The 144,179-nt window shown below is 44.0% G+C and overlaps 1 long non-coding RNA gene across 1 annotated transcript; it reads right to left on the bottom strand.

The window, feature by feature from the left end:
* Positions 1 to 62,255: 62,255 nt before the first annotated feature.
* Positions 62,256 to 143,403, bottom strand: LOC134163270 (uncharacterized). The gene is made up of 2 exons (XR_009964668.1): positions 142,126 to 143,403; positions 62,256 to 66,014 (listed from the first exon to the last, which is right to left on the bottom strand). It is a non-coding gene; the product is annotated as an uncharacterized LOC134163270 (long non-coding RNA).
* Between the last annotated feature and the right edge of the window lie 776 nt (positions 143,404 to 144,179).

The raw sequence follows: 144,179 nt of genomic DNA, 5'->3' as shown, positions 1-144,179 counted from the left end.
TCATGAGCTCCAGTGCCACCCAGCAAGAAAACCAGCCACTATCTTTACCTAGGTCACCACAGATCCAATTGGATGCAGCTGTATCTTCCCTGGAGCAGCTGACCTGGTCCTGACCCCTAAAGCAAGTGAAATGACCCCAAAGTAAGCCCAGATCTGGCCAACCACGAGAGGGAGACAAGCTCACATGCTTGGTCAACACTAGCCCTTGCTGCCGGGGGAAGTCTCAGGATGTCCAGTAGCAAACTTGGATGTTAGCAAATTTATGACAAGATGGAGAAGTGTGCCACAGCAGCAGGTCTCACAGCCTGCTTGCTGCATCAGTCTCCAGCGGTAGCCAAGCCACTTGAGAACTTGTCCAAAGGAGATGGAAGACACAAAGACTGTTGCTTTTTTTCCCTGGACCCAGCTTGGAAGGTTTTTTTCTCCATTAAGCCCCAGGACAGGCTGATTACATTGGAATTACCAGGCAAAGCTGGATTTGTTGGTCTTATCTGATGGCCATCCCAGGGTTTTCTTGACTGAAGGAGTGGGACTCATGGGGCAAGAAAGGCAACAAAGGCAGGCTGTTGGGACATTCAAGCACCACAGGGATGAGTGTGGCATAAAGGCTGAGAGAGATCAGATTAGAAAAAACAGGCCAATCACAGGCTGCTGGTGAAAAGAGAGGATTTGAGGCAAGTCTGGGAAATCAGCCTAGGAAAAAACAAGTTCCAGCCCAGCTATCCTCTATCTGCACAGAAAGTATTTTGAGAGAGGGAAGTTGCCTTGCAATTGTCTTAAATGCATGGAGACCAGGCAGATCACATCTGTCACTTTAGAAGATGTTTTAGACAGGTTGAACTTAAGACAAACTAATGTAGGCAAACCTGAAGTCTGACACCCAGATACTTCTCTCCCTTTCTCATCACCAAGCCTTTAATGAATTAGGGAATGGATCCACATACTACGGCTGCTACATGAAATCCATGTTTACACCACCTTACATTCCAGTTTCCCTAGGAGGATATAATCAACTCCCAGTATTAATCACCTGGACCCTCAATTTGGGGAATATTTTACACAGTTTCAAACTTTGTAATCTAAGTCAATGTCTCACCATAAGGAAAATTCCATGTTTTCAAATGTTTTTACCACTGAAAAACAGAAAGGTCCAGCCATTGAATTAACATGAAAAATACTTTTTCTTCCATACAGCAACAAGCCAATTGGATCAACTGTTCTACTCCTGGTATTAAATTAAGAAAATGAAGTTTCTTTTAGATCAAGCAGGAAGCAAAGATGTGAATATTTCAGCAAGGTATTGCTGACATTTCATTTGACTTTACAAATTGCTTTTGTAAAGTTGCTTTTCCCCTTTCTGAGAAGCACATAAGTTTTAGGGATTAAGAAAATCAAGCCTCACTGCCAAACAGAATCACCACAGACTGCCACCAGTAACTTCTTAAGGAGGAAAGTAACCAGTATCTGATTACAGCATTATCTTCCATGCAGATACACAGACCTGACGATAAAGATGAAGGTGATGAGAAGTCGCACCTGCATATTCTGCCATTAGGAGAACTCATGGTTCTTGACATCACTCCAGCTCAGTCGGGCTGAGGGGAAAGACTGGTGGGAGGACTGAACAGCTGTATCTTGCATATGAAAATGGTACCCGCAGTTGGAGAAAGCAGCTTATAGTAGACACTGCAGCAATCCTGTGTATTTCCTTCAGTAAAGTTCTTACATTTATTTTTACGGTTGTGATACCGGGGTTTTCCTAAAGCCGATTCTAACATTAAAGCCTGAGGTCTGGATGAGGTTGCATTTTTACACCTGGCTTGGCAAGCAGGTGTGATCTTTTTTTTTTCTTTGTCTTATGATACTTAATCAATTCCTTTGTCATCTGCAGATTAAGCTAGGGCAATGCATCATAAAAGGCTGTTAAATTCAGTCATCATTCAGAAACATCTTTTAGCACCTGAGACTTACACCAGGCCTTGCTTCACACAACGCGTGTGTTGTATAGTCCTGGTCTGGGGACTCTCTCAGTTTCTGGAGGTTCCTAGGATAAAATGGCAGTCCAGTACACTGACATATATCCTCCTATGTGATTTGGGACATTGCTTCCAAAGAACTTGCCTTCTCAAACCTTAATTTACTGCTGTAGTAGCTGTTACCTCTACTAGTACATATAAGCATGCCAGGGACCTGCATGGCATGGGCTGGCCTCATGGAGCTTCTAGGGACCTTGTGGAGCACCTCTGTCACTGGGACATAATCACTTGGGGGTGTGTGTATGGGGAGCAGGATTACTTCAGATACGTCTATAGTGCTTGGAGTGTTGCTACCTTGTAGAGCAGTATTTTCACAGCATGGATGTGTGCTGTATACATGGCAGTGTGTCATGAAAGTATAGCAGAGCAAAGTTTTAAGATGAAAGGCCCCTCAGGGCAGTACTGGCAGATGTGAGGGGTGGAGGAAGCTCACCCTGGCACAGCCTGACCCATACTATCTCTATACACATTGAGGACAGTCCTGGAGCCCTGAACTACATCTGGGCATCTACTGTCTATATTATATAGAGGGTGCTCACACAAGCTTGCTTCCTGGTTGTTTTAGCAATGTATATTCTGGGGATGTTTGCACTTGCAAACCTCTTGTTCCAGGTGACTTGATTTATTCACTGGCTCTAACTCTAGAGAGAAGTAGAATTCTTGATCCAACAAAGAATATCAATTTTTTACAGCTGACTTGTGGTTGGATGGTATGAAGGCAATTTAACTGATTGATTATTTTCAAAATATCTGTGTGATGCAAATTTTCAAGGACCTTTGTTACACTAAAGGAAGTTACTCTGAAAGAGCTACAGCTGTGCTAGTACTGGAAAATGGTAAATTAAATGACCCAGGTAACTAAAATCCTCACGGCCCAAATAAAATAACGGAGAAGCCAATACAAGATTCAATTAATAAGGACTAACAGGAAAATAATTAAAATTGCCAGTCAAGTTTATGAAACAGACCTTGTTTGACTAATCTAGAATATAGTTTCAGTGAGACTGTAATTTTGGCTTATAAAAGCAATAGCATTAATGTAATAAAATACACTGTAGCTTCTGTGAGACTTACACCAATAAATTCACTAAGAATTTTAAACAATGGAAATTATTATGGTTCATTTGAAATATGAGATAAATGGCAATAAATGGACAAAACATTAGAGTGGATTTGCTTCCACTGGGCCCTTGCTGGAATAGTGTCCTTGCTCTATTTGACTTTTGCCAGACAGGCAAGACAACAAAAGATGATGACAAAACTTGCTTGAAAAGCTTTCAGATAAGAGGAGGATTTAGGGAAAGCAATTCACAAATGAAGATGACAAGTCACTCAGACAGTACCCCTTCAAATTGATATTTGAATATGATAAAAAATGCGAACACATGTATTCTCTAAATACAGAGAATGAAGGCCACATCCTATCTGAATGCTTGTATGTGGGTGACTGCCCAAAGAAGTATTGATACATACTGGGAAGGTGTTATGGGGCAAAACTACATTCACTGTTGCTGTGGTATGAAAAAGTGCCAAACAAGACACTGGCCCCAGCGAGTCTGGCATCATGTGTGTGTTCTGCAAGAGCTGAGCCAAGCTTACAAGTTAAATAAGATGGGTGGGTCAGGAACAGGAGGATAGGTGGACTTCCTATCATTGCAGATGGAGAACAGAACCACTGTGCAAAGCCAAAGTGCTTTGTGAATGGAAGAAACCAGTGAAGATTTCTTCAGCATCTCTGTGCCTGTCCCGGTCTCATCATAATACACTCTGCTGCTGCTGCAGGCTGATGGACAGCCTGCCCTCCTGCCTGGCAAGCAAAGGCCTCCCATGAGTGCAGGCTTGTCATTCCTCCCCTTTCTGAGGTTAACACTCCCTGGTAAAATCCCTCAGGTCAGCAACACTGCCCTCATACAGGACTGCAAAGCACAAATGGGCACTGCTCCTCCACTGCACCTCAGTGCTCCAAGAGGGCTTTCCACTGTGCTCTTGAGGCTGATCTTATTTATGCCTTATTACTTTGAATCACACAAACACACTTGATCTTCTCCCTCCCACAGCACACACTACATGAAACTCCTTAAAGATGTTTCTTAACACAAGCGGCATTTTTAGAACTGCAATGTATGGGCGGTGTGCTCCTCCAGTATATGAGCTGCTTATCAATCATTTAATTGTGATGTCTTGGTCTTCACCCAGATGGTCCCTTTCAGCAGAAAGCATTGTCTTTTAAAACTTTAGATAATTATAGCCCTGTAAATGGAGAGTGGAAGATTTGTTGGCTGCAGCCAGCTCATCTTTCTTCTGTAACAGCCTCATTGTCTAGTCATTGCCTTACTCACAATGGAAAGAGATCCATGCAAATGGAGACACACATTTAAAGATGCTCCTCAGCTGAGTAAATACTATCAGGAGCCTAGCTGATAGTAAGTCCAGGAAGGATTAAAATCTAACTTTGACTCAGCTGTTGTTTTTTTTTTCCCCTCCTTCCCTAGGCACACAAAGTAGAAGGGAATGAACATCTATGCAGCTAACATAGCTGATTTAAAACACATTTAAAACCTGTCTACACCAGCCAACAATACCCTGTCAGCACTTTGGGTTGTGTTTTTTTTCTTTTTAAACAAAACCAATTAACAAGGCTCCTGAGGGAAATGGGCCCATCATTTCTCTGTTGTTTCTCTCCATAGTGCAATGGTGAAAATGCAGCTTCAAGCAGAACTTGGACATTTTTACCAGCACACTGTCTGCTTCTCTCAGATCAGAAGGTGGCTCAGCTCCACCAAGTGGTCCCCACACCCTTCCAGCTAGCTCCCTCGTGGCCTGCCCTCGCTCTGGGTGGCCACTGCAGCTCTACTCTGCCTAGGCAATGCTACTCTCCTGCCCTGGGCACCAGCAGCAGCTCCTTGGAGCCACTGCAGCACAGTCTCAGCCTACATCCTCTGCATCACAGCACATCACAGTGCAGAGGGACTGCCCGGCTCTGAAGTTTAAAAATTACCTTTGTCACAAGGGAAGATTAATCTCTGAACAAATTGATGGTAGAAAATAGTAGAGTGCTGACTCGGCGTATGTCTTTTCTTTCAAAGACAGAGTTAATGCATACAAGTCAAAACAACTGCTACTCAGATCCCATGGTGCCCACCAGCAAGGGAGGTCTAGCACCCTGAGCATACCCTGGACACAGAGTGCCTGGATTTTTTTGAGGACACCACAGTTAAAGGGAAGCCTTTCACTTGAATAAAATAGAAGAATCTGAGGGAAAAAATATCTTCCTTATTGCACTAAAGAAAATATGAATTCCTCTTTCTTTCAGAGGTTTGACGGACAGTAAAAAAAAAAAAAAGAAAGCAAAAAAAATGTGCTGCTTCTTTATTGCTTTGCAAACCAGATCTTCTGATTTCCCATAAGATTCCATGGTTGGATGGAAAACAAGCTGTACCCTGAGAGTCCAAGGGAAGGCAATTTTTCATCATCCTCCATCTTTGTTTACAATTTAACTTGCTTACTAAAACGCCTATCCTTATCCATGTAATTTTTAAGTTTTTGTTTTGTTTGGAGCATATGCAAAGCTTGCAGGCCCTGCTTAACACTTATGCAGAAGGCTTAAAAGGCAAAAATTTCTTCCCTCCCATCTCAGCTACTGCGAGAAAAGGTTACTTCATTTAGAAATTGACGTATTCAAGAACTGCAAATAAAACTATGAGTTTACCACAGTGTTTAATGGGCAATGAAGTATACTCAGAAATGATGTATTAGGGCTGAGATGAGAATGCTAACAATTCTATTCAAATTTCCCTCAGCAAAACCTTCTCAGAAAAGCTACACACACAAATTAACAATAGGTGGCTTTTAATGCAACAGTTCGGAAGTTCACCAGAAAGGTATCAGCTTCACAAAGACTATGTATGAGTAACTCCTCTGAGTCAGTGTCTTGTCACACAATGCACCATGCTAAATTTAGGCAGGAGCTGGATAGCAGGCTTGATTTTCAAAGTTTTAGCGTGACCCGTTTCTATTCCTTCCATCACAAGTGACCACTCTGACTATACCTTGCAAGGCTCAGATGAAATGCTGAGAGCAAATCTTGAGGGACTGCTCAAATCCATGGCTTCCTGCATGGCATTTATCTGAGCAGCATCTTCCTGCCTCCCACCAGTGTATCAAGCAACATGACTAATATCAGTAACGTAGCTACTCCCATCATCTTTTCCCTGATGTAGAAGTGCTCACAGGAGAGTGTTTCCTTTTGGAGTACATGTGCATGTGCACACACTCACAGTCCTAGATACAGCTAACCAACGCTGCTCGTGTTAGAGAGAAAACCCAAAGAACAGGGAGCAGACTGTACCGTCAGTTGTGATTTCCCAGCTATGTCAAGGACTTAACAAGAGGTTTTGCATGGAAGAAGCCTGCATGCCTGTTTATTACTGTTCCAGCTTCAGTGGGGCTGGTTACCACGCCTAAGTCTTTGTGATATTGCAACCTCGCTTCTGAACTTCCTGGTTCATGCCACATTTCTAAAACTGAACATAATCACTGTGTTATCTTTTGCATGGTATTGTTTCACAATTACAGTATCTTTATTACATATGTTATTTATTTCCACCAGTAGAGGAAAAGGGAAAGCTAAGATTCCTCCACAATTGTTCCTGATTAAAGTACTTGTTTACATAACATTGCAAAACTGCAACAAAACCACCTAGAAAAAACAAGCTGCTCCAAATGAAAATACAGCTTTCCCCTTAATCTCGGGAATTACATTTAATTTACTTGATTTAAACAGACATGTTTTACTAGGAGGAGCAACAGAGTGAATTTTGTTCACGGCACATGTTAAATGAAATGAGTTCCCTGTCAGAGAAACCCAAAGTTTCTCTAAACCCAAAGGTTTTATTATTGTAGCCCAGTCAGCTCAAGCAGCAACGGATTTCAACAAATGTAGCATTGACATCTCCTGCTACTTAGACAGTGGTAAAGTTGGCCCTAATAGCCAATAAATAAAATCCCTGAGTTCACCGGGTCACACAGTACATTCTTAAATGTGATTAAGTTGCTTCAAAACTAATGGTAATATTTTATTAGATTTTGAACAGAATAATGCTAGACTAATAATGTCAGTAATTGAGACTGGAGATCGAGAATACTGGATAGTAGCATGCAATTAAATCACTTTTTAATATATCTGAATTTTATCAATAGTAGCATGTATTTCATTTAATCTTACTCTGATTGATTTGTATTTCACCTTAAACATGCAAAACAAGCTTTCACTTACTATTGGTTTAAAGTACTTCTGCAGACTGCAAATTCACAGTCATTTGCTTAAATGCACAGCTCATTTCTCACCCATATTTTGGCTTGTGTTTTATTCATTCTAAAATGATACAGCGCTCACACTCCATATCTGAAAGCAAACAGAGAGATCCCAAGATACCATCACAGGAAACACCCTGGGAAAAAAAAAGAAAACTGGGAGAATTTAGCAAACACTTGCTATTCTCCAGCACTAATGAGGCAGAATCTTCTCCAGATTAATAAGTAACAGTTGACTGTCTGGAAAAGAAGAGGGTAGAGAAAGGTGGGGGCAGCGCTGCTTTTCTTAGCCAGGCTGAGTGGAACAGGCCAACCACCACTTTGCAGAGGTGTGCAAAAACTGACAGCTCTCACTTTAACCCCTTCGAGGTTGCAGGAGGGTGCTGGTCTGAAGTTCCAGCTCCTCTCATCCCCTCCTCATTTAATCAGACCCCCTCAGTTTGACCTTCAGTTCCATAAACTAAAATGCTTGAGGAACTTAAAGGCTTTTTAAAGTCTTTTGCAAGGGAGAGATTTGCTAGGCCCAGTCAGGCTGACCATTAACAAGGGCAGAGCAGAGCCGAGTGTTCAGAGGACATAGGGTACTGCTCTCACGTGCAGCACATGCAGAGCTCATCATCTGCTCGCTCCCTGCATCCTTGGCCTCAGCTGCCCTCCCCTGACTCACCCTTGCAAACATAGATAAGCAAACTTCAAAAAGTCCAGATTCTGTTTGGGTAAGTGCCCAAAAGTTCAGAAACTGGCTTGGAAATACAGTGAGAATAGGCTGCCTTGGGAGGCGGCCAAACATTCTCCAGTGAGGCTGGGCTATAAACACTTCCAGAATAGCCTCTCTCGTAGTATTTTGGTGGTATTTGTTTCTCATCCTGTCTGGCTGGGAAAGTAAAGTATCACGAGAACAAAAGGACTCGGGTATAAATCTGCGGGCCTGTTTCTCTCTGGTCTTGTGCCCGAGCCCTGGGCAGGGAGGGAGCAGCGCTTTCTGCCAGCTTTGCCCACATTGTGTGCTCCACACAGGGGGCAGGCGGCGGCAGCGTGGTGTGGGTTCCTTGTTTAAGGACAGTGAGTTTGTATTGCAGCTAAGCCAAATAAAAGCTCTGCCACCCAGGATAGGCCTTCCTTCGCTCCTGATATTGGAGCTAAACCGACAGAAAGCAAAGGCTGCTGAAAATAAAGAGTAAGAGGATAAGTTTTGCCTGGTCAAATTCTGTGCGTCAGCTCGCTGCGGGGGTCAGATGCGCATCAGGGCAAGGGCAGGACTTTGCAAGGCAGGGGCAGGAGGGAGGGAGGAAGACTAACCCTGCTCAGCAGCAGCCAACTATAAATGTGAAACCGCAACCAGAGACCTTGAACATTAAGTTAAAGCTTCTTCTTGTTCTATGGAAACAAATACTTCCTCACTTTTAGGAACTGAGATGAGTCACCGTATTCATTCAGCCTGCAGTCAAAACCAGCACTCGTTTCTGAAGTTCTCTCCCAGCTTGATCTAGGGCACCATCAACTCAGAGCGTTTACTCCGGTGTGGGCAATGATCTGAATGAACTTAACCACATTGCTCCACCTCAGGGCAAGTCATGCCATGGCCCCTGCCCGAGGCACACGTTTACCACGAGTGGTAGCGTGCTGGGGAGGACACAGCTGTCACCACGAGTGAGGCCAGGGCAGGACCGCAGAGCAAACAGAGCAGATGGAGAAAGCGACAGCCCTGGACACCAAAGCGAACACTCCCAGGAAGAGGGGAGCGTATGAAACCTGTCTGGTGTGTTTCACGCTTGGTTGGCACCTGAGGCTGCGGCGTGGTTTCGCAGCAGCACCGGGGCTCTGCAAACATCTAGTGAGATGTGAGCGCAGGCAGGGAGGATATCACTACTGAACTGTTCCACTCCAAAACAGGGGCATGCCCCTTCTCCCTCCCCCTTCTCCCCTTGTGCCAGACCTAGGGCTCATCTGACCCTCTCCTCTAAGCCAGTTCAACTTGGCAATCTGGAAGAAAACTCCGAATAGCCCAAGAAGTGAGCAGTTTTTTGACAGGTTGAAATTTTGTAACTCACCCCGCAGTCCGAGTATGCATATGTGTTCTGGCCTCCCCACTGGCCCCACAGGCCTCCCTGCTGGCCTTGCCTGCATGCTGGCTGTGGCTGGAGGGGGCCAGCTAGACCCATGTCCCTTCACCCTCTCTGGGCATCCAGGGCCTTCAGTCAGTGGGGGCTGTGGCCCCTGGAATGTGCTTAAGATGCCAGAGGCTCTTTCAGAGGAAAGGCATCAGATGGGAATAGGAGGGCCCTGGAGAGCAGGGTTGCCCCACTTCCATCAGTGCAACCCAACAGCAGGTTTTACTGATGGAAGCAGGGTATCACTATTAGCTGCCCCCATCTTCTGCTTTCACGAGGAGCATCACCCGCTGTGTGATGTGCAAGTGGTTTTGGGCAGACAGGCCCTTCACTCTGCCAGGAAGCCAGACTGAGGCTCAGGTACATGGGGTGCAAGACACCCGTCACCTCAGACAGGAGATTCTCCCCTTCAGAACAAGATTCTAATCTTGCCTGCCTCTTCTGAAGCAAGAGCTTGAGCCTATGGATGAGAAGAGCTGGTGATGAGGTTATTTATAGCTGCAGCAGCTTCCGCGACAGCAAATAGTAACAGTGCAATATGAAACCGAGCCAAGCAAAAGTATTTTTCATTGAAAAATAGATGACAGCTTGTTTATACTATAGTAGGGGAAAGGACTATGAAAACGGATGGTGGTGGCAGCAGGTTTTCAAAGGGCAATGCCTTGGGTCATGTTAGCCCTTGTTTAGGGCGCCTGCCGGTACTCCACTGCAGAAGGAGTCCAAACACTTGTCAGCCTCTGAGCAGCGAGCCCATGGTATGTGTGGTATGGTGATTTGGGTGCCTCAGCATGGCCCTGCTGCCACAAAGAGCATCCTCAGGAGGCTGTGATGTGACCAGAGGGTCTCAGCTCTGGTGAGTTCTCACTGTAGGCATGCCAGCTGCTGCCCTTTCCTGCAGCCCTAAGGCTATCTGCACAAAGAAACACCCCTGTTTCAGGTCAAAGATGTTCCCCGACTGCATTTGGAGGCAGGAGGCTGCTGCCAGACCTTGGCCAGCCATCTCTTGCTATCTCAAGGTAACATCTACTGTGCCTGCAGAAGTACATCTCTCCTTGCTCTATCAGATCCCCCCTTAAGCCAGGCTAATTACGCTTGACTGCCTCTGCAGCACTGGGATGCTTTGAGATCTGTGGTTGCAAATTCTTCACAGGGAAGCTGCAAGGGTTGTTTCATTACTTATTCATTCCTTGATGTAGCAACTTCTCTCAATTTGAATTTGCAATCCTCGAAGATGGCTCACCGGGCCATCTGATGAGAAATGTAACAATTAGTAAGACGTTACCACCTCAGCACTACTCCACTTTCCCTCCCTCACGCAGATTGAGGCCATGTGAGAGGAAGCGGGGTTGCTCACGCACATTCAGCTGAATCAAGCACGGACATCCCCCACGACTGCTGCCCACCCAGCAGCGCTCGCCCACCCGGTACCACCTCACTAGGAGAAGAGGCTTTCGCACCTACAGAAAGGAGGGGGAAGCTGAGCACTTCTCCATAAGAGGAAAGACTATGTGCAGCTTTGACAAACCTCCTGTGATATTCAGCTGATGCAGAGGCGGGGGGTAATCTATTCTTCTGTTACCCCATAGGCTTCCTGCGCTTTGATACGCTGCTGTCAGAGCCCTCCCCAAAACTGCTGGAGGGCCTGCCTGCTTCTCAATGTGGGAAGAGCCAGAGTTCCACTGAGATGACCTATTTAACTTGTGCCCCAGAAAAGGGGAATGCAGGGCTGACCCCCTACCCTGCCTTGGAGGGGCAGCCCTGTTGAGGCACCACTGGGCCCAGAGGGAGGCAGGAACATGGTCAGGGCTCAGGCTGCAGGGGAAACACAGCTACATCACTGGAGAGGAGGGGGTTCCTCTTTCTCCTGCTTGAAAGCTGGCCTGTGAAGCTGTAGTTTTTTTTCAATAGCTGTTAAGGGAGTTTACAGAAAGGGGATACAATGAGAATGAGGAAGCCTTTTCTTTTCCTCCTCTCTCTGGCAGTCACCCTTGTTGCGTGACACACCTTTGAAAATATATTTAGTGTCATACTGCTCTGTAAAGTGAGAAAGCGTTTATTATCCTCACTTAACAGTCAGGAGCAGGAGGAAGTAAAAGATCAGGTAGTGCTCTCTCTTTTTTTTTTTTTTGTTTAAGTGACTACTTGTTTTGGACATGGCTATTTCTGAGGGCCTGGCTCCAGCCAGCTGTCCTGTTATGGTTCTCCCCAAGGGAAATAGAGAAAGGGGAAGGGATCACACCCAAGGCAGCCAGAAGCATCTAGGTATGACACATCTATCTGAGGTCTTTCATGGTCACCCACTGTCTGGCCTGCATGAGGGTACCAGACATGGCCAACAATTCTTCATCATCCTCAAGTTCCCTGGAGCTCTTGTGAGGCTGAGTTGCGCATAAGGATTCACCCAGAAGGATTCGTTTTCAGCTAGTATAAGGGAAAGGCAGCATGGCTGCAGGTCTCAGAAGGCACTGCAGCACAGAAGATACTGAAGTCAGTGGGGAAGACACATGAGACAGTCTGTTGATGCTGTAGGACAGGCATTCCCAAACTGTGGCTTGTGACCTGATGGAAGTCATAATCAGGGACTTTGCTGTATACTTTAGAGGGCCTAGAGAACAGCACAAGTGAGGATGTACCCCTTGCTCCTGCATCTAACTCTCATGAGAGTAGCTAGGAACACTGTTCTCAAAACCCCTTCTCTTGTTCTCGCCTCAAGTAACAGCTGTGACAGCCGGAGGGGAGCTGTGTGTTAAAGATCAAGGGTCCTCCTAAGCCAGTGAGCCTCTCAGACCGGCAAGATTTATGGCATGCTCAGCCCACATCCCTTCCAGTCCCTTTGACTCTCAGTCCAAACAGCCAGACACCTACAAGCAGCCAGGTCATCTCCAGGGCTTCAGCTGGAGTCCAAGGGAAGTCTTGAACCCCCAGCTTAGACCCTCTGGGTCTTCCTGTAAATGCTGTGCCACTGCACTTCATTTATGGGAGAGGTGGGAAGGTGATACATGCTGCCTGGAAGAGAAAGGGTGAAGGACTGTGAGTCATTCAAACCCAGGGCACACTGTAAAAGAAATTTGAAAACCTCCTGAGCACCCCAATTTATTATCCATTACAGTCTCTCATTCATTCCCACGGGGAAAAGCTCCTGTAACATAAAACACTCCTATATTTTGAGCAGGCACAAACAAAACAATAGCTTACCCTGCCCTGAAATTGCCTTTTTTCTCCTTGTAATCTTACAAGCCTTTATTTCTGAAGCCAGATTTGCCCTCAAAGTGATCATATTTTCAGAGCAGGTGAGATATTGGTTTGAATTATTGACTCACACCTTTATGAAGCACAGAGGATCAGGAGAGCTGCTGGAAATTTTGTGAACTGAGCTCTGTTTGCAGTTCTGCCAGAAAAATGCAGCTCAAGTTTCGTTACATGTGTTCACAGCCTGATGAGTCATTGTGGGCCAGGGATAAAATAAAAATAAAACCACAAAGTGATAAACAGTGGAGTAACATAAGGAACTCTGAAGCAGAAGAAGTGCTATATATCAAAAGTAAGGCCAGCCTAACGAAAGACCCTTAGTAAGGGAAATGACCCGTGAGCTGGCCTATAAGGTCTGCACATCTGTGCTGTGCAGAAGTGCAGGAAGGGCCCAGGATCAGCTCTTAGTTTCTCAGTTCCCAGGTTAACCCACATCATCTGCACGTACAAACCACAGAGGGAAACAGGCCAGACAACTCTGCAGCGATCCTTCTGGCTGATATACGAGCTACAGGGGTAGCCATGCAACAGAACTAAGTGACAATAGCATTGCTGGTCTCATTGGAATTGCTGTCATATTTAATATTTATCCCACCATATAAAGGAATGGAAAAAAACAAATCAACAAGCGAAAATTTGTGGATGGGGAAAAGGGAAAGAGGAAAGTCAGAGCTGCTCAATCAAAATGCTTGGGAGATTTTCAAGTGTTTCCCCTCAAGTTTTACAACTGGACACGTTTGTTTTACTGTAAAATAATTTGAACTGTGCAATGAAAAGGCATTTCCAACTTGGAGAAGTAATTTTCAACTTAGTTTTGCAATGGCACGTGCTGATTAAAAACAAAAAACCACACAACTTTTACTTTCTCTGGTGTTTTCCCTATGATAAGGAGAATTCAAGTGTGTTTTGGGGATAAACTTCACCTTTCCCTATAACCAGACTACTCATTTCCAATAAATTTCCAGTGTTAAATTTCTTTTCAGAAGTCTCGAAGCCAGTGCAGCCTGCTATCTCTTTATTTGCAGCATTTTGCCCTTTCCTGTCTGGCAATGTGGGCCAACTGGGAACTGTCCATGGGCCACCTACAACACTAAAAATGAGCAAGCAGAGCTCCTGTGGCTGGCGCTGCAGATTGCTGTCAAATCCCTAGACAGGCCACTGTACAGCCTGGGAAATGGCTGCATTTGCAAGGATCACTGTAGGGAGCATCTTGTGCACACAGAGAAGGGCAGAGTTGCCCTTTGCATGAAAGGGAGTGGACTGTCCTGAGCCCAAGGGAGGTCTTGGTGGCTGCAGACAACTGAAGGAGTCTTCCAGATGGTTTGGAAATGGAGAAACAAGATCCCCAGATGTGAGTTTAATATCTAGCCATTTGCATCTGTGTAGGAAAGAAGAAAGGCCAGGGAATCCCTTATCCTTAACAAAAGATTGGACTATTCCTGCAGTGAGAGCATAGAGAGACCTGGCCCTGTGGCAGACATTGACTGCAAAAGTCACCTAAAGAGCACAATCTCAGCGGCTCTTTTCCCCCCCAGGCCCCTCGCAGGTGCTCCATGTGTTGGATGGTGCCGTGATTGTCATTGCACTGGACCATGGGATGAGCACCTCAGTGTGTCATGAGGTGTGGAGAGACCTTTGTGCAGCCCTGGTCTTGAGCTGTTATAAATCCGGACTGAAACGTGCACAACAGTGTTCAACTCAAGCTAAAATAAATCAAAGTCAGCATCATTTTTATCCTGCCTGGCTCATGATAGCAGCAACAAACTAACAAGTACTAACCTCAGAGCTGTGAACATTTTGTTGTTAGCACCACCACTGATTTATGAGGAATTAAACAAAATGTTGCTTATGCTGGACAGCCTCGTTGCAGAAACAGGAGATAAAATACATCAGTGTTTACCCAGTCCTGCAGGAAGGGGCTGGGGTGGGAGAGGAGATATTTTTGCATCATGGTCATGTGTAAGGCAAATTTCACATGGATTTTTATGCAGACTCATAAATCAGTCCATGTTCCCTCTAAAAGTTCATGGTCTTTAGCAAACCTCCCAGTGAACTGGAGCTTAGGTCAGAGATTGTAAAGAAACCTGAAACCAAGCAAGTTTGAACTAATTTCATATTTTGCTGTGAACATTTTGCTCAGGTCTAACTAGTTTGTTTAGGAGTTCAGGGAAGTACAACCGTGTCCTTCAGGAGAAAAAGGAAATGCTCTGAGAAATCAAATACAGCACACAAAAAAGTAATTACAAAAAAATCTTTACCTAAATCTAAATTGTTCCCTGCTCAATGTTCATTGCATTACTTCCAAAGGTTTCAGCTAATATAAGGATTCAGTTTTCATTTTGACACCTGATTTTTATTTGTTCGTGATTTCTTCCACTCACGTAACTCAATGTGCTGGCCTTAGTCACAGCACGGCTTGCTTGTTTTTGTTCAGGGAGGCATAATGGTTTCAGACACAGATTAGTCAAGAGTCAGAGGGAAATCTTCTCCTTCCTCATTGCAAAACAAAAATAAAATTAAAAAATCACCTAATAAGAACAATATGTTAGATCTTGCAAATACATTACTGTGCTTTCCCTGTTTGCCCCTGCCCACCTCACTTTTCTGGTCTTATATTTACAACGGGAGTGCTCTGAAGCAGGAACTGCTTGAAAGGTTTCACTCCATGGTGCTTAAAACACAAACACAGCCTGTGCCCACATTTGAACTTCCAGGGCGGATCACCATTAGGCTGAAGTCCCAGTGGCATTTAACTGGGACAGCGCTGATGCCCCAGCACACCAGAGGTGCAGCCCCACCATGCTGCCAGCCCCACTGCATACAGGCAGTTTGCTGCCTGCATCCGTGGTGCAGCTGCACTGTTGTTGGGGAGGTCTGGGGTAAACCTCACGGCCAGAAATTAATGGAGGGCAGGAAGCCACAGTGCGTTTCCAGCTCTGGCATGCCCAATGCTGTGGCCAGCGCAGCAGGACCACAGCTCTAGCTGCCTGCCTCATCCCTGAACACCTCAGAGCCCCACTACTGAGGAAGCTTGTAATAAAATGTTGAAAGTGGTATCACAGCTGCAAAACATTTTCATCCTCTAGCAAAGCACAGACTTTTCCACCAACAGCACAAACACACAGCCATGGCCCCCTCCCCTGCCCCCAGTGTGCCCGTCAGCTTCCAGCTCTATAGGATGCTGAGCAGGGAGAATCAGAATGGAGGTACAAGGGCAATGGGAGATGCACACCCTGTGCTCCTTCACCAGCTTGGACTTGCCAGCCCAGGCGTGGGGAGACTTTTCCTCCCCAGCATTCTCCCACCAACACGCCCCTTTGGGCACCAGGGGAGTACAGGGAGGAAAGCAGCCCTTGGCCCCACTCTCCCGGCATCTTTGCTGAGATGGCTCTTTCGCCTGCTGAGTGCGATGACGGGTGGGTTTCCCCACACCTCTGCAAAAGCTGTTTTTGCAAAAGCTGCTTTTCTTAGCCTGGCATTTAAAAGCAGAAGTTATCAGGGCATAAATCATCCTGTGACTTGTTGCGAAGCCTGTGAGAAGAGATAAAGGCAAGACAGTTTGACAAACCGTTGGGAGAGGAAGGAGGAGGGAGAGGGCAAGGGGGGAGTGTGAAGGAAGGAGCCACAGCGCCGACCCTCCTCAGATTATGTCATAGGTCAGCCAAAAGGATGCAAATAAGATCGAGAAACTGTTTCCAAACTTTGAGGCTGGCTATGACTACATGTACCCACTCCAGAGCTGGGCGTAATAAATATCGCACTCACAGAGAGCATTACATCATGCAAAGGGAAAAGCCAGCAGATGAACTCACACAATAAAACCTTGACTTGGTATCTAGCCAAGCCCAAGCAGACAAGCCTGTTATTACAGAGTTGACAGAGCTCTGCGCGTCGCTGCAGGTTTACCCTTCCATTTCCTGCCACCTCCTTCAGCACAGACACCCCTTTCCCCCTCTGTGCTCCCTCAGCCCTGCCAGCGGCCATCCAGGGAACCCGTAGCCAGCCTCACGGTGCAAAACAGCAAACCAAACATCTGGCACATTTTACAAACATGCTCCCTCTTTCCAGCATACTTTCCTCACGGCAGCTCCAGTTTGTTTTTATAATTTTTCTAGTGAATTTGTTGGCCATCAATGTCTCTGAGTAATAGGCCAAAATTTATAGGCACAGTGGGTTTGACTCTCATTTACATTAAGGCTCTCTCATGTCTGTTGGGAAGCACTGAGAGTTTTGGGATGGGTATAAATTACACTTAGCACACAAAATGCTTTTTACAGCAAAAGGAGAGTTGAGAGATAAGCCTGGGTCTGGTGTCTCTCCATAGGATTCCCCAATAGCCAATATGGTTTGTGCTGGAGGATATTGTGACAGGGAAAACTGGAGTCCAACTCATATCCCATCACCCCCAGACTCTCTTTCCAGGGCCTTGGTAAGTATGTGAGGCACAGCAGCCCTTTCCACCAGCCCAGCAAGGCTACTGCCAGTGAGACTTTGCTCAGCCGCATGGCTGCAGGCACCACAGCCCTCAGCTTGGTTCAGCCTCAACATCTTTCACTGCTGTGACATGGATTTCTCCAGGGGTCTTCTGAATGTGGATGAAATGTTAGGATCAGGATGAGCCAAACTGGCCCACTGGGGCCTCTTCTCTCTAATATCTTCATTCTGTCAAAATTATACTTGATCGTGTTTTGTTACTGTTGTTACTAACTTTCACCTCTGCCTCAGCAATTCCATCTGGTAGGTCATATTCCTCTATCTGATTGCTTTTTGGACAAAAACATGCTCACTGGGGCCTGCTTGGAATTAGTTTTTATTTCCACTGGATGCTCAGCTCAACCCCACAGTTTCCCTGACTTAACACAGACGGGGTCAAACCACCTTTGCCTTTCTGGCACATGGATTCAAGTGCTGATTCCCATGTGCTACAATAACCTCATTACATTTTTAACAATCTCAAAGGGAAAGTCGTTTACAGGGACTGGAACTGAAAAGTGCAAGTTTCGTATCATCCTCTTGCATGTGCACTTGTGCAGTTATTAAATCAGTAATGATAGGAGAAAAAAAATACTGTCTTGGTTATGTCCTCAGGACATTCTCCGAAGACTGATGATGCACATCTGCCTTAACTGTCTGAGTCTGAAATAATTAAAGACCACTCTGCTTTCCCTTCCGTTAATTTCATTGAGTATCTGGAAACTCTTTTTTATTTAGAGTCTTATTCCTGCCTTGTAAGAACACCATCCCCAATGACATTTCCACCTCCCATAATTATAGCAACTTGAACACTAAGGTGTAATGAGTGGCTGCAACACTACTGGCTACTGCACAGTTGCCATTTACACCCACTGGTGCTCTGTTGTGTTAGGACAGGGTGGAATAAAAAGATTTCCCATCTCTGAAAGATCTCTGGTGGTGTCCAAGGCCAGGTTGGACAGAGCCTTGGGTGACATGGTTTAGTGTGAGGTGTCCCTGCCCATGGCAGGGGGGTTGGAACTAGATGATCTTAAGGTCCTTTCCAACCCTAACTATTCTGTGATTCTAAAAGACTGCAGAAAGGCCCCTCTTTAAGGTTACATCGCTGGCTTGCTCTGCATAGGATTGCAATATTCAAAAGCCTGGAGGCTTTGCAGGTGTGCACAGGAAAGGCAATGCAAACCCTCCTCCAGCCACAAAGATGACAGACTGGCTTGAAGGAAGGACTTGGCTATCTAGCCAGTTAACCAACCAATCTAACAGTTGATGGGTGAATTACAGATGCTAGTGCTAGCAGACTTCTTCAGAGCTCCTAAGAAGGCAGAGGAAAACAAAACAGAGCGGGAAGTGTTTTAAAGATGTTTATAGCTACCTAGCTGGGGTGTGACAACCACACATCATGGTGGCAGGCCCCAGGGAGCTGAAACAGTTACCTGTACAGAAGAGGGACTAACAGCTAGTAGGACCAATTGCAGCTCTGTGTCTCTCTCTGTGCAAGCTGAGGATGAACCGCGCACTGGCAAAGTGGCCTCCCTCTGATCTCTTCTGCTTCTCACCTTGCATTCTTTCCCTCCTTCCTTATTCTTCTCTTCCACGGATATTCCTATAGACATCACAGGGAAAAAGGACTATTTCTGACCATGGCCACAAAGACTGGGAAGGAAGGAAGACTGACCCTTAAATGGAGATGCTGGCTTGGGGAAACAGCAAAATATCCCTTCAAATATTTAACACCTTCTATTCTAACTACAAAATATTACCTCTTCCCCAGACAGGATGTCAGGTAAATGTAAATTTTTTTTTCAAGTAATAAACTGAAAAATAGGAGTCCCCAACCCATTTTTTATTTTACCTAACTTCTGTTTCCTTGCTTGTACATGTCAATATTTACAAGCTCTACCACTTCTTGGATTATTTATTTTCTCTGGTCTATTTCACTCAGTGAAAAATCTCTCCGGCTTGGGACTTGACAGTTTGTTGCTGATATCCATCTTTATTAACTTCACTGCTGAAGAAAAACAACAACAGCATATAGTCTTAAAAAAAAAAAAACCAAACAAACTCAGAATGATGCTTAAATCTGGTGGGGGGAAAAAAATTGCCAAAAATAGCCAAAGGTTGCCAGCATCTACGGATGTCACTGAAAGGCACTTCTCCCTTCACTTCATTAGCAGTCAGTAAACTCACTGACAATCAGCAAGAGAGCTGCTGTCACCATACCTGACGGGATGGTGGGGAGGGTTGCTCTTCTTGCCTCCCTGCGTCACACTTTTTTCTGCTTAGGGGCAGGACTGAAATGGCTCAGAGCTGCCAGGCTCCCTCCTGTCATCCCCAGTGAGCTCTGAAACGCGGGAGCCTGACAGACAGTAACCATTTCTTCAGATAACTTTTAAATTTGGCCTTTGAATGAAAATGAACTGTGCACTTTTAAAGCATTCCCTGTAATGTGTAATGCAGGATGATGAAAAAGGTTTCTCCCTCTTTGTTAGTTAGATGAGGGCTTAGGCACACCTCCATTTCACAACTCCCTACCATCACCAAAGGGCACTTCAAGACAATCTGAACTTCTCCAAGGTATTTCTAGCACTTCTCAATATGGAACTCATTGCTCTCTAAGCAGAGCTGCCAGAATAGAAGGTTGTGCCAGTGGGTCTCATCTTCTTCAGCGCAACATCTGCTGACTTGGCTCAAGCAGAGGATTTGCCAGAGCTTTGCTGCCTTTGCACCAAAATGAATCAGAGCCCACCCCCATATTACATCTACCACTCAAAATGTGGGGGCAGAGACATCTTTAATCAATCTGGATAGACTGAGCCCATCCTTTCACGTTTTTCCTGTCTTGTGTTTTCAGAGTCAGAGCACAAGCAAGACAGTCTGGCATGCATATACCTCTTTTGGCTGGCTCTTTTCATCTCTCTGTCCAGACTCTACAGAGTAATCTAAAAATAAACAAAGTCTCTAGCCCTGATAGTAGCAAAGATAACCTTCCCACCTCGAACCACCTACCAGCCGTGTAGGGGGATGCAGCTCAGCAGACAGAGAAGTCAGGGGATGTGATGGGGAGCTAGTTTCAGTCTATAGACACCTGCTGTACAGTCTCAAGACCTGGAGGGTCACACTGCATGGCCTGCCCAAGCCCAAAGTGCCACCAAACACTGTATGTCATGAAAGAGCAGCTCCAAGCTATTCAGCTGTCTTGATACAAACAGGGCGCAAAGTCTTGTTGTCTAGTAAGAGAGACCACCAGATAGACAGCAAGCCAGGACGCTGTAAAACACTCACAGAAACAGCATGGTAGCTCTCCTGAAGTTTGCTATCGCAGGACAGCCTTAGCATTGTGTGAAAGCAAGCACTCATTTCTATGTATGGACATGCCTGAGAAAGGGTTTGATTAAACCAGTTGACATTACACTAAGTCTCAGTTTGCTCTTTCATATTTTCTCTTTTCCCACTGCACCTATGCTTATTTAAAAGTAGCCACATGCCTAAATAGAAAAAGCTTTTCTGTGAGGTCCTATATTATTCCTTCTTCGCATCACTGTCTGTACTGTGAAGGACAGAAAGGCAAAGGGCCTGGCTTGCACCCCAGCAGCATGGGCTCATGGAGGCTGACAGGTCATAGCACAATGGATGTGTCCAGTTTGGCAGGCTCTCTCTCCAAAGGGGTTTTCAAATTTCCTCTCTAGCCCCCTGTGACAGCCTTGGATTAATTTTGTCTGGAACTGAAGATTTACTACCATTGAGTCACCGTGGCTCACTGACCTGCTCTGCATCTTGAACCCAAAGTTCAGGTGCCATTTAACTTCATCCTCCTTATCAGTTCACTGTGGGAATACCCTGGTGAGACTCACTGACTGCCCATTGCATCTTATCTTTCTGACTTTCCCTTTCAGCTGCAGCTATCCTACGAGGGAGCCCTCTCAAAAGGATGACTGTGGTTGCATTGGCTGTAGGAGGTTAACAGTAAGGGCGGTGAGATTCACAGCACTCCTGATGCTTCCTCTGAGCATTTCAGGCACGCTAAAGCCAAAATACCGATACAAGAAATTCCAAGTTTTTGAATGAGATCAGCTTGATGCCCAAGGGCCTGACTCTGCCCCAGTGGCTTTAGCTCTGGTTTACAGCCAAAGCTGAGAGAAATCTGTTTTCCAGTTCCCATTTGGATGCAGCTGAAATCCCACCAGAATGGTCCATCCTGGGAGCAGGCTGCGGGTCCTGGCTCCAGCCCAGATGGCAGGAGCGCTGTGAGAGGCTGCTCTCTCACAGTTCTCATCACTTTGGGCAGAGGTTAGTTCACGGGATTTGGCATCTTCAGACCCGAGCCTAGGCGATTCAACTCAGACTTGTGTTGCCTAAACCTAATTTGGATCTAATTGTAAATGGCTCTGGACAGCCCTGGAGAGCGTGGGAGATTTTATACTTTCTGCCTGAGAAAAGCTCCTCCAAATGACGCGTTGTCAGGTAGCCCATATGTTTGTTTATTTGCCTGCTCACTTCCTCAGTCCCTTTCTGATTAATTTTGTGATGGCTGGCTTCAGTGACAGGTCCTTCCCACCAGCAGCTTGGGGACACCTGTAAGCTGTTCAGTGGGACGCATGACTGCAGGAGGGGGAGGAAGACAACAACCTAAAGCTCTTCCCCCTTGGAGGCCGCTGAAGACACTGTGGGGCTGCGGAGTAATTTTCCGCTGAGCTGGAAAGCGCCTCCACACTTCGGCACAGAGTCATCTCCGCGGCACGCACCAAGCAGGGGAAGGACTGGCTTTGAGTCAGAGCTGCGCAGAGCCGAGCAGCTGCTTGCTTTACGTAGCACTGTGCGTGCAAGCGTGAGCCTGCCTGAGGTCAGCGTTACTCACAGCCGTATGCGGTCATGTCGCTCCCAAAAGCAGGGTGCTCGTGGTGGCTGAGGACACAATGGGTTGTGGTAATCTATTATTTTAAATGAAGGGTTTATTTCGTGAGCTCAGTGCTTTATTTCCCATCCTTCATGACTCATTAAGTCAGGTGAGACACCTCTATTATTTACTTATACTTTTATACTTCAAGGGCAGATCCTAAATTTATATTTGTATCAGCTGCGCACCTTCTGAGGCCAAGCTCCTGCACTTACCTGCCTGCTTAGCTAGGGATTTATCTTACATTCATACCTGTGCTATATGAGTGCCTCCTTGACAGCCAGTTAGAGCAGCAGGTTTTTGACTATTTCCTTCACAACCAGCATCTAGTTCCTGTGTTCTGTGCTTGTCAATAACTATTAATGCACTAAGGCAAAATAAAATAACTTCTACACATCTCAGTTAGCATTTTTTTTGAAAAAACAACTGGAAAAGAAAAAACACAAGAAATTTGTAAAGCTCAGGGAGTGGAAATGTTGCCATTTGGCAAAAGAGACATTGGCCATGCATGGAAGACCTGAGAGTGCAGAGAAGACTACTGAAAAACATTCTTTAAAATAATATAAGATGATGACAAAATTATGACAAAAAAAAAAGACAAGCTAACCGCATTTCAACTTTCACATTTCCTTTCCATAAAACCATTTGAAAGGAAAAAAGGGGTTTTCAGAGATGATATCCCCTCCGCCACTCAAAGCACTTAATCAGAAATTTACAAACCAGTAAATCAAAGAAGACTGAAATTCCAGCCAGAGAAGCGAACAGCGAGATTAAGTGGATTAGTCTACTGTACAGGAATCCAAGGAATGCAGCCCGCATGTGCTTTTGTTGTGGATTACTCAGCAGCAACATTATGGTTTTACATCTCCCAGAAACATATGGGCATGTGCACTTGTGCAAACCAACAAGAAATAGCAGTCCCTAACATGCTGCTTCGCTGAACTGGCTGTGCTGATTTCAGCAGATACAGTGCTTTTCCAGGGAGAGGCGGAGAGCATCTGAACATTTTGCTATACCTGTTGAAAAATGAAGCAGCAAACAAGCTACTAGTACCAGAAATAGGCAGACTTATCCATTTAGTTCACAGGCAAAGATACGTTCCTCTAACCATTCACCATTCACCATCCACCTGTAATGATCCAGCAAAATCCCTCAGTTCTGCAAAACTTTCAGGAAGTCAGGTCCTGATCGAAACTTAGCATCTCTGATCAGTAACAGTTTTGGGGTTGTTTTAAATGGGCGCAATAGCAATTCACAGCCTTCACAGACTGTGGAAAGGGGGTGAGCAGAAACACAGGAAGAATCAGTAAGTGATGGATAAATGAACAAACTATTACTAGCCAGAGTTAACAGTTTGTGTTAACAGTCAGTAATAAATAATTAATATAGCCGTAGGAGATATAAAGCCACTGACATGGTATCTCGCGCTTGGCTCTAAATGGAACTCAAGATAACCTACTTTGAACAGTAATGTGTTCACAGTATGTGGGAATTAACTGCTCAATGTAATAAGTACTATTGAATTTCCCATCTCTGAACAGATAAAGGGCAACTGCCACTAAAAACCACAATAATAACAGTAACTGAATGATAAAAAAAAGCAAACAAACCTGCTTTTCATTACATCCTTAAAATGTTATAGGTTAAAATAATCTTAAAAGGACTTAAAAAACAGCAATTAAATCTTTCAATTTCTGTTTTCCAAGACTGCAGCTGAGAAAACGAAAGAGGCCTAAGTGCCATACCGTGCTAGCCTTGCTAATAACTCTCTGTGAAAAATCTCATTAATTCAGTCTGGCTCTTCAGATCAGCCGCTAAGACCTTGTATTGTCAGTCATCCTCTGGCCTTTTCAGGATTTCCACAGCCTAACTAGCAGAGTCTCCATGGAAACCATGCAGTCATGCTTTGCACATCCCCAGAACTTTTTGTTCCTGACAAAGCTTGAAAAATCACATGCAGCATGGAGAGTTTAACACAGTGAACTAAACCCTGACCCACACTTATAAATGATAAACCCCAGCATACCAGCTTTATTATAAATGATTTCCTTACAAGATACTTAGCCAAGCCAGCAAAATGCTGAACTAGACAACATAGGAGGAATGAAGCTCTGGAGGGAGGAAACAAACAAACCGAAGTGAAACACAGAGTTTTGGGCTACTTCTGCCTCCTTTGAAAGTGCTGGAAGCGCATAGGTATGGAAACAAGCAGAGAGCAGGAAAAGTGCTTTGAAGTTGCCTTTCCCCAAACATGGCATCCCGCAGCCCTCCGAAGAGGAGTCAGCTCTCTCGTGACTGTGCGGCGTGACTGTGCGTCACATCTGTGCTGATTCACTTGTCTCGTCTGTGCATCCCGATTGGCGGAGGCAGTGGCAGCTGGGTCTCCAGTCCTGTGGTGCCACCAAGACCCTGCCTGCACCTAGGATAGCCCTGGCCAAGCACTGCACATCTCTCCATCCCCCTGGGAGCAGGTGTTTGGTCGATGTAGCAAAACTGGTACCAGATACCATAGCGGCACACTGCTCTCAAAATGAGATTTGCTAGCTTGCAACTGGGAACCAGCAGGCTCAGAGTGTGCACACTTGTCCAACGGAGAATAAGAGGCTAGCAACCTACTCAATAGCCGGGCTACCTTCACCCAAGCCTGGATGTCTGAAAAGGGCTCTGCTGGGATGACCAGGGGAAGCGGTCACCACTTACTCTGACCCTTCTCATCCCTGCTGATGCATGGAGGGAGTACTCACGCTAACAAGCACCACTGACCAATATAAAATACTGAATATAGCCATCAGGGCAGGGATGAACAGGCAGTCTTTGCCTCCAGAAATAAGTCCATGGAAATCCCCACCACATGGCCTGTGCCTGGCTGTCACTTGCTCCTTAGCACTGAAAAAGCCCTACTGCATTTTAGCTCTCTCCTCTCAAGCAGTGCTGACAACCCATGACTGGGGAAGCAGTTGCACAAAGATGCTCTAGGTGAGTGGATCAGTGAAAGTCAGAAAGGTCACGTGTGGAGAAGGAGTCACTGCAGGCCAAACTCACTTCACCACAGTAAGTTCCCAGCGTTGGTGCAGATGAGCAACCACCCACCCCGCACAGCGTCTGGGTTTGTGAGAAAAGAGGTGACTCATAGCTGAGGGTCATGCTGTAATCTGGGAGGACTGCCAGGGGAGGGAGAGAGGCACACTCAGCCTGATCTGTGGTGAGCTCACTCCTTACGTGGGACGGAAGATGCAATCCACCGCAAGAGGATCAGAGAGCCCCGAGTGGGCTGAACCAGTCATCTGGGAGCTGGCAGCCGCGTGCTTCCACCCCTGAGTTGCAAATAATGAGTTCAGGATTAGGAAGTCAGCCTCACATGGGATGGCTCAGGAGGTGTTTGGCACATGCAGTCCCTCCCTGGTGGGATTCAGGAGGTCAGAGCAGCCTTTGTTTCCATGGGGCTCCCCCGATGCATTACCACAACGGATGGAAAACATTTCTCCACCTTCTCCTCCCGCAATGAGGAGTGGTACAAAATCAGCAGGAAACCTTGTACCTTTGGGGCCTTTCAGAGGATAACCATAGGCATTGGAGCCAGCACGGTGTGGGACGTGCAAGCCAGACATATTTTGCCCTAGCTGGCCAGGACGCTCTGGGTCTGGCCCTGTGCAAGCTAGCAGAATTACCTTGACACTGCTGTTCTTTGGCAAATGGCATATCCTGATGCTCTCTCTCAAAGCCATTCACTATCAGTGCCAACCACCTGCTTCACTCACCACTCAAGCAGCTGCCACTTGGCTGCAGAGCATACGACCAGGTTAGGTACCTGCACAGTGGAAACCCAGGTCCTCATCCTCAGGCGGACATCCAGTCCCCCTTTCCTCATGAAGACCTTGCTGTACCCTGTAGGCTATTCACAAGGCCAGAAGAAGCAGATGGTGTTGGGCTGGAGCAGGAGCCTGAGTGGAATTACAGCCACTGCTTGCAACACCTTCAGTTTATTTGTTTGCACATGAGAACTGAGAGAACGAGATCTCAAGGGACATCCTGGGAGATGATTTTACGTAACAGTCTTGATTCCTGCTTGCTGTGCTGTGAAATTGTACATGTGTTGGATTAGAATCAATAAAACATCTCATTTCCATCTCTTGCTCTGATCTGTCATTTGCTTCAGCTTTGCCTCTCTTGCATCCAGAACAAGAGCTTCTGGCAGCCCAGGAGACATAGCAGACTGAAGCACTGCCTCAAAGACCTCAGAAATTACACTTACCTGCTGAATACAGTGTGAAATACAGCCCCCACCCCAAAAGAGCAGAATTATTGAAATACAACAGCATGACCACATGTACCACTTCAAAACCCAGGAAGGTGTGGAGATAGGTAGAGAATGGGATTTTTTGCCATAATTGTCAAGGTGAAACAGGTACCTCTGGAGGAGTTCTGGTCTCTTACCAGTTGCACTTGGTTCCTATTCCTCCCTCTGCTCCAGCTGGGAGCTGGCACACCCATGAAGGTGACACCTGAGCTCAGTAAATACCTCCTGACTACATTCTGTGGTGGCCCTGGGCGACCCCAACCCCAGATGGAGCAAGATCACATAGCTAAAGAGCAGTGACAGTAGTAGGTTTGACACACAGGCTTCTGGGAGAGGGTGTTCCCCAGATGAACATCTTTTTTCTTTGCCATTAGCACAGGGCAGAGTGGAGAAAAGCTGCTTACTGGCAATGTCCAGCTGGGCTGGCATAGTAACCAAAGAAGCAGAGGTGGATCAGCCAAGGCTGACAATCCTGCTGTGTACTGCTTGGATTCTTCCCAGGCAACTCCTCCAAGGGACACTAGGACACTCATCTCTGGCATACCGGGACTGCAAAAGTACCTCCAACACCAAAATAGGGTCCAAGCCCACCTGCCCGGGCCCCAGTACTGCACAATGTGTTCAGACAAACTGAGGTCCTGAACAAAAGATACAGATTGTGATGGGTCAGCAGTGATTCCAACTCTGTCAATATCTAGGGATGACAATTCAGTATCCTTATCTGCAGCTCAGTAACTAAGGCACTAGCCAAGGTTCAACCTATGATCACTAAAAGGACAAGGGAAAGTCTGTGAGCCTGAAGCTACTGCACAAGATTAGAATAAGCAAAGACTACTCTTCTGCTTTGCTACTGCAACTGCCTTTATTTTCCTGAAACTGCAGCCATATGGTTCTGGCTGAAATGTGGTTCTTAGCCTGGGACATGGCTGTAGAGCAGTAGTCGTTTACCTTGGTCAGAGGAAATGAGGCTGAGCATTGCAAGGAGACTCTGGTCCCCCAGAAGAGCTAGTATAGTATGCTTCCTTGTCAGCAGTGCTAGATCTGCTTTATGAGAAAGTGATCTGAGCTTGACAGCATACCACAAAAGAGATAAAATCCCTAGGAAGGAGGCAGAGAAAGCCTGCATATATCCAAGAGCTTGCTGCTCACCTAGTCTCAGCTTGCCCTGAACACTGCTTTCATCCCTTCAAGGGAAACCTCCTACAAAAAGCCACTGCCATCATTCTCAGATAACTCATCCATGCTGGAAGTAGATGTCCAGCAGAAGGGATGCTTGACTGCAGCATCTCCTTCCAGAAGGCACCTGCCTGCAGTCCTGTGGTGCAGGGGAGCTGCCAGCAGAGTCGAGCAGTCCCAGACTCACCAGCAAAGCTCTCTGTTTTCTTCTGAGACCGTGCTCTGAACAGCCACCAATCCCACTGGTATCTGGGCTGACATATTTGCACAGAAATAATGTGATAGATCACTTCAGGCACCGGCAATCTGAACCTCCTGCATAAAAAGCCTTTTTCTATGAGGTCTGGATTGTGATAGACAAGGTAAGGGGAAACCGGTCACTTCTCACATGCTCTCTGACTCAGAGCTTCCTCAGCTCTGCAACATCACCAGCTTGTTAAAATTCCTAGATATACAAGGCAAAATCCAAGTAGGATGCTCATAGGATTTGCAGTTTTGTGAAAAAGAGACTGTCACAGGAACTGGAGCTTACATATAAAAAGAGTAAATGGCACGTGTGGGGCATCCAGGAACACAGATCTTTCTTTGAATCTACAGAAGAAAAAGGGAGGCAAGAATGGACAGGTGAGACAGTCATAGAGCTAAGTGTGGGATGTCCACAGTGAAGGACAATCAGAGACAAGACAGCAGATATTACCCGAAGTCCAGATGAAATTAACCTCCTTCAGGATCTTTTAAACACATTTAAACTATGAACAAGCACAAGCTCTGGTTCAGCATTTTTCTGTTATAGGGTACCTGTGGTTTTGATCCAGCAGAATCTTGAAGAAACACAGCCTGACACTCCCTGTAGATATGGGCAGGCTATTTACCATTTCTCTGACTCCACTTTCTCCATCTTGACAACATTAGTAGCAGATACTTTATCAAGCCTTTCATAAAAACTATTTATTGGTAAAGCACTTGAAGAGCAATGCATGATGGCCATCCTCCTCCATTTCCCCCTGGAAGCAATAAGAGTTACAGATTTTTCAAGTTAAAGTTTCACCAGTGGTTGGGTTCTATGAGAGTTAAATATTATCCTAAATTGAACCAGCAGCTAAGCAAACAGATGATAAGCTTTTAGTGAACTCAGGAGTAGTACAGAGAAAAGCCACCCATGTACTTTGTGTACAGGTGTGCAGTGTTTATTCTCTTGCGTGAAGCTGTAAATGAACTTTACAGTTAGCTCCACAGTGATTCAGATACCATTAAGACTTTGTCGGGGATGCAACTTGTCTCCTATTTGGCTAGACAACAGGCAAGGTCTACTGAAAACTCACCTTGAGCTGTCTACTTTTTCACTAGTTCTGTTAGCAGTCAAAATCTGGGTCACTGGACTTAATTTTACGAAGTCCAGCGACAGTCATTCCTGGCTCACCTACATTATGAACAGTCTGAATAACTTCCATTGTTATAAGAAAAATTCTTTTTCTTCAGTGCCTTAGACACTTCACAGATATTTTCATTGGAGAGGAATGAAGAAGAAGAGAAACTCTTCACACTAGCTCCAAGGAGCGCTCCTGAGTCTTGCGTAACACCTTGAGGCTCAAGCTCTTTTCCTAATGCCTTCTGAACATACAAAGAGTTGAAAGTCCATCACAAGGTGACAGTGGGAGAACAGATCTCCATTCATCTCAGACGCTGCCCTCCACCAGCTCTCAGCCTCACCAATATGCATGCATGTTGCACTATGAAGACAAAATTCAGAGGCTGAGAATTGGTTTGCAGCCATCTAAAAAACGCCATTAAAAACTGGCTATCCTGAGTCTAAGAAATCTATTTGTCTCTTCTCTGAGGAAAGACTGTTGGCTAGAAAAAATAGCTTTCTGTTAAGTTCCTCTGTAACCATAAAATTCACGTGCCTCTTTCTTTGAGTTGCATGTTCCCTTCTCAGCATCAGTATGGCTATTCAATTAGAAGATGCTGGTATGAACTTGCATGCCAAGGAGAAGTATGAATCCAAGCTGAAGATTAATGCTAAACACACACTGAGGAATCTGAGCAGTTTACATTCTGTAGCTGGCATGTTGGACTGATGACTGAAAATTTGGCCTCAATATTCAGTCTCTCAGCCCCTAAGAAAATGTAGCACTAAGAAACTTTGAAGAGAGGCCTGGTCTTCAGCCAGAAAAGGTGGTCATCATAAAGACATGGGGGAAACAAGGTAAAACAAACAAAAGAAAAGGGAAGGAATCTTGATAAATCACATATTCTTTTTTTGCATTTCACACAGAGCAGGTTTCTTGTGGGTTTCAACACCCAGCTGCTTCCAGGAACAGAACAGACATGCACGTGCCTGCAAAGCAAAACACAGCTGGAGAGCTAATTTTAGTCCTACCAGTCTTGGCAGTGTCCCTTTAACGAATGGCGAATGTACAATTTTCGTGCATATGTACAAACACCAAATTCTTACAGTTAATTTAGGTGGTTGTTCATGCAATATTCTCCAGGTGCCGCCAGGTGTGCCTGTCACCCTAAAGTCTGTTGTTTTTAACCTGGATGGTAAGATTAGCTCCTTGTCCTGGGTTTAGCAGTAGCACTCCGTTTTTCTCCTTCTTGGTAGCTGGTACAGCGTTCTGCTTTGACTTCCAGCCTGGGAACAGTGCTGATAATACCGATGTTTTCAGTTGTTGCTAAGTGATGTTCACCCTGACCAAGGACTTTGTGAGGCTCATGCTCTGCCAGGGAGGAGGGGAAGCCGGGAGGAAGCAGAGATGGGGCGCCTGACCCAGGCTAGCCAAAGAGGTATTCCATACCACAGCACGTCATGCCCGGGGTGAGGGGTAACTGGGAGTTACCCGGAAGGACACAGGCTTCTGGGTTGGACGCGTTTCTTGGCCAGTGGTGTCGTATTCTCTTCCCTTGTTATTTTCTCTTATCATTGTTGTCGTTGGTGGTAGCGGTGGTGATTTGTGTAGTACATTGGTTGCTGGACTGTTCTTGTCTCAACGCATGGGATTTGCACTCTTTTGATCCTCCTCCCCACCCCTCTGGGAGCGGAGAAGGGGAGAGACCCCGGGGGGGGGGGGGGGGGATGCGGGCCTCGACTGCTTCCAGCCTGGAACCGCTCACTGGGAGTGAGTGAACGAGCTGTCTGGCTAGGTTTAAACCACAACACTCCTCCTATTCACAATGCAGCTCTTGTATCTGCAAAATCCAGTAAAAAATCCCTCAAACAACAACTACCCCTCTGCAGAAAGGAAAAGCTGGCTTTCAGAAGTATTTTCTGGTGAAACTGCACTAACATTCATCTTTCATAAGGATGCTGAGTGATTCAACTTTTTTCTTTAATTAAAGGAAAATTGGTCTTCCTCTTTCCTTCAAAGAAGCAAATGCTAGCATTTAACGAAAGAAATAATGAGCAATATGTTTGCACTTAGGACTGGATTTCAGAAAGAACAAGACCACCACCAGTTCCAGCCAAGGTTTATAAGGGAAGAATTATCTTTGTTACAGAAAGAATCTCCTATTCAGGTTCTCTTTGTACTATAAATGGGAAGACATGTTTGGTCTTGAGCTAAAACCCAAGAGTGAACTGGATTTAAAACCTTTTAACTGAACCAGCCAACGCTGGAGATGCTCCAGAAGATTCATCTTTTGCTCATAATTGGCCAACTAATTTCCATTCAGAAGTGGTCAAATTTTCCAGTGCCTGAAATGGATTCCTGAAACGATTCAGGAGAGGATGAGACAAACATAAAAACCATCTGGTTTCACCTACCTGCAATTCGTTTGTACTTCGTGACCCTGTCAATGCTTCCTTTCATTTTCCAGGAGGGGCAGTCATTTTGATTTCCATGGCAACCCACTCTGAACTGGTGGCAAGGGGATGTGGCCTCTTTTACCAAAGGGCGGGTTCAGGGCACTTTGACTACAAGCTACTCACGCTATTCTCTATCAGAGAATGACATCAAAGCACCCTATAAGTCTTGCACATGCAAACCATCCCTCTCACATCACTAAGGTCCTCTCAAAGAGAGTTCTTCCCGGTCCCCTGCCTATGTATGCCACCAAAACAAAACCCCAGACTTTATTTCCTGTTGACATTTGCCAGTGTGGGAGATATTCTGTGTTCACAATGGTATGAACAAAAGCAATAGATTCATCAACTAATAGCCAAAACATGGAGCAAGTTCAATGATACACTGACAAGCTGTGATTGAGGACACTGAACATTGCACAGGAAAGATAATACAGTGCCTTTTGTCTGCTCAAGACAAATTAAACTAAGAAAGTGACTGGGAAATGATGGATTTCTGCCCTAAGTGATGCATCTGCATTTTGAGGAAATGGGTAAAATCAAAAGCTAGCTGCGCAACTCTGCAGTCTGCTCTACCAGTTCCAGTTCAGGCTTGTTCCAAACACATTTATCAGACAATTCTGTAAACTCTTCTCAGACTGCTAGGTAATAACTTGCATGACACTAAAAGTAATCTCAAATATCTCTTTCCTTCCCTTTTTATCTTCCTTAACACCAGAGGCATCCGTCCCATCATTTATGTGAGAAACAGATTGGATAATTTATGGAAACAATAATAGTCTACTGAATTGAAATAAAATGCTTCCATTTGTGGCAATAATAATGAATTAAATAAATCTTGTCATCACATAGACACTGAATTTCAAATTTCTAAAACTAGCTGTGGTACATATTAGGAACTGGTATCTATTTTACCCAGCAGGATGCAGAGAAAGGTACTGAAAAAACTCAGTAAAGAACAGATTTTTATACTTGGTGATGATGATGAAAAGACAGTGAAGAAGTAGCTAAGGTTAAACTTTTTTTTTTTTAATATAAAAAGTTCTGTCAGCTTGACTGCAATCATTTTCCTCAAGACTAAAAACCTGTTTGCCTTGACTTCTTTAAAAAAAGTGCTGATCTTAAAATGAAAAACTAACCACTTCAATTTCTAAATATGTAAGTAAGAAGTATTTAATTTTTAAAATGTTGACATGAAAATTTATAAATTATTAGAATTCAGAATTCTTCCTTTCCCTTCCCTGCTCTAGCACTAATGCAGGGTGTCAGTTCCTTCTGACAGACAGAGTCGCAGTTAGATGGAGACAGCCAAGAACACTGCTCTTATTTCAAACAGATTTGCTCTAAACAAGCATTCTGTTAGAGGCATTTCAAGGTACAGCTTGGTGCCAAACGATGCTGCCCTTACCCAAAAGCAATAACTTAACCCAAGAAGTTTTTGACAAATATGAACAAACCAGACACAGCAGGGTTCTGACCAAATAGCTTCCAGGTTTTGCTAATGCTAATGTTTTGATTCCTGAGCTCCATGATTGTGACCTGTGCTTGGCAGAGCAGTAAGCACCTGAAGACAACTGCTACAGGGCTGGCATAAGATGACTAATGGAAAAAAAAAAAAAGCAAGTGGCTGGTTTAGGCTCCACAAGAACAAACTCGAGTAGGCAAGGGATAAGTAGAATGGAACTATTCCAAAGCTGGACCCTAGTGCTTGCTGTGGGAAAGGTTTATCTACCATGTTCTTAGCAGAGAATTTCTTTTAGATCCCAACCGAGCAGCTGAACCACATTTTGCCTCCTTAAGTTTCAACAGATGAAATTAAACGACTCCATATATCCAAAGGAAGCCTCCAAATGCGAGCTGAGCATAAGCATCCTGCACTGTAAATGGAACCACAGTGCCAGAGGTAAACATCACTCATGTATTTGCACAGATGGGTTATTAACTTCAAGAACCTAATTATGTCAATTTAAATGTCAACGTTGTTAATGATGTCACTGCCCATTATCTTAACAGAAGCACCCAGCTTCCATGACTTGGGAATCTGGGGTTACATGTCTCTCATTTCGTCTTTGGGCCTAGAGGACAGCTGAGACATCTTCAGCTGCCAAAATTTCTAACTTCCACTTCTGACTTTGGCATCACTCCATAATGCATTTTAATTTATTTCTATGTCTATTTGACAGTCCATTGGAAATCATCATTTTAAAGGCAGCATAAAATTAACGTCAAATTAGACAATAAGGAAAGTTATACCATTTGATTTGCTCCCTTCTCCGTTCATTCAATATAAGAAGCCACACAGCTTATTATCTGCTGTAGTAGAGGATAACTGACCCCTGGACCTTGCTGCAGAAGGCACTTTGCCACCAGATAAAAGAGAAAATGTTTTTTTAGCTTATAGAAATTCCTAGTGAATTCTGGTCACGTCAGTAGGGATTTCTTTCCCAAATCAGTATTTTTTTAATGTGCTTAATTTTTCCTTTTCCTGTGTTATGGCTCTACCCTTCTGTTTTTACAACCTGAAGGAAGCATATTTCAGAAATATTTATTAGCTTATTAAATCAAATTACCCTTGCTCCTGCTGGACTAAGTTTTATAGAGTGCCCACAAAAATCAAAGAGCCTGTGCTGCAGCGACAATTTGTAGGGATGGCAGAGAAAACTATCCCTTAATCTTTTTAATTAGCAATTGCAAATACTTCAATTTACTAAGTCAGAAACTACTGGCAAGAGCTGCTCAAGTTCTGTGGCTCAAGTCTGGAAAGCTACAGGGTCTCAAGGAAGACTGGCCAAAATGAAGAAGCGTATTTGTTGATAGGAAAATGATCAGCAATGAAACAGGTAACAATATTGACCTCTAAATACCTGTAACTGTGCTTTAAATTAAAAAAAAAATTCAGATAAATGAGAGATTTTCACATTTCTCTTTCTGCTGTTTGTCTGCCTGTGGATTCAGTGAGTCTGGATAAGGAGAAATGCATCTCTTGAGATGCCTACTGCAACATACAATGACAGAGGTCAGCTGCCTCCAGCCCCAGCTACCCTCACAGGGTAGCTGAGCTATCACACTGTAGTTTTATTTCACCACTAGTGAAAGCTTTTGTCATATTAGCTTGCCCAACATTTAAGCACCCTTTTTGTAGTTCCTGTAAGTCTGAAATACAATAGGATATATTTGCACTGCATTTGATGTTAAAATTAACATTTATATGCTGGAGAACACAGAAAAACATGCAGTAAGTCTGCAAAGAGGCCTTAAATCCTCAAGGTGCTGTTCAATTTTTTATATACACTGTTCGTGTCTATAAATTTATATACAGATGATCACATGAATATGAAATCAGAGGATTTCCAGGAGTCCAATGCAACAGCAATAAGAAAAGCAAATTTGCTAACACTGCAAATTTCACACTCAAATTCAGAATTCCCAAACTGAGAGAATGGTTCCTGAATGCTAGACTTTCGTTGAACTGATCACAACAGGGTCATTAGTTGTGAAATTAGAATTGATTAAAAAAATGCTTACACTGCACCCACATGGAATTTGGAAGCAATGGGATGCAGGGATATATGTGGCATTTATTTTCAGCATTAAACCAGGAATATCTGGGGAGTTTTCTTCTGCTTTTTTGCACTTTCCTACTATTTAAATTTTATATTATCAGTTTGTGTTGAGTGTTTTTCCTGCAGCCATTCCTTGCTGCTCAATAAACAAAGTTGATTAAATGAAGTGTTTTGTAAACTTTTGGAAATTGAAAATCTGGGCCTTCAAAGAAAGGTGCTCTTCCTTTTAATTTTCCTTTTCCTTTCTGTAAATACATTTCAGTATTTAGCTGTTTTAAAACCCAGTCTTCTGTTACATTCTTGATTCGAAATCCAACAGCTTAATAAAGAGCAGAAACAAAACCTCTCTTTAGGCCTTGTATGAGAAGTAAGGAAAACAAGGCATTTCATCCCTGCCTTTACTCACTGTTGCAGTCATAGAGGAATTCAAGATAGCCCTTGCTACACCCAAGATACAGTAATTTAGCATAAAACTTGTGAGGGTGTGAAGAGCAGTTTTAGCCCCACAAGTGGCACCAAAACAAGCTCTCTGTGTGCTGAGGGCACCCTGCCTTGCTCTGCTTTCCCACCAGCTGCCTCATCCTGGCCATGCTGTGCCAGCAGCCAGTGCATCCTGCCAAGCTGGCTGCACACCCAGCGCCTTCAGCTCTGGTTAAAGCTGAAACCTGCTTGTCCCAATGAAAAAAATTACATCAGGCCCACTGGTAAAAAATCTTATTCGGCATAAAACATCAGAGTAGAGAGGGCTAAATCCTTAGGTGGCTGATGCCCAGGCAGCTCGGGGTCTTGGAAAAAGCCTTAGGACACTGGAGCAACAGCAGGCATCCATGGACACCCCTGGGGTAAAGGCTACAGGGAAGAAAACAACTGCAGGTATTTGGCAGTTATCCATGATGCTTTCCTGCTTTCCTGCCCTTCCCATGGTTATGAGTGGTTTGCTTGTGTGACAAGTGCCTGGGGAACAGGGGAAAGTTTTCTTCTACTCCAAGGGCTGGAAGTTAGGTGCAGCCAGCGCAGGAAGTGAAATTAAAGCTGACACCAAGCAGTCTGGTGTTACAGCCGTCTGCATTCCTATTGATCTGAAGGCTTAGTCTCCATTCTGGCTTTATCAGCCGGTGGCATCATGACTGCCATCTCTTCTCTCTCATCCTTCTAACCTGGAAAACACTTCTGAGGGTGCTGAGAGACAGTTATCAAAGATCCATTGCCTAAGAAAAGAACAACATGCCTCAGAAGAAACAGCTGCTTGGCACCTTTGAAGAAAGTTTCCTGACACTTTTTCTATTTAATTAAAAAAAAAGAATAAAATAAAAAAGCCAACCTCAATATATACATGATGTTTCACCTTGCAGATCATTTCAGAACTGCTTCTGACAGTGGTGGATTATAATGAACCTCTTATCAAGACATTGCCAGCTCAAGACAGACAATGTGTGTATGTATACGCACAGATCCCAGCGCTGTTAACATCAGAGAGTGAAAGGGATGGTGTGTGGGAAGATTTATTGCAGGGAATTATCCACATACGCAAAACAAAGCAAAACAAGCCTGAACCTTTTGCATGGAGCTTTTCGCTCCTAATCAGCTTGTAAACTGGGAGCACTGACCCAAGGAGAAGGGTTGATGAAAGGGTGATCTGCTCAGATTTTGCTCCATTTAATTATTCCTTTTCTATAGCTGTCTTTACACAAAAAAAAAAACCTATTTCAACAAATCAGATAAAAATCATTCCACCACTGAAAGACCGATAGAATAAAAAACTGATGACATTGTCAAAATGGGCCAGGAAAGAGCTTTCACCTTCTCGCATTGCTATTGTAATTTTAAAGAAGCACGAACACATTTTATATGGGAATTCAGGATTTAAACAACAGTATCATGTTCAGACAAGACTATAAACTGTCCCTTACATCTTCATAGAGCATATGGAGGCAAAAGGATTCCCCACTGAGGCTATCAAAACTGCCTCATGCATTGCTAAGGTAAAACAGAAGCAGGCTCTTAAAAGTTGCGCTCTTACCCAAGGCTTCTTACTAGGGTCTTGAAGGGAAGCTGCAATTAAGCCCAAAATACTAGAGCTGCTCTGATCTTGAATATTTAACACTTAAATTCTGGGCCACAGAGCTAGGCTGTGATGCTACTGATGCTGGCATTTTATGGTAGAAGACATAGAACCACAGCTGTCATGCTGTCATTATTCCTGATATTAATTCTTAATGAGGAGAATTACTTACAAAAAAAAGTAAAATCCAGATAATTTCTGTGACTCTCACAACTGGCAGGTGAGTTCAGATAACACAGAAAACCAAACAATCTATGGATCAGTAGAGGTTTTACCTAGCCAAAGCTAGTTGAGCTCCTTAGCTCAACTTTAATATTTATGATAGGCTTAATCCAGTAAACAGATAGATTGGTAAAAGTGCAAAAGACCACACAACTGCATGCAGGCAATAAAGACCACACACATACCTCTTTTCAGGCTTCAGGCATTAAGAAAATAAGGATCTGCCACAAAAATTTATACTATTGGACTGAACAAATAAATAGTGGTCATTAGAGTTGAATAATGGACCATGAATCCAAACAAATAGTCAAACTTACCAGGCAAAGGCTTCCACACTTCATTTTAGCATTACTTCAGCATCACTTTTGTGCTAACATAATAAGAAAAACCATAATTCCTTTACAGTCTGTAGAAGGTTTCGTCACTGATTTCTTTGGGGCAAGAATCTGACCCTATGATTTGTAGCATACAATTTCTATAGCAGCTTTTCATATACTTACGTGAATCTACTCCAAAGTTGAATAAATACAACCTAAGTAGTAAAACATAAGAAGCACAAGTGAAAAAGACAAGTCCATATTAAATATACAAACTCCAAGAAAAAAAGGTCTGACATCAAGCATAATTTGAACCACTGCAGGAGACCTGTGCAAGCATTGGAAAGCTTGGATTCTTCTTTCTAAACCTTCATGTTGGAAATACAGGGCTAAATCTTGCTGACATGAAAGGGGCTCACTGGCTTTAATAGCAGAAGTTCACTTTGGAAATCAAGATAAAACATTCTTCTGAATTCCATGTTAGAGTAAAATGGTTTAAAATCTGTGATCCATTAACCCTGTAGGGTTAGGGACAGATAATTGAGAAAATCAAATCAATTATCAGAGAGCATAAAATCTCCTGTTCAGAAGTCTGTGCCTATTACAGAGACCTTCTCCGAAGGTAAATAAATGGGGGGAGGTGGATGAAAGAAGTTGCAAAGCAGAAATAGCTTTAACAGGAAAAACATGGACAGTCTTACGGCTTATTACTCAGGCAGCCATGTCAGATAATTCCAGTAGTAATTTCTGGCCTCATCATTTATGTGCAGTGCAGGCAGTAATATAGTAGGACATACAAAATCCTACTGCTATTGCACTATTCCACATCTCTAATTAAAACTTAGCTGCCTAAAGTGCTCTTACATTATTGGATATATGCAAGTGAGCAACTTGATATTTGTATAGAGCTTTGTGCATTCAGAAAGCTTTGCAAACAATAATGAAGTAAGCCTCACAAATACCATGCACAGGAAGCAAAGAAGTCAGGAGTCTCACTTTTACAGGTAAGGAAGGAGAAGCAAACACCTTGATGCTCATGGCCATGCAGATATTCATAAAAGGTGACAGAAGCTGCAGATCTGTAATACAGCGTAATTCATGTCAACTGCCCATCCCTCGTCCTAACAGGAAACTGTCACATCATAGCACAACACAACGTATTTTACTCAGGCATGCAAAGGGGAAGAGAAGAGGCATGCTAAAACCCTGCATAATTTAGATGACCACATGCAACAGCAATAATTACTTTTCAAGGGTAGCACCTGCCCAGTTTTTATAATGCCAAATCAAGCTCTGTATTTTTTTTATTAACTAGTGATTTCTGATAGTTCATCTTTGGGTTCAGCTTAGCCAAAGATGATGCCAAGCCACTTTATCTTCAGGACTGGTGGTCATCTCTTTCTCATTGAGCTTCGATCCCTTGAATTCTCACGGAGAGTATCCAAAATAGATGCACAGGAACCTTGGTAGGCTTAAAAGGTAACTTACTCAATGAGAAACACATTTGAAAACTATCCTTAAGTCACCTAGTAATAGTCAGAGAAACTTCATGAACTGAAAAGGGGAAAATTTACTTTCTTAATGAAATAATATTAACTTTCCCTATCCAAGTACCAATAATTTGCTCTTGGGTAATACCTTCAATGACACTGCCAGCTCTCACAACATGATTATGTATTGCAAGATAACTGGGTGTTTTCTTGGGGGTTCTATAGACTGTTATCATATTGCCCTCTTCCCCTGTTGCATTAAATTGCCGTTCTCATTCTCCAAAATAGTTGCCGTCTCCTGAAAGGGCCAGTGAGGCAGAAACTATGAGTTGGCCTTGCTGCACAGGCTGCTCACAACTGTGGAAGCAACACTATCCTTTGGAAAGAGCATTTGTTAGTCATGCTGCAATACTGCTGGAAGGGGCATTAGCAGGTAGGGCTAAGTTGTAGCTGGCACTCTACATCCATGTAAAAAAGACATAAACACCTGAGCATGCTAAGGCACATGAAAAACAGCAAGGTGCTTGGTGACAGCCAGCATGGCTTCATTAAGGGGAAATCCTGCCTGACCAATTTGGTGGCCTTCTATGATGGGGCTACAGAACTCATGGACAGGGGCAGAGCAGTTGAGGTCATCTACCTGGACTTGTGGAAAGTGTTCGACACTGTCCCACACGACGTCCGTGTCTCTAAATTGGAGAGACATCAATTTGATGGATGGACCACTCGGTGGATAAAGAACTGGCTGGATGGCCGCACGCTAAGGCTTGTGGTCAATGGCTCAATGTCCAGCTGGAGACCAGTAACGAGTGGTGTCCCTCAGGGATCGGTGTTGGGACCGGTCTTGTTTAACATCTTCGTCGCTGACATGGACAGTGGGATTGAGTGTGCCCTCAGCAAGTTTGCCGATGACACCAAGCTGTGTGGTTCGGTTGATACGCTGGAGGGAAGGAATGCCATCCAGAGGGACCTCGACACGCTTGTGAGGTGGGCTGATGCCAACCTCACGAAGTTTAACCATGCCAAGTGCAAGGTCCTACACCTGGGTCGGAGCAATCCCAGGCACAGCTACAGGTTGGGCAGAGAAGAGATTCAGAGCAGCCCTGCAGAGAAGGACTTGGGGGTGTTGGTTGGTGAGAAAATGAACATGAGCCAGCTGCAGTGTGTGCTCGCAGCCCAGAAAGCCAACCGTATCCTGGGCTGCATCAAAAGGAGTGTGACCAGCAGGTCAAAGAAGGTGATCCTGCCCCTCTACTCTGCTCTCGTGAGATCTCACTTGGAGTATTGTGTGCAGTTCTGGTGACCTCAACATAAAAAGGACATGGAACTGTTGGAACAAGTCCAGAGAAGGGCCACGAGGATGATCAGGGGACTGGAGCACCTCCTGTATGAAGACAGGCTGAGAAAGCTGGGGCTGTTCACCCTGGAGAAGAGAAGGCTGCGTGGAGACCTCATAGCAGCCTTCCAGTATCTGAAGGGGGCTATAGGGATGCTGGGGAGGCACTCTTCATTAGGGACTGTAGTGATAGGACAAGGGGTAACGGGTTAAAACTTAAACAGGGGAAGTTTAGACTGGATATAAGGAAGAAGTTTTTTACTGTAAGGGTGGTGAGGCACTGGAATGGGTTGCCCAAGGAAGTTGTGAATGCTCCATACCTGGTGTTGTTCAAGGCCAGGTTGGAAGAAGCCTTGGGTGCCATGGTTTAGTGTGAGGTGTCGCTGCCCATGGCAGGGGGGTTGGAACTAGATGATCCCAAGGCCCTTTCCAACCCTAACTATTCTATGATTCTATCTGCTTAGCATGTAAAGGTATGGTTAAATACAACAGAGAAGCAAAATAGGTGGTAGCAACACAATCTTTTGGCCCCTATGGGTTCTCGCTTGTACCAGCACATCAGCCACCTAAGCCCAATTATTTTGCGGGGTATCTGCTGTGCTAGGAAAGAGGGAAGAGGGCTTCAGGGTGAAAGACTGACATGAGGAAGGGACAGAAGACTGCCAGCTGGTATTTAGAATTCCTTCTGCCACAAAACCCAAGGTGGGGTCTTCACTATAGGTCTTCATTAAGGAGGAAAATTCATGATAAAAGTGATAAAGCAGGCATTGTGGGTGAAGCAGCTTGCTCTCAGGCTGCAATGGGAACCAGAAAATAACCCTAGAACCATGCAGATGGAGTCGGCCTTTGCTGTTTAAGGACAGATGAGGTCAAAGAGCAGAGAAACAGCAGCTCCTCGAGCAGCACAGAACAAGAGTCTTGCTGAGAAAATTGAGGTTGTTCTGTTTATTCACGTGTACATATGAGGGTACTTAACATGAATTACTGGCACCCTACACAGAAAAGCAGATCCCAAAAGTAACATTCAACAGCATAGGTTTCAGTCCATTGATACCTCAAAGTAACCACCTTTAGTTAAGCAACTTGGTGCCATATTAAAATCAAAGAGGTCATTTGCCCTGTCTGAATCCTAAGTACAACTATCCTTGAGCCTTTCTCCAGGATGGCTGGGAAGTCTTTGCTAAATTTCATCTATGTCCAGTTAACATCCATGTATCCTCACACCAACACTGTCCTTTAGCAATTCTTCCTGTTGATGAGCCCTGTATCTTTATAGACAATAGGTAGCCTTAAATTTTATTTTCCTAGACTGAACAAGCCCAGCTCTTCTAACATCCTCCTGTGAGTAAAACTCCCTATTTTCCCAATTGTCCAAACAGCCTGTCTTTGCTACAGCCTGAGTTAAACTTTTGCCAGTGAAGATGACCAGAACTGGACATCCTCCTAAATGGGAGCCTAGTAGACTAATATTCTCCTTCTCTTTCTCTTGGCTGAAAACTATGTGTCAGATATATCTTTGTGCTTTTTGCCCTTTTTTTTACCTCTGACCACTTCAGAGGTTCACTGACATTCTGTGATTGACTAATAGGCCAGTCTTGTCTTTCTCCTTCTCTGTCATTTACAATTGATGGATTCCCATTTTAAGATAAATTCTTATTAGCCCCTAAGTGATTGCCCATACCATTACATTCAATCATTCAGCTCCTCAACAATCTCATCTCGTGTTGCTGAAGGATATTCCATTAATCCCTTGCATTAAGGATGCATCCTAAATTTATCATTGATAAAGGAAGAGCACTCTTTCAAGTTATGAGATTATTATACACCCTGGTGGGTGGCTTTAAAAAACACAAGAGCAAAGGGGAAGTCACAAGAAAGGTGAAACAGGTCATTTGACTACCCATTTGAAGCCCTGCAAGGTAAGACTGCCTGCACCTGCTCTCTTTTTTTAGAGTGTTTGGTGACATTGCTTCCCTCTGAAGAAACTAAGTCCCTTTACCACACTCAGCAAAAGATTCTCACATCAGTTCTGAGAGATCATCCTTCTCATCTCCCTCATATGTGGAGGAAAGAAAGGCAGAGACACGTTAAACATTTTGGCCAAGCTTTCCTGAACAGCTCTAGGCAAAGGGATGCTAATGTCTGAAGACTTTCCTTTCTCTGGAGAGACCCTTATTCGAAATTTGGCCCGCTGGGAGCTGACCCTCTCCCCCCTCTTGCTTCACCCAACCTCTATTCAGTTTTGACTCTCAATTAATCTTGAGAGATACCTGGGCTTGAAAGAGTTGATGAGAAACAAATCGCCAAGTGTCCTTCAGCGTGGTGGGGGAGGAGGACGTGAATACTGTGGCAAATTCAAAGGAACAGCTTGAAAGCAGCTGGAGAGCTTTGAAAAAAAAACCCCCCACACCACACACACACAGAGCAGCTGCATAGAGGGTGCCATGCACAATATTAATTATAGGCATGTTATGGAAGACAATATTCAACATTTCCAGTGCAAAGTGTTCAGGATAGGAGCAGCCAGCGACACCATTTCACACTCCCCTACGCACCTCCACTAGGACTTGATTTAACATTGTAAGGTTCCAAGTCTGTCAAGCTGTGACAATTTGTCTGAGTGAGATTTTGGATGCCTTGCTGAAATACACATTGCAAAAAAAACCCCAAACTAAAAACCAACCTTCACTGAAGCCACAGAGATTTCAAAGGCTGCCTTGAAAGATGAATAATATAAGTAAGGGAGTGTCCTTAAACCAAATCAAACTTGGCAGGGCGAAGTTTCCTTGTGAAATTAATTTTTAGCATCTTCTCTCCAGCGGCCTGCCTCAGCTGTCTCCCTCTGTGCACAGTTAATGATCTTCTTGAGCAGATAACCAATCTCTGGTTGATTTACAAGGGCTTTTATTGTCTGAACTGTCTATAATTTTTTTAATAGCGTTTCAGTTGATATTGCAGTAAAACAAGGTTCATTTTACATATTTAATGAAAAAGTGAAAACAAGCCAATAAAGACAGCAAAGGACCAATTTGCCAAACGGTTCCACGCAGGCTGAAATGTCTTACATGCCAGATATCTGCAAAGCAAATGCACAGGCTCTCTACACTGAGTCTTCGGCTTAACAAAAAGAAAATCTTAATAACATGTTTCACACCCCTTTCATGTCATGAGTTGCTGATATGCTTTCGCCCTTACTATTCCAAACTACATTAGGAGGATTTGGTTCATCTCTCTTTCTAAGCAAACAGCAATATATGCATATCTTAGCAAGGCAGCGTGAAGATTTTAATTGTGCTGTGCTCCAGGAGCCCTACCTGACGGGAGCACAAAGTGTCGATATTTGAGCGAGTCCTCTAACTCAACACAATATACGTCACACCAGGGAAGCAGGCATTGGGAACTTGATATTTTAAGGTGATTGATTATGCACTGTGCAACCACAAATGAAGCTAGTGCATAGGGACTGCACGTATTCTCGCTCATGGCTAAGTCAGGTTTTCTGCTAGTATGAAGTAAAACACACAGGAGAAAATACTTAGTTGTTTGTTACAAACCCCAGCATAACACACCCAAAAAGTGTGTTATTAAGAAAATAAAAGGTATGTCAGTTCCTGATTCTTCATCAGCCTCCTCTTGGATGGAAGCAGTGCCAGAGGTGAAGACAATGTGAAGCATTGCCCCAAGCCCACACCACCAGAGCTGGCACTGACCCTCCTCAGCAGCAATGTGCACCCACAGGGGTGCCAGGGCTCAATGCCTGACTCCCACCTGGGCTTTATGGCATACCTTTAATATGAGCTACACACTAAACACCAGACACCAAACATACCAGACCCTGGACAGGCATCTAGGACAAGTTTCTCATCCTAAGCGCACAGCTGGGCGCCAGGGTGCTGCAAGCAAGCTGGTAAGGCTTTCTAGACAGGGTACAGCCAGTTTTTTCTCCCTGTCACCTCTGCATTTTTCAAGCTGCAGCCTTATGGTGATTATTTTCACTGCCAGCAGAGTCTTTTGCATATTAGCAGCCATTAATCCCATTGCATCAGCCAGCTTAATTGGGGTAGGCTGTTCTGATTCCCAACCTCTGTCCTCTGCTCCTTCCCCCCTCTCCCACCCCATGATGTTTAAGGGATGTACCAAATCTATAGTGTTTCTACATCTGAATGGAGTGTATGAAAGCTACTTGGTCAGATCTGGTTAATTGGGGGGACTTGTGGTTTAGCGGTTAAGAACGGGCCTAATCAGGGATAGAGAGGGAAGGAGAGGAGGAAGGAGGGGAGGTAGGGGGGGTTTCTTTTTTTATGAAAATGCAGACCTCCCTACAGTAATTCCCCTTCAGCTGCTGCCTCACAGATGGACCTTTTAATTGAATTTTCTTACAGGCCTGAGGGAGGGAGTTCATTTCAGGTCAGGTGAGGCAATTGAAGTGAATCTAATAGCTCTAGTTTCTTTTCATTGTGAGCAGAGGGAAGTGTGTTGTTTTGTTTTTTTCCTCTCCCCCCTCCCCTTTCAGCTCAGCTAAAAAGTTTCAATTAAAAATTGAAACACACACATGGTGATTTCCAAGGATTTGTTGTCTTCCTTTTGCCACAAGTGGCAGCAAGGTCAGCAATGGGAGAAATCTGAAGCAGTTTGCATCCTGTTCCGGTTTTGTTCCCCGCACAAGGAGGAACGCAGTGTGTGCAACATTCACACAAAAAGCACAAAAGCATCCTCTTACCTTTTGTTGGCAAATGTAAGAAACATCTTCCAGGTCTAGAAACCTGTTGTGGACGAGTTACCAAATAACTCATCCCTGTAGCATTTCTTTTTAATACTGTGATACTTTTCAGGTACAGGAGTTCTTGCCTTAACAGGTTGGTTTCTAAACTAGCGAGAAATAAAAGGGAGCCATCCCAAGTGAAGAACTCTGGAGCACAGTGTCTGCCTTAGATAAGAAAGGTTAGGCTTAAAACTCCAGTGGTATGTATGTAGTTTATACCACAAAAAGAGTCCTTCCCATGTTGATTTCCCGTCTTGCAAAGATATCCAGAGCCAAAAGAGCCGTGCCAGCAAAAGGGCATTTATTCCAGCATAACATGTCTACATTTGGGGTTTTCCATAGAACAATGCCGCAGAATTGTCTGCCATGCCTTTAGCAAATCCGACCATCAATTTTATGGTCTTTTTTTATCTCAGGGCATGTACAACTCCGAATGGAAGCACTGGCAGAGGAGGACCATGGTACAGGTCGACTTTGTCCTCTGGGAATAGCACCACCAGCAGCAGTGGAGTCAGGATAGCTCCCTGGGAGCTTTGCCAGAAAAGCAGGCAGGATTTTCTCAAGAGGCCATCTGGTCATCTGTGGCTGGAGCAGAGAGAAAGCAGGATGCCACTCCAGGTCATTCACATGAAGGGAGAAGGAAATCAAGATCCCCTGCAGCTGCCAGGGCAGAGCCTGGGAGGTCCTGAGTGGCTTGCAAGGAGGGGAGGATGATCATATTGTGGTCAGAGCGGTCTGCTCAAGGAGAATTGTTTTCACTTGGCTGAAAGCCTCTCTCAGCGCACCACCAGCACTGACCTCATATATGTTTCATTGGCCAGTATACAAGGCTCTCAGATCTCCATTCCTTCTTAGTCACAGCTGTGTCAGATGGGGGCTGGAAGGGCTGCTGGCCTTTTGAGGTGAAAAGCAGCTTCCCACTGCTGCTCAGACAAACGCAACTTGAGCCAAGTGCAGAGCGTGGGACTGAATAGCTGTCCTGTACCAGGCACCAGCCCAGAAAGTAAGTACAGTTGCTCCTTAGAGGAGACCACACCGCCTGCAGCTGTGTGACTGTTAGGACCATTTCTCCATCCTTCAGTTCAAATTCAGACCTCTGAGAGGTGACAAACCACCTGCAAAGCTTTGGGGCTCCACACAGAGCCTTTGAACAAACCTGTTACCACCAGCCTTAAATTCACTGTACAACAGTTTGCACCTTCAGTGAAAAACTGAGGGGCTCAACACAGACAGTTTGAGAACCACCTCTTTAAAGCTTGTTCTGATGAAAAGAATACATCCATGTCTTGTTTTGTTGTTTTAAACCAAATATAAACAGGAAATCCAGAAGTGCCGATTGTTTCTCATGTATGAGAGAGAGTGAAACCAGCCAAGCATCATGACAAACCAAATCATTCCATGCAGAAAGGGACCCATTACCTTACATATACGAGGTGGCTAGCATAGCTTCTGTAAAACACCTCATCTGAAATCTACAAGATAACAGCACAACTAGAAGAGAGGCAAGGAATGAGAGACCCTGCAGAATGGATTACCTAAAAGCTAGTGCAGATGGTTAGAAGTTACTACAGACTTGAATCATGTTGCTGATACCAAAAGAGCGCGTGGAGATACTTATTCAGATGATTTAGAAGGCCACAACCAAACAAGCAGAAAGATTGACCACATCCCTTCATGGCTTCATCTTCTTTCTGTTGAAAGGCTACATTTGGCTACAATGTATAAGTAAAAATAAATTACATCTTGTGTCAACATATTAATATGTTTCAATATTTCAGATTGCAATGTTATTCCATTTCTAAATGCAACTTTGTTTAATATAAAAACTTAAAATATTAAAGCTGTAGTGAAATAATTTTGAAACTTTTTTGAGGAGGAAAAGCAAAGGGAAGATCTTACTTGGCATAGCTCTACTTACAGTAGCAAACACCAAATGTCTATATCTGAATCAAGCAAATCACAAATGTCTGTATCTGTGTAAATCTAAGCTAAAGCACAGGCTAAAGAAGCTCCTTTTGTAGTTAGGTCCTTTGTCTTATACCATTCTGGGTGTTGTAAGACAAGTGCACCTAGCATTTGGCTTCCCTGCTGGAGTTCCCAGCATCATCTCATTCACATGCTTCTTTATTTTATGTTTTTTTTTTTAAAGACCCAGAAACGTACATACGAGCAGCTTGGCCAGTGGGGCCTAGGCACAGATTAAATTTGGGGAGAGGGCTCAACAGAAGCCCTGGGACTTCCTTATTACTATTCCCTTTATACAGCCCCATTTAGAGGCCCTAAGTGGAAACAAAGGTAGCAAGCCATTGCACCCCTGCTGCCAGGAAAAAGGAGGGGTGGTTCAATCAACCATCCGTGCAGCACTGTAGCAGAAGGGGCAAAAAAAGCACACATTTAGGACCAGATGCTTCTCCTTTAGATGAAAGGATGATTAAAGCACTTGTGCTGAAAACTGCAGCGATCCCTGTGTTATAAATACAGCCGTGCATGTCTGACCCTGCCCTTTCAAAAGCACAGAGCAGATTCTGTGGCTGTGGCAAGCGCATACAGACTTCAGAGGGGAGGAAAAAAGCAGCGGTGAGTAACGTTCAACTAAAAAACCCACACAGGAAAATGTAAATGCTGCATTTGCTCCTCTGAGGAAATTTACTTTCGTTTCAGATACCACAGGTGCCCTAAAATGTTTCTAACCAGAAATAGAAGGCACTGACTAAATCCCTGTGTGGGACTGAGTATGGGCAACATGTTTGTATTTGTCTTGAGACACCCACATTTCTGTGCGCAATCAGACAGATTTCTTTCAAATGCAAGGAAGAATTCAGAAAAAACACTGCCTATTACAAACAATCAGCTGAATGTTACAGGGCAGCTGCCTCTGCAGTATAAAACACACGCAGGACGCAGTGCTGGGGAGCTGTAATAGTTCTTGCTGTAAGAGCTGTTTTATTTCTGTAGCACCCCTTCAGCACCTATGGCAGCATGCAGAAGGATTTAACATGCTGCATTAGAAATGCCCAATGGACAAACATTACATGTATTCGTTCTTCAATAAAACATTATTTTGAGATATTACAATTCTTAATTTTAGATATCAAAAGGATTTGTACTGCCTGGGCAGCTTTAAAAGGGGGGGGGGGAACGGACATGCCATATTGACAATTAAGATAGCATTTCAGTCATACAAGGAAACAAAATACAAACTCAATTTTCCTTATTATTACCCCTATTGTGAAGCATCCACGCCCATAAAACTGTCTGGTACTGATAGAAAGGATTAAGTCTTTATGCGTGAGACGTTTCACATCTTGCTGAATTCAGAAAGCCAACTATGATATGTAAGTTATCTCAAGCAAAGGACAGTTGCAATGATTTCTCAAAACCAGAAAGAGTTCATAAAAGCAAAGCAGAAGGCAAAACTGTTTCCGGGCATTGCAATCCAGACATAAATGAGAGCACATGATATAACACACACCACACCATTCAGAGACTAATATACCAGTCTGCTCAATCCAGAAACTCTAAACGCTTCTGTCAAATGAAATTCCCATATAGCAATCTTCTAGAGATGTAAAGAACTAATTATAGGAAGCACCTCATAATGGAAAACACAAGCTGTAAAATAGCTAATAGATAAAAGGCAGGGAACTAGGAGATTGAATCTTTTGCATTGGGCACTTCTTTTGAAATTTCAGTGTGCAGGGATGAGAAAAATGGGTACAGTTTCCCTTTACATGACAGGAACAGTAATTGAGTAGGATTATATGTCATCCATGAAAATACTATATTTATGCCTCATTGTAATCCATTCATTGGTTTATGGATCCGAAGTCCCATGGGTAGTGTCACAAATCCGCATAGTGTCCCTGAGTAGTGGATTTTGCATTTGGAACTGTGATGTAGCTGGCGGACACAGAAAATGACATGTAGGCAGACAGCTCCCAGGGGAGTGCACAGCCGGGTATGCTGAACACGGCGGCTGGTCCATAGCTCAGGTGGGAAACACAACCTTTGGCTCCCCAGGCTGCCAACGTCAGAGAGGTGCTCTGACCTACAGACCGTTTTCTCCCTGGTTGTCAGAGATTTTACACATCTACCACTTACAAGCGTCAAAGGTGGTTGTGCTGTATCTTGTATGTTGTACGAAGACGTTTCTTCTTTTGCCTAAAGATGGCAGAAGCCCAAGCCTTATTTTATCTGCTGGATTATCTAGAGCTATCACTATAGCCAAATCTCATAAACGTGAGACCCATCATTATTTCTCTCTTCATACATGAGGAGTAATCCTGAAATAGCACAGTAACCTGTGCTTCTCCCTCCCTTCTAATGGGAGGGTTAGTAGCCCTAACCCTCCCATTAGAAGACTTCCTGTGTGGCTTTGTACAAGATCTATACTTCAGCTTCCCCCTGGAAATGGAGGTTTTCTGTTTTTTCCTGGCAACAATTTCCCTCCCTAGCCTTTTAGGTTGTACATTTCCTGAAACGAAGACCATTTTTTATTTCATGCCTGTACTAGACTCAGCTAGGCTCCAGTCTCGGGCAAAGCTTTAAGGCGATATCATAACAATGATCAAAAAAAAGTAGCTGACCAGACTTTATAGCCATAGCTTATATAGATTACATATGTCTGCTGGTGCAGGGAGGTGCACTTTGGTAAAAAGCTTTCCTCATAAATCATTAATTAGATATTTACAAAGATCTCAGCTGCCAAACCCTTGATGCTTCTCAGCCTTTAATGAAGACAGGAGGAGCAGTTAAATAAGTTGTCACATTTCCTTAGACATTCATCTCAAACAAAGATACTGGGAGCCGGTCCATTACTGAAAGTTCACTAATGTAGTAAAATTCTCCATCCAGTGTCTGGCTTGACTGTCAATATAAACACAGTCCTATGCTGCAGTTCCAACTGACTTTGTGTAGCCTACAATTATAATATGAAATGCAGCAATAACTATTGCGCTACAACTGAACAGATTCAAATGCAGTATCATTCCAAAGTGGTTATGCCCAAAACATACCTTCACATCAAAAATTCACCCCTAGCAAAAATTATACAGAAATCCTTGTATCACACACAGCAGTATTTCTGCAAAACACCAGAGCTAGGGCAGAAGTACCAAGGATCTACCTACAGTTACCGCTGAGGCCAAACTAACAAGAGGCAGCTGCACAGTTTGCAAGATGAAGTACTTCAATCTTAGACTTTAAGTTAAAAATCACACAGGTCATTTCATAGCATAAGTCCTGAAGGTAATAAGATCTCAAAGCACATTAAAACTCGAGCGACAATTATTCCAGCTACTTGGGTGCCACTATCAAAAAGGCCCTAAGACCGAGCCAAAGTGTGGACTCAAGCAGTGTCAGTAGTAAAGCAGGTAACTCTCTCCTGGCTGTTTTGGTTAACCCTTTCATATATGATCACTGCACACCATATTTGACACCTAAGGTCTTATTGGTAGGACATGAGGAATAAAGCAGACACAGTCCTCTTTTGAAAGAAGAGTCCACACTGAAAATGGTTCCCAAGTTATGAGTGAAAAGACTGATGGGCAAGAAAAAAGGAACCAGAAGTTGAATGGTGTCTTAACCTTCAATTTTCCAGTTTATTTGCTTTACCTTTTCTTAAAACAAGGTATTTTAAAAGATTTTACTATATAAGTGGATTGACAATCCTGGAACTTGTATTCCTGGTATACATATGGCTCTTATTACACCCTTTCATTTCACTTGGGCCACCCAATAGTTAACACATGATCTGTTTCAGCTACTACAAAACTGGAAGAATAGAACCTTTCAAAGAAGGTGGTTTTTTTACCTCAGCAACAGCTAGTGCTTATGCAGCAATGTCAGTGAAGCAAGGTTCTGGCCTCAGAACAGTACTTACTATTCTGAGTAAGTAATACTCCTACATACGAGGAATATCTCCACACCGCAAGATATCCAGCGCATCTGTTGTGCCTTGTGTACAGAGTATCTCCATAAAGGATCAAGGAGGATGATGTGAAGCAAGACCATCTGAGGATGAAGACCTTTTTGGAAGACACACAATTTCCTTATTAGAATACTATTGGATGCTAAGCAGATTAATAAAGGATAGTGGTCTCTCCAGTACCAACCCACCTTTCATAATTATTAAATCTACTTAGGAATGCAAGTGAGAGAAATGCTGGGAATCTTGCTCAGGCAAAATATATATGTCAGCTAGAGCTGGGGGAATTTTCTGTATTGCTTTGACCTTACTGGCTCTCTTTGTTAAAACAAACAAACAAACAAACAAAAAGCCCCAAAGCAAAATACAACAAAAAAAACCCCCAAACACGGCAGTACTATTTCATAAAGGTTTTATGGAAATCTATAAGAGTGAATGCCTGTGCACCATACAGACTGAAAAAAGTGGTCTTTCTGGTGTTTCAGGGCCTTGAGAAGGTGTTTAGACATAGGTAGGATAATATTTGTCTTAACTGATTTCTACACAGCTATCCTGAGCACTGGGAACAAAGGTATGAGTGGCTCAGGAGTGAGTCTCATCACGGCTTTGCCATCCCCACCCTGGACACCAAATCTTGTATGTCCTTCCCACAAGAGCCTGGAGGCTTCATCCCCTGCGTAAGTGTGTGTGCCAGGCAAGGAGTCAGCACTGCAAGGGTTAAAAAGTGGACTTTCCACCCTGAAGGCTGAACTGACTCCTTTGAAGCCATTAGTCTATTGTATAAATCCCTCCTAGTTTTGAGGATTACAGAATAAATACATTGTAATGGCTCCATAGGAACCTGGCCCATGGGGTCACCCTGACTTTAGTTTGTGCATGATGTCCCAAGTGACAAAAATCGAAGCACATTAAATGCTTCATGAATGTGAAATGTCCAGAGTTTTAATCTCGGGAGCTTTGCTGTCCTACAGTTTGTCTTGAATGCACCTAAATCCACAATGCAGATTGATCAGAGAGGAGCTGGCTTCAGCTGACACACTTGTGCCGGGCAAATTATGATAGTTTCAAACTTAGAGTAATATATGCTCACTGTGTGTTGGGGTAGGGTTTATTTGGCTTTATGGCATCAACATCCAATAAAGACATGGATAATTTATGCAGGGGGAAAAAAATCTCTTCTGTTAAAAGAAAATCACGAAAAAATAGGTTGTTCTAAAAAGACACAGCCACCTCACAGCTGAATGACACCAAATAACTACAAAACCTCACTGCACTTGCCTCCAGGTGAGAAAGATATTAATGGAATTTACGAGGAAGGAGAACAAGTTAAGAACTTATCACAGCCCCTTCATGACTGTCACCTGATGAATCATGTTAGAGCAACTCTGCCCTCTTGGTTAGAACAAAAAAACCAGACAAGACATCCCTTCACTCTCTACCTGTTAATTGAAGTGATGGAAGTAGAATTTTTGCAGCTTCCATCATCGTCAACTCTGCCTCACTCTGGTTTACTTTTTATTTTCATAAGCTTTGTGTCGACTTGGAAATGCCTGACTTCAATAAGCAAACTCCGTCTGATTTTCTCCACTGCTCAGCATGCTCTGCAGCAGTTGCTCTTCCCACCAAACATTCTGGTCAAGATTTTTTTACCGAGAGAATTCCTGTTCCTAGCAGAGACAGAGATCCCAGTAGCACTTTACTGAAGGATGGAGGAGAAAAGGAAGACAACAGGATTGAAATGTTGCTATTTAATGTTTGAAAGAGTTAATAGCAGCTGGAAAATACTGACGCTTTCTCAGACACAGAAACATACACTGCAGTATTTGACTGTTTGCTCTGGGGGGGTGTGTTGCATTCGTTAATCTTTTTGATAGAAGTATTCCTAAAATGATTGTGATTTTCTAAAACTATTTTATTTGCATTTTGTTACTTATCTTTTAGGGAATAATATGCTGCACTTTCATATATAGAAAACTTTGACATTTTGGAAGAAATAAGCATATAATCTGTTAAATTACATTTGAAGAAATACTTTACAAGGTTAAACTTCACTATTCAGTATGAGAAACCTGTTATAGTGAAAGGTGTCTCCCCACCATGGTGGGGGGGTGGGGGTGTGGAACTAGATGATCTTTAAGGTCCCTTCCAACTCAAACCATTCTAAGATTCTGTGGTACCAGGGCTGCTCTTTCCTACTGCTGAACACACTTTTACTTTAGACATTTAATCATTTTAAAGGAACTTCCTGATTTTTTTCTTTATGGATTTACCAGAGAAAAACAACTATTGCTTCCCAAGACAAAGCTTTGTGAAATTGCATGGCAGTAGATATTTTCAGCCAATCTGACGTCTTACTACAGTAATATCATAACATGACCTTATCCCAGTGGGGATGGGAATGTGCTGAAGCCTCTCTCATCATCAGGACTCCCTCCTCTTGCCCTGATAATGAGCTTCAGTCCACCTAATCTCTTTATCTCGAAGACACTATGAAATAGCAACCTTGTGCAAAAAAAAAAAAGGAGAAAATGATGCCTTTATATTCCCATTTCTCACACACCCGGTGGCACTGGTGCAATGCCAGTGGGGCTAGGCTGTACAAATAGGTAATGGCAGCAGTCTCTTGCCAGGCAGCTGCTGCCCAGTGGCTGAAGCAGAGGGTTTGCAGGTTGTAACTGTGTCTCAGGGTATATATTCCCCATGAAATGATGGAGAAAAGCCCAAGCAAGTGCCCAGAACTGGAAGCAGAGAAGCCATGTTGGTGAGTACCTCATCTCAGCATTTCAGCTTGGCTTTGCTGCTTTCTACACCAGTGCTACCACCTTCACATGGCATCACTGTATTGGGAGCATTTTCAAACTAAAAGCTGTGTGCTCTATTGCTGCAGCTGCTGTGCACACAGCTATGCTTTGTATTACCTTGAGCAGTTCACTTTGGTTATTTCTAAAATGAGGACATGGACCTTGCTTAAGGACCTTTGTGAGTTTTCCATAAGCATAGATTAAGTGCTGAGAACTGCTTCCTGTGCTGAAAAAGTACCACCACACAGCTGACCTATGGCTGCAGGACTAAGGAGTCAAGCAAAGAGCAAGATCACAAGCCTCTCACACTGCAATGATTTCATTATAATCCAGTGCTCTGTTTCTCCTCTCCTTACTACAGACAAGTCTATGGTTATTATAGGGCTCTATTAGTTCCCATTCCCCCCTACCTTGCTGCAAAATGTTTTTTCCTCCAGGGCTATAGCAGCAGCTGGCACACTATTTCCTTCTGAGGTGTAGCCAAATAACGGCCTTTTGGAGAGGGATCTGTTTCATCTCTTTTCTCCATATGTTCCTTTCAATTGAGGGGTTTAATACACTCATTTTCACAGTAGCTATCTAAGTGTTTTTCCTTTTCTGTGTCTATTACTGAAATGGATAAATGTGCACAAGGCAATGAGACACAAGAGCCACATCAATATACCAGAGCTTTCTCTTGGAAGTGTTTTTCCAGGAGGAGAGTGGGGTTAGCTTGGCCAAAAGTTGATCCACTTGTCTGGGGCACATGGGGGTTAGTCATCCTTACATGAGACAAGAGAACAGTTTTCCTCCAAAAACATACAAGTGCTTTTTCCAAACAGATGCAGCATCCCTGGTCCAGACGATAGCACTTGCTGCAGTAAATAACTACTTCATTTGAGGCTATGACTTTTTACCAAGATGGCCATACAGCAAAGCAGAGGTAGGCAAACTTGACAAGCGCTAGATAATGCTGGAAATATCAGAACAGGAGCAAATAAGCAGGAGTGAAGCCTGCAAAAGTGTACAGCTGTGCCATCAAAGCTCTCCTGTTGTAGCTTGGCCTAGGAGACCTATTAAACCTGAAAGTGCTTCAGTATAACTGTATCCACACTAAGGGACTGAATTTGTTTAAAATATACATCGCTGCATGTCAATTGCTATGTACCTGTACATAAAGCAGAATAACAAAGGAACAAGCCAGGGAAGAAAGAAACCTGAAAGAAGGGGTGGAGAAGCTGGCATGTGGCAGCAAAATGTATGCTGCATCCTCCCCTCACTTGCCACAAATGTTTTGTTTTCAGCAGCACCCCAGTAACAGTGAACAGTTCAGAGAGCCATGGAGTAAATCAGCTCAGGAAAGCCACCTTTTACTGAACAACGTGATGGAAGTGCATTGCTCGGTGCTTTGCATAGGAATTTGGGAAGACAAGATGCAGGTGTCAAGGGAGACCTCAGAAAAAGAAAAAGCTAACGACCGAGCAGCAGAGCTGAGAAAGCCTGGGATTCAAGAGCTGCCACATGAGCGATCCTCTGGTGTTTAATTGATTCTCTTTTCCTTCCATACTATCAGCAACTTTGACTCTCTCCTTCACTTGGCCACCTATTTATACAAAACCTGTAGAAGCACCAGATCTTGGAGATAGATACCCACTGTTATGTCGAATTTGGCTGAAATCATTAACAGGGTTCAAAATTTAGACAGATGTATAGTGGCAGCATTATTTTCTAAGAAATAAAGGCAGATCAATGCAATGAATTAGGAAAGGTCAGTGAAATGAAGAACAAGTAGCAAGGACACCTGAACTTGATGAGATAAAGGACATAAACTATGAAGGGATTTGAGGAAGAGACTGGCAAGAGAAGAGCAATAGATTTCAGAAGATGAAACTCTGCAGTGGTGTTTAGCATGGAGGGTATGTGAAAGCTGGGGAGACCAAAGAGGAAAATGAAGGAATCGATATGAAGGACCCAGACTGTCATTCTCCACTGTGATGTGATCAAAATTAGCAGAGTTAGGTGAGACTTCAGGGTAAAAGGAAGGAAGTGTTCACTCATCTGCCCAAACCTGCTGCAGCTAGTTCTGGTGAGACATTAAGGTGCTCACTGCCAAATGCCAGGTGTCCTGTTTTTCCTCTGCAGAACCAGGAATCACAGATCTATCTTTTTGGGCAGCATGAACAGACCATTCAAAATAGCCTAAGCAGGGGAAAAGCCCCAGTTCATACACCAGAGAACTTACAGCCTCAAGAGGGTACAATTAACACACTTGAAAATATCTGAGGCACACCATGATGCATTTCTTACACCATTCAGAACTGACTTCACTGCTCAATTTGCACTCCCTGCAGCATGGCCTGCAAAGAGAAAACAAATGGCATACCAGACCACACAGAGAAGCAATATGGTTACCAACAAAACATTTATTAGCTTAGGAAAAGAAACACAAAGGCTTATTTTCAGAATTTCAACCTCTCCTTACTATCTTCTCCTCACATACATCATTTACCTTGCTTGGGCTCTTATTTTACAGCTATCCACACACAAAGTTGTAGTTTATTTAAAGCAGCATTTTATAGCGAAAACCCAATCCCATTATTTAAATGTAACTATCCTAATTCTCAAAAGTAAGGCACGAAATACACCTCCAGAACAGGCTCTAACAATACCACAGATCTTTCATTTATCCTCATTGGCTGAGGTCACCTCATCACTCAGAACCATATACAAGTGAAGACAAGGGTACGGGAAATATAGCCACCCACACCGAGCAAGAATAAATTCAATTACCTCTGCAGTGCTATTACGTATTTCCCTCTCGTAGCTCATACTTTTCATTTATATTCCCTTAGCTCCCACTGGCTGGGCTTTTCATATTTCTCACACAAAAGGTTCTCCAGACTCTTTTGCTTTCTACCCAAGTCTACTCATTCCCTCTGTATCTTGTGCTCTCTCATTTTGCCCTGTCTCCTCACTCTCCCTCTCTCTTCCCCCTTCTCTTCAGCTGCAGCAGCTCTTTCTGTTTCTCTGGCACAGCATCACAGGGTGGAAGCTGAATAATAAACACACATAACACACTGAACCACTACTCCATCAGTGTACATGCTGTCAGTACATACGCTGACTACCCATCTATTTCCAGAGATCCCAAAAGAGCTAAGGAGGTTTATGCTATTAATATACTGTGGAAAGAAGGAAAATTCCCATCAGAGGCCTTAAACAACTCCACCGTGCTGCAGCTGACCATCAACCCCTTCCAGCTGCTGCAGCACTTCTAGGGTTTGTGCAATTTTCCAGCTTGCCCAGGTTTTAGGTGCAAGCAAAAGGCTTCAATTCCCGCTTTCTTTGCATGAATTGAGCAGCCTGGAAAGAGCCTTCACAAACAGCAAGCATAATGCCAAGGAGAGAGAAGAATAACCAAGGAGACAACTCACTGCATTGGCTCCTCTGTTTCTCTGGCAGGACTCCCTGGCTTCGCTCAGAATATGACTGACTTTGTTGCTTTCAACATTTTCTTCCATTTCGAAATATTTTACTCATTAGCAATCCTCCTTATGCTCAGAACAGGAGATAGCAATCAAGTTCTCCTCTTTCTAACTGCTAAACGCCTTGATGCTGGTGCTTGAGAAGCTGCCCTTTCCTCCATATTTTTCAACATTTTTGATGTTCTTGCTTTACCCACCCTTTCTAGCAAATCTCACCTGCCCTCAGACCTTTGGGTGCTGTTTTCTAGGCTGATGATTCATATATACAGCTTCCTGACAGTACGATAACTCTCCACCCTCAGTGCTGCCTCTATAGCACACATCTTCCCACCAGTTTTCACTTACCTGCTTCATTCAGCCCTTCCCACTCCACCTTCCTCCAAATTAATTTTTAACTTATTCTTCTCCTACACAAAGTCTGCCCATACCCCAAATCCTGATACTTCTTCATTCTCAATATTATCCAAAAGACAGGATTCATCTTGCATCTTTTGTTTGGCCTTCATTTATTCTACCTTGCTTCTAATTGAAGTATCTTTGAGGCTTTTTCACATGTACTATCATATTTTAGTCCCCTTTAGAGACAATTGCCAGAGCTGTTTCACTTTCATCTCCATTTGAACCTCTTAAAGTTCCTTCACCAAACCTCACTGCTCACTCCCCATCTGTAGTTCAACCAAACATACACGTCCAATTACTAAATTTAAGGCTTTCTAGTTCAAGTTTCTCCTTCTTCTCCTGCCTCCTGGAATCATTCTCCACCAGTTACTGGATAGGCAACCAGTGCAGTCCATTGTGCTTCGTGAGGTCCCCTAAAGTGAGAGGTCTCCATACTTAAGTTCTCCCAAAGGGCCTGCTTCTGTCATGCTCCAGTACATCAATTGATGTGGCCCATGTAAACTGTCCCTATTAGGCATTTCCTTAGCCCTGATGGTGTCTCCCATCTCATTGTCTTTTTTGCTAGCTGCTGCATCTAGTGATACAATGAACATCTGACCCCATAAACACGTTAATACCACCAGAACTTCTTGGCAGACATCACAGTGCTGATGCACTGCCCACCAAAATGAAGCCTGCAGAATACAGGGTTGCCTTATCAAACATACCACAAGCTGTAGAGAAAAGCAACCTCTTACCACAGTGAAAACTGAGCCTCCAAGAAAAACTACTCTGTGGACCGAAGACAGCAGAAGTTCTTTGGATGAGCACTAGATGCCAGCCCAAGGGAGACAGTCACCATGCAGCAAAAACATCACACTGTGTCAGCAGTTAACACTAACAAGCCAACCTTATTTTTCCTCTTCCAAGCAGTTTGCTAGAAGACACAGAAAAGATGTGGAAGAGGTGAATGTTGGAGTATTCGTGATGGTGACTGGATGTAACTGCGGCAACCAAACCACATGGCAGTCTAAGGACACACAGCAAAAAGTGAGTCAGGATCTGCCAATCACTTATGGCCTTTTCAGGCAAAAAAAGGCAAAGAAGCCCCCCACACCCCTGTCTCATGTGAGTGCTCTTGTAAAACAAACCACATAGACAAACAGGATTTGTAGGATCAGGCTGGACTCCTTCCAAAGCACATACTCAGTGCAGAAAGCTGCAAGAAAAAGAATAGGTACCGAGAGGAACATGATAGCTTACTACCCTGAGAAATCAGCAACAGGACTATTTGAGAGGGAAAAAAAAACCTGGCTGAGCTATTGAGGATAATTTATTAATATCATTTTCAGAGGATAATAAATAGACAAACCTATCTTACTGCAACTTAAATAAAACCAGAAACTGCAATCCACATGAAGCTATCAATGAGAAACAATGCACCACAGTATAACTCACATACTGACATCTAATTTTAAATATCAGGAAAAGTCCTCATTACTGACTAATCACTTCTGAAATGCAGTTCAAAAAAGAAAATAGCATTTTTGCTTTATTAGAATACAAAACAAATCTGCTTGAACTTCTGAGATAATTTTATTAAATAGGCAATGGAAAAAATGAGGAGCCTTCACATTTTATTTAAAAAAACACTTTTTTTTTTTTTTGCTTTTAGGCTGAGAGTTTGCTTTCTGCTTTTTAACAGCCAAGTTTCAACAGAGCAATAGCTTTTATAGACAATATCAAAGCCTCTGTAAACACAATGCTATCAAAGGAAGCAATAATAGACATTGTCTTATGGTTATGCAAACACTGTCATTTTGGGGGTGACACTAAAGCCCCCTGACAGCCAGGCAAAGACCTGAAAGGCATTTTAACCAGTGAACTGTTGTTGGATAAGCCCTCTCTTCTCCCCTGGCACAATAATCAGCATGCTGCCTTTCTCATCTCCCTTCTGAGTTTGACTCCTCATCTGGGAGCAGATTCATGTCCAAGCCCTCAGCAACAGCAGCGCTGCTGCTCCAAGACTTACCTCCCCACTGTCTCAGTGCACAGGGTAAATCCTCTCCCTACCCAGCTCCATGGGCCGGCTTTTTTCCAGTGCCCCACAGAGGCACCCCATTCCCCACTGCTGCTCTGATGGCTCTCATAGACACGTGGGCAAGTTGGTTATTTCAATACCCACCCTATCTCTGATGAGGAGAGGGCAATTAGATTGGTTTTACTGCAGGCAAAATCAATAGCAAGCATCTGGGGGGCAGATTAGCCATTGCTAATTAGAGCTTTTAGACATTATTCAAATAAAATGTATGAGGTTAATCAACCAAGGTGGAAAAAATCCATAATATTCTAAGTCTGCCCTTGGTTCATCAAACCTTCTCACTTTGGAATTAGAAATGGAACAAAATTCCTCAAGTAAAGGCAAGCTTTACTAGACTGGGATAGATATGGAGAAGGGTTGTATTATTTATTTTCAGGGAGGCAGGTATTTCTTTCTCAGATCAGAGGTATAACACCAGTTTCTAGACAGCTAACCCAATTTGCGAAGTATCTGGGGATCTATTTGAATAAACCTAACAAAACATAAAGCTGGATATTTTGAGCCTATTCTTCATGAGTTTAGTTTTTTTAAAAGACATGTTTAAAAAAGTGTAGAATTATGTCACAAACAAGCTATAATTCCACAGCAACATTTTATCAAATTAGCCATTTATTTATATTCATTTAAACAGTACCTTTAAGAATCTGCTTCTGTATTTTGATCACAATATTCAAAAATGCTTGAATACATACTTCACACATGAATTTCAGGCCATATAATGTATTACTTCAATATCTTCAGATTAGATTGCAATTAGATCGTATGTTCAAATATGAATAAGACATTTTCAGGGTACCTTCACCGAGTGCTCATCTATAGAACATTTTATTTAATAGGAATTTCCTCTGTACACTATTGGAATTCTTATTTCTGGAAAGGATTATTTCTCCATGTAATGAAATATTTTTTTCCCCAAATCGTATTCTTAAGGAGCAATTTAAAGTACAGCAGGAAGATAAGCGTGTCTTTTTTAATATGAACATGAGATGAATTTATCATCTATTGTACACTTGAAAAATGTCTTCCTGATTCTCAACAATAATCATAAGCTTATAAAGACAGAAAAGTTGTCCATTTTAGATATTTAAAAATAAATTTAATCTTCTAACAGAGTTATAGAAAGCACAAGTATGCACACACAGGTTAAAGAGGTTTTCTACTTCAGAGATAGAACAAGGATTTATCTGTTTAGTTGTGGTCAGGGGAAATACAAACCAACAAAACAAAACTCATAGCAGGACCCAGCTATCCAATTCTGAGATTGCACAATTGGCCCAAATTAGCAAAACAGCTCAAAGTAATTTTTCCTAGATTACCTGGATTCAAGCACATCCTAACAATATTTGAACTAAAGCATAGCTCATTTTTAAGTACAACTCCAACTGCTTAAGTGAATCAGGGCTTTGTTAGGGAAGAAGCAGAGGGAAAAGAGAGAGGCTGGAATCCCACTCAGGATGGTGTGGCTACTGGATATAGATCCAAGCCTAGGGGCTTACTTTCTGCCCTGTTCAGATTAGCAATACATATGTGAACGAACATACCTTAAATCTTGATATAAAACTGCAAATCCCAAACCCAGTTACCCTTGTGAATATTGGAAAAGGAAAGTGCTCCAGTAATATGAAGGAACCTTAAATGACCCCAAGCTAACACTGCTATGTATTGCCTAAGCGTGAAAAAGCGATCAGGCAGGCAACGAATTCCCTAATTCCCTACAATTCTTTGCAGTTTTGGGCAGGCAGAAGCGGATGCCTGCCAGCATGTGGGATGCCTGTCACTGTTAGCCTGAAAAATATACAGAAAACAGGCTTTGGTTAAACTGGAGGTGTTTTTTCAGATCAGCCTCCGAGATCACACCGAGGCGTGGAGCAGCCCCCTCTCTCACAGCCCTCTCCTGCATGGATACAACACTGTGCTGGCCGGGAGCATGTCACACCTATGCACAAACCACAAAAACCATGGAGGTAGCTGGAGGTTAGGGTAAGAAACACAGTTTCCCTGTCACGTACCACTACTAGTCCTCTAGGACATCCTCTGCATCTAGATAAACATAATTTTTTCAGTAGGATTTAATTTTTACACTATTTTTCCCAATCCCTTTACCTTTCATGCCATCTTTTTAGGGTTTTTTATTAGATTACAGCTCATTTTTCAGCTATTTGCAACTGTACTTTTTTTTAATGCCTTTTCTCCTTTACAAAGCAGCAAATACTTTTGAACCCACAAATGCAAATACCAATTTCAGATGGCTGAGCTCCTCTTTGGCATCTCACATGCATCTCATCTCGTAGGGATTTGGCACAGACTGGAGGAAATCTCATGCCAGAGCAGAGCAAGGCCATTAGCATTACACTAATATAAATGGCATCAGCAATGTAATTTTATTAAAAAATGCATTTCCATGAAACAGTAATATCTCCAGTAACGCACTTTCTGCATAATCCATTTTTGTTTCATGTCAGCCCCCTTCAATAGTGTAGTATAGTAACGTAGTATGATTATTAATGATTATTACTATATTTATGTCCTTTTCTTTGGCTGCATTATACCTAACAGCACAGCTCCTAGAGAATTTTATTTCAAAAGGCTGAAGTACTCAATTGTGTGACAATTCCCCAACCTCTCAAAGCTAAGTAGAACCAACATCTTTTTTGAACCCCCCTTGCCCAAGATTAATAAAACCATTGCCTTCTTTAAAAGCTGAATATGGATTCCATAACATTGTGATGCCACCTTAGGTAGAGCTCATGGTCTGGGGACATGGGAAACCAATGCTCCTGACACAGTATTTTTAACATCTGTTTGCAGAGATTTTTCACATTGTCAAAATGTTTCCTGATCCAAATAAGGATAGCATTAAAAATCTTGATAGGATATTCTGGATTGTGTTTGATTCAGACAAAAATGTAAATATGCCTAATTATGAAGAGTTGCACTGGTACTTGCTGTGCATTCAGTTGCAAAACCACACTTGTCACATCAGTTTAACAACTGTAACTACACTTTCTCTTCTTCCTTTACAAAAAAAAAAGAACAACCACCACCTCTCTATTACCTCTTTCATCCAAAAAGTTCCAGTTGACCAACAGGTACTTTCTGATGAAAATCATTATGCTAAATTGTATCAGTCATATTCTCTATAGATTTAATATCCATCTTTCCTGAGGGTTTACAATTATGCCAAGATAGTGCAGTAAAAATGAGACTGCTGAAAAATCCAACCCACATAAATTTACCATCCTCTCTTGTCTTTCCCTCTCACCTCTTGTGACCTTAGCTTCTTTAGACAGAAGCATCCCATGAAAACCTCATGTAAATTGGGCTGGGGAGATGGTCTGAAAGGGATTCTCTTAAGATGGCCCATATTTGGCTGTAGTCGGTGAAAGCTCTCAGGAAATACTGTGCAATAGATGAAGTATAACACTTTCAAACAAGGACCCTTCAATGGGGCTTATGTCTACCAAATGTTTAAAAGTTCAGACTCAATAGAAATACTGACTTTTATGCGATCATAATTTTTGTCATCCCACTAATCTGTGTCACAGGCTTTAAATTACTTCTTCCCTCTTCCCATTTGAAAAGCCACCTTACCACTACTCTCTTAACTGGCATCCCCTCTGCTCCACAGGTGCCAACCATATTTTCTCTCAGGAAGTTTATCTGATTAACATTTCCAGTTAATCCCAGAGCAATTCTTCTCAACCTAGATTTCACTTTGGTGTGTGCTTCTTCCCTGCTTTAGACCTGATTAGACTTGCGTGTGCCAGAGAACTGCTGCTTCCTCCCAAGAGGGCCAAGCTGTCCTGAGGAAAGGTCCCACCTCTTCAGCAAATCCTGCCTTTCTCCCATGCTGAACATCCACCACCATCTCGAGAGGTGGCTCAGGGGCAAAGGGTTAATATGTCCCCTAAGACCGACCATGTGAAATGGCCTTCTGCAGGGTCTAAGGTAGCATAGAGGCCTTCCCAGAGCTTAATTGCTCATTGGCTGATTACAATTGCACGAGGGCTGGCCACCACACCATTGCTAAACGGAGCTGAAAAAGCATGCTGCTTGGCTTGCCTTGGATCATGTAGTTCAGTCAGTTCCCATCATCCCTTTGTCCCTCATATGTCTGACATGTGGATGAAACCTTCCCTATTGTGCCTCCTCTTTTCTGGGAGAACAAAGAGGAGCTGACAATGAAGTGGCTGGCAGCCCATTGCCACAGTCCATATATCCACACAGCTGTCATTACACAGTCAAAGCAGCCGTGCTAGCAGGAGAGAATAAGCAGCCTATGTGAGAGACAACTGAGCTTGGCTAAAAAAGCTATATTATCAACTATGGTACACATCAATATGCTATTAAAGGAAGGGAAAAAAAAAATCTCCACATGCAACCCCATGACCTTGGGGAACTTTGGGAGCAAAGTGCACATAAAGAGCAGGCTTGGAGAGAGTCCAGTGCACGTCCTCTGCCTTCAACTGTTCTGAGCAGGTACCTAGCCCCTGCCCTAAAAATAAGTGAAGGCAATCGTGTCATTACATGTCCCAACACCCGGGTTTTCGTTGAGGAATGCATCGTTTTGCTAAGGTAGTCAGTTCTCCTCCTGTTGAGCGCTGACATGTCACATCAGTGGATTTCTTGTTTACAGAAGTGGCAGATTGTTAATGTGAAGGCAATTTCCTGCATTACAACAAAATCCCATGATATATTTCAGTTGTTGAAAACCTGGAATGAAACAACAACTCTGCGATATGGAAATGCCGCTGAGAGTTAAGTGGTAACTGGAACTAAAGTTTATGAAGTAACTAAGCAAAAAAGAGAAGGAAAACGAAAAAAAAAGGAAAAGGCAGCTCCCCCTATGAATTAAGGTTCCCTTCTGAACTATTCCTCACTCCCACTGCAGATGGTGAAGGGTATACAGGCCATGGGTTAAAGTAAAGAAGAATGGAAATCCAAGGGACAGCTGTTCGTGGTTTACCAGGATAGGGTGAAATTTCAGAGAAAGCTCTTCTTAAATTGTTCATACGGCCTTTCAACACACACAGGTTGTATGCCATAATGAGAAGAGTGGGGGAGAAATGGAGATAACAAATGGGACTGAGGTCACCTGGCAAAAAAGAAAATTCAAAAATCCCCAAACCAAAAGCAGTGTTCAGGCTGATCCTGAAGATTTCTGTGTCTGAACGAGCTTTGGCACTGGCACAGCAAGAAGTGGGGGAAGATAACGGGACCTTTCCAGAGCTCTTACTCCCTGGTGTGGACTACTGAGTCTGATCTTGCATCATGCTTCCAGCAGAGTATAGGGACAAAAAAGGTTAACAATACACATAAACTAGACACCCAGCTTGTCCAGTCCGCTGCTCTGTTCACACCCTGTCCTGTCCCCTACAAAGCAAGCTCTGTTCTCTGTGCCTTCAAGTGACTTCACAGAGAGGTCTCAAAGTCTCTTCCCAGTCTTGCCCTATGGGGGTCCTAGCTCCCTGGTCCCTGCACAGTCCTCTCCATGGCAAAGTTAAGGTCCTGGCTTTATCACAGTACATGATCATTCAGCTGTAACTGCTTTTTGACATCATTTGCTTCCCTGTATACTTTCTTGCTCAAGGAAGTCCTTTCAGGACAGTGATCACACTGCCAGGCAACTCCATTGCCCACCTGCTGATCTCAGTAGTCTTCAGCTGCCATGACCTTCCCTACCATTTCAAAGTATATGTCCCATGAGCTCTTGGAGATGTCTGCTTCTGCTTTTCAAGTGTGGCACCCTTCTTGTTGGTCACCTCAGGGAGGAGAGGGGGTGTCAAGCAGTGAGTGTGGACAGGAGTCAGGGAAGGCGCAGGCTCTTAGGAGGCATCACAATCTCCTTCTAACTCCAGTGGGAAGCAAGAAAAACAGAAGCTAGAATTTGGCAGAGGGAAGGTGGCCCTTGCACCCCGCATCTGAGAGAAGGAAGCTTTCATGACTCCCAGGGTAGCTCTAGGGGGTTACTGATTGTCCTCTGTAGCATTAAGCACAGCCCTTTTTCAGGGTTCTCCTTTGGGCTCTGTTCTTGCCTGCTGCTCTTGCACCTCCAGGGCACCACTCGTGCCCTAACACTCTCTGGCTCCATTGCCCAGTGCATGCTTGAAGAGGGAGAGAGCTCTGCTCTTCCCTTGGCTCCACTTCCCCAGGAGTTTTGGCTTGTGCTTGGAAGGTGTTGATGCTTGTGAGCATCAGCTCTGCAACAGAGTAAAAAAAGCAACCAATACAAAGCAAAACCCTGTAACATAAAATAACATATAAAATAAGATAAAATATAAGAAACCAAACCAAAACCAAATGGAATCATAAAATAAAATCATATTTCCACTTGTAAGCTATGTGATTTGTGTCCTTGGATGTGGTTTTGGAGTTGAAAATCCCTGGCATTGCAGGGGAATAACAGTGCCATTGTTATTCAGCCCAGGGTGAGCACAGGGAATGAAATGGAATAGAAGGGAGAGTCACAGAATGGAGCAGAACAGAATGGAAGGTACTACACTAGACTAGACTAGAAATGGAATGGATTATGCTGTGTGATGCCTACAAGTCTGCATAACAAGTGGTGCCCTAGGTCTAAGGGGTACACCCAGCAGAGCAGCTCTCTGCAGTGCAGGTCCCAGACCCACCCAGGACACAGGGACAGACTCAGCTACCACATGAGACTGAATGCCCCAGGTTGAGCTGTGCCCCCTGGGCCCTTGGCAGGAGGCGGTGGGGTGGGGGTCTCAGGGGAGGCACGGCCAGTGAGGCCTTTCAGCACCCCTAGTACCCTGGCAGAAGTAGATCTGCTCTGCTCATAGGCTCTCCATTAGACACCAAAGCTTGGCCTCTTTGGAGACCAAGTATTAGGCATATGGACCTTCTCTCTGATGCACGGGGCTAGAACTGGATGATCTCTAAGGTCCTTTCCAACCCAAACCAGTCAATGATTCTGTCCCCACTGCTTGTATCTTCAAGTACAAGTCTACCTGCTGCCCTCCCCTAACCGGGGTGAAAAAATTTCCTCCTTACATCTCCTACATTTCAAGCAGCTTTTCTACCACACACCTGTCTTACCTCTCTGCTTCTGCCGTAGCAAAAAGTGTGTTCTCCTCCTTGCTTCTAGCATCTCTTGCCATGATTTTGTTCTATTTCGGGTTTTTTTCCTAATTATTCTCTACTGACAATATTCATACTTCATCCAAAAATTATAAGTCAAAGTACATCATGGGAAATAATATTTTCTTGTGATAATCAAGCTACATCCTCTACAACGGAAAGCCCCTTTCCCTGTTTTCAGAAAAGGTTTTTCCAGGTTCTCAAAGCAGTTATAAAGTCACTCTCACACCCTCAAAAGGAGGATTCAGATTTGTCATCTCAGCTCATGCTTCAAGCCTACTTACCAGGTTAAGTCCATCTTTGGCTGTGAGCTTCATTTTCCACACTAGACCTTTTTCTTCCCCCTTTCTCCCCCAGGACCCTGCCACCCCATTATTTGTCCAGGGTGGTCCCCAGTTATATGACAGCTTTGTAGTTTCAGAAAATGCTTTATTTTTCTTATTCCAAGCTACTTAAGGTGCACTGAAATAGAAAACACTTTGTGTAAGAATGTCACGCTGCCCTCCTCCAACCTCAGCAAAACACATGAGCACTGAGGTGATTTTCTCACCAGCTCTCATCTCTTCCTACAGAGATTTGCTTGCAAAGCAAAGGCTGCTTCAGCAGGCTGGAACAGGGACTTCATAGGTTTTGTTTGAAGTGTGGAAAACTTGAAGTGTGAATTTTATTTTTTTTTTCTTTCTAACAGTTGTTCAATGTGGATTGGGGGTACAAGTACCTATTTGAGGTTGGAGGAAAGGCAGAATGAGTCATTTAGCAGCTTGGATTTCCACTGGGGTCAATGTGATGAAGACAAAGGCTTGAAACACAGGCCAGTTTTCAAGAGCATTTCATAGTCTACCAGACAAATGACACATTGGTTGGAGCCACGCCAATTTATACCAGCATCAACAATGATTCTCAGAAGTCTCTTTAGAAGACTATTATATATATATTAGGACAGAACTATTACAGTTTGCTGGCAATAGCACCACTTGTGCAATAATATCGTAATGCAATGCCTGCCTGTGTTTCTGCATGCAGCTGAGCCAGGCTAGTGGTTCACCACCACTGAGAGACTTCGCTCCACTTCTCCCCTTCCTCACATCAGCTGCAGCATTCATCGGAGACCTCTGCCAGCAGGTTCAGCTCACCAGCCTCGCTGAGGACCATCTCATCCTGGAGGACCATGAACTGAGACAGTTCACAGTGGTGCCTCAGGAGCACCAGAGCTGGTGCAAGGTCAGAGACGGGGGCATGCCACCAGAAGATGGAAGTGTAGTGGTGCTGGGAATTACCTACCCACATTATCCTGTCTCCTTACAACAAGCAGCACATCTGAGGGCTTTACTCTCTCTGTTAACCTGGAGGAGGGGCTAGTTTTCAGCCACATACTGTGGCAGATATGATTCGACCTTACCTGTAGTTTTCCCCAGAAGTGGAGTGAAGGGAGGAGGAGGGATGCATTAATGAAGAAGAAAGCGTTTGATAGCCTCTTACCATCTCCGACAGTAGACTTTGCTGCTACCTAGGTTTATTAGTTTTGAATTTGGGGTTGTTGCTGTTGTCATGTTTGGTTTTTATTTGTTAGAGCAACACATTAAAAGCACAGAGTTGTACAGATTCAGCAGAGGTCAAACAAACTGTTTGCATTTTTGCTATAAAAGGGTGAGGGAGAGGGAAACAGATGGTAAATTGGCTGCTAGGAAGCAGAGCTTGAACTTTTTCAATCATGTTTCCCTCTTAATTCACAGCTGGCGAAACTCGGTTCTGTAGCAGGTCTTTCACTGGGCAGATCAAATCCAGCAACACAGAAAACAAAACTCACCAGGAGACACACAAGGTGAGAAATTATTTCCTAATAGAACTACAAAGCCCAGAACAATAACTGGGCAACACTGACATGTATTGTTGGCCTTTATCACAATCTCTTTATAAGCCTGGTTAAAGAACAGAGATGCAGTTGTCCTTTGATGTCTTCGTTCAAATGACTTTACACCCGCTTCCACCAGTGATAAGCCAGGGAAGGGGAAGACGAGAGGCTGAAACACAGCAGAAAAGGCTTGGCAAATAAATACCTTGTTATACTTCTGTATTTCTGGAGACACTACTGTAAAAGATACAGCCACAGAAATCACAAGTCGGGTGCCACTCGAGCAAAGCAGCTTATGCTTGCAGCAGTCACTTCAGAGCTGAGAGCTTCTTGGAAACTGGCCGGCAGTTCACCAATGGGAGATGTAGAGGTGAACAACCTTGCTTGTGGGTGCCAGGATTAGCCTTGCTTAGAGGCTCCCTGGCACTAAGGAGTGCTTGTGCTACACCAGCACACAGCTGGGGCTTCCCAAATCCTCTGTGGTGGTTCCTCAGCTGCCATTGCCCAGCTGTTTTGGAGTGAGCTGTGGGAGAGGTCTCCTGTCCAGGAACACAGCACCATCACAGCACTAAACGCACTCCAGACATGGAGCAGGAGCAGCTTAAGGTCAACACCTGAGTTAACCTCTATTTTTTGTTCCACAGCGACAGCAAACTTCTGAACAAAAAGAACACAGCACTATCTCCACCAGGTTCACAGTGGGACACTGCTCCTTGCTGTGCTTTCATTTTGCTCTGTGCCCCTCCTATGAGGCAGTAATTTTTGGCAGAGGGGCTGGAGGATATAATGTTTGAAACAGTTAAATCTACCGGAGATCCTCTAGCAGAGCCCTAAATCCTATATTCAGAAGCAATGTTAACACTTAGCAGCCAAGGACCAGATCATCTTGAAAATCCTGCTCCACATCATGCACTGAAAAACACAGCAATCACAATACAACACACTGAAAATAATCCCCAATTTGGAGTTTGCTGCTGCTGCAGAATCAAGAGAAATTCCAGCTTGGCTCCTGCTCTTGTTCACACAACACTAGATCTACACAATAGGGCATTGAGCTAGGTTGAAATCATGGGGACTTTTTTAGGTAATAATCAAATTAACTGCCACAATCTGGAGTCCAATCACCAGTCTGATCGCAGGTATTGCCATTTTATTCCAGACACAAAGAGAACATACAACTTAGTAAAGGTCAGATGTGAAGTGTGTGCCAGACCTAAAAATTGAGCCATGTGTCCCAAGTCCTAACCTTTCAGAGTTAGCCCACTCTTTCTCAGGGAGGATGTTGGCCATGAAGACATGGTCACAGTGTGTGAAGATGTTTCACATTTATTATCACATCATGGTTGAAATCACATCTGATTTTGAAAACTGTTCACAAATAAGGTCAGGTTTCCCAACGACGTAGTCCAACCAAACAGATGTCACGGTTGCTTAAGTGTTTTCAGCATGTCTAGACACCACATGGTGATTAACACCAGCGGACCATGCTTCTGTACGTGCTAGGAAAAGCAGAGCCCAAGATGTGGTAGATGTAGAGTGGAAGGATTTTGGAGAATGCACATCAAGTCAGAGAAAGAATCAACAGCTTTCTCACGTCCTGCAGTAACTGTCTGAGACTCAGCAGCACCCATTAAGAAAACACTTAAGACTCAGATACACAATAACCACAACTCCTTCGTCAGGATCATTGTAAGGTGCTGCCAAAATACTATACTCCCTTGATTTCAAACATAACCCGGCAAATGGCAGAAAGACAATGCCCAAGAGTAGTTGCAGTGAACACTCCAGCTTCTTCAGGCTTTGGAGCACAATAGTTTGGTAATTGTGTTAAAGCCAAGAACAAGGGCTGTGAGCTAAAGCAGTAAAAGCATTATGGTTCTGAAACCACACGCAGGAAGAGGAAGCAGTGGATCCTGGAGGAGCTGACAGAGGCAAACAACAAGCTATCTAGTACTTCTGCCTCAGCGAGCCCTGCTGGGACCCTGCCAGGAACAGTATGGCTCTCCCTCACCCCTCAAAAGCCAGGTGCTTCGTGCCAGCACTGACAGATATGGCACTGGTTCTGCTTATCCCACGCTTTCCTGCTCAAAGCAGCATCCTGCTCTTGAAAGTCAGTCTCCCTCTTCAGTCAGCTGCGAGTCTCACATGGTCAGACATGCACTGCAGATAGTGTTAGCTTTATGATTAGAGCTGTCTGCTGCGAGACACATTTTAAAATTCATGACCTTTCCCATCAGGGTTCAAAACCGGACTGGCCTGAAGATGAAAGACTGGCTTAGACTACTGCCATAAGCTGCTTCCCTTCCTTCCTCCCCCCAGTATTTCTCCTTCAGCATTTACTTCCAATTATTTTACAGGCTGTCTTCCCATTAACTGTGGTTTTAAAAATTGCTAATGAATTGAGGTAAATTAAAGTTCATCGGTATCTGAACCAAGCACGTGTTTCAGCTTTACAGTCATGCCTGACTATCAAAGGTATCTTCTTTTGTCAGGTAGAAGATGCTCTAGGAAGGCTGCAGCTGGCCAAAAGAGATAGAGATGAGTTTTGAAGGGAGAAAAACAAGAGGGAGAGCTCTTACGTTGGCTGTGAAAGAGGTGTTTGCAGAGGGATTGGATATAATACCAGTAAGATGAAGAAGGCAGTGGAGGAGGGGAAGAGGAGAGAAGGAAATGCAAAACCAGCCGCTGCACATGCATTGGCACTTGCACAGTCCTGGAGACCTTGCCAATGGAAATTAAAGAGGAATGTGTTTGCTCCTTACCACAATTAGAAGCAATCAAACTAAAAAATAAAAATAAAAAATCTTCCTCTCAGTGGGATTGTTGTCATGAATTGTATTTTACCACTCTAACGCACTCCCACTGCTGGCTTTTTCTCAAGGAAAATCCATGAGAATACAAATGCATTTTCCTAATTTACACATTGCAGACCAGGATGTTTCTGCCAGTTCCCAGCAACTGCATGAGCTGCGTTCCCTAGTCAGGCTGGCCAGAAGACAACAATTCATTTTGCGAGGCACTTTGGGACTGAAAACAAGACCTTCCGAATGCAAAAAAAGGGATTCTCGCTAAATCTAAACCACGTGGGACCACTCATCGCCAACCACCCAGCAGGGAGGTGGCTGCACGCGACTGCCAGCCTTTGCAGAGCTAGCCAGGGTGCACGGATCAGCAGCAAGGGTGCCCTGAGCCGTCGGGTAGCTGAGCATCACCCCAGATGCACTGCTACTTGCATGCTGCTCCTCTCTTCTGCTGTCACCCTAGCTCTAGGAAAAGCCTCAGCCACTGCTGGGATGCCATTTGCCAGCTATCAGCGCATGCCTTCACAGCGTTGCCTTCCCCACACACCATTTGCAGGCGGTGCCACACAATAGCCTGGACCCACCCCAGGCACCGTGTCTCCAGCTGACCCCTGCTTGGCTGAAGCATGTGTCTGTGCCTGTCGCCGCCTTCCGAGGCCACGACCACTGCAGCAGGATGGGAGAGAACAGGGGCATATGGTGGTGCCCTCAGGGCCCTTAAAAGAGCCACCATTAAGATGATGCAGTGCAGAGCCATGCTCAGCCCATACTACCTGCTAGTGAAGGATGAAGCAGTAGTAAACATCACTTTCATGGGATTACCCATTGTGTGAAATGCATTACACGTGCACTATAACCAGCTTCGTCCTGGTTTTTGCTGGTGACATAGCACATCTTTAGGGACAGCTTCTGTTACCCTTCTTGAATCTAGCAGTGGTAAAACACCTATGGGGATCTCTAGAAGGCCTACCAAGATGAATGGCCATCCAAGCTCTCCATCAGTGTTGCGTAGGGAAGAGCAGAGAAATGCCTCACGCTGGCACTGGACCCATGGAGATTAGCAAAGCCATAGTGCTGCTAAGTAACCTGGAGAGAAACCTCAGACAGTCACCCTCATGAGAACCCAGGCAGCCAAAAAGTGCCTAGTGCCTGACCCTTCCATGCTGCTTAATTGCTTTGAATGCAACAAAGCTTCACATATGTGTGTCTTGGCCTTGGTTGCTGGTATTTGCAGATCTTGACAGACTTGGCAGGGTAACCAGCATTTTCTCAGCTCTGGGACTAATAGTCCTTCTGCCCTCTCATCCTTCAAAACCCAGACTTCACAATTTTCAGCCCTCCAGAGTTGCCAATAAGATATGCCTAGAGGATCAGATGTGTATGGTTTTCATCAGCAGAGCAAGCCTTTAAGCAATGCTCAGCTATTTAAACTGAGCAGCCATAAAAACCTACCTATGATATCAGAAACTTAGGGGAATGATGGAACGTAGGCCTCCAGGAGCACTTAGTCTTTCATGACTGGCTTTCCTTCCCTGTCTCAGGCTGCAGGCCATAGCAGCTCATGAGAGGGAACACTCAGCAGTGTTGAAAGTGGAGTGGCTCATCCCAGAGAGTGCCTGAGGAGTGTGAGGAGAGAAGGCATCCAAGGGGAAACTGTGCAGCTAAGCTCTTCATCTCTAGGAGTTTCTGCCTTTTCCTCCTCTGAAACAGCATACCTGCTCATATGATCACACAGATCATGGGAGGACTCCAGTCCTGCTCTGCACAAGCAGGTGCTCACCTGGCATCCTCTTTGCTCCTCTTTTCAGCTCAACTCCCTTCAGCTAGTGCTGGGATCTCTTCCTGCTGCAGTACATACTGATGGCCATGGCTATTATGCTTTGCCCAGAGAAAGCACCTTTGTTTTCAGGCAGAAAATGAAAGTAGTGAATTATCCCTCTACTTTAGAGGAGATAGAGCTCCTTCCTCCTTGCTGGGTATCACAGAGAGGTCATTATCAGTCCTTCTCCCCAGTAAAGGCAAGTTCTGCCAGTTATTGCCAGGGTGGCACTAACGACTCATGACCTCAGATAAGATACAACTCAAAAAGGCAGAGACAGTTTGCAAAGACCTGTTTCTACCCAGTTTGGCATGACAAGCAAGGGCTGGCAGCATTGCATATAATTGTGCTGATGCTACACAATGACAGATTGTTTCATGTCAAACCAGGCCAAGTGAAAGCATTTCTTCACCTCAGCTGAGCAAGAGTCCCCTTGCCATTACACTGTATAATGCAGACTGAACCCATGGACAGGGCAGTGTGTGATGCCACAAGACCCAAGAACCTGCTCTCCTGGGGCACATAGCAGGTAAGGGGTGTGGATTCACTTTGCTGAGTGAAGTATAAATTTATCACCCCTGATGTTTCATCAGAGGTTCACTGACTGATGAACACCCCCCAGGGGTGGGTTGAGGATGAGGGTTTCCCTTTGTATGCATGCTTTTTTCTGTTTAATAAACCATGATTGGAGATAATGACAGTGCTTGGTTTTGCTGTCTTGAGCTTTCTGCAGCATAGTTAGAGGTGGTTTGGCAAGGAAGATCCAAGCTTCCCAGGATGCTCCACAGCCCGTGGGAGCAGTGTGCAAAGCTGTGTGTCAAGAGAAGGAAAGTGGGAGCTGCAATATAAGACACTGCCAGCCTATTTCATCCTCAGATTCATGCATATGCAAAAGCCAGGCCAAGTTGAGGACATGGCAAATGACAGGGAGTAAGGGACACACCATGCCCAGTTGCTGGAGCTCCTGAGAACTGGCAATAAAGACTTACAATCCCCAAATAAGATGCAACTGAAATAGGAAGGGACAGCTTGTGCTGACGTGTGACCCTGATCCTTCAATGTGTGAAGGGTAGCAAAGAAACACCCATGAACAAGGCTCTTTCTGTTCCCAAGGCTTCTTTTCAAGTGCCTGTTACTTAAAAAGAGCCTGGCTTCTGCGAACAGTGGGAATTCTCCTCTGTTCCTCAGAGCCTCTTGCAGTCCTTGAAGGTAAAGGGAAAAAAAATGAAATTCAGTCCTTAGATGAAGGGAATATCCAATTTCTGTCCTGTAAAACACCTATTCTATAACAGCACGATGTTCTCATTTTGGGATGTATCCGGTTTCTGGCACTGCTGTGGCTCAGAATTGTCCTCTATTATTTTTGGCATTCTTATATGTCCACCACAGGGTACGTATTTTGACTAGAGACACTTACTTGGTCCATACTGCACTGTCTCGGGGAGGACAAGCTGCTTGATTTTCCAGATACTGCTGCTTTCAAAATGTTCGCCATCAAAGACCTGAATAAACCCAGGACTGATTCAAATGGTGCTGTTGCAAAGCATACACCACAAACCTCTTTTCTTGTAATTTTCAGACAATGGCTTTGGATTGAAGCTTTACATTGATACTGTGACCCAACAGGGATAGGATTTTTCTTCGGGGTCTAGCTAGAGAGAACCTAACTATAGGGAGAAACTAGCCCAAACTCCTGGTAGCAAGCCTACAAAAATCCAAGGTCAGCAGGCATCCAAGAGGAAAGCAAATGCCATCATTCCACATCTACTCATGGAAAAGTATGTAAGCATCTGACATCCATGAACTCGCAGCACAAATCCCAGGAAAAGAACAAGAAAGGATCAAAGATACAAGTGCTACGCTATGCAAGGTCCAGCTATGAATGCCAAACGCCTGATACAGAATAAGATAAAAAATCTCTATCAGGACTAATTCTGATATTCAGTTACCCTTGGAACACTCTCTAAACAAATTTTACCCAACATCATTGAGATACTTGTCTCATATTGCTGAGATGTTTTCAATCTGATCCTAGATATCAAAGGGGTTAAAACAGGGGGGTTATCTTAGCTGTAAATGTACATGTTATTCTACTGGTTAGGGCTGTGGCTATTGATATTGGAAACTCAGGTTTACAATCCTGATGCCATACCCTGATTCAGCAGTGATTTGAAAGTGAGACACTGCAAATATGCTAGTCAAAGAAAAAAGAAAAGGCAGCTTAAATGTTAAAAACAGTTCAAACACTAACTTGGGCAGGCAAAATGACTGACTTGTATTAGTAGACACATATGGGTTCCACCAACCTCGTTGTTTGCATCCACTTCCACCTGGGCTGAGCATGGTTCTAAGAATCTGAGGAGTTTTGCAGTGCAAGTAAAAAAAGAGAAGCCACCTGATATTATACCTCCTTTAATCCACCCTTGCTTTCGTGCTGCTATACTAGCAGTAATTATCTTTTAAAAGACAAAAAAAAGCCACAGCAACACTAAATGGAGAACAAAGATAATGCTATAGAGAATCTCTCTGCAGGAGAACTCTATTAAACTTTGTGTGGTGGTTTGAAAGGTCAACAAAGTTTGTATCATTCTCTCCCTTACAGTTTTTAAAGCTATTTTCATCCCCACTATTTCTTCCTCATTACATTTAATAAATATTTTTTAGATGGGATACCACCATTTCATTGCTCTTTGATAAAATGGCAAGTTGACTGCAATTACACTTGTTTTCCCTGTTATTGTTTCAAAGCAAATATGGATATTTGATTTACTAGCACTCGCAGTACAACACACCATCACTGAGGAAACTGTTGAATTTGGTCTGGAGGACACTAAGCGAGACAAAAGATATTGTAGTTCCTAGAACAAAAAGTGTTTACACCTCAGTGTGTGCCAAAGCATACTGACCTGACAGCCACAGGGTAAATTTCTTCCTTTCCTGTGCAGATGGGATGCACCAGATGTCTTGTGTATGTCTTGTTCCCTATCACACAAAACTACTGCAGGAGCAGAAGCAGCCAAAGCTTCCTGATGCCATTTGGCTGGAAGCCTTTGATCTACACCCAAAAAGACCACTCCTACAGTCCAAAGACTGCCCCAGTATCCTTGGCTCCTCAGCAGGTAGCTTCTATGCTCTGAAGCCAACTGGAGTGCCAGTCAACACTAACAGGGGGGTTGGTGCAAACACATCCACCGTGAAACAAATGAAGGCAAGCATTTACATCTAAGAGCAAAAGACACTGATTCACCCACTGCTTGTACAGAGCAAGGGTTTGAAAATAAATTGACCATAGAAGGTAGGAAGGAATACAGAGCTTTTTTTTTTGCATCAGATGCATGTTACACACCTCAGCATGTGTGCATTTTTCAGGTCTATGTTTCTTCTTTTAATGGAAACCTTTAAATTTTGTTTATAGACACACTTCATCTGTGTCCACACCAAAGACTGAATTTGGGGAAATCTCGAACACCGTTAGCAATCTCTTTCCAGAGAAAATATAATTGGTGGGTTTTCATGTGCTTGGGAGAGATTTCTCCCAGCTTGTGCATTGATCACTCACGCAGGATCATTTCAGTTCCCCCGTAACGAACAGCCTTGTGCTGAGCAAGAAAAAATGAGTGGCAGAGAAGAGACTGTCTACAGTGTAACCTTCTTCATTTACCATCACCTGAGCTTGCCAGGTTTTTTTCCACTCTGCCCTTGTCTCCTCTTCCACCTTTGAGTCTATTAACACCCCTAAGAGTAAGAAAAATGTCCAACTGTTCTCTTTTAAATTGGAACACACTTGGTAAAACGCATTGTATGTGCAATATTAGACCATTTCCGTGACCCTCTCAGAAACAAAACGTGTCAAATTCCCCTTGCTTTAAAAATTCTGTCCTCTCCTAATTTTATTAGCTACATGTTAGCTTCCAAAGGACTTAATGAAGACCAGGGTTCCAGACAGGGGCAAACAGCAACAGGGCACTTGGTCTTAAAGAGTGTACAAGCTCCAGCCTTGTGTGAAAGGGTGCTTCAGCTGCAGCCAGTTTCCTGCCTGGGGTAAACTACTGCAGCCAGATGAGAGCCTTACCAGTACAACTGTTTCCATTTTAGAGCCTTTTACATCTATCATGAGGCAAGGATGCTACTCTCTGCTCTGCATTGCTCCCCAGTAAGTGGCTGGGAGCATAGGATGAAAGTGGAGCAAGTCCAAGGCAGGCAGAAGGAACTGGGACAGGCAGGAACATGGGGGTGCCTGGTGCCAAGGAGCTAGCTAGTCTGCAAAAGCCAGAGAGAGCAGAGCCCAGATCTCCTGAGCATCAGTTCAGAGGCATAGTTGGGAAACTCTTGCTCTCAGGACCAGATGGAGGGCCTGTGCTGAGGCAATGGGATTGCAAAGAGAAAGGACTGGAAAAACAAGAAGGGAAAAAAAAATCTCATCCCTCAATGCACATGGCCAGAGCATGCATGGTGCCCTGCCTGCACAAGGGCATGGTTACTGCATGGCTCTGGGCAATTCGTGGCTGGTATATGTGTATGAGGTGTTTCGCACCCAGCTGTGCTCGTGAGGAAGCCTGGGCAATGTGGCAGCTTAGCACAAGTGCTGCCCAAACCGCACTGTGCGAGTTACTTCTATACACAACTGTTCTGCCCAAGCTGCATATTTCTGCTCCGTTTCCTAAGTTTTAGCTTATGTCTGGCAGATAAAACAACATCCATCAATCAAGCCCAGCAAGGCTGTTATCTGCAAGAGCAGTAAGTCCCTCTCCATACTCTCTCCTCCAGCTGCCTTCTCAGCCAAACCAACTAAGCCAAACCATCCTGGAGTTCTTAGAACAGGACCATATGCCCAGCATCTGGAGAAGGCACACAGAGAGCACAGCCTGTGCCTTGCCAGGGCCATGGTAACTGTTGGAGGTTTTCTTCTCCAGCACAGCCCAATCAGGACCCTCATGCAACCCATCAAAACGGGCAGACGGCAGACACCTCTGGGCCCCTGCAGGAGCTCCCAGAAGCCCTAGGACAACATGATAAATGCTGCTTGGAGGAGGACCTCTTCTCACCCTTTCCCATAGAAAGAATCCCCAACTGATGCATATTCTGAGATGACAGATAACATTGATTGTTGGAACCTCTCCTGAATGTTAGTTACGCTACTGCGATCTTAATAATATCCATAGTGTCTTGTATAATATACTTAACTGCATCCAAGAAAAAAAAGGAATACTTAGTGGATCTGGCTACTAAAACATGTCAGAAAAATCATTAAGAGCAGTAAATTATGATGATGAGAGCTAATTTTACAAATGAAGGCCTGAAAATGTCTGCAATTTCATGTTATGTTTGAAAAAGTAGCAGAAAATGGAAAATAAAATGCTCATAAACTTAAGACACAGAAATGAAAGGCTACATGGAGATCAGATAAAAATAGTATATAGGAGAAAGCTATATACACACAACAGTTTTAGGAGTCACACCTCCTATGAACAGGGCTAAGAAGAAGTTTAAGCAAAGCAAGCAACTGCCTATGGCAGTTTTCAAGCCTGAAAAATGACTAGTAGCTTCACCCATCCTTTGCCTGTGTTATCACCCCAGAGCCAGGGAGGCTGACGATGGGCTGGGGGTGGAGAGACAGCAGAGAGACCAGGGAGCCCCTCAGCAGGTTCCATCCCTGTCCCAGCTATGCCCACCTTCCCCTGCCTTCCCTGGGAGCTCCCCATCCAGGCTCTGTGCCAGCTCCCATCCCTCACCCTTTACATGGGAACATTCAGTGTTGCCTGCACAGCTGAGGAGTTTGAGCAATTAACCATCACTATTTCAGAAATAACATTTGTGGTGTCAGGAAGCCAAAATAAACCATACCTTCCAAACTGATTTACTGTCTTCCGTTTTTTCTAGAGGGAAAAGGCAGAGCTGTGCCAATACTACATTACTCAGCACTAAAACTGCTAGTCTGGTCACCATGAGACTTGTGCTTTTCCCATGGATTTGCTGCCTTCTAACTTTGACTTGGGGCAGAGCATTTAACCTCTATGTTTTAACGAACTGTTTTAATGAACTCACCTTTAAAAGAGAAATTGGACTATTCATGCAGAGGGCTTTGCATTGTGGAGATGAAGGCAAGCACGGATTAAGTCTGTAACTATATAAAATTAATTTTTCACTTCAAAATGGAAGAGACGTCAACCTAGAAAGCCTTTCACAAATGACTATGAATAAATACACACTCTAAAACCTCGCTGTAAGAGGCAGTTCAGACTTGAGCTGGTGAGAAAATGACAGTAAGATGATCACCATAAAATGGATGAGAAGAAGTTTGAAGGAGCGTTTTGAAAAAGAAGCGTGATTGGCATGCAGAAGGTGGGCAGATTTTCCAGACACAGAAAGCAGCATGAGAAAGACTTCCAGCGCCAAAAGAAACAAAATAAACGACCTACCAAGCAAAGACAAGTAAAACTGGGAGCTGTGTTTCCAGCAAGGTAGTTGTCGTTGTTGCTCCCACAAAATATGTGCAAGCATTTTGCAACATCTGTTCTCAAAATTCACATTTCAGCAAGAATGGGCATTGCCTGCATGTGGAAGGACCTAACGTGCACGTACTTGTATTTTGCATGGGCTCATCATGTTGGTACAACTAAAAGCTGATGTTTGAAAATTTGGCCCCAAATATCTTCACTGGAAGCAGAATGCAGACAGATTTTTATGAATCTAAATGTGTTTTATTTTTGTGGCACTATCTTTGGTGCATTCAGTAGAAATACCATTACTACAATAAGCTCTGTTGTGTCATGTGTGAAACAAACCCACACAAAAGAAGGGAACTTTAATTTTACATTGCAATTAATTTATGTATTAGCAGACTATATGTCTCATAGTACCTATAGCGTTTAATATCAATATTATAACCAAAGATGTAGCAGCACTACCAGTTCGTGAAGTCCCAATCAAATGGGAGTGCTGGCTGGTCAGAAGGCTGGGACAAAAAGCATATCAGGAAAAGACAAGGAGCAGGTAAACTATGTGTTTGCACAAAGAGCTCATGGATCGTAGCTATAGAGAAACCTGAACAGTATCAGAAAAAAATGACTGAACTTGGACTTTGCTTGTTGGACAGACCAGGAGATCCCTAATTTCACACACACTTACCTGAATTCCTCTCTGCAGGATTTCTGCCTCAGCCACCTTGGAGGCACCAAGCATGAGCCAAGATGGAGCAGAAAGGGCGACTGCTCCTATTTTACCTGTTGCAAAAGTGGAACTGAGATTGGAGACGCCAGTAGGAGAAAGGAGGACTTGTCAGGACTGTTTACTGAGCAATGGCACCCAAGGTGGAAGTCAGGGTGTGTATAAAATGCAGTCATAAGAATAAGGTGATAAACAGAACATGGTCTGAAGAAAAAAAAGAGGGAGGTGTGTCTAAACCTGCATTCACTTTGACCTTGATCCTGCACTCTTTGCTGGTGCTCCCACCTACAGTGTGAAAGCAATGCTATTCCATCTCATGGTTCTACTGTGAAAATAAACCCATTAATATTTTTAAAGTATTCAGGATACTGTCATGCTGAATGACAGCAAAAACCCTCTGAGGAAATTAATAACTCTGTCTTCAGTGCAGGATCTGAATAGGATGTTGGAATTAAGGGATCAGCTCCTCCCTCCCCCATTACAAAATGATGAAGAAAAGCTACTGAATAGGTGCTTAGTGAATGAGGACTGTCAATCCCATGGACTGGATGAGGCACCATCCTGTGAAGCTCATTTGTGGTTGTGTCCTTAAAGCTTGTACTATAACGTACCTCTGCAAGGCAGCCAAGTTACACTGCAGCTCAGCTCTGGCTAGGGTTTCAGAGGGGGCTGGCAAGGAGGGCTATGAAAGTTCACATGCAATGGATGACCCCATTGAAATGCTCCCACCTCCCACATAGCAGGATTCCATTCTCTACTGAAAACTGTATCATCCTTGCATACTTACAGCCTACACAAGGCAAAACACCTACCATACAAAACACAAGGAGCTCTGGAAAGGACAAGATAAGGAGATGGAAGGGGTTGAGTAACAACAGACAACTCACCTGGCCAGAGGGGAATCCCCTGGAAGAAAAGCCAAAGGGAATAACCTTGAGGCACAAGCAGGGAAGCTCAGCATGCAGGGAAGAAGAGCTAAAGCAAAGACAAGGGCTGTGCAGACCAGTGCTAGGGGAAGGAGATGGCAGAAAGGGCAGCCAAGAGCAGCCTTAGGAAACCGCCCTGTGGGAAACAAGGTATGCAATTAAATCAGGCCTGAAAATAACTTCTCTTAAAACCCTAAAACTATGACAGAGCAAGACCCTTCCTGTACAGCTTCTTAAAATTGCTTTCAGTAATGTCTCAGCCATAAAACTCCACCAGCTGTTAAAACCCTGTGCAGGAAGGCTGCAAGCAGAGCTCATCCAGGCAGACACTGAAATTCAGGTGAGACATAGCTAGCAGTCTGGCAGAGGCTATTACAAAGCCAAATCCTTCCCTGGCATTTCTGGGATCATTGAGCTCTTCTCCAAAGCAATATGGCTTTCCAGCCCTGTCCTGCAGGCAATAGTGCAGGGAGCCCTACCTTGCACTTGGGGTGGGATGCCCAGCCAGTACTCTCCACAAAAGCGATCAAACATCAGAAATTAGTAGCCGTCATAAATAAACCACCACGAGCTGAACCAAAAGAAGCTGCAACCCCAAGCCCAAACGTAGAAAGCCATTGTTGTTTCAAGGGCTGGGTTCCTTCACTATTGTGAGCATGGTAAATTTTTATATACAAATCTCCCTTTCAAAAATGCCAGCCCCTTCCTAGGCCTGCACTTTGAGGTGATTGTTGCTATTTGTGAATGACTTGGGAATTAATTAATGTAAAGCCAACTGGCTTATAAATGGTTGGCATTGTGAACAGCCCCAGAATCATGGGGAGAGCAGTTTATGTGGTCAGAGCCACATTCAGTGCTGTATGTCAAGGGAGAAGATTTATTATCACAGTAGGTCCATTTTCCAGAAGTTTGCAAGGGCTGCTTCATAATGAAGGGGCACTGTTCACAGCACAGTCAGCACCTATTTTTTTTGCTGGGGTGTATTATAAATCCCAACAAGAGAAAGAAGGTGGGGGAGGGTTATTTAGCACTTAGGGAATGAAATCCCAGAGTGGGAACCTCATAAATAATATCTTTACCATGGCAAGAAAGAAAAGAGGAAAGAAAAACGGAAACAAGGCGCTTTTTAAAAATTAAAAAAAAAAACACCAAAAAAACCCCAAAGTTGTAAACTTATTTCTATCATTATGACAAAAGTTGAACTCCCACATTACAGCTAATTAAATTAAATAAGCCTACCAAGCTGGATTATATCCTATCAATATTTTTGGTTGCTTGCCTTCCTCAGAAACCATCTTGGATTTAAAAATATCACAGAATAATAACAAATAGCTCATAATATGGTTTAGGCACTTAATAATTAGAAGAGGGAGGAAGGAAAGGCATGTGTAGTTTCATATAAAAATAGTCATCTGCGTACTTTTAACTAAAAACAGCCATGAATAGACAGAGGTAAAATGGAGAGCAGCATTGGCCACCAAAAACCTCCCCAGTGATCTTCAAGCTAAAGAGTGAGGTCATGCCTCAGTCCGTGTCCTTGTTGGCAAGCAAGGGGCTGGAAGGGCTGTGGCCTGGCACGGGGCTGAACGGTGTCTGCTCTGGTGGCAGGGAACATCAGCAGGGCGAGCTGCGCTCTGTGAGAAGTTGCTAGGTCCCATCTGTACATGTCACAGCGCTAATTAAAGGCCCAGTGGGCACAGATGAAACAGGCATGGTAGTAGAGCATAGCTTTCTACGCCTGTCTTTGCCACTGATGGCTACACAGCCTCGGGCAAATTCCCCAGCCTTTGTGGCCAGGGCAATATCCTTCCTCCATCCTTTCCTGACCCGTCTCTATTTTCTCCAGCTCACTCTCTGATTTCTCTTGCAGTCTGCTGCCTGCAATAATTTGGCTGTGTGTCCTCTGGGTCAGGGACAGCACAAGGAACCTCTGTAGCTGTGATCAGGGGTATCCTCTCTGATCTCCCCCAGTAAGGCTGGTGGGGAAGGGGATGGAATTGCTGAGCTTGCCTGAAGCTGACTGACAAAGAGCTCTCCTGCATGCAAAATACTCACTGAAACAAACACAGATGATACCCACGTTACTCCATTTCCCAGCCAGCGCAATCTCCTCTCCCACCAGTCTTGCATCCTCTCTGCAACTGGGATGCTGTAAGGCTCCCAGGCATTTGTCATGGGGTTTTAACCTGAGATTACAGCCTTGCAATGATACATGGATCAAACAGCTCTTGACAACTGTGTATGCACAATGATATTTTTTAAGAAATACTCTCTGATTTGCCTGACAAATAATACACCATGAAAAATACCCATATTTAATTGTCCCAGCTGAACTGCATGTGTGTTACGATCTTCCCCAGAAAGCTTCGCTACTGTTGCGCTTTCTTGAAAAGAGAAAAAGAAACTATGATGCTAGCAATAAAAATGATGGTGCTGCATGTTCTCTTGCCTCTTACAGCAAAATTCCTAAAGCCGTTGAATAATCATCCTGTATTTCTGCATAGCAGGGAAGAAAATGAAAGGTAAAGTGAAAGAAGCCAAAGAAGTCCCATGAGGAAAACTAGAAAATTCATGCTTTTACCAAACCACAAGTGAGGAACCAGATAGTGTAATGTATAGAAATGAGAGCAGCAGCTCTATTTCATGCTAGTTAGACCATCAGATGTAGAGACCATCATTGCCAAGAACTCCCATGTAGTTCGTTTTAAAAAGAAATCTCATATACGATGAAGTAATTTTCTGAAAAGATGTTTTTAGAATCATTTGTCTAGTGGGTTTCCATAGAAGCCATCCTGTTCTCAGAGCAGTCTGAGAGTTGTGTTAAGATCCTGACACCGCACGCTGGAGCTAGGAAATTCAGAAATTAAAGACCCTGCTTGTTCCCTGGGTCACACCATGGCTCAGACTTGGTTACATTCAAATAGCATCTCTTTCTTTAAACGAGAACTCTGACAAAATCTCTCTACCCCTCTCTGATAAGAAAATAGAGGGAAAAGAAAAGGCACAAACACTGTAAGACTGAACAGCATGAAAGGTTTATCTCCTTCTTCAGACACTCTGAATTTTGTGGGATTTCCCTCATATTTATAAAGGGATTAAATGCAGCACTTAAAAAACAGAACAAGAAAGTCCTTGCCATGCTGTATTTGTTTTCTTTGAGCTTCGTGACCAAGAAGAAAACCACAAGCTGCTGTCAGGAACCAAAATCCTTGCCACAGCAGTGCCTGACCTCTTCCCTGTCTCTCCTGGAGACCTGTGCCAGCATTTTACAACACAGGTGCACGAATACAGCTTGCAAATGGTCATACAGGAGCTGTGGTATCACAGGGAATTTAAACCAGGCATCTGAATCCCAAGTGATCTCTGAGTGACCTGTCCCCGTCAATTCAGAAGAGAAGGGAAAGGGGAGTAGAGTGACAGCCTTCAAAGAACATTGGCTCCTCTGCTGCAAAGTCACCTCATGCTGGAGAATGGAGTAGAAAATGTAGCTTCAGTCTCCTGCTAAGGAGAAAGTCCAACCAGTCATTCTTATTTAAAGCAAATAAATAATTAAAGAGAAAAAAAGGAAAAAGAAAAAAGGAAAGAGAGGTTTAACTGGAGTATTATCAGAGATTTTGAAGTATTAAGAGCCTGTTCAGCTGTGCCCTTGCTAACAGGTGTCCCCAGCAGTGAAATGCAACTAACATGGAGAGGATTTCTGGGAACATGGGGACGGAGAGGTCAGCAAAACAATCCCACGTCAAAACTAGTGGGTTGTTCACAGCCGGTAACCCAACACAATTCTGATCAAAAATACAAACACATTCAGGTGGCCCTGGGATTGCTGAAAGGTTTTGTAACAAAATGACTAAGCTTTTCACACCGTAGTGGCTCTGCAAGTCTGTAAAATCCTGGCAAGGTGCCAAAGGCAAAAATTCCCTGCACAACCACATTACGTGCTAAGAACCCCACTCTTCTGCCTTATCCCCGCTCTCCATCGCCTTCCTGAGCTTCCTGGTCTTTACCCTCTCTCATCTTCTTTGATCTCTTTCTCAAGAGAAGAACATCTGATCCCAGTAATCTCAAAAGAGCAACAACAGTGGGAGGCCCATTAAATCTCATTGTCAGCTTGTTCTGAGAAATTGAGAGGAGGGAGAGGACAAACGAGAATCCTAAGCATGGCAATTGCTGTAAATAAGAGAAAGCAGAGGGCACATCAAAAACCAAAGAGGTTGTTGAAGGATCAGTGGTCCCAAGCTAGAGATCATTACAGGGGAAAGAGAGAGACACCCCAGCTGGCTTTCCACAAGAAGAAAATGTTTGTGGTGAAAGAAGCATGAAATAAAACACTGGAAAAAGCCTGTACTAATACAACATCAAGGTTGCAAGTGTGAATGCAAAGAGGCCTCTGAGGGCCATCATTACACATCCTGTGTAATCACTGTAAAACACTGAAGTTGGACTAAAATTGGAAACAGGAACCTTTCCAATCATATTCAGCTCTGGAAGCTCAGAGACACACCTCCACATCCTGGGCTTGGATGCCTTTAGTTCTGGATGACCCTCAGAAGCAGCACAGAAAACACATTTCCACTCTGTATTCAAATATGGGCAGATACATGGGAGTCCTTTAGGTAGGTTAGATTTATCTGACAAAGTTTTTTCAGAAAATAACTTGCTTGGGCTAACTACTAGTGTGGCAGAAAAATATAAGTATCCTGGGGGTGGAGAACAAGCTGAAGTAAACTAATCCCTGTATAATGCAGTATTCACTACGCCTATTTACTACATGTCAGGAAACCAAGACACTGCTATGAATTCAGTAAACTCTGCTCTTAAAGCAATGATTCAGAGAAAGGGTTTTACAGATTGTAAGAGACCACACAGGTTTCTTCTGATCTTCAAAGTAAGTTTGGAGCTCAAGATGACCTACGCATTGGTGGATGGATGATCCTGGGAGGAACCCAACTTTGCATGCAATCTTGGCACAAGTCTGAAAAGCCACATGGCAGGGACCCCATCAGCACTTCCTCTCCTCCCAGGGCTGCTCAGCAGCTGATGAGGCTCAGTAGCTTCTAGTAATTAAAGAAACAGGTGGGACAACATCACACTATCACCCAGGAATTTAGCATGCTGCTTATTCTGCTGTCCTCACACTCAGATGCTTTCCTTTTCCTCTTCTCCTCCCCCCTGCATCCATCATGAAAAATTAATTTCCCTTTACTGGAGTTCACAGGCAGGAGGGGAAGTTAAAAATAAACAGCTTACATGCATTCATTTGTACCAGGGAAAAAATCCAATAATTTCAAGCCTTAGTGTATCTAAAATTATGTAATCCTGTCCATTAACAGGGTGGAAATATTTAGCTGGCAAACAGGGGTGCAGGGCAGACATACCACTGGAAGCTTGAAATAGCTAGTGGCAGACACTCAAATAAAATAACCATAGTGAAATGTAGAAGATTAGAAGGGAAAAGGACACAAACCAGCTATGACTTGACCTTGGTTTCAGTTTACTCCAGTTGAAACAACCGAGATACTTACAGCCCTAAGCCTCATCATTTAGTGAAGAATTGCCTGTGATGAAAGCAGTTGGAGGGGAAATATTTTTACACACATTTGTCTGCTCTAATTTTCCTCCAGCTGCTGCCTTTCCAAATTTGATCTCCAGACAAACAGCATTGAGACAGGTGATTTAATAGACCAAGCTAAATTAAAGTGACTCTGGCAGCCAGTGCACAGAAATTATATCCAGATATCTCAGGTGAGGAGACTGCTTCATGCTGGAGAACTGGGAAGGGTGTTGAGTTTTGGCTCAGGAGCCACCTTGGCCACTCCATCGCAGTCAGGGACACCATGAGGACAAGCCGTAGCCAGGGCTGCCCTGCCCTGCCTGCTGCTTGCCATCCCCTCTGTCACAATCCACCTTCCACAGCTGGAGCCTCTGAAAAGAGCTGTATTGCTTAAAAGCAGCTTGGGATGCAGTGTCACAATCTGCGTATGTCCATCTCGGGTGAAGACGCTGCAGAACAAGGGGTGGTACTGCACCCCTCCTCCTTGTCCTCTCTGGTTCTCTTCTCCCCTCATTCACCTCCTCCTCACCAGGGCTCATTTGACTTTACAGAGGTTGTGTCAAGGAGCCCAAAGCACAGAAAACTGACCCTACAAGGAGAGAAAAAGTGTCTTGGCCAGCACAGCCCCCTGAACAAAGGACACAGCAGGAAAGCTGCACAGCAAAGGATATAAATAGGCACTAAAACTGAGTGAGAAAACAGGCAAATCCCTAACCTGCTAGCTAAACCTATTCCCACTGAAAGTTGCCAGCCTCCTGGTTCCCACTCAAGTGAGCTGACATTGCTACATACACACGCTATGCCACAAAAAAACACTGAGGCACTGGGCAGGAGGCAAGGGTCATCTTCCATCACTTCCATAAGCTCATGTTTCTCTCCTCATTCCTCCCATCCTTCCAAAGCATCCCCTAGTCTCCAGCAAAACCATCTCCCCACCTCAAAGGCATTTGGGTATAACCAAAGCCATGCTTGCTAGCAAGCAAACAATTCCCTGGAAGAGTTCCTCAGTCCCAGCAACAGCACATTTCTGTTTTGCTGGAAGGTACAAGCCGTGCTGTTTATCCCGTGCTTGTGTGGGAGCGTGTTTGCATTCTTAAGAGCAATGGTGCAAGTCACTTTCCCTGGGTATTATCATAAAAAGCTAGGTTTCCCCCAGTTGCTTTTCTGTGCTTCACAAGATTGCCACTTTGGGTTTTGTGCTGGGACAGCAGGGGTGAGATTAGCTTCCTAAAGAGAATTAAATCCATAAAAGAGGTAGAGGAGGGCCTGCTGGTGCTATTCAGGGGCAGTGGGAAGACACAGTCTTCTGCAGACAGAGCTTCAGAGCACGGCCCCCCTAACCTTTAGTATTATCCTTTCACTGCCAGGGAATTTAATTGATCAAAGCAACCCAATTCTTGGCACAAGTGCTTGAAACTGCAAATCTGTTCAGACCCTGAACTTACAGCCAGAAACCCCCTAAAGTTGCTACCAGGTTTTGTACTCAGCTTCCACAGGGACCATGTCTCAGCACTGCAGTAAAGAGGCAACGATAGAAAATGCTGAGAAAGAGGGAGGGGAAGGGGCCAATCAGACAAGCTCGTATGGATTTGTTCTCAAGTGGGCCTGCTTGGCTCAGAAAGTTTGGACAATTGAGATTATCTCAGCCAGTAAGGGAGGAAGACAGAGATGGCAATGGAGCGCTGCTTCTTACTCAAGGCTATTGGACCTCAGCAGTACCCTCAGCCTAGCGGCACCATGTTGTCAGATTTGTCCTAGCACGTGATGGGGCAAGCACCTGTTGGGGGTCCAAGGTCAGCCAGAGAGGACAGCCACTTCAGCTTCTCACTTGTTTTGAAGATGCTGCTCATACGCTGTAAGCAACCACCTCAAAACCAGGGGAAGAGGCACAAAACAAACGACCCGAGAACAGACCCCACTGTGCGGAGGGCACCGAGGAAACGGATCTGTACAGCAGCAATGCCAGGCAGACAGGCGGTGCCTGGGCAGAACATTCACTGGGAAGGTTTGATGGGGAGTGCTGGCCACCAAGCAGAGCTTGTTGCCATGATGGCAGATAGCAGCAGCAGCCACCGGTGGCTGGGGTGCTGCCACCAGCCCTCGTCTTTTCCTGTTGGTCCCAAGCACCCACAGCTCTGCTGAGGCATCCTGACTGGGCCGCTTTGATTGCTGCTTGGCTGTTGCTGGTATCTATAAAAAAACATTCAAATTACAACTCCCCTTAAAACCCCAAGATAGTTACTAAAACAGCTCAAGATCAAGAGCATGGACCTGGCACAGTCATAGAAGCAATTGGCAGGGGCAGGCTTTTAAAATTACCTACCTAAATATGGATTTCTAAGAGAGAAACCAGAAGTTAGAAGAGCGTAAACTGTTGTCATAAATATTTGAGTGAGATACAGACTAGAACAAGAGTCTTTTGGTCTGTTGGCTGTAAAGATGCCTTTTACACTTCCAAAATACCCTGTCACTCTTTCCCCACCCATTCTCTGCTCCTGTGGCTTTTTCCAGCCTAACTTTATATAGAGTCAATGACATCTGAAAGGAAAGCTGCCTGTGTTTTATGCTCATCCTAATCTGCAAGAAAAACAAATGTAAATCACACCTCACATTTGCAGTACTGTGAAAGAAAACGTTAGATTTAAGACTCTGATACATGCAACAGCTGAATCAAAAACTAGTCAGAGTGGTTGGATACCAGACAAAGGATTCTTTTTTTGTTTTAAAGGTCTGCTTGGGGAAAAAGAAAGACTCAGCTATGAAATACCATTTTACCTTGACTCAGTATTGGTTTGCATTAAAAAGGAAAAAGCCACATTGTGCAAAGCATGCAGCAAGCTGTGCGAGTAGAGTGCGTATGTTAGAGCAACATATTGAGCATCACTGTTTATTTATTAGAATTTTGATATGAGGTGAAACACAATTTAGTTGATGTCAGCAAGCTTCCTAATGAGGCCTCTTTCTGTTTTTTTTAATTTTTTATTATGAAAGGGCAGCTTTGTGCCTCCTCTAATCAGCTTGACAAAGGACATATGAAAATGCAAAGAGACAAATATTACTGTAATTACCAATGAGAAACACTACAGACAAATGCAGGAAGTAGCTGCAGATGTAATGGCTAAATATTGCTGGTTACTTGTTCTGCTCTGGAAAGGAAGGGCATTTTGCAAACTATAAACCACTTTGATCAAAATCTAAAACCAACCCCAAATCTGCAGCTTTTTCCCCAGGCTCAGACACATTCAGAAAGTACCTCTGACTAAGCATGATCTATTTTCCTGTTCGCTGGTTCTGCAGACACTGATGTGTCCCAGTTTAGATGCTTTGTGCTAGGCCTGCACAGGGGCTTTTTCCTGATCTAGTGGATGGGTAAAACCACCCTTCAGACTCAAGCCCAGAGCACAGATTGCCACAGATTGCCTACAAAAAGCCTTAGAGGTGGCAGCAGCAACATCAAAAGTAGGTGCAAGGGAGGTATCACTCCTACCCCAGGAGTTGCTATGCAAATTAAATGATGCAATGTAAGGGTATGTTAATGCCTGCGTTAAGCCTCTGAACATGCCCAGTGTGAACCATTTCCAGAAGCCTAAGCAGATTCATTCTCAGCTGGAGGCTTGTATAATTAATAAAGGCACTGTGCCTTCTCTCCTGACCTAAGTGGCTAGGTACCAAACCATTTATAATTTTATAGGTTAACACCAACATCCAAAAACGTATTGGCAGCCTATGCAGATCCCGACACATTAGTGTGATGTGTTCCTAGCACAAAACAATACTTAATAAGTGGCTCACTGCGTTCTTCATTAGCTTCATTTTCTGAGTGGGCTCAACATATAGCCCCATGTGGAGTATATTACGTCAATGGCATCTCAAAGGAACAAAGGCATGGATAAGTGAAGCAAAGTCCATTTGAAAAAAGAGAAAAGGTAACTCTGTTCTCTCAGATGATAAAGGCATTTTGGAAAGGGCACTGCCACTGTTCAGGCATCCTGGAGCATCCTTCACTGTAACACACTGAAGCAGTTCACATGTGTTAGAAAGGTGGTTGCTCCTTCCTGTAACCGAGACCATACGGATTCAGCCCACTCCTCCTGTGGCCCCACCAGCAACAGTCCTCAATTCACCCACAGGAACAAGCAGCCCAGCTCATTCTCAACTCTAGCCCTAAACTCAGCTAGCTCATGGATCACTGCTTCTTCACTGTAAGAGAGGATTTGTAAGAGTAATGATTTAAGAACCTACTGTCACTTTTTTCAAGCAGAAGTTGCTGCTTGACAAGCAAGACTTTTTCTCCATAGTTGAGTGCAGAGTCAGCCCAGTTTTTGGTGAAGATGTTCCAGCTGATTTTGCACTGTGATGCATCAGAAAACTGAAATAATTAATCACCCAATTCTGTACAAAAAACACTGTGGGATGTGCACAATGCCAAATGCTCACATTCATGCAGTAGCACATTGGAAAATGGAAATGGTACCTACCTACCAGCACAGAGCAGTGTACTCAAGTTCCCCAGGCTACATAGTCATAAAGTAAAGGAATGATCTATCACATATGTAGTGCATTAGAGCTCTTCATTAACAGAAGGACTAATCAATTTATGGAACTCATGAATCAGGAGAGGTATTACTTACAATGATTATTGGCAAATCATCATATCGCAGTGTACTGACCCCTATTCATCTCCAGCATACACCTACCATTACACAGCCAGTAAAGGGTCTGGCCCTGTTTGCTGCATTTCCACTTTGCTTAACTAGACTAGGTACACCTAACAGCAGGGATGAAAAAGCACTGCCCAGTCAGCCTCCAAAGTTTCCACTTTGTTAATCATACATATGTATAGACTGTACAGAAGACAGTAAAGGAAAAAAAAAAGTTAAATGCATGGAGGATCATAAACCTTGGCCTCCAGGCGTAAGTTTTAAATCCACTAAGGGTTACATGCAAGCAGACCCAATGGCTGGGTTCAACCCATGGAAAAGAAAGAGGTACCTTGACAAATTCTAATGCTGATCCACTTGGCCACTTAATGCTTGCTCCCATTTTGAAGGTAACATAATCTAGCACATGAATTTGGACCCAGCTTTAGCCCAACAAGGATCCTAGTGAGGAAGATGATCTATTCACACACTAAAACCCCAGGGCCAGGCTGTTTGCACCCCAGTAGGCTAAATCAACCACAGTGGGACACACGCAAACACATCCATGCAAGATTAAAAAAAAATAAATATATATATATATATATATATAAAGGAAAAAAAAGATAAAGGAAAAAAGACAAAAAGGAATTATTCAAACAACATTCAGCCTCAGAGCGCAGTAGGCTGCATGTAAAAAATGATTCTTCATTAGTAATCCTGTGGCTTTAAACCAGAGGAGACATGGGCTTTGAAATCCTACGGACAGACGATCATTCCCTATTTAATTCTACTAGGCTTTTGCGCAGAGGCTTTTTACAGTCTAAACTGACATTCTTCTCTCTATTCATTATTGCATTCCTGGCCTAAAAACTGTATGACAAGGGAAAGGAAGTGGAAAATTAGGTTACAGTGCAAACAAACATACTGAAAACATTGCACATTTGAAAATAAATTAAGTTTAACTATACTTCGTAAAGGTTAACTTCATAGTTTTTATTATTAGAAAATATCAAAACACTGTTCATTTACTGCAGGGCTCTCCTGCCTGCTGCTTTGTTTCTGGGTCATGCAAGTGTCGTGAAGGGTCAGTTCCACATTTTACAAGCCACGCTTTCTTAACAAAGTAATCCGCAATCTTTCCAACATTCATCCACTATTAAGCACTCTCACATAGGGTATCGTCAACATCAACGATGCACTTGTAGGTTCACTGATACAAGGAAGCTTCTACCAGCTGAATCTTTGGCCCTCTGAACATATGCATAAGGGGCAGGAGACTCCGACCTGCCTTAAATCCACATTTACCCACTGAAATCAAAAGCATGCTGCTCTAGACTGGGGGAAAGCCCATCCTTGACATTGGTCATTTTGCTGTTTAGTGAAATGAGGTTTAATCAGAGGTTGTCACGGCTTTGTTCATTTGTTACAGCTTTTGTCCTCAAAACAACAGCCCCACCAATATAAAGAGTGGCCAAAATTTCAGAATATTAGTGTAGAGCTCTATAAACTCCTTTGATCTAAGATGTGTGTTTTGGATGTTGGCTATACCCAAATCCACCCTCCAGCTCCACATTGACAACACGGCACCTGACAGTCCTAGCCCTTCTCTCCCTTCCTCTGCTCCAGTTTTTGTGAGGAGGGAGTATGGCATGTTCCAGCCAGGTGCCCATTCAGGAAGGTCAGGAGATGACAAATACCACAACCCACTATGGCATGCCCCCGCAGGTCAGTTCAAAAATCTCTGTGTCTCCGTTTCCTACATGTTAAAATTGGACACACATATTAGAGATTGTGCACGCCAAAGAACAAGACCTTGTTGTGATGCAGGGGGAAAGCCCTCATGAAATCAGCAGTCTGGTTTGAGGCGATGAATTAGACAACATGACATAACCAGAAAAAAGCCTCAGTGTTTAGAGCTACACAGGGTCATAATGGGTTTCATCTTTGTGTGCAAGTTGTCAGTCCCCTGTCGTGACGCTATCACTCCACAGCTCCCTCTTGCTAAAAGCTGCCCCCTCTTAACTAGAGCTACAAACACGCACATCTTGATCATCACCATCTTAAATGTACTCTACAGGGTAAACCACAAAAGCCCAGCTGCAATATTTACTTTTCTACAATGAAATTCCCACAGGGAAAAAAAAAAGAAGCAGGGGTGGAGATGGGGAAGGGACCCCCTTCTGACCCCTGCTCCTGAGCACTCAATGTAATTACATTCCTAATGCTGAATTTATGATACCTTATCTTGGGCACAATGAATACTCTATGTGGGTCACCAGATTTGATATGACACTAGAAAGAGCGGCTCATAGTTAACCAAGGCTGAAAAACTGGATGGCCAAGTTTTTGTTCTGTCAAGCCCTAACATTTCAGCACCTTGAGGGCATTATTAAACTTGCCAACCCTTTTGCTCCTGTTATTGGTAAGACATTTCCTGAAGAACAGGAAAGGAGGAGGGGAAGAGGCACTAAAACATACTCTCTAAAGACTTGAAGACATTTGTCCATTTTATGGCTCTTATTTGTTCTTGCTTTCTCTGTTCTTCCCAATTGTGCTTCTCCCCCATTTGGATTGTGTTGACATCACTCCTTTGTTATCTTCCTAAATTAGCTGTAATGAAGTCCTTTGAGCTACATGTGCATGCCTTATTTTTTCAGTTTTCACTTCTCTGAACCATCCCTATTCACTTCCCCTCACCCTAGAGCCTCCCTTCCCCCAGCCCACAACACATTTTCTAATCTGCTTTTCATCTGCTCCTTTTCACCTTTGGTTACCAGTGGCCAATAGCCAGTGCACTTTACAAAATAAATTATATTATAACTGACTCTCATTGAGAAGTGATAGGCACCTGCATGGACAAAGCTGGGCATCTAGAGCAGGAACCATCTGAAATTTCTGTGGCCCAGACCACAAGGACAAAAAGGGGAATCAAAAGGAGATAGCATGAAAAAACCCTGAAAGGGCACTTGTAATTTCCAGCACGTGCAAACAAGTCTAAGGGATGTTTGTAGCCATAAAACCACTGGACTACAGATCATGTAGCCGTACTACAGCAGCCTGTCTGGCCACCTGACTGTCACTTGACTATACTGGAAGGTGGTTTTATGTAGCTCTTCTGTAATCGCAGTATTTCACAGCACTTTACAGAATAATGAGTTAGCATATTACAGCTATTATGCACTTAGCAATAGCGCACAGACAATCTTGCACGTCTAGAATCAATTTTATTGAGAAACTGATGGGCAGGGCAGACAGGTTATTCTCTGCCTTTTTGTTTTGAGAAGTGTCATGGATCTTTAGCTTGCCTCTTGCAAGGCAGCATAAAAGCTGGGCTATGCCTTCAAAGAAAAAGAAGGTGCGTTTTTACTGAGTGATAGCTTGCTTAAAGTGGGTGACAAGGACTCTATATTGCCAAAACTGCCACATATTCCCTATTGGGATGATGTGAATATTTTGATGATTAGCTATGTCAAATAACGTGATTTTCATCATCCTGGATCTAATTGAGAAATTGCCTCAAAATATACACAAAGTGGAATGATTCAAGTACAAGATGGAGAGGGCACCATGCTTGAATGGCAGGTCACAGGCACAGCAGCACTTTCCTACATCAGCTATGATTTGTTGCATTCTGTAAGCCACCCTAATGGTTATTTGCCTATTATTCTCTTATGCATGCATGCATTAAGGTCTGTGCGTACTTAAAGGTTACATTACACTGTGTGACGTACCCTACGAGCTTGCAGCACTGGACCCATCCATTTTTCCCTACTGTGTGCTTACTGTAAAAGCAAAGCATACCACTCTTTAGGATCCCTTTGGGAAGGCTGGTTGGTGGGAAGCCCCTCTTTGACTACTTCTCTTTCTCAGCAAAGCATCTGACATGCTGTCTTTGGGGACTGGCCCAAACTGTTCTCCTGGAATTGGTCTCAGATTCACATGTCTCCACTGTCTGAGAAATGAGATGGGCCCACCAATGGCTACACATTCTGGGCCATGTCCTGTCCTGGTAAAGCTGACACCAAAGGCCTGAATCACCAAAGCCTTTTTTTGGTTGAAAGTTAACTCACAACCGTTAACTCAAAGCAGAGCCCAGAGCTTCCAGCATAGGGTCATAGTAGCACACGGAACTTTATTTTTTACCAAAGTTCTTCAATCTGTTTTTTCTTGCTTAAATGAAAGGCAAAATCAGCACCAACAGCGTGCTACTTTTGAGTTTGCATTATTTTTTAGCTTTCTGAATGCAGGCTACGTTCAGAACTTTTCTTATCACTCCATTCCACAGTGGCTTTGTAATTCTCCTCGGTGTTTCCCAGGAGAGCCATAAATACCCTTCAAGACCCCAGCAACGTTTGTAACAGTGATTATTGGGAGGGGACTGCAACTGCTAAGATTAGATATCCTTTAATTTAGAAACAATAGACACAAGAAAGGCGACACGGTCCAGCAAAATGGAGTTTGAGTGACTTACTCCCTGTCTGCCCCCCTTCTTCTTGCAGTTTGTCTAGCTCATCCTTTTAAATGTTACGCTCAGCAGAGGTGTCCTGCCTCTCCACAGAGGATACAGCACATGAGGGCCCTGCTATAGAACATCAGGAGTCTTTTGTGTAATACAGTTATAGAGCCATACTTATGGTGTGACAATTTCCCAGCCACACTGATAGCTCACTTTCAAATGATACATAATTCTTCTTATCCACCCTGGATTTCACGCAAGAAAAATAATTCTCCAGCCTATATGGTTACAGTGAAACTTTCAAAACAAATACAATGCAGAAAGATGCTGTGACAAGTTACCTGTAAACCTGAAAGGTAATAGCTCTCGGAGGTCAAACTACTCCATTTACCCAAAAGAAGTGTTAACTCTTACATCTGGTAAGAATATCAATGTCACTATTCAATACATGACACATTTTCTTTGCAGAAATACAAAGACAATCCATTTATCCATTAGTGCAGGGTGTCACATCAATTACTGGGATAGATGCATCAGGGAAACTCAATTGCTCTCATAGATTTTTTTCCCCCCAGAGTTAAAGTTGCCTTTGCTCCAACCCCAAAGGAAGAAAGACCATCTCTTCCCCATTATTTAAAATCTCAAAAATCCCAGCCAAACTTTCCAAACTTCATGGGTGCAAAATCCTTCAGCAGTGTCCCAGCAGGACTTCTGTTCCCCTGCAATTACAGGGCAAACACTTGCCTTCAGTTCATAGATATGTGGTGCAATTGAAAAATGAAGACTAGAGCATCAAACACCAGTGATACCTAGCCTTTCTTTGTCCCCTCCCATGCATGGCATGGCAGGAATTATCATCACCATTTTAGGCACAAGAAAGCCTTAATGGCCATGGATGCCTTTGTGCAGTAGAAGAGCAGAGCTAGTTATCTGTGAGACAAGATTTGTAAACAGGGTGTGGAATAGCATACAGAAGAAGCAGAAGAGTGACACCAAAGTACACTCTAATATGGCATTTTCAGCTTCCCTTCACGGTCCCACTCTGAATTTATGTGCAGTAAAGCATGCAATGCATCTCTTTTGATGGATGATTGGGTGGGGAGTGTTGAGCTTAAGGGATCTGCAACCTTTGATGCCTGGTTTCACCACTGCAGGTGTAAACTCCTTCCCCCACACACCAGAGATTTTCATCCAGGTGGCAAAGCAGCACCCTCAAAAGCTGTGCTGTTCCGACGTGTCCAGTCATTGCAAAAGCTGATCTCCAGGCAGGTCAGGTAGCTTCCCAGTTCTCACATGGTACTAGCCTGAGCAAGAATTGAATACAGAGCAAAGTAAAGTGACTTTCAGGGGCACTGGAGCTGTATTAGATGTTTCTAATCTTGTTAGCCTGGCTTTATGGTTTGGGAAAAATACTGAAACACCCCTGACGACCAAGGCCTTTGACCAAACCTGCATGTCCCTTATGTCTCTTATGCAGTATCCTAGATCCATTTAAAGCCATTATTTTTTAGCTTCTGGAATCACAGCTGAGAGAATACCACAATCAAGGCTAACAACAGCTTTCCCACGACAGGCAGATGTCAGGAACACTTGAAATCCAGTGAGAAACTTCCATCTCACGAGATTTCTTCGAGATGAGGAGCTCTACATAACTCACTCAACTGCTCCAAGCACAGCTTAGCTTTCAGGTCCTGACCTTATCTGGAAAAAGGTACCACAAAGGCAAATATGAGATGTAGTGTTTGAAAAGCAGCCAAAACTTTTTGAGACTACAAAAATTCGTTGTTCACTCTGAGTCTGCAGCCCAGGCTTGTTTTACTCTAAGCAGCTCACTAAAGGGAGTTCATATTCTACAGAAATTATTTAAAAGGGCAAAAGCCAAGCTGTACTTGTGGATCTTTTCCATCCTACGTCCTTGTAGAACCACCGCTCTCTGGAGAGTTTATCCATATTTCAAAGGACAAGTTGTGAATCCTGAGCTGATTTCAGTCTGTATCATTTCAATCCCAAGCGTGTTGGTACAGTTAATGAAAACACACCCAGCAGCAAAGCAGCTCTGTTGCTAATATTTCACCATGTGTATGCAAAGAATGCGTATTACTCACACTGCTATACTGTAACCTAGGCACTTGTGGGCCTTACTAGTACCAGCACATTTCTTCATGTTTTGGAAGTTAGGAAAATGACTCAAAAGGTGCAGTTTCAGCTCACTTAAGAGCTCCCGTGCCTGAGGAACTGCTCCTGCTGAATTCCCCAGCCCAGACCTCTCTGCAGACACCCCAGCTTTCTTTTTGAGGATGAATAGGGATGGAAAACAATACGGGAAACTTAAATGATTCCATGCCTCTCATCCCACAGCCCAGGGATTCAAGCAATCTCCCAAAAGTCAGGAACCTGTCTTCAGTTCCCTCCTCTGCCTCAGAGCCTGAACCCCCACTCCCACCTTAGACGATCCCCACAGCACCCAGTAAGATGGTGGGTATTCAAGGGTTCACATCTGCCATGAACCACCCAAAACAGTCCCCCTGTTTCAGCAGGGCAGTTCAACAGGGACAACCAAACAAGGTTTTGCAGAGCCCTGTTACTTATAATCTTACCTTGTCAAACATTTTCTTAACTCTGAACTTAATTTTCCCACCCATTTATGAATTATTGACTTTCTAACCAAGTGCTAGCAAAAAAACACATTAAACTGAGCAGCAGTACCAAGGCATTTGATAAACTAGAAAGAATACATCAAAGGCTACAGTCTCATGGTAATATAAGTTCTAGTTAAAGGCCTCCCTGTTCATTTATGCCTTGATCTGTTAAGGTTATTAAAACGCCAAGCACAGCTGTATTTCTAATAAAATAATTAGCTCCTTCAGTCTGTTTTGAGTGATGTTCCTCATTTTAGATTCAATTTAAGCTCCATCCCATCCAAATCAGCATATGATTGCAAATTATCTCTATCACAAATGAAAGTTACAGTGGTATTTAAAAACTAATTATTAACTCAATATTGTAATGGCTTGAGCCTTGAAGGCCATTGTAATTCACAGGCATCAAGGTGTCACACAGCCTCCTACAGAAACCTGTGAGCCACAACCCCACATCCCAATGCAGAAAAGTCCCCAGAAAGCCTGTGTTTGAAAGCATTTGACACTTCCTATAGACAGCAGGCAGCCACCACATAGCACAAGTTTGTGAACTTCTCTACAGCAGGGTTAGCTTAAGTAATAATAATATTTATATTCTAAAGAACATTGTTTAAATACACCTCCCACACAATGAGATTTCCTAGTTTTAGAAGGAAGATGCCTTCAGATACACATCAGAAAGAGCAAGTAGCCAAGATGAGAGCAGAGGGTTTGAAGTCAAAACTCCATTTGCGTGATTTTACTGGAGCTGGAGAAGGGAATTCTGATGATTTTTTATTTTTTTAAGCCACCTCCAGTTTCCAAACATCTTTCACACAGAAGTCTGCAGAAATACTGAAATCCCAACTGAACTGTGTGAGGTCTGCCACGAGCACTCACTACTTACGGGTATGGACTAAATGACCTAAATGCTGTGTACGGAAAGTTAGTGCATCTGTAATATGCACATAACTTTTCCTGACAGAATGGGATCAAATTTAAGATACTCCCCATCAGGGAGCATCTGATGAGCTTCCTGTATGCTGCTCCATCAGTGTGGGTGTGGTACTACCCTCACTCATTGCCCAGCACATGCAGAGCAGGCAGAGCCTAGGGCACCACTACATGGAGGCAGCCCCTGGACTTCTGTGGCTCCAATATCCCACCTTTGGTGCAGGCATGCCCCATTTCCTCAGGTCAGTATTGAAACAATGGCTTTGCGCAGTGATAGGAGACTGCGGCACTTCTGGTAAAAGCAAGGACTAGAGGCACCTTCCGGGTTGGGTAACCACACTATTCCCCATCGTCCCTGTAATGGGAAAAGCTATTTCTCACTACATCTTGCTTTGGGGCTGTCTCCCAGACCACAGGGACTGGGCTTTGTGCTGGGAAGAAGAAAATGAGCACTTTGGAAATCCTACTAAACCCACTTTCTGAATGTGGGACAAGTCATTAATTATTTTACAATAAAAATGCCTGAGAGTCAAAGATGACTGAGCAGACTACTGAAATTATGGGGTTTTACCACAGTGGTGAAATGGAGGGATATTTAGGATGTAATTGAAGTTTGGTGTTCTATGCTGTTGTTCTCTTTGACAGAGTTTCTTCCTGGCTTGCAGGGCACCAACCTTCCCTTGTTCCTTGGCAGGAATGTGTGGCCATCGCTCTTATGTCTGTAATAAAACCCTGAACCCAGGGCATTAAACAAAACTACACTTTTCACCTTGACCAGAACAAGTAAATCAGTACTGTTTGAGCACTTTTCACAATTGGCAACTTTTGCACTTTGGCAATTTTATGCTCCAAGTGCAGCAGTAAGTAGTATCTCACCCTGGATGATATATTGAGAAAGGTAAGGTAATAATTAAAATTGCTGAAACAGGAAAGGTGGCAGGTAATGGCATCAACACAAAGGCACAAATGCCCTGCAGTCGGGATGTAACTAAAGAAAGGAAAATAGGCTTTGCAATGGATATAAGCAGTGAGAGAGATAAAGGCACAAGAAAAGTTAATGTATTTCTACAAAATCAGAACTGGACTTTCAGAATTTATTAAGATACTGTTTATATATACATACTCCTCTAAATTCACCTCAAAAGTGCTCTATATTGTAAGCAGCCTGCCAAGAATAAAAAGAATATATGTCTATTTCTCTGTATTTACTCTTTTCTGCCAGTGTTTCACATAAACAGATCAGACGAAGGAGGGGGGAAACACACACACGCAAATAAAATGGTTGAACACTGCAATCCTTTAAGGGTTTTGGCTTCGAGATTCTTGGTAGCTGCCAAAAGGAAAAAAAAAAAGGCAAAATGTTTTCACTCAAGCAATCAAACAGCACTCGCATTCTATTTAAACTCCAGTGATGGACTGCCAGTAATGCTCTGTGCTAATACCAAAGGACAGAAGATACACATAGACCTAAAACCCCACTGGTTAGAGTTTTCTCTTAGCTGCCTATTTCTCTCAGGATCCTATGCACCAGCAGAGGTTATATTGCTCCTTCTCTTGCTAGATGTACTAAAGTTTTACAGCTTCCTGCACCCACGAAAACGTGCACTAGCATTTAACCACTTCCCTGTTAGTTATCCCCCGTAAGCTTGCACTGGAACCAATTTATTCCAACCCCTTTTATGCTGTTTCCCTCCAGACAGGCTGCACGCAGCCGTGCTGAGAGCTCCCATTTTTCTTTGCACAACAGGTCATCAAACAGCTTCTCGGTTTGTCAGCAGGTACTGTGCATGTATCATAACCAATGGATTGGACCTGTCACATAAGGGAAAATCCTGAAAAGATCAGTTTTTCTACTATATCACAGCTCTGTCATATAAAACTATTGCACTGATTGTCCAAGAGGCTCGGACCATGACACATGCGTTCCTCCCAGTATTTTACCACTTGCATCTTCTTGTGGTCATTCTTTCTGTATCTCAACAAATGTAAATGCTAAGGAATAAAAAAACACTTTGGGATTCATCCCTCCCGAGTTCATACATGCTTCAAAAAGAAGACTACAACAGCGTGCACCACTTCATCAGAAAAAAACATGCTTTCCTTTTGAAGGTTTCTGCAGAGAACATGTTACCAGAGATACATTGAGGTAGGCAGGAAACCTCGCTTCTGTGATGTGAGACTTCAAAACACAGAAATATATTCTATTTTCTGAAGCCCTGCTTTTTTGTTGTTGTTTTGTTTTGGGGTGGGTTGTTTTGGGGGGAGGGTTTTGTTCTTTTCCCACTCCCCCTGCAAAGCTGCTGCAGTTCAGAGCTGTCAGCTTTGTTTCATTCATGGGTCCTGGCCCAGCTCCAGAGGACAGGGCTCTCTGTGATAATGCTGGATACTTTTTTTAGGAGACATATAAAAGCTCCATCAGGAACACAGTGGTCTGAAAGTCTGCCAAAAACCTGACTGACTTTATAGGCTCTATTAGTGGTCAGCCTCACCAGCAGATTCTGTAAGCACTGCCAAGCTGCTCTGGCTACAGTTAGACATGCTGTTCTGGCTGCAGTTGATGCAGGCTAATAGGTCTGGACCCCCTCCCCCAGCTTTCCTCTAGCTTGTCACCACCTTCCTGCCAAAATTTACCACCCCGTTATATCTGACAGTGCAGCTTCACATGCAATCACCCCCTTGGCCAGCTGTGTTCATACAAGCTGGATTGAAAAATATCGCTGTTAGAAATGCTTTAGTTAACCGAGGTCAGATAGCCAGGCATGGGACAGGGGCAACTGCGAGGCAGGCAAGCTGAGGAGCCTGTGAGCTGCAGAGAGCTGCAGGACCAGGCAGGGTCTGAGGGCATCAAGGAGCTTGGTGGCGAGTCCCATTTCAGAAAGATCTGAGAAGAGAGGGCTCTTCCCTTGGGAGGTTTCCAGCAGCTCCATCCACCAGAGCAAGTCTTTGACCGCCACAAAAGGCCATTCCTCTGCACAGTGCCCAACACAGTGCCCAGACAAAATCTCTTGTTATCTCCAGGCAATTTCGAACACCAGGAAGCTTGCATATGTTGTTATTAATAGCAGTAACAGATTACCTAAAAGGAATGAAAGGCAGCTAATACTAAACTTGGTGCATGGCTTAGTCTGTAGACAAAACATGTTGCCTGCTTTGTTGTAACTTTTAAGCATAAACATGAGATGTTTAAAGAACAAATCTTAACTGACAGTGCATTTGAGTGGGGTTTTCCTTCTTCTCCCTCTCCATGTATGTAGAGCTTCTCCACAAATTTCAGTCCTGCTCTTTCCTAAGAAACATATACTGGGGGCAGGAGGAAAGGAAGAGAGAAGAGGACAGGGGCTGTGTAACACCCCATCAGCATAGCCCCAGGCAGCATATGTGCCCTTAGGCAAACAGTGCAGTCCCCAGACCTGTGTTTCAACTACACACTAGAGTAACTGAAGCCATCCAAAGGTCCCCAAGGATACATATCTACCTCCAAATGACTCCTTCTGTCCCCCCTCTCTCTGTACAGACACTTTAACAGAATTGGCTCTCAGTCTTTATTGTGACACTCTATTTTAATTAAAACTCACAAAGCAGACAAATGATTCATAACAAAACCTCCCTAACAATAACAAACATCCAACAGACATTGCTTGGACTGGCCATTTATCTCAACTATCAAATCCTCAAAAGAAAAAACCCACCATGCTAGAGAACTGAGAGGCAGGCAGCCCTCAAGAGCACCTTTACAATTCATCTCCTCCCACAGCCTACCACAAGACTACTGTGGGTTTGCTATACTTAAACTAGCGCTCGTATTCCTCTTTCTTTTTCTACACCCAGTGGAAGTTTTCCTCAGGACACCTCCCACTGCCTTCCTCACTGCTGAAAAACAGAAACAGAATTAAAATCCAGTAATCCCTTGCCACTGTGTCTACTGAGGTAATTCTGAGCGAGGACCTGGGCTCACGAGAGAAGACCCTTGCTCCCCAGAAGTAGGAGTGATGTCTGCCATCATTGGAAAAGGACAAGGGTATTAAAAAACAAACAAAGATGACTGCTGCATGGAGAAGTTCTTCCATTACAAGACCCCCTATGGGACCCCACCTTGCAGTGAGGTGCAACCTGTTTCCATGGGGCTTGATCTCACAGTAGAGTAGCAACAGGCGGTGCCACTAGGCCAAATGTCCCCCAAGGGTAGAGCACCCTACCAGTCATCTCATTCCCTCCTTCACTTCCAGGGTCAGTAGATTCCCCTGACAGCCTTCCATCCTACAGGACAGCTCAGCTTTGAGAGAACCACCTCTCCCCAGCAGGCAGATCAGCCAGCCATTAGCCCTTCCACCTCTTCACTAGCAGAAAAATCACAACACCTTCCTCATATGCAGGACAAAAGAGGGAGATGTGTGATTTAAGGAGGTGAAACCATGGCAGTAGTAAGCATTGTGTGTACCAGAAATCCCACAGATTTTGTGGTTCTTGAAGTAACGATGGTATGGCATGTATCAGCACATCCAGCTGCGTTATTGACGCACTCAGGAACCAAACCTCTGAGCTATGAACTGCTGCGCTCATCTCAAGATGATTCACTCCGATACTAAAACTTTAAATGTCACTATTGTTCACTCACAGCTCAGCAAAACATGCAAGAAAGACTAGGAAGGGATGGATTAAGAAAGTCTGCATGATTAGTGTGAGTCACAGCTCATTTTGGCACCACCAGTGAATAGGCTGTGCACCCACCACTTTTTCCTTGCCTTCGAGAAGCTGAACCCCAAGGCCATCTGAGCCCATCTGCAAAGGGCCTAGGCTTCAAAGTGAAGCCAAACCAAAGGAGCCAAGCAGAGATCATGGGTGTATTCCAAGCCCACAGAAGAAGAGCTCAAAGGGTCTGAAAACATTTGCACAAGACAATTTATAAGAGAAACATATGATTTTCCAGCTGCAGCCATCCTCATGTAGGCTTAAGAAACTTTTGTTCACAGAGCCTACAGTACCAAAGGCTGAATTTCTGCTCCCCTCCAAGTCAGATACTTATTACAGCCCTGTTGTTGCTGAGCAGACTTCTAACTGGGACTTTCCCAGTGCAGTTACCAAAGTATACACCCAGCTCCAGTCTTCCTTCATCCAGCTTTGCATCCTAGACTAGAAATGAAGGTACAGGCTCACAAATGAAGGTACAGGCTCACAATCCTGGATGAAAGATGAGTCTGCCAAGTTAACAGTGTGCCAAGAATACATGACTTTGCTGAGGACGCAACACTGCATCTGATGCATTCTGTGGAGTGTGGGTGAAAAAGGAGAGTGAAATCTCTATCAAATACAATGAGAATAGAGATTTTGTGGCAACAGACAGGGATTTTATTGTTGCAGGACAGAGAATAAGAATTTATACTAGCCAATGGATAAAGGACAAAGCAAAGTGCATGGTTTAGAGAATATGAACAGGAGATAGTAACTTAGGCAAGCTGCAGGATGTGCAGAAGGGAGCACATGGACAGGAAAACTCCTTTATTCTTTTTCAATTCTAAGACTGCTGTGAGCACAATTTTATTTAGCACCATAGCCATAATACCAAAGGGACTGAGAACTTGGAAAGCTTAGAAACAGTACAGCACTGCCATTCTCGCATTTTGAAAGCCTTGCCATTACTACAGGGAAATTGTCAGTAAATAAATTGGATATGGTATCACTAGGCATGTCAAAGGATGTAAGAAAATGGGACAGGAGACAAACAAATGCCTTAACATGCAAAACTACAGTAATACTCTGATTTTGAATCTAGGTTATCAAGGCTTCCAAGCAAAAAAGAGAGGAGCTTTACAACATCCTCACCATCTCTCCATTAGGTGAATGCTACAGCACTGTTGTTGGAAATGCTGTGCTAATGAGGGCATTGTATTTAAAAATTGTATCGTCATAAGTGCAGAGGCAAATCAGTCTCAACATCGTTCTTGATGCTTCATTATAATTTAATTTGGTTGCCTTTTGCTTCAACTCGAGCTTTACGAATAGAAGAGCTATCTACTCCTCCTGTCCTGCAATGGTGTACAATGTTCCTGGAGAGCTGCGCAATGGTGGGACTGAGCCTGCAGGTCCATAGAGACCTGAATCAGTTTAAACCAGACTTGTGGCATCCTCCTGTTTCTGCATTCCCCCTTTCTCCTTCACTAGTGCTGGGGTGCAAACACTGCTCCCTGAAGAAGCTCACTCTGCAATTACAGGAGCAACAGTCTGGGTCTTAACTCAGAAGTTTGCTGATCAATACTTCAGCTGTGGTTCCAGAAGGAGGTACTACGGTGGATTCAACAGGTCTCTGAGGTCACCCTACAGCCTTCTGTCCCTGGCCTTCATAGAAAAATCTGAAGAGATGTCTTCTTTGCCTATTTTTTTTTTTTCCACCCCTAAAGCACTCCTTGCTTTTCCTCAGGACCACATTGCCAGATTCCCTGTTTCCCCTACACTTCACTCCTCAATCGCACATTCAAAAAACACAAGCATACATCCATCCCGCTGGGCTGAAGACCCTTGGACTTCTGTCCACCTACTTCAAAACTTCTATCCTGTGCACTGGGCAGTGTCATCTGTCAGACTAATTTGGCCTAGATTAATTACTACTTACCTTTCTCTTCAGTGAGCACTGCTGCCCACCACTGCCAAGTAGATTTCACCCAGCCCACATTGGAGTATCAAAGATAACGGGCAGGCCTTTTCTTTTTGAAGGATTTAAACCAAACCCTCTTATACATTACCACAATGCTTTTGATGCTCAATATGGATTTATTTAGTTGGGATTTCTGGATATATAACTCCAAAAAAAAAAAACACTTACCAATGAAAATACCTCTTTTTTTCTAATAAATACATAAATCAAAATGTCCATTCAGAAATAGATTCCCCCAAAGCATGTCACTGAAGCATGATGTTCAATATTGCCCTTTCATTTTTGATATGCTGGGAAGAAAGAAAACGGACCAAGAACATTTCAAACTTATTTCCTGCACAGAGTCATGTAAGCATTGTTGATATCTATTGCAGATGTGCGAGTTATGTTTGGATACAGGCTCCAGTGCCTCACAGCTTTCAACCATACACAGACTGACAAAGCCAGAGTCAAAATAGCTCTTTTCAATTTCCCACAGCATCAATGCCATTCACCCTAGCACAGATGATCAGAATTTCCCTGTTTCCCAAGCACCAAAGTTTCTCTTGCAGAGCTGAGCAATCCTTGTGACAAGACAGCTTGGGGAGAGAGGATTTCCCAAAATCCAGCATGAATTTTGGGGGCTGCTCAGTTTCTGTGTGTACCTGTCATCAATTCGTTTTTCTCTCCAGGACAGCATAAAGCGTCAAAGTGACAGAAAGCTGCAGTTATCACTCTGCAAAGGGCTGGCTTGTTTTCCGCTGCGAAGAGCACCGACATGAGAAAGCCCTTGAGCAGGTGCAGACCAATGTCTCTTGTAAAGAAGTTACTACCACTGTCCAGCATCTCTAAAGTAAATGCACACAAGAAAGAGCTGCTATGCATTGGTAGGGGGTGGGGAAAAAAGAACGTTGTTTCCATGTTGTTAAGTCTTATAAAGGTGGTGGTTAGTTTTATCAGGCATGGATGAATTTGAGGTTTGGATCACCAGGACAGGAGGATTTAAGGGGTCCCTTATTTCCAGTGTCCTTCCTCAGTTTATGGTGCCCTTTTTTTTTTTCCACAAGTAAATTAAAATTGTTGCTGCAGTACTGCTGACCTCTTTCACACAGAGCATCAAATCTCCAAAGAGTCCCTTAAAGCCTGGTCCTTTCCCAGTGCTGTATCCTATTAGTGCACTGACCCTTTGTGCATCCAACAGAGCTACTAACCAAAAATGCCTTTGCAATCTGAAAGCTGCAGCACAAAGGCAGCCCTTGGGTTTGAATAGGGCAGAGCAAAGAGTTTATTCCTTCTTGGAGCAAGCTCTTCTCTATGGCATGGGGGTTACAGCAGAGCAGGTGAGGGGAGAGTTTGGACCCTTCAACAGATAGAATTCACCTATTAAAAAGGAAACAAATTTAAGTCTATACCAAGGGTTTCCCAAAACAGAGTTCTCACCAACTGACTTGAGGTTGCATAAGCAGCCTCAAACATAGCCAATTTCCCAAGCCTAATTCACTGTGGAGGAAAAACTCTGAGGGGAAGGAAAAAAAAACAACAAACAAACCAAACAACCCTCTGGTTTGAATCTGGATCAGAAAAACAGCAATCTGGTTGTGTAACACAGAAGGGCATCCCCATCAGAATGTAATAAAGAAAGCACTTCAGAAATAAAATATCTTTCAGGTATTAGAACTACAAAAGCTTTCTTGAAACATTCCTTAAACTTATAAAGATGGGAGCAGAGTGCCCAGAAGCTCTATCAAGCTAACTTTTAAACAAGTTGATGTGAGTTGGTTCAGAAAGCAGCTTCTTCCCACATGTCTCCAAAAGTTTTGAGAAAGAGTGGGACATATTGACATGCAGAGAACAAATAGGTGACCTAGATTATCTGGGACAATTTCAAATTACAGTGACTGTTCCGATGAGCACAGCTAGTCTCCAGGAAAAATCCAAGGTATCCTAATGAATTCTCTATTACACCCAATCATAAGTCAAGGGCCCCGAGCTAACTTACTTACAGTATCATAACAGAAGACCGGTAAGACAGAGGCACTGAGCCACATGGAGTACTCCCACATCCCAAATGCATGCTTTTAGAATCATAGAACAGTTAGGGTTGGAAAGGACCTCAAGGTCATCAAGTTCCAAGCCCCCTGCCATGGGCAGGGACACCTCGCACTAAACCATCTCACCCAAGGCTCTGTCCAACCTGGCCTTGAACACCGCCAGGGATGGAGCATTCACAACCTCCCTGGGCAACCCATTCCAGTGCCTCACCACCCCTACAGTAAAGCATTTCTTCCTTATATCCAATCTAAACTTCCCCTGTTTAAGTTTGAACCCGTTACCCCTTGTCCTGTCACCACAGTCCCTAACGAAGAGTCCCTCCCCAGCATCCCTATAGGCCCCCTTCAGATACTGGAAGGCTGCTATGAGGCCTCCATGCAGCCTTCTCTTCTCCAGGCTGAACAGCCCCAACTTTCTCAGCCTAAAAAAAAAGAGTATTTTTTTTTTAACAGCAGCTCTGTTACTCAGACGGTTGCATGGTTTAAATACATTACATACATTTCTGCAGTGCACTGGAACAACACATTTTGAGTCAGTCAGAGATGTAGCTGGACCTAGCCAGGAAGCTGGGGTCTTGCTGCTGCCCACCCTGTGCTTGCACAGCTAGTGCCGAGCCCCCTCCCAGGCTCAAACAGCAGATCCTCAACCTGCCTTCATTCCCTCCCAGCTCCCAAAGATGAGCTAACAGGACACGGAGCCCCAGCCCCAACTTCCCCTGGCAGCAGGAGAAGCTGCAACTCAAGGCAAGCAGATGCAGGCAGCAGCTCTGGTACTGTTCATACAACGCAAGCTCAGCAACTTCTGGGGAGTGAGGGGCTTGGGGCCTCACCCCCACAGCAGGCCTGTGGGATTGTCAGCCCACACTGCCCCCCCCGCCATGCTCCCATCACACCTCCCTCCCATGCAGCAGAAAAGCCATGCTGCCCGTTCCCCAAAAGTCCCCTACCCCTGGAGGGGGGCCTAGGCACAGACAAGGCTGGCACCATGCTGCCTGCACAGCAGCCAGGGAGCTTGCTGGGAGCAGGGGCAAAAGCCAAGCAAGAGCAGCTGTGGAGACCTGGCAGGAGGGATGGACCAGGGCAGGAGAGGGGGAGAAAGTGCTTGCACCCACCCCTCAGCCCTCTCCAGCTGTGGAGGGTGGCTCCAAGCTACAGCCCCTCCCAGGGCCACATGTTCCTCACAAGGACAAGCCAGTACCTCTTTTCCCATAGTTTCTAGCCGAACCCAAGCCAGCCCTGTGAGTTGTCCCTCATCTGTGCCCTCCTCAAACCCCCAGCCAGAGAGCAGCCATTCATTGTGATCCCCACCGCACCAGTGGGCAGCAGGAACTCCCCCTGAGGAAATTTCTTTCCTTTCACCCAGTTCCACCAATGAATGCAAGATATTTTCTTTCTCAGTAAGAAATTGGGGGGAAAAGGTCAAAGAAAGAGGGCTTCTGAAGATTACTATCCTATCACAAACAAGAGATCACATGAACACAGATGTGTTTAACATTTAACATCTGCAATTATGCTTCCTCTTCGGTCCTCACTGACCACACTTTGTTCACAGGTCATTTAAGACTTCTAATTTCTCTTATTCTTCAATTTGGGTGCTTAAGAGAGGAAACAAAGACTTAAAGATAGGTGCAGACATCCAATTACAATACTTCCCATGATCTGTCTTTCACATGGTGATAACCACTTTCCTTCAACAGGTAAGTAAGTTAGGAAGCCCTGCCAAGTCTTCAGACAAGTTGACAGGAGGCTTAGTGATATGTTTGTCACTACTACTGGAATGAAAACAAAAGTCTGGTTTTCTTCCTTTCTCCCCCTCAACACTTATTTATGTATTTAACTAACCTACCTATTTAACTGACTGTGCCTTCCTGCAGAAAACAGAGATTTCGGTGTCTGGTTCCTTCCCTTGATGTAGCTCAGAAGAATCCTGGCTCACCCACACCCCTGAATCACCTTGGCTGCAAGGGGAAACACGGGATAAAGCCCACAGAGCTAATACTGAAAACACAGCACTTAGAAGGGCACTTCAGGTCCTTCAGGCTTTGAATTTTCTGTAAAAGACCTAAAAAATACTGCAAAAAGTATATGATCCTTTAATATTTAATCAAGTTTGGTAACAGTACCTCATCTTCAAAATAAAAATTAAATGTTAATGTTTTGTGGATATCTGCAGCTATTGCTTGCTCCTGCAGTCACAGAGAAAATGAAACAAAGCTATATACTATGTCCCCAATGTGGTCTATAAAATACACTTCTTATTGGGAGCTTAACTCCTGTAAGTGGAGCCAGGAAAGCTACAGATAAAATAAGAATATTGAGGGTAAGAGAGTGAAAATAATTGACTTTTTCCCCTCCTTCCAAATATTTCTTTTATCACCAAAGAGAGTAAACTTAGGAACAGAGAGAGGGAGAGTTAGATACGCCACTGAGCCAGATATACCCCTACTATCCCAAGCTTATTATCTTCACAGATCAACACACAAAAATCTTTCCATACCGATCACTTGTTCCCCCTAGCAGCAGACCTTCTGCCTTCGCAGGAAAGGCCTGTCTTTTCACAGCTGTGCCCTCACATAAACCTTCTCTTACAAACCAGGGCTCTCTGCTCCCTCAACTGTTGCCTAGTGCTTCAGTTCTCAAAGAGAAAGGGTTTGGACAGTAAGAGGAAGTGACAGATTTTCAGTCTCCCTTTCTGATTTTTAGTGCTGACATTAGTCAGCTATGCCCATGCAGCATCTAACATTCGTATCATTAATAAAATAGTCTGCTAACAGCCTTGGAGGCAGAAAAACAAACCCAAAGTACTGATTTCAAGTTGCAGCTGGAACAGGCACCCAACATCGACTGTGTAAAACGAAAGATGAAAGCCAAGGCCTTTGGCAACATCCCCATACCAGCGTCACTAGAGAGGCCGCCCACCTGGTTACATTTGTTACCCAGAACCACAGGACATCACACATCTTCACTGTGCTGGGTTCACAGTGCTAGTTCAATGAAATCTGGACCATTTCCATAGATGACTTTGCTTACAGGCCACCAGTGCTCATCCAACCTTTCCCCACCAGCCTCCACTACTGCAGTCACACCTTCAACAAATACCACAAACTCACAACCACACTGAGGGACCTAAAAAGGAGTGAACAAATCCAACTTGGAGCATAAAGTTAAGAACTACAGCTAACAAAATCCAGATGTTTCCCCCAGGACTAATACGAGTGAAATATAGCTCTTAGGAGTACTTTTTCTCTCCTATCTGTCTTCCTACTAGGTACTTAACTGATAGATTACCTGAGCAAAGTAGAGAGCAAACCCACCTCAAATTCACCTGGCTCCTGAACTCTCTATCTAGCAAATCTCCTGCTGCAGTTCACCCTATTTGCAATTAGGTATTTCCTTCATTGCTAGAAAACAGGTGAACAAATTTTTGTTATCTCAGGGTAAATAACAGGCTTGTGTTACCCTGATACGAACATACGAAGCAGCAAGGTAAACAGAAGCCTTTGTCAACATGCCACATGCCATTGACTCTATCAGAGGGTTTCATTGATTGCAATTGTTACCCCAGAACCGCAGGACTCTTTTTGCATTGTTTTCAGAGCATTCAGTTTGTTGAGGTCAGCTGCAGACAAGCAGCACTGACCTCAGTGTAAAACTAGAGAGCTGTGCTGTCCCTGTGTCACAGGACAGGTCATATGCACCAGCTACTCTTAAGAAGTTATATCCTTGTCTTGGTTAAAAGCAAAGAGCCTGCCTCAGCTCAGTTTCTCCTTTCTAGGCTATGGCAAAATAAAGGAGGAAGAAAAGCACAGGCAGAAGCCCTGACAGAAGAGCACCTCAGTGATGAATGCACCTGAAAAGGCTGAGGCAGTTTTCATCACTATCACAGAGCTGGCTGTAGCAATCAGAAGTGTGCTGTTCAGTCCGTTGCTCTGCAAGAGGCCTCATCTTTGACCCTCTTCTTGGTAATTATCCCCTCATACAGCTCACATCAAATGAGGCTTATCAGGAGCTCCAGCTGCACTCAGTCACCGTCTTGGTGTACATATCTTATGACTCCGTCTGAGGACAAGCAGGCAGAACCCAAAAATATCTTCCTCGTCTTATTTACACAACAATCATGAACACTGTAATAAACAAATAAGCTCTGATGAAGCTGCTTTATAAAATTACTTCAGATTTAAATATTTTATCTTCCACTGAGAAAGATAAACAGAAGTGCTAGCACTATCTTTGAAACAACAACCAAAAATGATAACTGCTCAATTGTTCCTTTCTAATGTGTGTGTGAATATTGACGATAATCAGAAGCAAGGAAAAAGAATTATTTTCCAGCTTTTTTTTTTCCCTTCAGTTGTTACTAAAAAGTCCCAATAAAACATGTTTAATTCTTGCCCTAGTTGTCACAACCTATGTTAAGTTCCATTAACCTTAATGAAACTTAGGCAAGAACTTGATTTATCTTTTGATTGAAGTGTTCCCCCAAATCAGAGTGCATAACCAAAGGCAAAATTCAAGTGCAAAGGTGGTAAACTGCAACAGAAGGGTGATCCTGAGAGTGAAGGAGTTCAGGTCTTGGGGGATTTGTTGTCTGCTTCGTCAAGGCAGTCAGATCAATGAGTTAAAGGTCTACAAGGGAGATAGTCTTTATGATCCCATTGTATGCTGGAAAGCTTCAATTCCCTTTTTTGTCTGTTTGTTTCATTTAACTTTTATTAAGCTTCTATTTCAAGCAACTAAGACCAATTTGGTCTTAGTTTTCAAGACCAAGGTTTTGGTCTATTCTCACAGATACCTTGGATCTAGACGAGTGAGCATGCATTGCAAAGGTGACTGGTCTTACCTTATCGGCTAAATCTCTTGTTGTTCTGTACAGTCAGATCTGCAGGACTGCAGTGAGCAAGTTGCTGTAAAAGACACTGTCACCCCTGAAGCTGGGAAACCCCACATTGCACAGACCCAGTGGAAATACCGCACCACCCTGGAAGCAGTATCAACATCTGATTGTTTCCCAAAAGGTGAGCAATTGTTAGAGCCATATGACCTCTGAAAGTAGCAGAGGAACTTGTCAGAAGATCCTTGTTTTAATCTTGGTGGTACTATGAATGTCCTGATAAGCCTCTATTAGAAAACATACCCAAAAAAGATCAACTCAAAATCCAAACACTATAGTTTCACCTGCATGATAAACTCTAAAATGAAGTGGACTAGCAGGAGTTTGTGGAGACTGCATTTACAGCAGCTTTGAGCTTCATGCCAAAGAGCAGTTGTGGAGGACTCCTTTTGGTGGAGCTTGCATGGACATCTGCTACAAGGAACAGGCCTTAGCAGAGGAATCAGGACCCCAAATCTCAGAATCATTCATTGTCACCTAAAGTACTTCCTAGAATCTGAAAGACTCAGAAACTGAGCATTGCATTTGCACATTTATGTGCCAGCATAACATATGTTTGACACATCTAGAAACATTATGGTGCTGTTTCTATTTCCTGCCAACCAGTACAACTCTTTGTTTTCCTTCCTGATTTTAGGTTTTGTGAATTGTTTCAGTGCAGGAAGAGGAGGAACAGAAGAACACTTTGGTACCTGGGAAAAGAAAGTGTTTAGAGAAAAGAGGCAAAGCATGTGTTCTCAGGATCAGTTGGCAGAGGAGGCAGAAAATACCACAGAGCGTGACACAAACTGAGAAAAGATTTTGTACTTGCTTTTCATTTGTTCCCACAACAGATGCATGCTGGCCTGACTCAAATACTCCATGAAGTAGCAGCCATTGCATATGCTTCCAGATCCATGTCAGCCTAGCTGAAGGCAAATGCGGTCCTAGCTGGACACAAGTTGAAGGATCAGCATAACAGCTACAACCAGGATGGGTACACATCCTCAAAGTCCCATCACAGCCTGTAAATTATAGGGGTCCTCTCCCACTCCCTTTGATGCTAAAATTGCTTTCAGTTGTCTCTGCTATGAGCAGCAAGGTACATAGCAGCACTGATAAACTTGGTATGCAATTTTAGGAAGAGCTCAAATGGAGGATCCACCCTTCAAGCAGGTTCATATTTGGGAGACAGTCAAACATCTGAAAGATTTGATCCTTATCGAAATTATTCAAACCATCCAAGCACCATACAAGTCTGCACAAATGGTCTGAACTCTCTAGAGAGAGCCCTTTCTCATGAAATTTTGAGTATTTCCAACCCTGGCTTGGCAAGAAGTAACATGAGAGCAGACTCCCTTGTGGTATTTTGGTATTTCTGATTCCAAACACAGCCAAAGAAACAGAGCAAGAAGATGGATTTCAATACATTATCTGAATTTATTAGGCATATAAATTATTTCAACTTTCTTTTTGTCTGATGGCAAACCCTCCTATATTTTTGAGCACAGACACAGTAATCTTCATCTGTATGACAGCTCAACCTTGCTACATGCTTCAAAGCATGGCTTCTAGGCATTCAGTTTTTGCTTGTTTCAAAAATAAATGCATCACCCGGCAAAACAATCTCTTCACTCCTTCCAAAGAGTTAGTCCAGTCCAATGGCAGACCACTGCTCAATAGAAAGGTAACAGTAAGATTCTGCTGATGTTTCTGCAACAAGAAGTCCTCTGCCTGTTACACTATCAGCAAGGTAGCTCTACCAAAGGTTGGTGAGAACCCATGTAGTCTCAAAGGTCAAAGACAGACTGGCACCTATAAATCTCAGGGCTAGTTTAAACAAAGTAATAAGGGGCATAGTCTAGCCTACCATGGAAGTCAAAACAGCATGGTATTTCCTCCCAAAATCCAACAAAGGTGCAACCAAAACCAGAGATTAACGCACTCCTCTTGACTGACTATAAGGGGAAAGCCACGTTTTGGAGAAGAATGAGATAGGGTGCATGTTTATGTCCAGCAGCTACAGGAACAAAAAAAAAAAAAATAGTGTTTTATCCAGACTCTAATTCCTGACGAGGCCAACAGTGTCATAAATAGGATAATTGTAAAATAATAGCTCATGGTGTTCTCACACTTTTTTTCCATGCTGCTAAAAGCAATTCACTCAATCAGCAGTTGGCTATCACCAGAATTCCCTCCTTCATCTCTGTATTCCACTTAGGGAGTAGCAAATATAGGGCACTAGGCTCATAACTTTTGTTTTCTTCAAGCAAGAAATTTCTTATAAAAATGAAATAAGACTCTGGCTTAATGGCCATCAACAATAGCTATGCTGGGAGCAAGAGATCTTTAAAAAATTCCCTCCATGACTATAGGGCTGATTCTCTTATATTAAATGCTCGTGGCGTGATTCCAGATGCAGAAAAGCCAGTTCCTTCAGGATGGTTTGTTCTTGATTTCAGCTAATCCTCTGAGACTATTCTGTAATAAACCAATCAGTGAGAGGGCTCCCAGGGTGCAACACCCCACTTCTCAAAACTTGGATCCACACCCAGTCACGCAAATCAGTTTCGTCCTACATGGAAGCACACATTTGTGCACCCACTGCTAATTTCCAGAAAGCCTTTGCCACGGATGTTCTGGGAAAGAGGTTATCTTCCATCTGCAGTTTCTTTTTTCAGCTGGTCTTCATAACCAGTTGGCTTCCCTGTACCCCTGTTGATCACAGTCAATACTTCTATAGCACAATCTATAAGACTGCTATAACCTGGCATGAGTTTGGACATTTTCTACTTTTTCCACAGCCTCATCGACAAAAGGTCATTCTTCCCAGGATATACCACGGTGACCCAGCCTCAAAATAATTCAGGACCCAACCATCTCATTAAAAACAAATAAGACTAGTTAAAAATAGAAAGAAAAAGGAATTATATCTTGCATTTGTTTTGTTTTAAACACATCCAGCACACATATCTGCTAAATTGAGGATGAACAGGCTCAGTTTGGGTTTATACAGCAAAAAAAAACATTGTGCAGTTTCAAAGACAAGGTTCTGTACAGCAGTCATCCCCTGTGCTTTTCTCCTTAGGCACCCTGTCAGTAGGGCAGTTTCTCCTTTATGGAGCATTACTCAGTCTCATTGAAATAACTATAATTCCACTACACCCTCTTGTAATTTCCATGCACCAGCTATTTCTTCCCTCCTCTCAAACCATTCTGTGACATTATTATGCAAAATCAGGGTGTTGTGCTCCATCCCACAGTCACCTCAGAGTCCTGAGGCCTCTTGAGGATTAAGAAAAGGTGCAAGGTAAATGTTAGATAAGTTATTGTTATGGTAATTAGGTGTCCATCTACTAACAACTCCTCACCAAAAGCATGAATTTAAAACAGAGTTCTACCAACTTCCTGCTCCAAAGCTGCCCATTGCTGGCCAGAGATATCAAGAAATTAGCTGGAGCCTGGGGAAGTGAGAGACAGGGGTGGACCCTTTGACCACATGGCAAACTAAAGCAAAGACAAAAGGGCCCCTTTCAGAACCACCACCCTGGTTTTGAGGATCTCAAGTGTTTCACCTCTCAATCTACTGCTTAGTTCTTTAGAAGTTCCATCATCCGAAATGTGACTAAAACAAGGGGTGGATGGAATCAAGTCATTATTTCACCAACAGCTCCATACGCTGCCAGCACAACATGCCAATGCTGCCAGCATTTTACCTTTCCATCCCCACTCCTCCCATGGCAGCCCACCAAAATGAGAAGTATTTCTGGAAAGCCACTGGGAAAGACCATGCCAATGGGGCAAAAGCCCTAAGTGAAGCACCAGCCAACAGTCCCAGATTACCACCTGACCAAGCTGACATGAATTTCACTTGAGCTAGCTAAATTTACCCATAATTTGCAAACATTCTCAATTCATAAATCAGCAATGATTCAGAAGTGGTTATTGCTGCATTACATCATTTTCTAAGAATAATATCACAAAGCAGCTGCTGGCTACATCTGTATGTTATGGATACTATCCACAACTAAAGGAAAAATATTTTCTGACAGGACCCACCAGTTATTAACATGCTGAGAGAGTAAAGGTAAGCTAAAATGAGGACTGATGTACCATTCACCTCTTATGGGTTACACTTCTATCTCCTTAAACCTACAAGTGAAAGAAGCATGGCACACTCTTTGAAGCAGTTAATTTCCATTTCCAGCCCCAAACCCATCTTTTCCAATTTGGCATACTAGAAAGATTCTCCATAGAGGTGCAATGGGAGTTGCTGCAAATCAGGACTGAGGTGCTTGGCAGGTATCTGCATCCAAAGTTCAGATAACACCTGGCTGTATTGTCCATCCTGTAGCTAGAATTATGATTATTTATCTACTGTAAGTTCAAGGGAAGCAAAAACTGCAGACACTTGAATAACAAGCATACAGCAAATTTACAGAAGCCACTGTAACTGGTTTCTGTAGGAAGCGCTGAAGCCCCTGAGTCTTATGATACAGCAAGGAGGCAACCAACTAACTTAGCTTGCCTATCTCCCTTCTCTTACTCTTGGATAATCTGGTTTTCCTATCAACAGTTTTAATAGCGTTTGCTGAATAAAACATTCCAGGTTTTCAGGATTTTGCTTTTAACAGTCATGCGTTTTGTGTGTCTTTTGAGGTTTAGCTATGTAATCCCCTTTGGCAACTTTTCTATCAGAGGTTCTGGAGACAGTATCAAAATTATGCATGTATTTATCATTACGTACAAAGCTGGCATTATTCAACTGCAAATCTGTAGCCAAGAGAAGAACGGAAACTCCCTAAACCAAACATGATTAGAAAAAAGTAATTCCTTTCAATCATACAAGGTCTGGTGCATCTCAGGTTGCCCTTTGCCACCTGGTCCTTCTGCTCTATGTCTCTTCCGTGTGGACTGACACACACAGGCCACTGCTTAATCCTTGCACTCCTGCCCATATGTTTAGGCTGCCATTAACGTCACGTAAGAGACTAGCTGGAAGAGACACGCTCCAAGGAAAGCAGAGCCAGAACATCCCCCTTCTCCGCAGCCAAGTGCGCCGTGCTGCCAGCACATCTGCTCCCCAGCCACGCCAGCGAGCCTCAAGGTTATTTTGGGACCTGCATTTACTCTAAATGGTAGCACAAAGCACCAGCAGTATGAAACACAGTAAGAACCTGCATATAGCCAAAACCTGCAATTCAGGGACCAGCCAGTACAAGGTTAACTAACCCCCCCAAAAAAAAAACAGAAGGCAGACAAGTTTTCAAGGACATGAGAGCCCACAGGGAACTAACTCCTGATGCACCGAGTAAAACAAGTGAGCACAAAGACTCGAATGAGGAAGATTTGGGGATGATGCCCTGAGGCTCTCCCTCCAATTTTGGCTGTGCCTTTACTGAGGCAAAGGTTCCAGAAAGAAAGCATGGTCTCCATGGACTTTGGGCTGTCAAAGACCAGCCATGGAGCATGCCTGGGCCACTGGCCTTTGTCCCTCTCCTCGGCAGAGAGGCAATGGGGCAACTCAAAACCTGCCCTTTTCTTGGGTGAACAAACAAGGCCTGCTTCTCACAGCTTGGCCAGCCCACCATATGGGGCTTGGAAAGGGGAGAGCACCTTAGGACCAGCCAAAGGGCATCTCACGAGAAGAGCAGCCCTCCCTCTGGCTTCGGGGGAACACCCAGGCTTGGCAGCAGCAAGCTATCCCCTTCTTGCAGCTAGAAGATCTGTTTTTCTGTTATTGCTTCTATCAGTTACTTGCCATGGGGGTAGGGAAACTGTGATCAGGTGCAGCTTTCAGGGAGGACCCCATCCCTGGTGGGCACTTAGCCTCTTAACTGCACAGGGAACCATTTATGCCCCGTTGCAAGGAGGAGCTGCCTATGGCCCATGGGGCTGCAAGCACTGCTTGGCCTCAGGGTTCCAGACATTTTCCCAACACTCCTAATTCACCCACCTGAGCACAGTGGTATTTAGGGGAAGTAAATGCCAATGTGGTCTCAAGTGCCACAAACTAGCCCCCAGCCTCTCTGTACCCAGCAGGTGCAGTCCAAGCCATGCATGCCTGCAGGGTCAGCACCTGGTAACGAAGAGTGAAATACACCTTCAGAGGTGGGGAAGGAAATGCAGGGAGACGTGTCAGAAAGCCATTGCTGACAAACAACCTTTAACAACCTCTCCTAATTGGAAAATGAGAACTGTGATAGCTAAAGCTGTGAGGCTTCTCTCCTCCTCCTTGAGAGCAGTGCAGCATGGCCTGAAGTTTGCTCTCTCTTGCATGCCTAGAGAAGTACCCACACGCTCTAGAACTTGCCCAGTTATCTGCAAAGCTACATGGCTTGCTCCTGCAAGAACATACCCCTCCCTCTATACAAACCTTGCTCATTTATAGTCTTACATCCATCCCAGCAACAACGCTTCTACTACTAGTAATATTATTTACCCAATTGTGAAATCAGTAAAGACTGTACTTAGGAAAACCAAGTAATGAAAATCTTGAAACATGAGTACCTTAAACTCTAGAAAAGTTCAACTCTCATTCCCTTCTGCGGACCTTCACTAGCACGTCATGTCACACCACCACCAAGAAAAGTAAATAGAGGAGAAGATACCCAAGGAAAAAAAACAACAAAAACCCCACACCTATTCAGGATCCATCAGCAACAGCCTTTCACATCCCCAAATTTCCCTGAGGGCTGCATACCCCTGCCAAGATCCTCTCTGCTGTGGGTGGCCAGAGTGCACAGAAAAGGCGTTGCCTGGCCAGGACCCAGCCTCTGGATGAGAGCAGGGGCATACAGGGCTCCAGCCACAGCTGTCCCCACAGCCCTGCTTCCCCAGGGAAAGCTGATTTTCAAGGCAGGTGATATTTTGACAGCATCTCTGTATGCAGAAAGCAAGTGTTTTGCACTGTTACTTATGCAGATACTGAAAACAGGATTGTACCCACACACATACTAAAAATATTTCAACAACAACATTGCTGTAACCCTCCTGTGAAGCCCACAAAACTAGTATGCTGCACAAAGCCATAAATTGGGTTGGAACCTGTATAGAACTTTAGTTTACATGCATACATTATACTGTTGGAGCCATTCTGTACATCAAGATCTGATCAGACCGCAGTAACAATCTGCTGCTGAATAGTCTGTAATTTACACTTACTGATCATGGGCACATAGAAATAAATCTTAAGACTTTACTCAAATGAGCTTTGGCTTCTAGATATTTAAATTTAGATGCCAATGTATATAAAATGTTAATCTAGCATGAATTTATATCCAGTCTATTGTCTGAATGGCTTTTCTGCTCATCACCTCAACAGAATCACAGAATGGTTAGGGTTGGAAAGGACCCTAAGATCATCTAGTTCCAGTCCCAGAAATATGCCTTTTGTTTATTTTGAGGCATACTCCAAAAACATGCAGGTTCCACCATTGCATCTTGGACCATAACAGTATATAAGTTACAATAGTTTCCATTTGTTTTCAGTGAAGAAAATATCCTTTTTTGCCAGTATTCACACTCACATATCAAATGGCTTATAAAAGCATTAACTGCTGCTGATTGACTAAGAACTAGGTGTAACAACTAGTTTCCTAAAACATCCTGTGTTTTTTACACTTCTCATTTCCATTCAGTTGTCTGTCAGACAGGTGCACTTTTGGGGCAAAGAACACTTTTTAATACTGTCCTGGGTTCAGCAGTAGCAGTCATTTTTCCCCTTCTTGGTAGCTGGTGCAGTGCAATGTTTTGACTTTCAGCTCGGGAACGGAGCTGATAACAAGCGATGTTTTGGTTTGGCCAAGGACTTTGTGAGCCTCATGCTCTGCCAGGGAGGAGGGGAAGCCGGGAGGAAGCAGAGACAGGACACCTGACCCAAACTGACCAAAGAGGTATTCCATACCACAGCACGTCATGCCCAGGATGTAACTGGGAGTGAGCCGGGAGGGCTGGGAGTCTGCAGGGTTGGAGGAGGTATCGGTCAGAGCTTGGTCGGGCTGGGGGGGGCGAGTTATCGGTTGGCTGGTGGTGAGATGTTGTATTCTCTTCCCTTGTTATTTCCTTTATCATTATTATCATTGGTGGTAGCAGTAGTGATTTGTGTTATACCTTAGTTACTAAACTGTTCTTATCTCAACCCGTGGGAGTTGCATTCTTTTCGATTCTCCTCTCCGTCCCTCCGGGAGCAGGGGGAGGGCAAGAAAAGGGGGGGAAGTGAGCGAACGAATTACCTGACTGGGTTTAAACCACGACAAATACCCGTACAGAAAGAAGACAAACAGAGGCTGAAGGCGGGTGGATTCACTAGGCTCTACTGCAATACTAGCACCTAACAGCATCAGCCTCTACCAGTTTTCAATTACAAAAAGTAGGTATGTCACACTAACAAGTATCAGTCGGGGTCCTCACCCAGGCAAGCATGGCCAGATTTTCACTTATTGATCAAAAACCCAGCTATTTTATCAAAGAAGTAACTGAAAGAGAAACTTTGAGGAGCGGTGTTAAATAATTCTTACAGAACAAGCAGCCTGTAACAGAAAACCACTTAATCCCCGGAAGGTCTCCTAGTAAGGACTAGTACAGCACAACCACTACACTTGACACGACAGGAAAACAAGCAGACAAAACTACTAAGATGTATCCTGCATCCAGCTCTGATGAACTGTCACAGGGGAGGTCAGGTCATCCTGTAGCCGACAGCGTGCCAATAATTTCTATTAAATTCTGGTAGAAAAACTCAACGTTCAGGCAGGGGGAGTAGGAGAGGGAGGCGAGGAAGTTTCCTTTAGCTATTGTTTCCTCTCCAAAGATCACTTCTTCAGCTAAAAGGACAGGGAAGAGGACAGAAAGAAAGGGACTGGATGAATAATGCTCCATGACTAATAGCCGTGGTCTGACCAGTCTGAAACAGCTTCAAGTACCCATGACCTTTAGAAGAGCCACAAGTTAGACACTAACAAAAACGCCTAACACAAACTCTCACACCCCCTTCCTTTTATCAAATGGGCGTTAGAATGAATAAGCTGACAAAAACAACATGAAAGCAATCTGCTGAGTAATTCCTCTAATATTCCACTGTGGGTTGGCTCAGAGTTTGAGGAGCACAGCTACGAAGGCACAGTGCTGACTGTATTCCAGATGACAAATTCTCATTAATCACACAAAAATACTACATGTTGTTCCACAGATAACACAAATGTTCTCCTGAAGCAGCACTCAAGTCATTAGCAAACCACTGAGCCCTCCCATATATCTCATTACACAATTTCTCCAAGAGGATGTGAAAGCTCTCACCCAGCTACTCCACACATCCCACTCCCTCTTATCATCCTATGGGACTCCACTCAGTGCATGCCATTTAAAGGTCTTTGGTACAAATTCTGGCTTTTTGGGGGGTGCTACACCAGTTAACTGCTGGGGGTTGTTTCACATATCTCTTCTGTTGATCAACTCAAATCCATCCCAAGCTGCAGCATCATTAGATCAGGCTTGGCTAAAAGCAGATAACAGTGACATGTTATAATAATAACATCCAAATCTAGTACAATATTTTAGTACTTTCCATCAGCAGATCTTAAAAAAAGGTCACCTATACTTTATAGAGAGGTGCAATATTTTTCTGTGGCTGCTCCCTTCAGACCTTCAGCTGCAACGGAAGTGCTTAGCACCATTCATATTGCTGGACCACTGAGACATATTACACTAAAGTAATGCATGCCACCCCTGTTTAAAAGGGGATGTAGTGATTCCTGTGAATATAATTTTAAGTCACCAATAGGCAAAAATCCATCATGTAATTATTATTGAAATGAAGCAAATAATTTACAGGACACAGTTTACTTGAGTCTATAGCAGTTTTAGTCATTATTCACAGGTTTAGTTTAGCATTTAAAGTTCCATATGTTTTGGTTCCAAAATCACTGTTAACACACTGATCTTGACCTATTAATATCTAGGTTAAGTGATCAGAATTACATAGAATGCTGTTTTCTTTCTGAAGCAAACAAGTACACAATTTTGTTTCAAATACTGAAATTCAAAAATGTTTCTTGAAACAACAAATGTCAAAGCAATACAACCTATTCTAAAGAGATTAAAAATACTACACTGGTTACTTGCTGGCATGTTCTCAAATGGTTGCATGATCAGAAAAAACCTGCACACCATAAACTATAACTAGCTAGCAAAGATAACTCATTCAGTAAAGCTTAATAGAAAATGCTCAAAATTCCCAACTAAATCATCTGCTAGCTGCAAAAATCAAAACATGTTTACTTAGAAGCCTATGTATTATTTAGCCAACTGAAGTTGAGAACTTTATCCTACCTTGGGGGAAAAGCAACTTAGGCTAAAGCAAGAACTGCAATATGATTGCCACCCAGACCTTTAGGGAAAGTGCATCCAAAGTCCACCATAACCACATGCTTATGTAAGGGAGAATCCTAAAAACTGGATGTAACAACTGAAACATAAGGGAAATTCAAATTTGAGACCGTACCTCTCTAGAGGGAAACATGTTTAAAACTGTGCACAAAACTCATGATCCTAAAGAAGTGAAAAGGCACTGTGTGAACTTCATGCAGCTACAGAACTGATTATAGAACTACAAAGCAAAACTTTGAAGGACAGCCTGACTGGACAGTACCAGAAGCCAGGACTAGTCCTGACTTGGGGAAACCTTAAGCAACAGATATACCTAAAATAGCATGGTGTCAGAACAGCAAACTGTGGGGAACTTCTCAATTGCACTCATGAACAGGGAGAAGAAGCCATGGATGAGAACAAAAGAGGGATGGGGAAATGAAGAAAGGTTCTGACAATTTCAAAGATGAGAGGTGACAGGACAGATTTTGAAAAGAGGAATAAACAGAGTGGAAGTCACAAACAGGAGAGCTGACAGCCAGAAACTGTTTGGATTTTAAATGAGTTCAGTGGACAGAGAAGGGGAAAGATCATTGAACTGTTACCCATGAATGACAAGGATGGAAGTAGAGCACTGTGAGAAAGAAGACATCCAGCATATTTGGCAGCAATAGCTTCGGGAGGGTCTTGAAAAGGGACACAGAGGCAACTGATCCTGCTTAGTCTCTGACACATATCAAAGAAGAGGGAGATGGGGTAACTGGAAAAGTGTCCAGTCTAAGGTAGAGATGAAGAAGAAAGAAGCACCAGAAAATTCAGCAAAGACAAGAGTGGAAAAACCCTTGGGCATGTGCAGAATTGCTGATGGAGTGTTTACTGATGCGTGGTGAAAGAATCTCATCATGTCAGCTCAATGAGCTGGGAAAAGCACCTCAAGACTGAAAAAGGGGCAGAAGCAGTCCCTAGAACAAAGACAGCAAAAATGCAAAGGGAGTTCAACGCATTCTTATGAGAGCATTTTTAGTACAGTATGGGGAAGCTGAGCAGGAATGCTGCAGCACAATCCATGGGGGATACGGAACCAATTCCTTTTTTATGATCTGCAAGAGATACGTTTCTTCTCTCACCCATCCCAAAGAGCAAGGTCACCTTCCAAATTTAAAATAAAGCTTCTGTGTATTTGGGGTGGACCTCAGGTATATAAGGGATTAGAAGACCTATGAAAACTCATGTACTGTGGATAAAAACCTTCTTAACTCCACAGGAGAGGTCTCAGCAAGCATCAGCTAACAAAGGAGTAGGGAGGGCTAGCAATAGCCATAAGCCTATGCAGTGCTCCAGGTGACCCACCATACAGTGTTTGCTGAAGTAACATACATTTTTCTGATAACACTTGCCAACAGTTTCACACTCACTGTTTGTCCCCTCAGAGTAACTAACTTCAAGGTGACCCTCAAAAGATGGGTCTCAAGTAAGTGGGCTGAGATCATCAGTCCCAGTTTTCCCCCCAGGTACTGTAACACACTTTGCAGAGGAAGAGCCAGCAGGAGCCCTTCAGTGGCCATCAGGCCATAAGCTCCAGTGTCACAGTGCCAACACTTGTTTTTTTTAAGTTCTTAGACTCCCCTGCTCTGTAGCAGTGGTGCTGCGGGGCCTGAGCCTATTCAATAGGGGATACTACTGCTGCTGGGATTAAGTAATTCTGAGCCTTGTTTACCCAGGTCAGGGCAGGAGGCTTAAAGCACAGTCAGTGAGCCAGGAAGGACAGGGCAAAAGGAAGAAAAGAGCTCTGATAGCTCTAACAAGAGTGCCTAAGTATTAGCTGCTACATCTGAAAGCTTGGCTCCACCAGGAAGGTGCATGTGTATCAAACAAGGTGAGACATCTGCTAACACAAACATACTAAAATGCCCAGGCCGATGCACCTGAACATGTCACACAAGCTGCACCAAGCTGCTGCAGTTAAAAGCATCTTCTCTCCTACTGAGTCTGCTGACCTTTCACAGCACCCCATGCTCACCACTGGGCAGGAGTCACCTCCATCTTGATCCAGCAGACCCCATTCCTGAGCAGCATGGAGGGCTTGCTAGACACCTTGACACAAGGTGCTCTGTCCCCCTCTTCACCACACTGAGCAGGGAGAGCGGACACCTTTTTCCTGTATAGTGGAGGCTCTCAGCCTCATACAGATAAAGCACCTTATGAGAGAAGCACTGGAAAATGCAAGATGGTATTGTATTAATGTCACTTAATGGTAACTGTCAAGGATAGTGATGGAATAAATATGGAAAAAGAAATTACTGTAATTGATTGACAGTCTGGAAGCTTCCGCATACGATCTAATGAGAGAGACCTGTGAGAAGCTGCTGCAGTAGAGGCTATTAATGCAAATCATATGCACCATGCCTGCTCTCTGAATTATGCAATGCCATGTGAAAGTCTAATCCGTTCCACCAGGCTTGTCTCTATCCAGAAAGAATATTCCACTGACATGCTGATTAGTATATTAGGAGAGTTTTGGAAGTTCAGTGCTTGAGAGGATGCCGTCACAGTGTTATTAATTTAGTTGAGAATAAAACAAACAGGTCTGTACAGCCATCAAAATCACTACATAAGTCTACAAGATAAGTTTGTCACGGCTGATGGGAATTTGCAGTAATGCCTTGTGATACGTGGTAGGAGTTAACAAATAGATAAGGAGGGTATCACTTTTCTAGGAAATTACTGTTGAGAATTCAGGAATTGAAGACAAGACAAAAGGTTTGCTATAGTTCCATTATATTTTGTATGGATTTCCAGAAAGAGTACTGTGATAACAGAAACAGACGGGAAATTTAGAGGCAGTAGTTGGCATATTTATATTGCAGCAGTGCTACAGACGCACCAGGTAGCATACAAACGCATTGGAAAACGGTGTCCGTCCCAAGATCTCTGGGATAATGCCATTGTATTCTGCCTCTAAAAATGTATTTAGATCAAATGCCATTTAGATCAGTGATTGAAATTATTTTGATAGTGTAATTATGGTCTCTGGGGATCACTTGTCCTTTGCGCAAAGCCATAGCACAATTAGCACTTCAGTGTCTGTTAAAGGAAAGCACACGTCTGGACCACAGGAGACCTCACACAGTTTCAGATTAAGCTTGGGCAGAAAGCTTGCATAAAGCCTTCTGTGCCTGTACTGGCTGTTTCTCCCTCATTTCCACCAAAGTAAAAATCACTCAACTTTAAGAAGAAATTGAGAGAAGGCACCACGATGTGTACAGGATTCCTCACTGCTTTCTAAAACCAGCCATTTTACAAGTCTGAAACCTAAATAACGAAGCTGAACATTAGCCCCGTGTCATTCACTTTAGCTAAAATGAACAAGTAAAGAAACCATTCTGCCTCATACGATTTGCATCAGAGGATCACAGGCTAGCTATGTCTGAAAAGAGGCAGAGAGCCTATGAACCCAGTCATTAAAGTGGAAAAAATAGGCCGAAGATCAGCTTTGTCTCAAGATAACTGTTGCTCTCCTCCTATGCCAAAGTCCCAGCACTGTGAGACCCCTTGTCCTTTTATACCTGCCTAGCCCCTGCCAGGAGACAGGAAAGCTTCATACAGGGCAACTGCATGGGCACAGAGACCCCAGGGCAAAGCCAGGCTTTCCAGGTGAACCAGTGTTGATGACACTTGCTTTGCCTCATTTAGGGTAAAGAAAAGCCTGTTTCCCACTCCTACTGGTCATGAGAGTCCCCTCCACTCCTCTTATGTGGACAATGGGGAAGACACCACGTAGTAGATCCTCAGATCCTCTCTGGTGATCCACACTGGATCACCGTTTTCCACCAGTTTGTCTGCAAAACACACTAACAATAAACCTTCACTTTTGTGCAGCTGCTAAAATTTCATAGAGTTACTACTTGTGCAGTGACAATACAAAACAGCCTTGTTACAGGGTAGGCTTTATGGCACCTGGATATGCCTAGGGACAGATGCTGACAGCAGAGCCAAAGGGATCTTGAAAACAAGTACAAGAAACAAGGTAGGGTTTCATATTTGGCAAGTCAGCACAGGGGAAGCAGAGATCCATATGTCATTGTGACATTACATACTCTTGTAAGGAAAAGATTCTGAAAGCCACCCTGGATTCAAGCATTGTTACTTTGTGTTATTTGCAGTGCCACATAACCTGTGCAAACACTCCACAAGGAAAAGAAAAAGAAGCCCTCGCCCCAAAAGGCTTGCAAGTACATCAACAGCCACTCAAGAGAGGACATTCATTTTCCGAGCTGGATGTGATGACCAGCTCCGATGAATTACATTTGAACATTACTTGTGCAAGCAGGTGAAAGGCTGCCTTCACCCACACAGGTTGCCCATTGACCAGGAGTCAGGTCTGAGGTGGACACTGGGCACTCGAGATCAGCAGAGCCCTGAGCGCAGGGATGCCTGCTTGGGACCTCAGCCTCCACAGCACGATGGGTGGCTTCACACCCAGCCCTAAAGGACAGCAAGATAACATCTTTGCAGGGAAATCTCAAATCTCTTCCCTTGGGATAAGCATGTGCTTGGAAACCAGTGGTATAAAATCCCTTCTCAGTGATTTCAGAGAAGAGATACATGTATAGTTGAAGCTCTCAAGAATTCAGTACAACTTCCTGGCAGCTACACAACTCCCAAGGAGACTGCAGGCACCCTGGGACCAAGAGACCCCCAGCTGAGGACAGGAGCACCAACACATTTTCCTGTTTATTCCCCTTTCCTGAACTGCCCTGCCTCAGAGATGGCTTTGGGAAGGAAAGGATTAGGGATGTTTTGATCAGACTTGCCTTGTTAACAGAAAGGATAAACTCTCCATGACATCTGATGTTTTGAATTCACACAACAGAAATTTATTAATATTTCTTGGGGGGGAGAGGGGATGGAATTTGTCTGGGAGGGATGCATAGTGCCTGGGCAGAGATGGGGAGGGGTTTTGCAAGAAACAGAAGCCTTCCCTAGCCTTGGAGAAGCTATTCGCCACTCAGGGGCCAACACTTTCAAATTTTTGCAGAGATTGATGTTTTTAACATGTAGAAACACTCTGAGGGAAAAATATTTTGCATGTGTTTAGCATCCAAGATTTCTCCATTTTACTTGCAGAAGAGACTGATTCTCTGTGCTCATTCATTGCTTTTGGGCAGGATGGGCCAGAAAGGTAAAATTTGGGTCCAGATTTCAATTGTGCTGGCACATGAGGACTCAGACTGCTGCGCAGCTAGTAGCCAGCTGTGAATCAACACTCCTCTGACATTGGGGCAGACTAAGCTTCAACAGGAAAAATGATCCTATACCTTAAACCACGTGGCATGCTGCTCCAGAGAGCCCAGTAATGAAGGACGACGGTATTAACATTCCAATCAAAACATCCAGGAGGAGGAAAAGGAGAACTGGTACTTCCAGTGTCAACTCCAATTAGGAGGAAATAGAAGCCACAGATGAGAAATGGGAAGCATCTGTATGTGAAAGCACATTTAGCTTTGAAGCTGGTGTGGGAATATTGGCTTAGTCCTTATTTTCCCCAAGTGTTATGTCATCTCATGTGTAATGTTGACACTTACAAGGATTACTTATTAAATAATTCCTTTACAAACAACAGGGAATAATTCTGGCCTTTGATATAGACAGATTATGATCTCAGATGCTACTATAAAGATCTTATATTCATCTTAACAGGCTGAGCACATTAAGAATCAGGGAAGAAAACACATGAGTGCAGAAGATGGAAACTAAACCAAAGAACAGGAAAATCAGAAAAAACATGCTGAGCCACAGATTTGAAGTACCTGAGAAAGGGAAATTATGAAGAGATTAAATCAGTCTGCACCAGCCTTCAATTAAGTAAAAATTGTGTTCCATGCCAATCTGGGTAAAAGGCCTTCATTCTCTAATCCCCAAATACAATTTTTTTGTCACCCCCCCCCCCTTTTTTAAATTTTTTTCCCCAAAACAGTTTCACATTTTGGGACTGTAAAGGAAAAGTAAGGGGGTTACGAATAGCCTGCAGACGTTTAATTAACCTGACACTGCCCTCCGGTCAGGCACAGGCAGCTCCCAATTACCTGCAGGAGCATTATCCAGGTTGTGGATGAAGCCTGGCATGATGCAGACTCCGAGGCCAGCTCTGTATGGGTGCAATACCGCACGTACACTGCTAACCTGCTCCTCCTAGTCCTGGAGCAGTTCAGCCTGTTTCAAACAGCACAGAGCCCAAGTTAATAAGGTCTGCCAAGCCTGAAGCAGCTCTCTCAGGAGCTGGCCTGGATATTGCTGCATGCTGCAGAAGCATGAGCACAGCACATCGGCACCCATCATCACTTCAGGCTCCAAAATGCTGCAAGCAGACTGAGGGACCAGAGCAGTGACCTCCTTTGAGGTTGTTTGTCCCAGGAGGGCTCAAGGATGGAGAAGCACAAGACCACCAAGCTTGGAGCCTCTCACCCCACCCAGGGTGCTGCATCCATCTTGCATGTTGCAGAGTACCCAGCAACTTCCCCACCATCTGGGATGTCCACAACAAAAATGAAATAGCTACAGATGCTGAGCTGGCCATTACCTGCACCCCGAGTGCTTTGTGCCACAGTCTGTATTATAACCGAGTGCCAGAAATATCTGTGCTGATGGAGAGTCTGAATTCAATACTCATATCAGGCCTGAAGCAGAGCTGCATTGCTGTGTCTGGAGAACCTGGACCCAGTATCACAGTCCAGGCAGGCTCTGCTTTGCAGAGAGGCAGCAAAACTCCATCGTATTTTACAGCAAACTTCAGTATCTTTCTGCCTGAAGTCCTGAATGGGCAGATGCAAGGGGTCAAGTGATTAAGTGATTCCCCCCATTATGGTTTCCCTGAACGCAAGGTGCACTGTACTCGGGGTCACTTTGGCACCAAGATTTTTTTAAATGAATCCTTTCACTAGGACATTCAAACTGTCCCCATCTGAGCATCTGCTATAACATGGATGTGGGGGAATGGCTCCTTTAGAAATAAGCTGAATCAGAAAAAAGAAAGAGCATTAATTTAATTTGTTTTCTCAAACTGCAAATCCTTGTACGTGCTTGAAGCAAATGAGGCATTAAAGCTGAGAAAATGCATTGAGGCCCTTCAGCAGCACTTCCTTCGGAGGAATGAGAATGGGAAAGGCCCTTTTCATACTGTCCCATTGTCCCAGCCAGCCACTAGGTGTTCGGCCCTGGAGCTCCAACTAGCAGCACAGTATGGGGTTAGCCGGGGCAATGAGCGACAAACAATTTAAAACTTTTCCATAAATCTGAAAAACAAAGAGGCTTTTTATCACGGCACTGAAAAGAGTAAACGAGCAGAGCCTCCATCCCCAGAGCCCACTGCACCAGGGTGATCACAGCAATCAAGCTGATGGCCTGACAGCAGACCTGCAGCAGGCAGCCCTGTTCTTACAGCAAAGAGAAATCACTCAAGAAATCCTTCCCAGTTGCCTGCTACAAAAGGGGAGGGCCTTCCCTCTGAGCCCCAGGATCCTTCCTGATGGAAGAAGCATGGTGACACTTCTCCTGATACTCATACCCTCAAGAGGAATAGCTCCCTCAAACCCTAAGGGTCACAGCAACATGACAGAGGCACAATAAGGTCCACTATTAGCCTCTTCCTGAGAATCTCATGCTCTTTAATAAATCAAGCTAGAAACGCCTTATTTTTCAAAGCGGCAAGTGGAAAAGCAAAGCAAGAAGAACTTTTTTCCAACCTAGAGAGTGGCACAGGGAAGAGAATAAAGACTGAAATGACTGAAAGCATGCAGAACATTTTATAAAACAGTTATTTTTCCCCCCAACAATGGTACTCTGTCCCTGACATGAATCAAAAATGTCACAAGGCAGTTTGGTGAGGCCGCATGTGAATGCTGGGTATTGAGCTGCAGCAGCTGCAGGCAGACTTTGTGGTTAACCCTGCGAGACTTTCACTGCTACAGCTGGCTTCGATTCTGTCGCCACGTCCAAGCTGCTCCTTCCCACTGCGCTGCAGCTAAATATAATTACAGCCTTATCAGTGTCTGTGTTTCATTCCACCGCAAGCATCACAGGACCAGTTCAATGGTAAAGATGTCAAACTAAGACATATATTACATACAAGCCTTCTTCTACAACGCCTTAAGGTTACACTTCATATGCTTTAAAAACCTAACAGCCCAAAGTGACCTGAACTTAGATCTGTGCTTATTCAGGAAGCATCAGTTCACTTTGCAAAATCCTGAAGAGGAGAATTAATTATCTTTGCCTAAGAAACATCTCTCCCTACATCACTTTGAAGCCTTCTCTCCAATACCAGTACTAAGAGGTCTGTTGCCATTCCTTTACAATCCACAGCACTCAGACAAGCTACCCACTTGCATTTTTACATCCATGGTATCCAGCTCCACAATAGCACACTTTCCCTAAAACTTTCAGCATAAATGTTTCTCTCTGCTTCTGCAATACCAACAGCAGAGTCCAACAAGGCAGTAAAGTTAGGCTAGTGAAATGCAAATATTTTAAGTCTCAAGCATCATGAAAACTTCTGCAGTTCCTCAAGCTGCTGTTGGAAGCCTACAATGTTTTCAGCTTCCTTGCTTTTCCAAGCCTCTTCCTTGCAATATGCCTTCCCTGCACAAAAAGAGGTAAGGAAGGCAGAGCTGGAAGAGGAGGTGTACAGTTTAAGTAACACAAGCCTGTGTTTGCATGAAATGTTTAAAAACAATCAGTTTAAATGTTTCAGTTTAAAAACAATCTCTTAAAAAATTACTTTTTAGCAATGTGTAACCAGCTTCAACCACCATATCTTTCCCAAGGCAGCATTTTAAACAGAGGTCTTGACTAGTGAGCGTCCCTAAACAGGTTCTGAATTGCTCTACTGACTCTGAAGTAAACTCCTCATGGAAAAATATGGAATTGGTTTTAAAGTCTAATCAAAGCAATTTAGCTTAGTTCGGTAAGTCGTATGTGCTTCTATGCACCAGTGCAAGCCCTTGCATACTGATTAGTTTCATTACAGAGGTACAGGCTACTGCAAAGGTACTAGGTTCCTGGGGGGACTGGGAGAAAAAGGAAACCCAAAAATCCTGCTTTCATCGGTGGATTTATACACATTTACATACTGGGTCAAGCTTTATGCACTTGCATTGGCATAAGCCCACAGCCAGGTTAGCTAAGCGGAAGATCTGTTCACTACTACAGAAGTGGTTTCAAACAAGGACCTATCATCCTCCACCTGTGGTATTTGCAGGAATTCTTCCTGGGGTCCCACTTTCTGATTGTGTAAATTTTTCCTTACAGGACAGGCTTGGCCTTCCATAGACGGAAGGCTGCACTCTTTTCTGCCACTGCATCATCCTCTCCCGGCTGTACCACCCTCTGACACCTTCCCCTCCATCAGACCCCCTAAAGTACACCCCAGTTCCCTGCAAACCAGCCCTTCAGCCAATGTTGTCTTTCCAGCTCAGATATGCGATAGATATTTTTAAGAGCAAGGCACTGGAAGACACATGTCAACTAAAAACTGAGGCCCTTCAGATGTAGCCTCTCAAAACACAAAGGCATGTGAACATGCATTAGCAAATTCCAAAGCAATCAAATTGCTTGTGAGCACACATTATGTGTACAGGATAGCAGGGAAGCAAGGAAAGCTCCTACTTGTCTCCATCATCCCAGCCTTCTCCACCTGACAGTGTTTTAGCCCGGAGCATACCTAAGGGCTACAGCACAAACTGCCCACAAGGAGAACAGCAACATGAAAAGCTTCATTGCATCATTAGGCCACAATTTGTGCTAATCCCCCAAATTCTGTGGGAGAATGTAAGCATCTAGGAAATAACCTGCCTTTGAAGAGGAGAACTCATGGCTGGATTTATACCAACTGTCATCCTTCTCCTTTACTTAATCCCTACTCCATCCATGAGCCCCATTTTCTTTACACTGGGGGGGGAATTAAATTCCTCCTTCTCTAATTCTAATACAAGCCCATGACAGCGAGCAGCATTGTTTTATGGCAAAGCATGCCCATTTTTAATCACGCAATTAGAAAAATTAATTAGAATATTAGAACCAGAAAGATGAAGAACAAGTGGAAAAGGGACTCTGGGCTGCACACAAGTGATGAAAGTGGAACATGGTGCCAATGCAAAATGTGGTGATCTGCTCACACCAAAGCCAGCCCATGGTACCCACCACAAGGTTCCTGCATGGGGTCTCCAAATAAAATCAAGGAGACAGGGTATAGGCAAGAGGAAGAAACCCTTGTTTCAGTGACAGGGTGAAGCTCAAGAGAGAGCTCCCCAGCAGGCACCCTGTCTCCCCCAAACCCTCACCTCTCCATCACGTGCCAGGGCATTAGGCCATGCAAAGCTTGGAGCTCAAGCAGTGAGGGCTACCAGAAGATCTGTGGTGGATGTAGGTGGTCCCTTCCCTTTCTCACCTTCTCTTCCCCTTCCTGATTTTGGCTTGGTGAACTATGTTTCACCATCGAAGAGGAGGATTTTGTGCTGCAGGGGCTCCTGCCTTTCACATGAGCAGCAGAGCAGAGAGCCTGACTTTCCACAGTGCAAGCCTCCAGCACCATGTGCTGATGAGGAGGAAGGGTGTTTACCTTTTACCCTGGCCAGAATTATTACACTTCTAATTGTATCCAGCTGCCTAAGCACTCCTGCCTCCCCTGCTGCAGGCAGGCCTTTACTCACTGCCTTTATCAGTAGGTGCCACCCACCACCCTGCCTGGCCCAGGGGGCAGAGGTGGGTACCACCAGCATCACCCTCAGCACCTCAGGTGCAGCAAAGAAGACATCTGTAGTTGCCCAACAGCTTTGTCCCTATTCTTGACATTATCAGTGCACCTGAAACTGATCAGCCAAGCAAGGGAAGGATCCTAGGAGTGCAAAGCAAACAGGTGACAGCTGAACACTACTGTCCCATACAGGTATTGGCATCAACTCACGCTACCTCCCAGGGCAGAGTCTGTCATAGTAGTTACTAAGCCTCCGTAGTTGGAAGTATACCATATTTATATTGATATCCTGTCAGCATAACTTACACCTGGACTTACACCAAAAAGCTGCTGAAATAAATTATCAGCATTTCCCTAGGTCTCCTCTTTCCTTAGGCCCTCACTCAGAGACTTTTGCCTAAGTATAATTTTTCAACATTGATTTCCCATGTGAAATCAATGGGGCAGCTCACACAGGTCAAGGCAAAGCACTCACAGTCCTGAAACTTCAGCTATGCAACATTGGCAGATGAACTTGAAACATGCACTATCGTTTTGAAAGTGTGCTTTAAACTCACACCCTCCACAAGGACAGGAGATGCATATCTCATTGTGCAACCAAATTACCTTAATAGTAGTAGATGCAGAGAGACTTAAATGTTCTATACAAAATTCTACAGCTCGGTTGTAACAGGTGTGCATTATGCAGATTTTTAAAATACTGTGAAATTAATGTTTCCAAATTTTAAATGTTTGGACTATTATTTACCAGATTGCACAGACGGGTGTGCCCGATTTTAAAATCACTTTTCTCCTGTAACAACACTTTAAGGGAGCTCAAGTCTCATCATGCAAGCCCCTCATAAAAAATTATCTTAGTCAACTGTACACTGCCCATAACAAAGCTACATTTCTCTGTAGCTTTACTTAAAACAAGAGCAGTGAAGAAAGGATTAGCATATGACAGAGCTGTGTCAAACCTCTGACAATTTCTACATCTCAGATTTTGCTTAATTATTTTTAAACAAGATTTTAGTCACCCCAACATTTTAACCTTGTTTGACATTGGAGCTGAGGAACAACACAGCTTTATTCTAAACTCTTGTGAGATTTCCCACATTTTGCATGCTCTGAGTAAAAACAAGTTCTGGGACTCCGAGACAGCCTAAACAAATCATGCTGCAAAAGTTTCCTGCTACAAGTTTTGGGGATAATATATTGGTTAATCACATGCAAGGATTATGGCTGAGAAGCAAGTCCATCAACAGTTATTGAAGGGGAAGAACAAGAAAAAAGTTGTGCAAACTCGCAAATCTGCCAGTGCAGCTCAGCAGTATCTGCAGAGATATCAACACCGGTAAAGACGCACCTTCGCATCTACTTGCTTCAGTTCTTTCCACACACTTTCGGAGAAAAAGTAGCATGAGACACACTCGGATCTCAGCTGCTACAGAGCATTCCTGCTTGGCTAGTAGCAGACAAACACCAAACAGGGAAATCCTAACGTGAAGAGCCATAACTGTAGGCTTTTGGGGGGAAAACTCATGATTTGTTCTGTAGCTGCCAAGTGCCTAGCAAAATTGTGATTGATCACCAAGCCTCCTAGACATCACTGCAAGATAGATAAGTAGCAATTAAGAAAGGCAGAATCCCACTGAAATCAAGTTCTGTTACTGAAACAAAAAAACAGAAGAAAAAAATAATTAAAAAAAAAAAATCAACAAATCTCCATTTCAGTGGTTTTGGGGTTTCACAGGAAGTATTTCTCTAAGACTTGCTATATTATTTCTCTTTCACTTAAACTTACCAAATTCTAGGACAGTATAGCCAAGAAAAATACCTGCATGTAATGAAAGTCAACAAAGAAAAGTTTCTTGTTTAAATGAAGCTTGGAAAGGCAGGAGAGGGCAAGAAAACTCTGGTTTTTGCTACTCCAAATCAAAGCATACATTTGCTTTCTGCCAGCAGTCACACTTTTTGGCCCACCTTACCCCAGATCTCTGCTCTGTTTTGCAAAGCATCGCTCACTTCAGCGACTTGGAAAAAAACAAGGGAGAGAAGGGAAGTGGCAGGGAAAGACTTATTTCATTGCAGGGCTCTCACCCCACCACCCCAGTTGCATGGAACCCTGGCACAAGCTCTGCCAGTTCAGCCTCAGTCCTGCCCTCTGGTTGGTACCTTATCTACCACTCAGCTTATTGCAGAAGAGGGACCTCAATAGTTAAGGGGCTCCTGAAGAGACACCTCCAGCACACCTCCCAGTTTGGAGATCTACATTTTTGTTGAGGTTAACTGATAACTGAATGAACAACAAAGCCAGCGTGAGAGCTCAGATATGTTGTCACATCTCTCCTACCTCCTGGCCACCATTGAGAGATTTTGTTTCTCATTAGGACAAGCACATCCTGCCATCCATCCTCTGCCCTACACAGGGCTGATTTAAAGGAAAAGACAAGCAATGCCCAGCCTGAAATCCTAGTGGTACTCAGCTCCAGGCTGTTTGGCCACAGTCTTTTTAAGCCCCTGCCCCAAAGGCCATCACGTTTATGGTGGTGGCCCAACTGCCCAGTATGTCCCTCTGACAGCCCCCATACATTTCCCACTCATTGTCCCACTGCCATTGTCCAGTTTCTCCCTCTGCAGCACTGCCACAACAGCACTTTCCATCCCTGAAATGCACCGCACAAATGGGGAGCACAAGTCAAACAAAAGCTACAGCCGCTCTGTTTACTGTGGAGAAAGATCAATGAGCTCCAGTGAAAGGCCAGGAAGCTGATGTTCTCACTGTAACTTGTTGGTAAAACAGCGAATAGTGCTATCGAGGCTGACAAAGGCTCATGTTTTCCCCTCCTGGTTTTCTTTTTTAATGAAGAATCCAATGGAGAGTGTTATCATGTAGTTATCAGCAGGCCATGAAATGGGGAACATCAGAAGTTCATTCAACTCTTTCTTTTGCTCCAAGTTAAACAGAATCATCAAAGGGCACAAAAGAAAAACTCACACAAAGACAAACTGTTAGGATTTAGGAAAAAAGAAAAAACAAACAAAACAGGAGCAAAAATCCAAGACCACATTTATTCGGCACCTTTCCCATGTCAGGGTGCATAACAGAGCATCCCAATGGACTGGCAAAGGAAGAGCATGGCCAACCTACAGAAACAGCTAACCTCTCCTTGCATACCAGCAAGGCCACTGCTGCAACAAGCCAGGCCTTAGGTCCCTATTTGAAGGGCCACACCTGGTGTTTACATGATTAGACCCTTCTTCAGGTACATTGGGAGCACACTGGGATGCCCTAGTCTAGGCATCATCTACATCTTGGCATTTACTACTGGGCACCATAAAAAGGGAGCTATGCTGAGGTGGAAATACCACTGGATTCAAGCCTACTCATAAATAAGGAGTGTGTTGTCCTTCCAAAGACATACCCTCCCCTTCTATTACCAAGGGGTGTTCCACAAGGTGAAGCAAGATAGAATCATAGAATAGTTAGGGTTGGAATGGACCTCAAGATCATCAAGTTCCAAGCCCCCTGCCATGGGCAGGGACACCTCGCACTAAACCATCTCACCCAAGGCTCTGTCCAACCTGGCCTTGAACACCGCCAGGGATGGAGCATTCACAACCTCCCTGGGCAACCCATTCTAGTGCCTCACCACCCTCACAGTAAAGAACTTCTTCCTTATATCCAATCTAAACTTCCCCTGTTTAAGTTTGAACCCATTACCCCTTGTCCTATCACTACAGCCCCTAATGAAGAGTCCCTCCCCAGCATCCCTATAGGCCCCCTTCAGATACTGGAAGGCTGCTATGAGGTCTCCACGCAGCCTTCTCTTCTCCAGGCTGAACAGCCCCAGCTTTCTCAGCCTGTCTTCATACAGGAGGTGCTCCAGTCCCCTGATCGTCCTCGTGGCCCTCCTCTGGACTTGTTCCAACAGCTCCATGTCCTTTTTATGTTGTGGACACCAGAACTGCACACAATACTCCAGGTGAGGTCTCACAAGAGCAGAGTAGAGGGGCAAGATTTTGCAGCTATTCATGGAAGTGTTCTTAAACCTCTGGATACATTAACAATGCGACAATATGACAGAAAGGCTGCTGCTGGAAAAGGGTCAATGCATGTATAAACATCATATTCTCCATCACCTTCAAATTATGTGAATCTGTCATACAGCCTACATGCATACATTTGGCTTGTGCATTAAAAATACACCTGAATATTTAAGTATACCCCATACACTGTGCACACAATATGCACCACATGCATGCTTAGATCTGCAATACTGGTAAAGAATTATAATGCTGTCATACAACTAATGCCAAGTGTTTTGAAAACATGAGAAGTGAAAATCTTTGCTCTCCCAGGACTCCTTTGCAATGTCTTACATATAGAATTTCAGGCTCCAAATTCAAAGCGAAGCTTAGCACAGGGGAAATTGCAATTTTTCTTGAAGGCTCAAAGGAAAATTCAGGATTATATGAAAGACATGAGGTTAGTTATTAGCAATGCTGCTCTTCAAAGGAGCGTGGAAACTGAGAAGACTGATGTCATGGGAAAGCCAAGCAATTGGTGAAAATGTTTTTAAAGGTTAACCCTTCTACTGGTTCTGAAGAACTGTAGAGACTTGGTAAGATTTCCTTCCTGCTTGCTCTGTGCCAGAAGTACGATTCCTTAGGCTTATCGCTTCCAGTGAACCTGTTTTCCTACTTAAAGTTTCTCATCCTCATTTTATACTTTGATATAAAGCTGGTACCTGCAGCACTGTAAACACAGCAGCATATCAGCAAGAGCAGTCCTTCCCAATTAGCACATATCGGCTACTGCAAAGCCGCTAAGAGCCTTCCAGTCCACACTGACCTCCTAGGGGTCCCAAATAGAGTAGCAGACGTGCATGGGTACGGTCACTATTGTTTGTTCCATGTGAGCACCATTTGCTCAAGCTGCTGGCATGAAGCTAAATTAAACCAGAAGCATGAGAGTATTGCACCGTTTGGGCCTAACATCAGCATGATTGAAAAGCAGATAGGACAAATGCTGGTCTTGCACCTGCCCTCCACTCATTAGTCTCCGATGTTGCCTGCAGCCCACTGGTCTTGCATAAGATGCACACGGATGGAGGGATGCAAAGGCAGGTTTGAAGCAACCTTGCCCACATTCAGGTTTGCCCACCTCTGCCTCCTGTGTCAGACCTCAACTGAGCCAAAACAAAGGTAAAAGCATGCTGCTTCACCAGGATCTGTGGCATAACAGATCCATTCCATGCACACAGGCAGCCAGAACATGGTCCTCTTTCTGTTCTTCTTTTAACGAAAATTGACAGGCCAGTGCTTCTATTAAGGTGGCTTGCAGCAGAAATAGAGAACATGTAACAGTGACCCACCCCAAATAAAACACACAATCCTTTTGCTTAATAAAAGCATTGCTTCTGCTAGTCATTACTTTAAATTTCTGTAAATTCCTTGGCGTGGTCCTGGCTATACATCACTTCAAGGTTTTTACTGATCACGCAAGTCAAAATCACCATCTTCCAGGAATCACGGAGATGCATTTTGTGTCTATATACAGACAGTATCAAAAATAGACATCCCTTAGCATCTCTGAATGTGTGTGCTCCTTCCAGAATAATGGTTTACATGATAAGGTATTCAGCAACTGTAATTACACTTTAAGTGTATATCCTGCCTTAATCCAACAGAACTTTCAGCTTTCTTTTGGAGGCATAACAGTTGAATTGATCTCTTATACAGAGGGACAAATTTAATTTTCCAGCTCCAATTTGGAAAAGAATGCCTATTCAAGACAGCACTTAAGCTTCACGGAAGTCAATGGGACCTAAACACATGTTTACAATTAACCATGTGCTTAAGTGGTGGTCTGAACTGGGGTGAATAAATGTGAAGTCAGTAGGTCTGCTTGCATAAGAAAGAATTACCAGTCTGGGAGAGAATTACAGAATTTGGCTATAAGAGGAGGAGGGGGATTAGTAACAAATGTGTCATTCCTGAAAGTAATTTACTTAAAGAAAGCCATGGCAGAGCCGTTTAAAGTATGCACTCAGATTAATTAGAAGGACAGACTTAGAACATAATTATCGACCAAGGACAACTGTAAATTTGTAATAATATATCAGAATCATCAAGTGACTTTCAAATGAGATCTACAGAACCAAACATCCTGCTCAGATTTAATGAGTTCCAGCTCGTTTCAGGGCTAGGTTGGGACTTCACACAGAAAACCGAGTAAGTGCAGGCCAGAGAAGTAATTGTGGCTTCAAAAAATGAAATCAAAGAGCATATGTAGGAGCTCCAAACCCCCCAAATTTTTTTTTGCCATAGCAGTGTATGATAAAATATGAGAACTCGTCAACAGTTTAAGAGGTTTAAGCTCCCAGATATCATTGACTGATAAGGGCCTTGTAGATTGTCAGACATTTCTCTTGGTACTCTTAACATAAAAGTTATGATAAATCCCTGTATTTGACATATTTAAAGAAACACACTATGAATTCCAGGCCAGTTTATCATGTACATCACTTATCCTCCTTCTTCAAAGGGCTTGCTCAGGATTACTGACACGAGTAGCTGGTACATCTACATTTGATGAAGTTTGCACACTCCTTTTACGCAGAAGAGGAAAAGGAACCATCTCCAGATGTCACCCCAGCTCTGTGAGATCAATGAGAGGTTTAACAACTAAGAACATTTGGAATAAAAGACTTAGGTTCGGGGTTTTTTTTTTAAATCAGTGCTCCTACTGCACTTTTAATGCATTATGGTCATGGTTGGCTATGGAAAGTGACCCTCCAAGCTGGATTGACAGCACTTTTTTCAGTGCTAGAAGCTTAAAAACCAAATCAACAACAATTTGAAGAGCATAGAAGCAACTGGAGCCCTTGAAAGCAATGAAGGGCTTCAGCAGCTCCAGTTGAGCTCACCCCAGGGCAGCCACATCTCACTGCAACCACACCAGGAGGCTGCAAGTCCCTGCAGGACCCTGAAGCAGCAGTGGGAGCCATCGCCTCCAGACATCTCCCTCCTCCTTACCAGCTCCAAGAGCAGCAGAAACAGCAACCTGGGCACCTGTGCAGGCTTTTTCCTTTGCAACAGATAATGCTGGTGTCCTTGCACCCACAGGGCATGCAACTATTCCAAGGCTTTACAGGTAATAACCCAGCTCCAGAGGCTTCAACAGCTTTGGAAGTTACTAATTAATACACCACAGCTGCTCTACCTTCTTCCACAGTACCTAAATCTGGTGAACGTGTGTGTTGTCAGGTTAAGGAGTACAGGGCTCTGAGGTATGAGGAGGAATATGCCATTTCCTCAAATTTTCCTCTCCTAAACTCCAGGCGTGATTCTCCAGGGAGTCAATACATTAAAAAAAGCGATCCTTCAGCTGCATGCCAAGTGTCTATGTACACAAGGCATAGCATACACATGAGCAGGGATGGCATAACTGCTACTGAAGTAATTTACATGCTTCAGAGCCCTGGTAGGGCTGCTGCTACATTTAGACGTATCCACATGCCTCTGAGTTCCCAGGATAAGCTGCAGCATGGTGTCCTTCCTAGAACCCTCTCAAACACACACAAGAGGCAGGCTCTCTGCCTGAAGATCTTTTCACAGGAAGGGGATTGTCTAGCTGCCAGGACAAGTGCCAACCCCCCAGTTGCTTTAACAGGCTACCCCCAAGAATTTAGACTTTACACACACAGGGTTACAGCTGGCCTCAGAGACACCAGAAAATTGATGCAAGCAACACCTCTGACTAATAGCAGAAATACTTCTGTCTAAACAAGCAACAAAATACCAACATCTACTTACCTGCTGCCATTCCTTTAAGACCCTGAGACATTTCTGAAACTAACAACAATCTTCCACAGGTTAGAAACCTGTTCCTCCACTACACATATCCAAGCCTCATGCTAAACCACCCAGTATAACCCCAGCTCCAAACCCCCTTTCCTGAAAGGGGTCCTTGAAGGGCCTCTTTTGAAATATCACACCCTCTGTTTCGGCTGACCTACCTGATTAGCATTAATAGGTGATCAAAATCCCAGTCACATCATCTGTTGCTTAATTACCACCAGCTCAGGCTGGGAAAACAAGTTAGGAGGCCACTCCTTTGCCCAAGCATGCTCTGCCCCAGTGTATGATCATCCAAATGTCACTACCATTACTGTGGACTCTGGGCCAGGTGCAGGAATTTCTTTTGCTGCTTGCTATGGAGTTCAGATTAGCACAGAGGCAAAAGGCAGAGAGAGAAGGCAAAGAAGGTCTATGCTTAACCTGGGATTTGTAATATGACATGGATACACCCAGTTCATGCTTCCCAGAGCAACTCCCCAGTTGGTCACACCATGTTCAGGACAGAGCAGAAGACTGTTAAGGAGGGTCTAGATATACGCTCCCATTTTAGAAAGTCTTTGCTGTGCTGCAGGTGGACAGAGAGCAGCATAAGCCCCTCAGTTTCAGAGCTGATCCCCACATCGGTGTCAGGGGCTGGCAGCTTGCTCACTGAGCACAGAACTGGATGTGGGTGACAGAGCTGGTCTCTGCCTGATCCCTGCACCACCAGCCTGACCCATGTTCTGTGATCAGCACCAGGCAGCCATCACAGAGGAGCATACGCTCCACAGCTTCTGGCTGGCTTTGGATGCACCAGATGCAGCTGGTCAGCAGGCTGATCAGCAGTATTTGGCACATGGGCTCCCAAAGCCAGAGAGAAACCACAGTGCAATGCCGGGAATATATGAGTTGTCAGCACCGCAGCGGGAGAGCAAGAGACAGGGATGAATGGAGGACACTGAGCTGCTTAAATCCGTGCCTGCACACACAACGCCTGCCAGAGGACAGAGTGATATGGACAAGGAGGCTGAGGCATGAGGGTTTGGGCAGCTTGGCCAAGGACATGAGGTGGCACGGTCAGGTATCTGAAGAAGGGCCCAGGATTAGCATGATGGAAGGGACTTAAACTTCCTGTGTTTAAGTCCTCTCCCTGTCCCTATACAAAACAGCCCCTGTGGCCGTAGCATGCCTTTTCTCAGCTTGTTTTCTCTCATCCTCATTGTAAGACAGGGCCCTGGCTTCCAACATGCAGTACCTCTGTCACCTGCTGCCTTGCAGAACCCTCTGTGCCAGAACGCCGCACTCAGCATGTCCCACTGCTGCAGAAGCTGCTGCTGTTAGTGCTATCTGTCACCCAGCACAAGCAGCAAGTGGCAGTGGGCTCACAGCAAGCACAAAGGGAAACAAAACAGGGCTGGAATGGCAGAGCAAGCACCTCTGGGAAGCAGATCCCTTTTTTCATCGGGATGCGCAGCCTGGCTACAGCATGGTTTGGAAGCAGCAAAAGATACACCAGCATCAAAGGGGCACTCAGCAGCCCAGGGCAGCTTCTTGCAACCATTATTCTCGTTATTCTTTCCTTTTTTTCCCTTTATTTCCTTTTCTTTGGGAAACAGACTTCATGACACATTGCACCAAGTGTTTTGCTCATCTCATTTACCTCCCAGCCAACAAACCTGAGGTGTTCTGCTGGCACTAACAAACTGCCTCCCATGAGCCCACATGCATGGCATGTGGCTCCCTCCGCAACTCATCAGACCAAAACATTGCTCCTCCTTCATCCCAAACACATATGCACACACACACACATATATATGCAGGGCAACAAGATATGCTCCTTCTGACTGTTGGATGCCCCGAGGAGGTGCTGCAGATACATTCAGGGGACCATCAGTCCAGCAGGCCAGGCAGGAGCCAAGTCACTCCTTATATGATTTGATGTCTCTCAGATCTCCCCTGGCTAAGATGCCTTCCCATCTTCTTAATAGAAATGCATCCCACAAACTGGCCCGCTTTCTGTTATTTCACTG

This window comes from Pezoporus occidentalis, unplaced genomic scaffold (assembly GCF_034315485.1).
Source record: "Pezoporus occidentalis ecotype Australia unplaced genomic scaffold, CSIRO_AGI_Poc_V1 ctg2, whole genome shotgun sequence".
Taxonomy (NCBI): Eukaryota; Metazoa; Chordata; class Aves; order Psittaciformes; family Psittacidae; genus Pezoporus; species Pezoporus occidentalis.
Note: the sequence above shows the minus strand (reverse complement) of the source record. Positions and strands in the feature narration are given on the sequence as shown.